Source organism: Anguilla anguilla, chromosome 17 (genome assembly GCF_013347855.1).
Source record: "Anguilla anguilla isolate fAngAng1 chromosome 17, fAngAng1.pri, whole genome shotgun sequence".
Classification (NCBI taxonomy): domain Eukaryota; kingdom Metazoa; phylum Chordata; class Actinopteri; order Anguilliformes; family Anguillidae; genus Anguilla; species Anguilla anguilla.
The window spans coordinates 11,219,548-11,338,125 of record NC_049217.1 but is presented as its reverse complement, the minus strand read 5'-3'; the positions used below and the strand labels follow the sequence as shown (position 1 = coordinate 11,338,125).

At 44.3% G+C, this 118,578-nt stretch overlaps 2 protein-coding genes across 3 annotated transcripts in view; both read right to left on the bottom strand.

Moving 5' to 3' along the window:
* The window catches only part of LOC118216184 (voltage-dependent calcium channel gamma-3 subunit-like), a 20,556-nt gene extending 9,136 nt beyond the window's left edge, over window positions 1-11,420 (bottom strand). Inside the window, exon 1 of the mRNA XM_035397247.1 lies at window positions 10,051-11,420. Within this exon, the coding sequence (XP_035253138.1) occupies window positions 10,051-10,255 (205 nt within the window). The 5' untranslated portion in view covers window positions 10,256-11,420. The remainder of the gene's footprint in view (window positions 1-10,050) is intronic.
* A 16,666-nt stretch (window positions 11,421-28,086) lies between these two features.
* On the bottom strand, window positions 28,087-113,227 carry LOC118216704 (protein kinase C beta type). Of its 2 annotated transcripts, none has more exons than XM_035398115.1 (17): window positions 112,810-113,226; window positions 112,350-112,381; window positions 79,983-80,065; window positions 68,066-68,177; window positions 66,591-66,719; window positions 60,621-60,777; window positions 59,664-59,798; window positions 58,177-58,273; window positions 56,796-56,942; window positions 52,304-52,477; window positions 51,103-51,194; window positions 49,672-49,734; window positions 48,827-48,965; window positions 48,005-48,085; window positions 46,811-46,918; window positions 44,580-44,720; window positions 28,087-29,539 (listed from the first exon to the last, which is right to left on the bottom strand). In XM_035398115.1, exons 1-17 carry the CDS (start codon window positions 112,980-112,982, stop codon window positions 29,387-29,389), a joined length of 2,016 nt encoding a protein of 671 aa, XP_035254006.1. In that variant the 5' UTR covers window positions 112,983-113,226; the 3' UTR covers window positions 28,087-29,386. The 2 variants fall into 2 exon arrangements, with proteins under 2 accessions (XP_035254006.1, XP_035254005.1); XM_035398114.1 differs by lacking the exon at window positions 28,087-29,539 and adding an exon at window positions 37,246-37,903 and having other exon boundaries at window positions 112,810-113,227.
* Between the last annotated feature and the right edge of the window lie 5,351 nt (window positions 113,228-118,578).

Sequence of the window (118,578 nt, the reverse complement as noted above, 5' to 3'; positions counted from 1 at the left end):
TTTGCAGACAACTTAAGTCAGGCCTATAATGACTCTGTGTACTCTTTATAAAGGCATTCTGAAGGTCCACCTCCTACTTGCGTCAATACTCTTGGGTGGACAGTACTGTAGTTCTCTCCTGACGGTTTCCAGCGAGGATTTTTCAGTTAGCGGTGCTTTAATGCCTTCAGTAACATCTCCACCGCAGCATTACGGGGGGCCTGTTATACGCACTCCGAGGCGCACGCTCGGCAGATTACTGTCAGAAAGCCTCCCGCTCAGATCGCCGTGGCGACTCGGCTGTTCCGTAACCGCGGCAGAATCTCCGTCTCCAGCTCCGCCATCGTAACGCGAACGAGGGAGGGGTTAGCGGTTCTAACGGCTGCGTCGAGCTCCTGCCACGCTCTAAAGACCTCAGCCGTTCCTCTTACATTCTGCAGATGTAGTCAAAAAAATAAATGAATAAATAAATATGTTTGTAAAAAAATAAGGCACGGGGTTGGGTAAAAATGATCGATTTAATGCTTCGGACGCCTCGCGCTCGGCGGATTTGGCGGGGATTCGTTTTAATTGATATCTGCGGAGCGCCGATCCTGCTGGTGTCTTTCTGTTTCTCCTGGGTGCCTGGGGGATTAGTTAACGTCACACTAATTTAGCTAAATTACTATGAGAGAGAGGAGAAAGCTCTCAAAGAGTCACGTTAAGGCTGCAAATTTGCACAGTCGCGTTTTCCCTGCTTTCCGCTCCGAGGGCCAGATGAACATCGCAGAACTATAATGTGTATTGTCAAAATGTAGCAAGATGAGAATTTAAATGTCTTTCATATTTAAATGTGAAAATGTAAGACTTCTGTTATATTTTAGCCGTAACTGTACTGTGTCCGCCTAAAAAAAGGCGTCCGGGTTCTGTCATTAGCTGAATGTGCCCACCAGAGTCCACCCAAGTGAGCCCAAATTGATTGATCTCCATCAATGTCAGGTTGGGTTTCTTAAGAAGTTCTCCATTGAGATGTTGGACAGGGTTCCTTGGGGGTTTCCACTACACTGATTCCTCCCAATGTCACCTTAGGCACTCACAAGGTACCAGTTATACGAGGTATACGCTTCTTTCTTTGTGCTAGCTCTCTCCTGGGCTACTCTCCTGTAGTACCGTGTGGCCTCTACGTGTGGCTAGCAGGAGAGTGTGTTCCTCACGTGGGGTGCAGGGTGCATCAATGACAATAGAGGCACAATGAGTGATTCCAAATTTGGGAAAGAAAAAAGGTGAGAAAAAAAATCTCTCGTCACATGGCGTACTGTATATTTTTGTAAAACAAATTTTTGAGGTTTCCATTTTATGCTCCAGTTTGCAGTCTCCACGAAAAAAAAAACACACCCCATTGTTGTCTCATTCTCAGAGACATAAAGGAGTTCCCATGGCAGCTGTAAGAGATGATGTGTTTTACATGCAGATCTCCCGCCCTGCGCTCAGACTGCTGTGCGCAGTCGATTCGGCTCTCGCCCATGCGAAACGAACCCCGGAGCTTAATGAGGCTCCGTCTCCACCCCCGTGTGAGGGGGGTGGCGTGACCTGAAGTCCAGCGAGCTGCTCGGCCCGAAACCCCCCCACCCCCACCCCCACCCCCACCCCGGCTCCTCGTGTCCCACTGTCCTGCAAACACACACTAGCATACAAAAGCAACATCTGGGGGAGGAAAACTGGGCCGCTGACTGGCTCTCTGACGGCAGAAAGCGCCGACGCCTCGGGCAATAGCGCGCGGCTCGCGGTACTCTCTCTGAAATAATAATCTGCCCGCTTAAGAAAAAGCTGCTCACTTTCCTTCACTCTGTCAGAGAATGAAACCAAGCGAAGGCATTCGGTCGTACACGCTGAGCATTTATAAAAATAAACTCTTGTGTGGGACTCGGTTTGGTGTGTGGGCTGGCGCATTCAATTACGTACACGATTTCCCTGAGGTTGATTTTTCTTGTCCTCCAAAAAAAAAAATATCTAGCTTAAAGCTACATTTGAGTGAACATTTAAAAAGGATCGTCGTGAAGGTGAACTGAGACCTAGTCCGGCGTGACACGCGATAATCCCGGACGCCAATGCTCAGTTTTACGCTCGAAACGCGAGTCTCTGCAGACGCGCTTCGGGAGGCGCAGCTATGCCTCGCGGAACTGTGAGGACAAACAGTGTTAAACATTCTGCCACACAGCCGCAGCCGGCCTCCCCGGCAGCCGAGCCCGCCGTCGAGCTCCGAGACTTCGCGGCGCTTCGGGATAGCTTCGCGGCCACCGAGAGCGATGATTCACCGTTAGTCACCGCCAGCGGCGAGATCCGCCGGGGCGAAGGATGCCAACAGGGGGGCGGCGAGCGGCACGGAAACCCGTCTGGCGTCCAGGATTCTGTCGCCGCCGCCGTCACACCCGAACCACGGGCTCGGAACCGGAACGCCATCCGAACACATCTCCGAGGCATTAGCGTTTTAACTTCCCGTTCAGCGTCCGCCGAAAAAAGCTTCGACGCACGTCCCCGCCGACCCGTGGGTCAGCCCACACGGGCTGTTCCGTTAGGCCGAAGCCCACGGAGCCATGGTCAGTGAGACGCCACCCACGGGGACGAGACGTCTGAAGCATTCTGTCTTTGAAAAAAACATTTTTTTTTTCTTGAGTGAAAATATGAATCAAGGTTGCTTACACCGAGTCAATTTTGTAAGTGCATTATGCGCACTATGAAAAAGTGAAACGGTAAGGCCATCTCATAATAGTAATGTAGGCTACAGTGGGCTATATGAGAATATAGATATTTATATATCTCTTCATTAGCCACATCCTTAAACATTTTCAGCCTTGCTCTCCGTTTGTGTTTACTGCATGGTTGCATTTTTTAAATTTTATTGTCAAGATTACTTTTTCTAATAGGTGTATGGCCATATTGCGATTAATTATATATTGATTTGCTGTGCATATTTGGCAAGGAGAAGCTTGAGACTTCAGCCCTGGCCTCCCTTCGTCTGAGAAGTATGATCTGGGTACGTACACAAAATACATGCATTTTAACCTACATAGAAATGTATGGCTGTGAACAGACTCTGTGTATAAAATCCTTAAGCTGCAAAACTGTATTTCACCATATATGGAGATATATTATATTGGAATGCAGGATTTGAAATTTTATATGACAATGGGACTTCTCATAATATTTCCAGCATTGAACAAAAATATAAATGATATCAAGAAATATGACTGACTTATTTATCAAATAAGAAGTTGACATACAATATATTTTCATTTAATAAAATATAGACATATATTTAAAAACATGCTAATTATTGTTGTTTTAGTCTTATGGATATAACTGAAAATATATTGACACATATTGGACCATATATTTGGATGGCCTTCATAATTTAAATGTATTATTCAATGTGTTACATCATATTTTACCATATATAGGAACATGTTTTAATTGTAACAGCCAATGACACCCCTTGCAAAAAAAACAGGGTAGTACTGCTCCATTATACGGAACTAGCCTTTCTGGCTTTAATGCTATCTGTTTGCTCACTTTGAAAGTTGCTTTGTTCTCTACAGCCCTGGTACCGTTTCTTTTATTTGAAAAGGGTAATATTTATTGTGCTGTCAGTAGCCGTCAGTCATTATTCTAGGTGCTTTCCATTCTGTCAGCAGACAGGCGATTAAAACACATTCACAGCTACTGACCTAATTGGATTTATATTACAGTGGTTTAGACGTGGGTGGTGCACAAACAATGTAATTACTGTTTTAGTTGTGTTTTTTTTTTTTCGACACCAATGTGAGAAATAGGTAAATTAAACACACCAAAATACTGCTAATGTATTGTTTATCATTAACACCTGCTATATTTATTCCTTTACAAAAATGCTAATAATCAAACTAACAAATGCAAGCAACAGTCTCTTACATTACTACTACAACCTCCACTAAATAACTTAGACAGTTAACTGAAAACTGCACTCTGTGAGTGCACATGGGCCCTTAAAATAAAGTTGACCCAAATGTTTCACTCTATGTATGCCAATAGAACAAAAACACAGCATTATTTAGAAATGCACAGCCCAAGTCAATATTATTGGCTCAGAGTGGGCGAGTGATGACCCAATCAATGAACTGGATATAAAATTTGCCCCTCCCCCAGGCAGATAGAATGCAGATATTGGACACCCTACCATGTTCCCAGATCTATAACAAAAAGCTTATTGGCAAGAGAAACCAGACAATTATTGCCGTGGCAATTAGAGGCTGTTCTGTTAAATCATTAATATGCTAACTGAATGGGCTCAGCTGCATTACTGTTTGATTAAAGACTATGAGATTCTCACAGTTTCAGTTGCCGCTCGTGGTCAGGCAACGGTCAACGCGCGGTCAAACCGGCACTAAGCCTGTGGCCTCAGGGAAACATGCTAATAACACGTGTTCACAAGCAAATGTACTGCAGTTTTACACTGACCCTACAAGCAAATAAAACATACAAATACAATTAAATATTATAGTTTCTGCTGTTTCTTATACATCAGTTCTTTCTGGACAAAATAAAATCTTTTGCCAATAAAAATACATTGAGTCAAACTAATTGGATTATTCCACAAATGTGCTTTACATGGAAATTTATAAAGAGCTGTGTTTGTGTGTTCGTGTGTGTGTGTGTGTGCGTGTGTATGTGCGCATGTGTGTGTGTGTGTGTGTGTGCATGTCTAACCACTCTGTGAACCCAGTCAGGCTGTGCTGTTTCTGGTTCAGCTGGTTTTACGTGTGATCTGCAGACTGGCTGTGTGTGTGTGTGTGCATGTCTAACCACTCTGCGAACCCAGTCAGGTAGTGCTGTTTCTGGTTCAGCTTTTTTACATGCGATCTGCAGACTGGCACTGTCTGATACGGACACTGCGGACCAGATCAGAAAGCACTCAGTGCCACAGCTGCCCCCACTCACAGTGACCACTAAATCAAAATAAGCTGTTATTTCAGCTGAGCTCTTCGGGAACACAGCCCTGCAAGCCACAAAAACTGTATTTTAAATATAACACATACATTTCTCAGTCCATGGTAAAATACATATTTCAATTATTGTGAAATGCTTTAAAAAAATGTATTAAGTATATTGAAAAAGAGTAATTATATTTTTGCGATATGTTCAAATGACATTTAGAAATGACAGTATTGGAATATTTTTGAGATTCCACTCAAATACATTGCCAACTAATTAAGTATTTGACAAACAACCATTTCAGATGTATAATATTTGAATGCAAGGATTTGTTCACTGAAATGCATGAACTTTTCAAGAAAATGCATAAATAGTTAAGGTAAGTCTTTCAGTGTTTTGATTATTTGATCCAGGTCCATGTTTTTAATAAATAATAAATGTTTTTGAAACGATTTTCCGAAAGGTATTAAATTCAAGGAACTTGCCAAATATATGACAACTTTTGTCAGTGTGGTATTACCCAAAAATATTTGAGCCATACAGAAAATATTTCAAAATGGCTGTATTCTCACAATATGATGCATGTCACAATATAAAGCATGCCGTTATATACGGTCATACCAACCGGACACATACAACTATGAGCATTTGAACAGGTGGAAGCTCCATGGTGGCTGTGACCGTACCGGTTGTTGACCGCATTAAGAGCGGTCAACAACCAATTTCTACACTGAGCGAGTTCTGTAGAACTCTGTGCTGGTTTTGCAAGGTTATGGGCCATGGCTGTGGGAAGGTCCTTCAGGACTGATCTGGTTCGCAGAGTCTGAGAGACCGGAGGCGTTTCCAGGCCGGAACCGAGGGGGCGGGGGCCCACGTCCACCCCGAGGCCCACGTCCGGCCTGCCTAAAAACACCTCGGCACCAAGCCCCGCACAAGGCCTCAGCACTGACCCCGACCTACCGACCGGCAATCCAGCACTGCAGTACACTGAACCCTCAACAACTGGCCAGTATCCCCACCCAGTTCTGAGCTACTGACCAATAACTCAGTTAAATGAACCCTGAACTACTGACCAGTAACTACTGACTAGTGCAATGAGCTCTTAACTACAGACCAGTAACCCAGTGTATTGAACTCTGAACTATTTACCAGAAACTGTCCATTGACCCAGCCCACTACAGCACCATGAACGCTGAACTACCAAAATCTGAGTTACTACTATTGAGACATAAAATACCTGGGCCTATAGTGGCCACTGGCCATCTCAAATTGGGGAATAAAGAAAAGCATGCATAAAGAGTTACTAAAAACAGAACTGTCAGATTCAATTGTATCACCACACACTATCACAGACACACACACACACACTCAGACACAGACACACACACATGCACACACTCCATTCAATTCAGCATGCTTTATTCTGCATATTCATATTGATATGCAGTTATATGCCGCATATTCATTATGTTTATTCACACTCACACATAGTCAAATACACGCATGCATGCTCAAGACACACTACTACACACAGACTTACACAAACAAATGCACACACACACATAGGCATGAGTATATATTGTAAAAAAAATATACAAAATACAATATAATACAAAAAGTGCAATAATATTAATATTAATAATAATATTTGATGTTTAATATTCATTCAGAATTCTACAAGACCGTCTCCCTCTCTCTCTCACTCTCTTTCTCTCTCTCTCTCTCTCTCTCTATATATATATATATATATATATATATATATATGATTATGGATTGTTGACCATGTTATAAAAATGGCTGATGCATCTCTTCCTCTTCCTGAAAGAGAGGAAATTTCTTCTTTCTACTTGACCACCGAAACCTTCTCCAGCACTCGCTCTCTAATTCAGATTAAGCACCTTGCTCAAGGCTACTACAACAGTGCCTCACTCAGGAATCTTTTGAGCTTCAAGCCAATTCCCTTAATCATTACACAATAAAATGTCAGTGAAATGAGTGAGGGGATTTTGCCAAGCATTGCCATGTCTGCAGATCTCCTCCCTCTTTCATTCTTCATCCTTCCCTCATTTACTCTGCTCATCTATTTTCTTTTCTATCACCCTCTCCAAACTTTAATCATTCATCTTTTACCTGAGTGGTCACTCACCTGCGCTGCAACCCCCACTGACTGACTGGTCGACACACATGACTGACGCCTCAGCTCGCTCTGCTGACCCCACACAGAGTGCAGGGGCTGTGTGTCAGTGGTGTGTCGTGCCGTGAAAGACCGCAGCACTCACACGCATTGTGTTGGGGATCTGTACAAGACATGGCTATTTACAGTAATATACTGTATTTGCCACAATTACTAACATTAATGTTACCAAGGTTTATTTTTATCTGCAAGTCTAAAATATTTTTTATTTTTCAAATTCACAGACCCCCGGGGACTCTGCAGACGCCCCGTTGGGGCCCCCAGGGATAACTCACCTGACTTAAGGCAGGACTACAGAGCACCCTGGGCAGGACACCATCCCAGTGCAGGGTGCACTCACACAGCAGTGAACGCACATACGTGCAGGACCATTTAGACAATGCAGCTGACCTGGACATTACATTTTTTGGCCGCAGGAGGAAACCCTCATAGAAGCACAGGGAAAAACACACATTTTATGCAGAGATGTGGGCGAAACTAACAGATGTGAGTCTCGCAGGCCGATGTGAGGATTCAGGTCATGCACCCCCCCCCCCCCTACCCCCCCTCCCCCGGATTCACACATCAGAGCACCCAAAGTCCTTCCAGGCTGACAAAGCATCCATCATCTCAACACATTGATTTCATACCCCTCCACACCAAGGCGTACGCAAGTCAAAAAATGAAAATAACGAGTACGTTGGGTACTTTACACAGTACATTGTCAGTGTATAATCAGCACTGAGCATCTCCAATTTATTCTGGTAGAGTTTTTTATTAATTGTGGACTCACGTAAACGCTGTCATAGCTGAATTAACACCAAAGGGCTTACTGTGTATGTCTGTTAAATTGACTAAATTTCAATATTAACCATGAGTCACTGTCCCAGCCCTTCCTCTCCTATCTCAGGCTTCCGAAATCCTCCTCTGGAGAACAGTGAGGAATGGCAGCCCTCCGCCTGCATTGCCATTAAGCCAATGCTCAGTTCACACAGAAGCTAATGCTAACTGCAGACATTTTTATTTAAATGATTGTAAACCTCATGTCTCCCACGGCCAGACATTAAATACTGGCCACAGTCCCAAGACATTGCACTGTACTGTACATTATATGTTACAGACCTTATTATATGTCACAGACCACCATATTTAATTGTGGTTTCAGAACTATGTATTTATACATGTGCGTGTCTGTATGTATGTAAGTCTGTGTGTGTGTGTGAGTGAGTGTATGTGGTCCTCATAAGTGACAAAAAACTGATGGACCTTGCATTTCACAAAAAAAAACTGCGTGTGTGTGTGCATGTCTGTGGTGTGTATGTGTGCATGTGAGTATGTGCATGCACATGTGTCTGTGTGCGCGCGCGCGTGTGTGTGTGTGTGTGTGTGTGTGTGTAGCGCATGTATCTTATACAGCCTGTTTTCAGTAAGACCCATAACCACGCTGGCTTTGATCCGAGCCGCTACTGAGACACTGCTATCGCTGCTGGGGCCACAGTCAGAGCTTAAATCAAAAGGAATATTACAGTGCTTTTCACTGGTGCAGTTTGTACCGACAATTAGCTCATATGTGGTAATCCAGGAAAAATCAATGCTGCAACAGCAGGATTTTAACTGTTAGCTACCAGTATTTGTGATTAAGTAAACATCACTGCCTAAAATGGACTGTTGAATCTAGCCTTTCTTTTTCAAAAGTTTTAATTAAAGATTTGAATCCTCTCAACCCTAGTACAACCAGTTAACCAATCATAAATGATATCTTCATTAAATTGACATTACGTCCTGAATCCTTTTTATTTTGTTGTTGTTGCTACAGATAGCATTGTGTGATGTGCTGTGGCACCTTTCATGGAAGACAGAAATGAAATGGAAAGCTCGAGAGGGTGAAGGTTCAAGGTCACACGTAAAGGGTATGTCTATCTTGTGAACTGCAATAAGAATATAATAACATAGCAATGAGGTGAATGGACAATTCGAGGAACAGTGGTGACGATGAATATGACGTAATAGCTTACATTCTTTAGATCACCAGCCCACGACTGTTCTTGCACGGTACATACGTGTGTAGACCTATACCCAGCACCACTGCCTTGGAATAGGGCCGCGTGGGAACAGGCTTTGGTTCTAGCCTGACACTAAAATGTCTGATTCATCGAATATACTAACAATCAAGTTGAATCTTGGTAAGTTGAATCAGGTGTTTTAATGCTCTACTCGAACGAACGATTGCAGCTAACACCGACTCTTCCGTTGCAACTGAGAACCTGTATGTTACATGGTCTATTGCTAGGCTCACACGCTTTCACTTTCACGGCGACCAGTGATCGCAGCAAGAGAATCCATACAGAAACTAGTATATCGCAGCTGTTCATAAAAGCAAATGAGTGGATAAGGGATTTTCTGGCGTTCAACGCCAAGAGATGCAATGGTTTAGAACGACGGATACGAGGAAAAAGTGAACGTTACTGAGGCAGCTTGTCTCTGAGGGACTGTACGCTGTAGTCTATATGACCAGAGTTGTGGGTTCTGTTCTGCGCTGTAGGTGGCAATCTTTAGAGCCCGAGCGATCGCATTGCCGAACAGACACTGATTTAATGCGCGTGAAGCTCCATTTCACGGTCGACCTTAATGATCCAACACCTGCATCAAATGGAAACTAAGCTACTTAAAAACACAAGACAGAGAGGTGGTGGATGATAGAAAAACAGATAGTTAGAAACATATTGAAGAGTGAGGCGCAAAGATACCTTTTCCTGAGTGCAGCCAACAGTACAACAAGGCGCGACAGAATAAATCCCCTGGCCCCCAAAATTTTTTAAAATAAAAATACTAGGTTAGCCTACACTGAACGTGCTTATTTTGTTATCTTTGAAAAAATACCGAATTAAAACTATAGCCTACTAAGCTATAATTGAAATTAGCCGAAACTAATCGATCGTTAGTTAACTTACCTTCCAAGCAGCAGGTCCGCCACAGACCAGAGTGGGTCATCACCTCTTCGTTCTTCCGTATCGTATCGTTGTCGCCCACCGTCTTTACCCGGCACACGCCCCTAGAATACAACCAGTAGTCCGTTCCCACCGCAATGGTCATCAGACAGAACGCGGCGAACGCCCCGACGGTGGTGATCAACATCTGCACGCCTCTGTCACACATTCTCAAAATGATTCATTCTAGACTGGAAAGAGACAACAAGGGGGATTCACAGATTTCCCGGTCCGCCTGGTTTTCCGCCTCCCGACAGAAGACACCGGTTCACTTCAACAGGAAACACCATTATCTTTAACTTTTCGCTAGTAGGCTATAGCCTGTTACAGCTGTTGTGGTGACCGCTCCTGTTTATAGCGTGCTCCTAGCTGTCAGAGATTTCAGTGTCCTCATATCGAGGCTACTAACAGTGTCCTGGACGTCTGAAAGTCCCCATTTCCGCAACCGGAGGAGCAGGCGTCAATTGGAGGAATAAAACAGGACGCGAGTTTTGTAGCCTACGGAGCCGAGAGAACGATACATAGACAGCGAAGGGAAACGCGTTGTTTTCCGAAGTTGGTACCACTAGCATAACAGAGATAACAGTGAATCAATTTAAACGGATTAATTAAAACGGAGAGATCAATTTTCTGCGCGTCTTCCTCTCCGCATTCAACAACTAGCGGAAATACAGACGTGACTTTTCGCTAACATTAATGCAATACTCAGCAAATACAAAATTGACTGAATAGGTTGGCTCTTTCGCACAGGGTAACAGGTCTAACTAGCACGTGGTTGAAACAAAATTATAATTCTTTAGATGTTCCGGAGCAGCACTGTTTTATTCCACATGTCCAAATAGTAGGCTAAGCATCCGTATTTCGTCGAAAAAACTAGACAGCACACCGTGGACACGAGACACACATCAGTTGGCTCACAACGTTCTTCCTTTTTTGAGAACAAACGATCTATGCGCATATTTGAATTTTAGAGTATAGGCTGTAGGTTATGCACCGAAATCGACTGGAAAGGCACCTCCCCAGAAAACACCAGGAAATTAGTCCAATTCATTGCGTCGTAACAGTCGCCGTTTCTGCGCTGGCACAGGCACCAGGCGGACGATGGAGCAGTTGATTTTGGCACTGGCGAGAATGTTGTTGGGAAATGACAGCTCCCACCTTCTTTTGCCGAATGTGCTCCTGTAAAGCAACGCCCACAGGAAAACCATATGAGAGTAGAGCGTTGCAAATGTAGCGCGCTGGATGCTGTCCGTGGTTCTGAATGGACGACGTTGGTCGTAATCTCCAAATTTCTCTCTCTCTCTCTCTCTCTCTCTCTCTCTCTCTCTCCCCCCTCGTTCCCTCTCTCTCGCTCGCTCTGACGCCGCCTGCACAGCGCCTCTGGCGCCGACCAATGCACTGTTTAGGCCTTGATATGCAAAAAATACCGAGAACTGATGCATAAAGAATCAGACCCCGGAGAACTTAAAGAGCCACGTACATTTAAGAAAGACTTCGTTCTTAGATATTCTCAAACTGCGCTTCATATATTAGCCTAACGGAAATTTGAAAACGTAAATATACGTATGTAAGGGTTGATACCGAGTCTTTTGTGACAGGACATGGTTGTAATTCACGGTTGTAATTCATAACACAATTATATCAATTTCAGGCAAAATATATGTCATAAAAAAGGTTAGGTTAGTGAATGTATACACATATGTATTATCACAACTTTGATTATACACTGTGTCTGTGATTATTCTTTAAGGTGGGTTACAGTTGTTTTACCAGTGTAGATGTTACGTATGCTTCATGAAATCCTTGGCAAAGCACATTTAATGCAACAAAACGTGGGTCTGCCACTGATTTTATGAGGTAGTGTACAACTATTATTAATTTAATCCGTTTATTAACCTGGCAAATTTGAAAGATAAAAATTTCCTCACAATCTGCCACGAACCCAGTGACCCATTATTGCCACTAAATATTGCCACTAAATATTCATCCCTATTTATTTGAATTGAAATCCAAATGAGGTTATAAATTATTCACGCGTCAGTGGCTCCTGAGAAGCTCGTGCTATGTTCTGGAATGGCGCGCTTCTAAAACTCTGCACGATGCCCATATGGTGGCCGCGTGAACCGCACATTGTTCCTCTCCACACTTCTCTGCCACACACAGTGCTATGAAAAAGTATTTGCATCCTTCCTGATTTCTTCTGTTATTGCACATTTGTCACACTGTTTTCAGATCTTTGACAAAATGTAAAATCAGACAAAGGGAGCCTGAGTAAGCACAAAACACATTTTATAAATTATTATTTAATTAATGAAAAAGTTAGCAAACACCCATATCACCCATGTGAAAACATAATTGCCCCCTTGGTTACTCAGTCAACCAATTAAACAAATTTAACTTATAATTAGATTCATCCAGTTGAACACAGCCAAGCTTGCTTGCAGCCAGCCTTGTTGAATCTAAACCTCAGTTATATTGAAACTTACCTTCAGAGTGAAGTAGTCACCACAAAGTTTCTCTAAGGACACTATGCTACAATCAAAGGAAAATCCAGAAGATATTTTTTAAAAAAAAGTTGGGATATGCAGCAAGATAATGATTCAAAACACAAAGGCACGTTCACATTTGAATGGCTGAAAAGAAACTAAATTAAAGTTTTGGAATGGCCTAGTCAAAGTCCCAACTTGAACCCAACAGAGTTAATGCTCAAAAACCTACCAGTCTGACTGAATTAAAGCAGTTCTGCAAAGAACAGTGGGATAAAATTTCGCCACAGTGATGTGATATCAAAATATAGAAAGCATTTGCTTGCAGTTATTGCTGCTAAAGGTGGTGTAACACACATGTAATTGTAGAGGAAATGTGGAAGGGGCAAATACCTTTTCACGGCACAGTAAGATCTTTTTTAGGGCACCTTGGGCCATTCTTTGAATATACCAGCGGTTTACCTTACATTGCACGTTTGAACTGTTCATCTGTTTGGAAAACTCCACAATCTCAGTTTCCTATAGCTTTGTGTCCATGCACAAATTAAAAACTGAGGTGAATCAGTATGCTCATGGCCACTAAAACTAAAAGTTTGGTAGATAATGACTAATTTAAAGACAAATCAAATGATAATGAGCCAAAATAGTATTTTGTTAGTAAGTTAAAGGAAAAGATTATGAAATTACTTGTGCACATGTGCACAACTACCTACTTAGGAGCCTATTCATGCACCTCAGTGTATGACTTGATCTGTTAGAATTTTTTGTTACCTGTTTTTTTTAATGTAATTGCTTGCAATATAGCACAAATAGCACAATGTGAACATGAGATTTTTATTCTTCATGGCATGAATAGCTATTTCTGATATAATGTGGCCTACGAGGATAAATAATCCTATATAAATAAAATATATTATTATTATTATTATTATTGTTATTATTATTATTATTAATAATCCCTCAGGCATGAAAGGTGTCTAATTAAAATTTTTTTTAAAATAGCAGCTTGTTAAAATTCTGGGATTGCAACTGTGGTTGGAACGTAAAGCAGCATACACAGGGGCCCCCCAGGACTGAGGATGGGAACCACTGCTTAATATTATCCACTTCAATCAACCGCTGAGTGATGGGTGTGAATAAATGCATGAGAATAAAAACACGTGCATCAAACATCTCAACGGACAGAAAACAAATCAGAATAGATAGAGTATTCTGCACACTATACTGCTCCCAAGATGGGTGTTTAACACCACAAAACATGGACACCTGTGCATGAAGAGTATATAGCTCAGACATCGCATTTTGTGTTGTTAATGAACACCTTCATCTTGGGTGCAGTGTACAGTGTGCAGACTCTCATGTCTATTGTGATGTCATTCATTCTGTCATGGATTTGCTGTCGGAGATCAAGCGGAGGCTCCTCCCTGGGGACGGAGATGCTCAGCTGGGTTTCACGTCTACCCCCTTCTTCTCTGCTCCACTCCACTGGCATCTTCAAATCAATTGTCCGAAGTAAAAAAAAAAAAAAATTTTAAAAGGAGAGATTTGGACTTTCGGAAGCGGAAGAGTGTAGAGGCAGCCGGCAGGGAACAACAGAGCACCTATGCGGCGTGTCATTCATCAACGACACATCGGTGTGATGGTCTGACTGCTCATTAAAGCGCTGAGCATTGATCAGGAACAACAGCACCGTGTGCAGACTGACCTTCATGAAGAAGCTCCCCCAACTGCACCCCCCCCCCCCCCCCCCCCCCCCCCACATACACACACACCTCGTACTGAGGCCTGATCTCATCCTGTTCATTTGCATTACAATCATTCCTGACCTCACTACTCTACACCACACCACACCACACCACACCACACCCCCCTCTCCCTTTTTTACTACTGAAAACCCTTTCAAGTGAATAAATCACCTTTGAATGACGGTGAAGAAAGAGAGGTTAAAGAATCATCGCAGGGACGGCCGGTGGATGGCTGCTTCTATTTTAGAGCCTCATGTAGTATTTATAGACCGTCTGCATGACCTGCAATACCGAATTACCACCGGTCCTGATTGCCTAGGCAGAGAACAGGAGTTTTGTCCTTTTTTTTGGCGAGGTCATGCAGGGATGGCGTGGGGGCTTGGTTCTTCCAGACTGTCAGTCGCTTGAATTGTCCCTTTTGGTTAATCTCGGAAAAACTGTTTGTGTATAATTTCGTAGTGTAATTAAAATGTTTATGGTATTCTGAAAAAAAGGTCAGATTATTTGAAACAGGGCCACAGGGGCAATGCTCTGCTGCCAATACTGTGCACATTGGCAAGGTAATGGCCCTTACACCAGATTGTGATGTGTTCATATGCTGGTTCCTTACTTAAATTAAGCATCTCAAATGAATTGATTTTTTTTTACGGTGTGTTCTTCTGCTCTGGACTGAAAAAGAAAAGCAATTCACAAAAACATCACTGCCCTTCTTAACACTATTTTAATGTTTGTTACTCTAAACAGACATTTTAACAAATACTTGTTGGAGCCAGCCAAACATTCTCCCTGGATTTCATACATAACAATTGCAGACCGTAGAATTAAACTCAAACTCGATCGCAGAATGAATGAGAAAAATAAAGTTCACTTTTGAGGTTTTGTTGGCTTTGCCATAAATTTTTATTTTTTGTTGGGCAATGAGGGAGGAAACATAAATGGTCTAAAAAATGGCAATAATGAACTGGAATCCATTGTTGTCTGCCTCAGATTAATAATGCATTTAAAACCCAGTGTTAACTTTGTCTCTGGTGATTTAATCAAATCAATGTTTGTCTCTTGTTTTGCCGGGGGTTGAGTCATAATAATTGTGAACCCCCTGAACTGTGGTGTGAGCAAAATGTTATCTGGACCTGCAAGTGGAGTAAGTACTTAATCTCATCTTAATGAGACCACACAGGGATTGTTATACTGTGCCTCAAACTGACACCATCCTTCGTTTTGTAACAGAAATATTTCTGCTGCAAAATTAAATTAAACCATCTTTCCATATTTGCTGTGCCATCTAGGTGGACCATCGGAATTATACGGTATTATTCAAAGACTGGTTTCATCTTCAAAGCGGGCATCAACATTCAGCCAAAAGTTATAAAGACTACAGCTATGGTGGCAAAAATGTAATCTTGCTAACAAGTGAAATATGGGGCAGTCCTCATTCAACAGATGAAGTGGGCACTGTAATTATTTTTTAAGGCAAGCGAGACAGATTGACATGTCCTGCCAAGTGGTTATCTTCCGATGTGCTTGTGAGGATGCTTGGCAACAAAAAGTGTTGAATGGTTCAGTAAGAAGAGCCAAATCACAGTTACGCTATTGGTCGGTCCAAGGAAGCTGATGGGCAGATCCAGTGCTTTGTCATAGATGCCCCCCATGTCATGAGATCAGGGATGTGCATGTGAACACTTACCTGTGTGTCACTAGGCAACAAATTATTTCATTTGAACCTAAAGACCATGGACCAGAAATAGGGTTGGCAAAAAAATGGCAAATTAAGTGTTTACCTATGTCTAATTTGCATATTGGTCATTTAGGCTTTCCTTGAAGAAACACGTGTGTCATGTGAGATTTCTGCCTGTGTCTGTGAGATAATATGTTCACTGGAGGTGCAGTTGTGTGAATCTGTGTGATATAGAGCAGAGGTGGGTAATGATGGCTGTATTTGTTTTTTATTTTTGTGCCAATGTCTGGCCTTATACATCCTTGGATTGTCGCAAAAATGATTTGTCTATTTTATTACTGTCCACTAGGTGGCCAATATCAAGGGGGTATCCATACATTCTACCCCAACCCTGTTTTCTTACCTATTATCGAGTATCTGAGAATTGCCGGGGTAGTCCGTAGGCATGCAACCACATCAATTTTTTCAAGCATTAATTTGAACGTTTATTCCCTGTTAACGGTATTTCATTGGTTAGCTATGAAAACAATATAAATAGAGCAGTTTTATCCAATATAGAGTCATCTGCCACCCTGGTTCTGGAGAACTTCAAGTGAAGTCCTTGATTGTTTGATTGTTTTTCTTGATTAAAATAATTGCTTGTGTACAAGAACACACCGTGTGTTTCCCATGTTTCTTACTGGTGTGCTCTGTACACTTGCACTCCCATACTCAGAGATACAAACTCTTCAGGAATGGACTTGTTGAGATTCAGTTTTTATTTGCATCATTTATTGGAACTACTGCTTGCATTGCTTGTGCTTTATTTTCTACGCAGGCTCTCATTTTTGTAGCTACATATAGTGGCAAAAAGATGGAGGCACCAACGTGAAGTTATTTAATATAGCCTCGGGGCACCCCGTGCCACCAGAATAGCTCACATCCACCATGGCATAGAACCTACCGCCACCTGAAATGTTGCAGGAGGGATGAGGCACATGTTCCTCCACGAGACAGTCACTCAACTCATGACCTGTTGACGGTAGTAGAAGCTCATTCCTTATGAGACAGCATTCCATAATCACTCATAATTGCTTGACTGGGTTTCAGATGCGGTGACCGAGAAGGCCATGACGAATGGATGATGTCGTCGTGCTCGTCAAGCTATTGGGTGACCTCATGTGCTCCGTGGCTAGGAGCAATGTGAATGTGAAAGACTCTCCTCCCGGCGGAAATTAAATTCTGCAAATGGGACGAAGGTGACCCTCAGATTCCTGGTGTTTAGCATTTGGCCTTGCCCCTTAAGGGGATGAGTGCACCCAAACCATACTAAAAAAACAGGGTTTGGATTATGGCTGAGGTTTATGTGAAGCATACTGAAGAAAATTTAGTTACAACTTGGCACTAATCGGTGATCCGTAAAGATTTTCGGAAAACTTTTTCTTTGAAAAGATGTGTAGAGAGTATACGCATGGTGTATGAGGCTCCCAGTGTGAAGCCACACTGGGAGCCTCATATGTGTGTGTGCGTGTGCACATGCATGTATGTGTGTGTATGTGCGCATACGTGCGCACGTGCGTGCATGTGTGTGTGTGCTTGAGAGACAGAGAGAGAGAATTAGCCAATACATGATGACAGTGATCTAGGTTAAGCGCTACATTATTCATTGAAGTTGTTAAATTATTCATTGAAAATTTGTTAACCACCAGATAATGTAATCGGTTATTACATTATCCAGAAAGTTATTACATTATCTGCTCATCACGTTTATTGCATTATCTGGCAAGTTACCACATTACCTTGTTTTATTACAATACAAATTCAGAAGGTATTCAATATGACAAGTGATTCAGTTATCTGGTGTTATTACATTATCTGTAGTCACACCCCTGTTTTTGTAATGCCAATTGACAAATTTCTAAATTTGGGAGGGTAACTGCACATTACCTGAATATGAACTTATCAATGAGGTTATACAGGGGTGCATTTACATATACTTCTAAATACTTTTCTTGGAGAATTGTGAATTAAATCCAAGCCCACATTATAAAAATAAAATAAAAAATCAGTTAGCTGAAATTCTCTTTCTCACCCTCTCCTCCTTTTCTAATTGTAAGCCAACGACTGTTTGAATTTGAAGTATAATGCTCTTGAATTCCAGTCTTTAGCTGCAGGGGTACATGTTAAGTCCCTTGTGACAGAAATAGAGGGCAGGCAGAAAGTCGTACTGCATAGAGACGCAGTTGCTGTGTTGTGCCCTGTGTCTCCACACTGCTAACAGTAGCCCTCTGTTAGCATGTGAACTATGTACACAACTATGTAATAGGTTGTAAGTTGTAAGTCACTCAGGATAGCAGCTTCTGCTGAATACCTGTTTTTACCACGTAGATTACACCCTCTTAGTTCCCTCTATTTTGGGGGACCAGAAGTAATTCTCCCCCCTCCCCTTCATGCCTCACAGGCAAATTTGGGAAACTACTGCATATTACTATGTTTTCCACCCACATCCAGATCCAAAAATAAAGTGGAACACACCGCTTTTTATTATTCTGTCTCCAAGCTCTGATGTGAATCAACTGCAGAGTTTAGCAAAAAAATGAATTAGAGCCTCCTTTGGACAATACAGACAAAGTGAAAGAATGAAACGAATTAAAGAAAGAATGAAGGAGGTAAGGAAGGAATGAAGAGATACAGAGCACTGGAAAAAAGCAGTTTAAATTGTGGCATCCCTCCCTATCACAAAGCTAGTGTCAGAGAGAGCAACCCCTTTGCTAGAGTGTTATTAGCATAGAAATGACTTCAGGGGCTGAGTGAAATAGGGCACTTTCTCCCATGCACAGGTAGCTCTTCAGCGGCATTACCACAGAGGAAGATGGAACTAGAGTGAGGGGGGATTTAAGACATGCTGGCTGCTTTAATAATATACACAAAGGCTCTTTCCAATTATGTGAAACAGGAAGAGGAAGCATTTGACAGTCATAACTCTGCTTCCTGTCTCTTCACTCCTGCTAGGCTTGCAGGAGCTCCTCGTTCATCTAGCCAGTAGTCATAACCCCAGGAGCTATCTCTCTCTCTCTCTCTCTAGACTCTGAAAAGGGAACTTAGAATGTGATACAAGGTTCCTTTAATCTTATTAAAGGTTCTAAATCTAACTGGTGTTAGCCAGTGTTATGCTACAGTAGTTGTGTGGTTGAGTTGCCTTACATACTACCTCCAGTTGGAGCCACACCTACATAATATGATGTTTTCTAGAAGTGACTGACTGACTGACTTATGTGACATAATAGTGTAAAACCGATCAGGCCCCCATACACTTATGAGCAACCAAGATCAGCTCATAATACTGTAAGCTTATGAGCACTTGATCAGGCTCATAGTACCATAAGTGAGAGTAACTGGCCATTGAGTGAGTGTGAGGAACCGCCAAACAGCCTCTGGTTACAGCAACAGAAAAAGAGGAAAGCTGAATTGACTACAGTCACCTGACTATGATATTACATTACATTACATTTATTTGGCAGACGCTTTTATCCAAAGCGACGTACAAAAAGTGTATTTCATGGTCATAGACAACTGCTAAACACAGGTTCAGTAAGGTACAATACTTATTTTGTACAGATATTTCTAGCCAAGAACACAGTTTAGTTCACACAGTGAACGCTATATGGCGATGATTATGGTTCTGCACCTACACTTCAGCCTATGGGCAGAGGTAACAGCTGTGGCTCGAGAGAGCAGTCGCATGCAAATGAGAACCAAAATGCTTTGGATTTAGCATAGCCTTACCATCACTTCTCCGTACTCCAGAAGAGTAGTTGGCAGTAGTTCCTCCATGACTCTGACATACCAATAAATAGAGAGAGCAGAAGAAGTACAAAGATAGTTGATGATGGTTTGCTTGAAGGCTTTCATGCAGTACATCAAGTTGATGGGCTGACTCTGGGCCAGGATGGACTATTCTTAGGGAGTAATTACAGTCCCATTATTTACTGTAAATGACAGGCCAGGGGACACCAGACTGATGATTCTTTACTGAATCTAGTGCACAAGCAGAAGCAAACACACACTCTGAAAGGCAGTGGGACAGATTTATTTCTCTAATCTTCACAACTCGGGATAAATAAGGGAAGTTTGGTGTCAGACTTTGTCCAAACTTTATGCTCTGCCATCAACAGATGTAATGGCAATGACTGGTGAGTGGTGCTGGTGTTTTTGAATAAATTTTATATCAGTTTACTGGTAGTCTGCACTATAATTTCTTTACAAAATGTTTTGCTAGAAATGTGGTTGATGGTTTTTTTTTTTTTTTTAAATACAGGAATACTTTATAATGTAATCTTACTTTGTGTTTGTTTTGGCATGGTAAACTATGTATATGTGTTAATATTGATTTTCAGAATTCATAATTTTCGGAATAATGACAAGTAACAATTTTTCCTGTACTTTTTCTGGTTGTTTCTCCTTTTTTTAACCTTCAGGCAAAAGCCTGGATGATCCTCCGGCAACGCCCTCCAGATCTCTGATTGGTTCACTGCTAAATGGGTTTTTGCTTACCTCTGACAATGATTATCTGTAGAATCCTTGGAGATTCATTCATGACCAACTGTCAGAAAGTGGATTTTAATGTATTGAAATGTTCATGCATATGACTTGATACTGAAATTCAAGGGGACCTTGCTTCTTCGTCATAAGAAAAGCAAGTAATTATGGATTACAATGTCACCTAACGGTACAGATATCCCAATGGGGACCACCCTGTATCAAATAAAGTAAATATTGTGTCACATCTCATCGATTCCATTGTTATCACCCCTCATAATGACTGCAGAATCATTGCCATTATTTCTGCATCGAGTGAGTTATTAAGGTATACGAGTTGTGATTGGGTTCAGTAAAGTGCAGTTCCTTTAAAAAGAGCATTACTTAAAACAGGATTCGATTGATAGATATTGAGTCTCCAGGATCTCTTGAAAAATTGGCATTGGAGAGAAGTGGAGCTAGGCTTCACTAGGCTTCACGGGAAAGCAGTGAATTGTTAGGAATAATGCTTCAAAGGAACAATGAGGCAACATTTAGACTTTGAAGGCTGAGCTTCCTACAGGGAACAACTCAATAAACAGCAATTAGACCACAAAACGGACCCGGTAATTAACATAAACAGACCTGTTTAGGAGTATCATTAACCCACGTCTGTTCTAGGCTGTTGCATGATAATTAATAAGAAAAGGAAAAAAAATTCACCAGTACTTCCTGGAGCCCAAAGGAAAGAGTGCTTATGTCAGCATCATTTATATGCAATGCATACAGACTGTTCTCTTGGTCCTTTTCCTGGATCAAATTCAGGAAGATAAATTAAAACCAAATAAAAGTACTTGGTATAATTATAATAGTATATAATATAATATAATGTAAACTGATATACAATGTACAGAAGGGGACAAAAGAGAAACCAGCATCCTGCTACCTGGGCTATATCCTTGATTATGGTCTCAGGGCTTTAAAAGCACCGATTTGGGTCTATCAAAAGAAACATAAACAACATTATATTCACACCCACCCAATCCCCCCCACCCCCCCATCTTCACACCACCTCTGTAAAATCAATCCCTCAGAACATTTATTTTTTATGTAAAGGTAAAGCATTTTTTAACAGGAAGCAGACTGTTCACGCTCCTTTGGCTTATTTTGTTGTTGTTGTTTACTTTAAGAAACCCATGGACTAACCATTCTTCTAGCTGCTGAACACAGCCGTGAACTCGCCTTAACCCTCAGAGTTACCGTTGTCTTAACCCTAACTCTAATTTGAACCCTAAACGAAATCATAAGTACTTTTTCAATTCAATAATAAAAATGCAAAATAATATGTTTGAGGTCATTTACAAAAAAAACAAAAATGTTTTCCCTGAAAATATATGCATATATTTGACATGTTTTTATGGTCATAGGTACCCATGCTACCCATGCTATTTTGGCTAATCCAAAATAATAAATAAAAACCATGTCCTAACCTTACTCTAAGCTGCTGAACACAGCCGTAAACTTGCCTCAGCCCTCAGACTTACTGTTTTCATAATCTTAACCCTAACCCACATTATTGGCCTGGAAGTTATCTTTTTTTTCTGATTAAAATTTCTTATAAATCTATTTTCTTTCTCAAGTTTTGTAGGTAGACTAGAAAAAATCCTTTTTGACCAACTTCGCAGAGCCGAGCTGAATGACAGACAGGGAGCGGTTTCTTTGTTCTTCACATAGTAGTAGCTAGATTTAATGCAGACTTTGCACTGCAGTCCCTTTTTACTGCCCTCTATAGATAACAAAAAAATACCTCTACCACACACTGATACCACTACCACACACTGATAGAAATTCACTAACATACATCTTGACAATAAATTTAAATGATATATTTCTTAAATGCAGAGGACATGGCCTCCGCATCCTCAACGGTGGTTATGGCCATGATCTTACCTCTTTTTATTTTATGCAACGACGCATCGTAATTATTTAAATGTAATATACAACACTTGCATAGAATATGCATATACAACTGTTCTAAGGACAGTTTGCTCCTTATTATAATGCATCATATACATATAACAGATCTGCGATGACATATTGGGCTTGGCTCTCCCATGTTCTCTTTTGTTCATTAGAGATGATTTTGAGTTGTTGTGTATAATTGTAGGCCACAGCACCACATTTATCAGTAATTATAGGAGAATAATTATGACATTTTCACACATTGTGCACATTGCGTTTTTTCAGAAGGAAGTGTTTTTAATGCTTTTTTTTTTTTTTTGCTTCACGTAGGCTACCAGAATCATTCCATCACGCCTATGTAAAATGTGAGTGCTGACCATACTTGCTAATACAGACACCTGGGCATATTAAGGGTGGTCAGGGCTGAATGGTGATATTTCCTGTCCGATTTGTTATCTGAAGTGCTTTTTTTCCTCAAGTTCTCTGTCGTCTGGGGACGGAACTGGAGTGCAACTGGAAAACTGATGCAACAGATAACCCTAATGGAGTACAGGGGACTTTGAGAATATATATAGCATTACTCCTGCGTTTACATTTGCAAATATCACATGCACGCACGCACACGCACGCACGCACACGCACGCACGCACACACACGCACACACATACACACATGCGTGCGCACACACTTCAAGTTATTCGAACCCTGCAGACAGACCAGCTTATTAGTCTAAACGCTGAAGTAATTAAGAAATAAGTGCGCGGTCTATCCATTATGCATGTGCGAGACACGCACGTTGTTGTGGGCGGGCGGGCTGGGGGACAATTAATGCACGCGACGAAGAGCGCCGGAGGGAAGGCTAGTCAGAGTAGCGTGGTTTACTGTCTGAGGGCGCGCCAGTGCACTGCTCTGTAAGAGCGGCACACCAGAGGGGGAGATCGATCGAGCAGCTCCACAGAGCCTCCCCCCTCGTATGATCTCATCCTCCACCCTCAGGGCAGCCGCGGGCATTCTCTTTTAGGAAACACCGCGCAACGTTTCAGAAGAGAGCTCGGTCTGAGGAGTCATCGTCGCATGACGCAAATTAGGCATTCACTCCGCGTAACGGAGGAAGGACAGTTCAAAAACAGCCGAGACCCCAAGGTCCTTTGCTTCCCTCTCGTATATAGGAATCATTTTAAGTGTATCAAAATGGCTGACCGGAACATTGTCAAGTTACGTGAAATACTTCATTATTTGAAATACCTGGAAATACTTTTTCACCAGGGGTGAACAACCCCAGTCCTGAGGGCTGGTGTGTATGTTGATTTGTGTTAAACTAAATATTCTGGCATAATTTTCAACTGTATTCACCAATACAAGGTTTTTGTAGCTAAAATTCTTGACTTAATATAAAATTGAAAATTAATCATTAGGTTACTTAAATATGTTATGTAACAAATAGAAATTTCCATGAAACCTCAAGAAAGATTGGCCATCATTTCACACCCCAGCTGTCCTCCATTAGACATCAGCAATATTCCAGTGGATTACTGTACTCGTCATTTTTAAAGAAACATTGATATTCACCAAATTTTACAAAATAAAAAATAAATAAAATAAAAAGTATGTGGATGTTACTTTTGGTTAGCATCCCGATGTCGACTGACAGGACTGCAGCACACACATACAAAATGAAACCAAGCTGGAGAATCAGTGGGGTACATCTCTGTATTTTTATTTAGTTTTTTTTGAAGTTTGCTTATTAATATTTTGTAAACCAGTACCATGAAGGTCATTAAGCTGTTACGTATGCTTTACGTAGACATCCTGAAGTTGCGCGATCTAAATGGCAACATAGGGCAGAAACACTGTCTTTTTCTTCAGGGAATTGTGAATGATTGAGAATTTAATTTAACAATGTCTTCCTGTATTGCTTATCTACAGGTGGTGAAGGGCCAAATGAAAGGCGTCCATCAGCATCTGACTAAGACAGCTGAATGTGGGTTGAAATAATATTCATTTACGAATGAATCACTGGGAGCATTGAAACGGTGTCCAGGGCAGTATATTATTTATTATTTTTCTGCCCACCTTAAGTAGTTTTGTACCCAGCTGTTGTCTATCCTCTACAATGAAATTCATAATGGGAAAAACAGAGTGAAGAACATTAGCTAATGACCAAACCAGGGGGTTTGCTTTAGTCGTTTTAGTTGTCATGCTTTAGTTGTTAAAGAGGCATACAGGCATTGGGGGGGTCAGGAAGGTGGTTGCAGAAGTTGAGTGAAAGAGGAGAAAGAGGAGAACGATTAGATGATGTAAGATGCTTCTGGACCGTTGTTTGGTTGCCATGGTGAGATCAACATCAGGGGACCAAGACCAACAAGGCACAGCACAGTGTTCCAGCAGGGGGTTTGAAGGACATGGGAGTGCAAAAGCAGGTGGTTGTGGGATTTTGTGCTGGGACTTTGTCCAGCCGGGCACTACCACTGCACCCTTAACCCTCTGCTGTGTAGGTGAAATAACCAGCTATGTCAACCAATGGCACGCAGTGTGTAGGTTGCAGATTGTGAGTCATGAAGTCAAAAGAAATCTACTAATAAAAAAATACATTTTGAATACAAATTTTGAATAGCGACTGTGAATTAGAGTGTGCAAGGAAAGCAAAGGGAGAAAAAGCGAAGGTGTAATTTAATAGTGTTCCACTAAAGATCCCTGCTGCTCCCGCCAAGAAGTGGGTCTCTTCTGAGGATATAACATTCACACTATTATCCAGAGAGTAAAGTAACCAGAACAAATTGACGTCTTCTGTTGGGCCCTGCGGTAGTAGGCGAGAATAGAAACAGGGAGGTCTGTGTGTGTGCGGGTATAAAACAAGATAGGGGCATGAACATCTCCTGAAGCATCCCCCAAAAGCCGGTTCATTCAAACTGAAAGTTCAATGAGCTTTATGCTTTATCTATTGTTCAAAACACACTCACCAGCAAGAGATTAGCCCACCTAAAATATTTACCCACACCTTTCTTGTTCCCATAGCAAAAATTCAGTTCACCTGGTGCACAACTTAAGTTGATACCCCCCACCCCCAACCCCCCTAAGTGTCCTATTACAGTCATACGCACACAGACGGGCATAGCCCTGGACCATTTCTGCTCCTTTTGTCTGAACCGGTCCGTTTTCAATTTAGCGAGGGCAATGCACTGTTTGTTGATGCAAAGGGGGAGAAAGTAATCAAATGTCCACAAATAGTAAATGTATGGGGAGACTTGCTCAGGTCATATGTTTAACCCCCACCACCTACCCTCCACCTCCAAACCTTTTCTCTCCATGTTTCATAAACACACACATACTCACACACACACACACACACACACGCAAACACATGCGCACGTATACACACACACACACCTGTGACAGAGAACTAACCCTCTCCCCCTGGGGTTCAGCAGGCTGTCTGCAGCCGCTCTCCTGGTTGGCGGCTCCAGCCGCTGGAGTCATAACTCTCCTGCTTTCATTAGCACACGGCCGGAGACTCGCGCTTGTTTCCATTAAAAAAGGAGATTGCTTTTTAAATGGTTTTGGCTCAGCGTAAGCTGGTATGAGCGAGGCACTTATCACAATTAAACAAAAGACAGAAAAGAATTGGAGGGGTGGAGGGCGGGGGGGAGGTAGGGGTTTTAACAAATCCCATAATTCCTCCTTTGATGCCTCCCACCCCTCCCCACTGTTTTCTAAAACTCACTGAATTGAGTAATTTGCGGCGACCCCTCGGTCTTTGCTCTTTGTGCTCCTCTCTGTGCGTTGAGCGAGTTTAATTCTGTCCCTCCCACCACCCTCTCTGCTTTGGGCAAGCGTGTTTGAGGACAAATTGTCTTGTTGAAAACTGGGGATACTTTTCTATAAAAAGGAGAACAGGCTGTATGCAGGGGGTACCTGAATCGAAGCAAGACCTTCAGTTGTAAGTCTGGTGGGGGGGGGGGGGGGGGGGGGGGGGGGGGGGGGAATGAGGTGCTGAACTGGTTTAATTATGGGTGGGGGCACCCCAGTTCCATTGACCACTCAGTCACATTTGCTAGCTTTAAAGGGATATTTTGCTTTGGTATAACTCAAGTAATTCTGTGCAGGTTACCCCACTGTATAGTGTGTGTATAGTGTGAATACTAGCAACATCAGCTGTCCCCGTTAACCGCTAATGACATCACTGATCCTCCTGGCTGTCCAGCTCCAAATTCACCTAAATGAATAGTCTTGAACTAAGTACGGAGGATATGTGTTTTTTAATATCTGATGCATTTTTTTGACTTCTTTTTAATTTATTGCCTTAAAAAAAGAAAAAGATCTGGAAAACGTTTTTGTTATTTTAACTAAGTGCTGTATCCGTGCGTATTTACGTGCACATGTGCTAAAATGATCAAACTGCAGCTTGCTATCTATCTGAACATAGTTGCTTTATTTATAGCTAACCTAAACCTATAAAGCTTATCTGTTCAAAAATAAATAAATGAATAAATAAAGCAGACCTTTTGATGTGAGATGTAATTATATTAATTATAATAACTACTATCAATTCAGTGAGCTCCTGAAAAGGAATGGGAGTGAATCGGGAGCTGGACAACGGCAAAGAACGACGAGGTCGTTAACAGTCAACAGTGACAGCCGATGCTGCTAGTAATTCACATTATGCAAATACAATAGGGTAGGCTCCACAAAATGGCTTGCATTACACCTAAGTGAAATACCCATTTAACGTGTGGCACTGCAAGAACGGGGAAAGGTTAGGGCCGATAAGGACCGCCCCGGCGTGTGGACCAGCGTTAGGGACCGGTAACGCAGTTATCAGCACCATACCTGGTGACCCCCCACCCCCACCCCCCCTCCAGAAAATGAGCTCACTGGCAGACAGCAGCCCCGCTCTTCCACCGCAGTGCTCGAGCACAAAGGCCGCAGACTGCGGGTAAAGGAGACCAAGTGGAACAAAAAGAAGGACACGAGTCACATGCTCCATTCAGAATGAACATTACATGTTTAATTTTCCAATTCTAGCTGGAAGACTTCTAGATACACCCAAATTCTCTCATGAACACATATTTGTATTTACAGCAAAAACAAGAAAGAAGGGTAAAATAACTAAACACCATGTGTAAGCAATCATATAGATTAAAAACAGTGGCTGAACATTAAAACATTTAAGTATAGGAGTTCAAACCAAGCAGGCATGCACACCAGCTAAAGAAGAAATATCATTAAAACAGATCTCCCCCCTGCCCCCCTCTATAAAGAAACAAGGGAAAAACTAAAAGAATTGATACATATTCCTTTCAGAATCCGCTCTCTAATATATCAGAAAACGTGTTCTCAGAAGATTATCAGCACGTGAAGCAAGGCCTTTTCTTTCATCTAAATCTGTACCTTGACACTGAACTCAGCTGCTGCAGAATGCCAGGGAGACAGTCCATCTCTTGGGCTCTTTTTTGGTGTTTCACCATCCCATATAACCCAGTACTCACTCCCACAGGCAACATGAGGATTATGATACGTGTGTAGAAATTACACACACACACACACACACACAGATAGAAACACACACACAGGCAGGCAGGCACGCACGCACGCACACAAACACACACACACTGTGCGTGCACACACACACACACACACACACAGATAGAAAATCACACATACACACACACACACACACACATACAGACACACACATACACATGCACATGCACAGATACAGAATCAGCTGTGGGAGTGCTGCAGTGGATTAGGAACACCAAAAGAATTCTGCACTTCGTTCAAAAACCGAGCTCAGCCACACATGCAATTCCCAGGGCAAAAGAGGCTTTTAAATCAGAAGACTTCATCTTTCCATTGGCTCTTTCATAAGACCATTGAGACTGCTGCTCACTTTTGGGTTCAATTAGCGTCCTTGCATTTATTCAAAATACAGATTTAAAATGCTGTAAAATGTATCAATATGACCCCTCTCTGATAGATAATATTTATGTAACATATGTATCTACACATATAAAGAGATGTAATAAATATAAGTCTATAATACCGTATTACATTTACATTTAAAGAATGTGTCATTAATTTGACTACTTCATGATATCGCTTTATAGATTAGCCTACCGGATGTTAAAACGCTAACATTGCGCGAATATGCCTATCCTTGTCTGGCGTAGGTGGGGTGTGGATTTGCCTGAAAATGACCCAGGATAACTAAACGGATGGAATATTATTCTCAGTGTTGGCTTCTTCATGTGGTGGATTTGGAGTAACAGGCACAACAGTTAATCAGCCAATCGTGAAAGCAAACGTTCCGTACATAAATAACTGGGCACCGGACTGCTTTTCGCCTGGGCTGGTCATGCTTATAGTAGATGTTTCATACATTTTGTTATTTTTAGCATTGCGTCTTATTTTGTCGCTTGACTCATGGCAGTGCAATGGCGGCCTGGTGAATTGAGCTGTTGATTAATGTACAAAAACGCGAAGATAAAAACCATAAAAACCCAGGAGAGAAGAACGGTCCAGTAAAGGCTGCGAAAAACCCCCTTTCCACCTGACCTCTCCTGTGCTGCCGACACTGCCCCAGAGGCTGGCCATTCTCGGCCTGTTCAGAGCTTTCAACCTGGGCCAGCCAATCAAAGGTGGTCGAATGATATGAGGGGGCGGGGCTGAATGAAAGCGTGACTATCTGAATGCATTGCATCTCTACGGCAGTAGGAATCCCAGGAGCCCTTTGGTGGGTTCCTGCCAATCCCCCAGTGAGGTCATAGCCCCCTGAGTACAAACAAACACACATGCACACACGCTCGCTCAACACACAAACACACCCACGCACACACAGACACACACACACAAACATATGGAAAGACACGCATGAATGCAGACACACACACACACACACACACACACAGCGACAACCTGGTGGAAACCCAGCGCAGCTACACCTGGACGACGTACTCTGGGTTGGTGTAGGTGAAGCCCAGGAACTCATCCTGGTCCAGGTTCATGATGAAGAGCTTGTCCGTGGGTGTCAGGTCGGTGGGCATCTTGGTGAACTCCCTGTCAAAGTTACATGTGTCTTTCCGGTTTTTCTGTCATGGGAAGACAGGGAACAAAAAACAAAAAACAAAAAAAAAAAAAATTTCATTCATTGGCAAAAAGCACCCGAGAGAAACCTTCTCCCTTTCAGGCAATCATGCAATCCCAGAGAGTAGCGAGCAGGATCCCCTTAGAATAAAATAATTAAAAAACCCAGGGAAAGTTTTTGATTGGAGCCCACCATGCGTTTGCAAACCAGCCTTCTGTGCAAATGCATGCAGCACAGGGCGTGCAGGAGAGAGAGAGAGAGAGAGGCAGCCAAGCTCAGAGGAGGCTCTTACTGTACATTTCAGGGGTTGGAAATCACTGACTGCTGTGCACCCGTAGGGAGAGCAGTGCTAATGCCATTCCCACAGTCTCCGAACACACACACACACACACACACACAACAAGCTTGCGGGTTACCTCACCGCATGTTCACATGCTGCCTTATCTGTGTCTAACGGAAAAACACCAGGCCTAGACACAGCTCTGGCCTGTGAGCTTGAAACGGGGGGAAGCTGAACATTAGCCTTTAAACTGATCCTGAACCATATTTTTTCATTGATTTGTGTTATTAACATCATGCTAAAATTTTAAATAAGAGTCATCTCTATGCAGCTGATTTCAATTTTAATTTATTTTCAGATTTAGCGCTGTTGATTTTTCCAACATTAATTTTTCAAGGAAATACTGGTCTCCACTTGTAATCAGAATTATACTAAGCAGCTTGAAGCACTTCAATGTGAAATGAGCAACGCTAACACATTAGATAAGATCGAGGGGAATCTGCTGCATATACATGACCTTAATTTAAATGGATGCTGATATCCATCAGTCAGACACACGTTCAGGACAATCATTGGTTCAAGCATCGGTGATGTCACTGGCTGATTACGACAGGACCCTGCAGCAGTGGAACGCGATTGGCCTCGTCCAAGCAGGGGTGGGTTTAAGCTGTGTTCAAGTCTGCCAGGATTCCTTGAGTTGCTTCTGCCTTATCATCTCCTAGTCACACATCAGGCATCCTCAGCTGTTATAAATTATTCTACAAAGTAACACTAAAGTATTACACTGATTTAATTCCCAGTGCATCAGACGTACATAAATCAATATTGCTATATCCAGTATAAAATCATATCCTCCTGAGACACAGCAGAAGTATTATTTTAATTACTTCCCCATAACACAAGTGTCTTGGATGACAAAAACATGTGGCAGTGAAAATATTTTCTAAAATAGCATTTATTTTAATTTAATGTTCCCTGAAGTTTAGGTTTCAGCAAAGTAGAATATATGATTTTTGAGATTAAGACCAGATACTGAAGTCATGAATGTCTAGGTCTTAGGAGGATATCCATACAGTATCATCTAAATGCTAAGTTTCTGACAGACTGTGAATCAACAGGGCAAAGGAGAGGACAGTCAGTTAATCCACAGCATAATTATCATTTCTAGAGCGAAGTAAGAATATAACTCACACAATCAGCTGCCACCACACATTTATGATAAACTGGAAGAGCACGGATCAGATATACAACAGAATACAAGAGCATGAGAAATTCTGAGAAGAACCGATCATTTATCCAAACCAGATTTGGGTCTAACTGCCAACTCTCGATTAGCACTGTGTTAAAGGTCTCGGCCTCAACTACCTGACCTGGCAAGTTATTCCACACGTGAACAGTGGGTAGAAAAAAAAATATCAGGTCAAATTTTAACATTGTACAAAGGGTACAGACAATACAGGAAACATTCAAAACATTTTTCTGGTGGTTTTACATGAGAATGCAGAGTCAGTTTATTTCGCCTGTAATTGTTTTTGTCATTTGAATGCAGTCAGCTTTTTAAGGGGACAACTAAACTCCAACTTAATGTTTTTGTATTTTATTGATCACTCCGTGAGTGGACGACTATTTTCTAAGTTGTCATCTACATATCTTATTTGAGCATGCCCTGCTTCTGAAACACTCTGCATTGCTAATTGCATTGCGTGGGTGTAGCTGCCCTGGTCATTTTCATGAATGCACAAGGGAGAAATAAACCGTCAGAACACACCTCAACTGAACTACTGAGAGACAAGCAGAAACTGACAGGACATTTCAGGGGAATGAAGGCCGAGAAAGGACACATTTATAGAAAGGGAATGAAAAACAGTGACTCAGTCAGTGGTGCAGAACAAGCCCAGGCCACAACAGAAAAATGTACAAACTATAATAAGAATTTGAAAACCTTTCAGATTTACAGGCATGAGCTGACACAGAAAAAAGAGAGAAATAGATCCTGAATAGTGTCAGTGAGAGAAGGTTTAAGGCAAAGCTGAAATAACAGCTCACATCCTACCTCTGCTTCGTTTCCCTTGCAGGCCCAGTTCATCCCCAGGGTGGGGTGTACACAAGGCCCACGTCCAGTGCAGGGACCTGGGCATCAGCTCCACTGCAGTGCCTGGTCACCTGCGGCCTATATTGCTACTCAGTGTAGCATCACCCTTAGCAGGTGGGTTAATTTGAGTAAACTCAAATAGAAATATTTATAATGATTTAATTCCATTTCATTACATTAAGTTGTAAAGGCATATTTCTCTACTGTGGCAAGACCAGAATATAAATAAATAGTTTTGATGAACAGGCTACTTTGTCATTTTATGGTTTAGTTGGTGTTTAGAACCAAATCTCAAATGCTGAAATGAAGCTCATTGAATGTTTCGAAAATGAATTTCTTTCAACACTTCTGATACGTTTCTGTACTTTTGTTAGCTTGTAGCGCAGTGGGCCACTTAAGGACGGGCCAACTTTCATAAAAGAGGCTAGCAAACATTTGGTTTGGCGCCAATTAATAGACTCAAGTTTCAGTCTGGTTTCAAACCTACTTTAATAACGCTGCAGAGGATAAACAGGTGCAGAGGATGGAAAAGGCCAGAGCTGACCATCTGGCGTGTACACAGAAGATGTGTGGTAGAACATCTGGGCCAGCCAGGTACAAAATGGATAACCTTCACAGACTGCCTGACATCATTCAACCACGGCCTCTAGGGAAGGCGAGTTTACAGTTTGCGTCTGTAGCATTCTCCGAAGGTCAGACACCCAGATCGACCTGACAGCAGAAAACTACAGAGTTGACATTTTGTTAATTCTGAAAGGATTGTATGTAAGGATTTGTGTGTAAATTTCCAAAAGCTGATTACTGGTATTTGGCATTATTACACTGAGAATGGGGGCAGTTTGACTGTAATTTGAGTGCTGTGTAGCATCAGGACAGAACAGTTGAACAAAAGGAATCTTAACAGAAACGACAGTGATCACGTGTAATCTAAACAAGATACATTAAACCTTTCCGCCCAATATTTGCCGCAGGAAGTATAAACATTAAACCCCTTGCGGGCGTTTATTTGTCACGATGGGGCGGAAATCTTTCCTTACGCATACCGGGGGGGAAGATGACGCACGGTGGCACGCAACTTATGCGGAACTGTGGGCGCTAATCTAGCCGCGCTGTTCAATGCTAACCGTCGATTCTTTCATTTCTGTGCCTTTTGAGGCGCGGGGCTTTCCAGAACGAGCGGATTACGGTTGAGCTGATGTCAGCCGCTCCGGAGAATAGCCGTATCAAACGGTGACCTGTTTCGGGCTGATAAGCTCCGCGCAGCGCTAACTGACTCATTTAAATTTGAGGCTGCCAGATTCTGAATTAATTAGCATCCACGTGCCGAACGAGGGGCACGTACGGCAACGTCGAACATAAACCAAAGATTCTACGTTTTCATTTTTATTTTATTTTTTTAAATGATCTGCAAAGCAGAGATTGCCTTCAATCATACGTAGACTACAGCCTCTAATAATAGAAAGAACAATCACAATATCGACACTAATTGCAGTAATCCAGGCTTTAATTACAATCATCGTCGTCATAACGACTGTTAGGTCATTGCAAAGCGTTGTTTCTCCACTTCCCCTTGCAAGATGTGCAGACAGAAAACAAAAGCCGATAATCGTGTATTCCAAGCATGTAGGCCTACTATAATTTTCTTTAGTGAACCAGCCCAGAGGTGTAGCCTACTGCAAATCTATTCAGAAACATGTAAATGTGAAATATAAAGCTTAGTTAGTCTACAACGTGTCTCTCTCCTTTACATCTGTAGTCGTCAGTTGATCAAGAGTGGGTCTCAATATGTATCCGCACAATGCATGTCACTGTTACACAAAGTGAGAATGTGTCCGCATGAAAGATAAACATAGTCAAGAGCTGCAGCTGCCTCCCTGGGTAAAACAACCTGGCCAATTTTACACACCCGCAGTATCGCAAGATTAAGTCTAACTTTTTACCCTGGAGATTGTGAATACGAGTTCTGGGCACAGTTGTGTGATTCTCCAAGACAGTACCAGAACTGGCACAGTGACGGATGGCCATTTAAATTAATTTTATAGTCCAATTTTCTATTTTTCCGACAATAATTTCCCATAATTTTAAGTGTGCTGGAATGGAATAAGGTAAACTTGGACATGTGGTCATTGCACATTTAAGTTTTTTTTTGTTGTCAAAAGTAATTCTCAAGAAAGCCAATCATGTTGAGGTTTTATTTCATTCATGCCTTATGAAAAAATAAAAACACTCAGGCACATTAATAGCATTTGAGATATAGTGTACACAGCACACACAATAACTCGAAGCATTCACTTAAGCGCTGATGGTCAAATATAGCATGAGATCACAGTCTTCAGTTAATAATTCATGCACAAGGCTCTTAATATGTTGAAGTATAACATGGAGTTATTAGTTTTTTTTTAAATCCACAAATAAACTATAAACATCCTTTTTTGTTTACAATACTGAGCACATATGCATATACTGATATAGTTTGACACTGCTCTGAGACACAAACATATTAAAGCCCTGTAATAAACTAAACACTGATTTTGGCAGGAATGTGAAACAACTACAATTGACTCTTGATCAAACAACTATAATTGACTCTTGATCAGACTCTTGATCAGAGTCAATCACAGTAAAATGTCCCGTGTTAATTGCACTCTCAGCACAGAATGGTCTGGAACAGAGCAGGACAAACTGCTGGAGTTGAATTTACTTCGGACATTTTACAGTGTACCTTACTGGCATTATTATTGTTGACTATGTTTGGCCCCCTTTATAAAAGACTTGATGGATTTTTTTCCTGGTAAAATAAAAGATAACAAATAAGATAAAATAAAAGCAGGTTCATGTTTTCCCCAACTATTCAATGACATTTTAAGGGCAACTGTAAGGTTTTCATGAATTCGTTTTGGTACAATAGCAAGGGCTACTTCGGGGAAAATGTTTATGAGATGGACATAAATTTAGAAGGAAGTTACTTGTGGTATTTGACTTCTGGTTGTGGAATGCTATTCAATTTGCTAGCGCATTGATGTAGCATGGCTTGATATGCTTGTATCATGCTTGTCAACCTAGTTAATCAGCAAGCAAAATTGATATATATTTTTTACGTTTAATTTCAAGGACAGTGGGAAGCTGGCAGTGTTTATTTTAACCTGGGACGTAAAAATTGTGTGGACAGGTTAAAATGTATATTTAAATATTGAAATTGTATGTTTAAACATACAAACACACGGCAGTAGACTAGTTCTTAAATACAGAGAGGGCACTAGCATAATCCTTGATTTTTTGCTCATTTGTACAAATGTGGAAATGGGTAAATCTGAATAAGTGATTATGCTAATTAAAGCAATTAAATGTGTAATTAACAGCAGAGGCTGAAGCAAACGGCAAAAAAGAAAAACAGCAGAAACGTGGTCATTCAGCAGCTGTGCTCGCCACACTTGTCCTTCATACTAATACAGATAAGATACGAAATAGCAGTCATTCACAGATAGTTTCCACAACTAGAAAATGACCATTGCAGATGACAGAAGTAGACTGGGAGAATTGTATCAGTTTGTAACGGTGGACAGTAATTTCCAGTTGTAATTGGTGGGGAATTTGTTTCTCCGGAAGGTGGGAGACTGGTGTCTGATTGGCTGTGTGGTCACTGTGGGAGTTACAGAACCAAACCCTTGTCAGCACTGCAAAGCTTGCTCAGTACTGTCGACCACGGATTAGCCTTGGCTGCAGACAAAGAAAATAGCATTTCTGAGGAAGAGACACGTCCTGCATACTAAGTGCACTACACCACACAAGAGAACAGTTAAGTGTGTGTGTCTGTGTATGTGTAGCATATCACTGGACCTGAATTGATATTCATGGGAATAAATGTAAAAATGTAAAAACCTGTGGTAAGTCCGAAAAGGAGCCTAGAACCTCATTCCACAGGAGTTTGAGATAATTCTTTTCCCAAGACGAATTTCTGAGTTTTTTGAAGGAATGACATGCCAACTATAAGGTATATTTAAGGTATGTTGTGCAGTACTCCAGCAGATGTTCTTTCCCTCAAGGAGCACTTACACCGAGTTCAACTTTTCAGCTTTCTTACACATCTGAGTAAAACTTCAATCAAAACTGGTCTAAGACTCTCGCACAGCTGTGTGTGGGTGTTTATGTGTCATCCCTTCCTGGCTGCTCTTATAAATGATGTACAAGCTTTTACCAGCAACCTGAATCTGAATCATGCAATGCACGCAGTGTATGCATTTAAAACATTTGCCATGGAAGTTATTTATCGAATACTCTAAAGGGAACTTTAGCTGGGCATGTCCTATTCCAAACCAAAGCTCTTCAGTCAAAACCTAGGTGTGCCTGGTGCCCAACATCACTGTCTCTGCCTCCCAGAATTTACCAGGGGAGCAGGACCCAGTACTAGCCAACAGTGAATAAGGATGCCCAAACAATGCCATTTTAGTTTTCTCCTGGGTATAGGCCCAGGGCTGTCAGACATTACAGGCACTGTTCCTTCACTTTTCTTTCAGACTCTGACTCTCTCACATTTTCTCTCTTTCTTTTTCTGTCTTGTACCCTCTGTCACATTCTTTTTCTAGTAGACCTCTTCTCTCTTCGAAACACGCACGCACACGCACACACTGTTCATACCACCCTGACCTCTGACCCCATCCACTTTAGTCATGACAATGGTCAGAGCTCTACAGTGGGAAAGGGGTATAATGAGCCAGCCTGGTTCAGCTCTACAGTGGGAAAGGGGTATAATGAGCCAGCCTGGTTCCAGTTCTACAGTGGGTTAGGGGCATAATGAGCCAGCCTGGTACCAGTTCTACAGTGGGAAAGGGGTATAATGAGCCAGCCTGATTCCAGTTCTACAGTGGGAAAGGGGTATAATGAGCCAGCCTAGTAGATAAAGTGTCACAGACAATGATGAGAAGGCAGAACGTTTCTTCCCACTCCCTTTCTTCCCAGGGGTGTATATTATTTATGTGCACTGAGAGGGCGGAGCTAGGGGTGAGATTTCTGTCTCTTTAAGAGGAAGCGCAATGGAGCTACTATTTACAAGCAGCTACAGCTGAGTGCCATTTTACAGTGACAAAAGAATTGAATGATTTCATCCTTTAAACATAATCTTTTCATGCTTAAACCAAAACATAATAAATAAATAAACAACCCTGTTTTTAATCACTCGTGTGTGTATGATTATAATATTATTATATGATTAAATATAATTATAGTCTCAATCTAACTACATTGTTTAAGAGAGCTCATGCAAATTTTTTGTTCTTTTTTTTTAGTCCCAGATTTGGTTTTGTTCTGGAACAGCCTTCATTCCATAAAACAAAAAAATTCATAAAATGAACAAAGCCATACGGCAACATTTAATTTCCCAGATATTACTTAAAGGTCAGAGAAGCTGGTGATTATGGGGTTCCATAATCAGACAAAAGACAAAATGCTATGCAATCAACATTGCATAGGCTGGAATGATTGACAACGGGAAAGAAGAATGTGTTGCGTTCTGTGAAAAATACAAATAAAAGCAAATAAGGTGCGTACATTCAGCAAACATAAGGGTTACCTAGCAGGTCAATAGCTTGATTATAATGTGTTCATTCGCTGATAAAACTGAATTTAGGTCTAACAGAAGTCCCACATGATATTGTTAGTGGTTATTTGCACTGATAAACATTCAAACCTGTCAGTTCTAAATGTTACCGGCTTTTTTTTTTTTTTCCATTTTCTTTTTATATGTACATGTTGATAACTGTGCACATGCATATGAACAGGTATTCAATTTCAGCTAAGAGGCTCATGCTTAATTTTTTTGTTTGTTTGTTTTTTGAGAGTCCTTAACTCTGGGCTTCCTGGGGAGGGTACGCGGGGTTAATAAAGGAGAACCCCTGGAACTCGTCCTGGTCGAGGTTGCTGATGACCTCCTCGTCGGGCGGGGTCAGCACCGGTGGGTGGCGCGTGAAAAAACGGTCAAAGTTCTCGGCGTCCCGGCCACACTGCAAGGAAGGAGGGGGGGAAAAAAACAAGAAAAAAGGAAAAAAAGAAAAAAGAGAGGGATGTGATGGGGTTTGAGGTGGATAAAATAATGGAAGGAAAGAAGAAGGGGAAAAAAAGAACAGATGAAAGCAAAATGAGGACTGTGGATGGGTAATGGAAACTTGGGATCACAGAGGCTTGTAGATAAACCAAGTAAATCTACAAGCCTGTTGCCATGGGGACATGTGGAGGTGGTGTCATAGTGACAGGAGAGTGAACCCTCCAATAAGTGGCCAGGACTACTGCATGTCATCGGCCACTCACTGATACCAACCAATCAGAGGGTAGCAAAGCGCTTGATTCATACCAGCTAGTGACTTATAGCACATGGCTCGTAGTAATTAAGCCCACCAATTCTGCCTGACAGGAAATGTTGTCTAAGAAGGTAATTCAGAATTTTGGGATAAATGCCCAACATTCCTTGCAAGGGAAAATTCGTTGGGCTTAATTTTTTGGAGTCCCACTCTCCATGGCTAAAACAGAGACAGGGTGTGTGAGTGTGAGGTGATTTATATTCATTGTAACTCTGGTGTAAAGTAACAACAAATTAAGGCTGTCTTTCACCTTAAGAGGCATAGAGGGTGATTCTAAGTTTTATAAAGAACAACCTTAGCAGCTAGCTAAATCCACAATATCTGAGGCTTAGCATCCAGGAAAAGGAAAGCCCTCTTTTTCTACTAAGCCCTCTCAGAGAGCTTAAGACCTGGTCGCACCAAGAATGACGAAGACATCAATAACCGTAATGTTAAAAATATGGAAATTACTTGAATTTAATGATTAGGGTCGGGTTAACATCAGAATGTTAACTACAAACCTGACCTTGTATCACAACCACGGCAACTGCTGGGATCTTGTTTGCAGCAATTCCTTTTAATAGAGTGTCCCACTGACAAAATGTATCAAAACAAGCAGTGCCATTTCAAGAAAATTATGCAGAGGTTGTGAGAGTGTTGAGTAGAATTCATTGGATAGAAAAAAAAAGTTCTCTGGTGTGAATGCTAGCAAATGATGGATGGTTATCCTTATAGTCATTAATTATTGTTATTGTTCCCAGTGTGACCAGGGATTTAGAGGGGCACCTCTAAACCAGCTCACATAAGCAGTTCATTGGCTGACAGCCCAAGAGCCTCACAGCTGCTTCTGAGGGTCCTGATTAGATCAAATCAACAAGAGGCTATCTTATTCAGTGTGTGCACAGAGTACACCAATCCATAAAACACACACTGAAATAATTTTTTTTGCAACATTACACCCTCTTTCTTTAATGAAACAAATAAAACAATGAAAGGACTTTGGCAGCTATGCACATGAAGTAAAACACAAAAAAGTGATTGGCGGCTGGACGGTGGTTTCACATCATGAGATCATATTGCACAACCGAGATCGCTGTGCAGTATGAGAGCTGGACTCCGGCCCACTGGAGTCCACCCACTTTCATAAACCTTTACGTGTCTGGAAGCTAGGACCAGGACGCGACATAGTCCATCACAACAAAGTCACGTTCAAAATAAAAGCCCAGAAAAATTGTACTTCGGCATGCGAGTGACCAGAAAAAAACGGCACCTGTAACGCATGTGATGTAGCTGGACATGCTAAAATCGGCCCATCTCTGAGGCCACGAACATTGTCAACTTCGTATGTCATCAGTTAGCCTCGTCCTCCGGAGATCTGCTTTCTACACAAGGATGTGTGCCACACACAAATGAAACCACGCCGCCTGGGAATTCTGGGAAGGGGGTTAAGCTCAGCCTTTCTGTGTCGCGGTCGGGTCAGCACAGACGCAACCAAACCCTGCGCAACCTGCGTTCTGTCAGACGTGAGGAACGAGCCAACGGAGCTGAAGACGCTAAATGAGCATGTTACCTTCGGCCGCAGGTTCGGCGGAGCAGACCTTATAACAATTAAATAACTCCAAAAATAATTTCTAAAATGAGGTCGCGTCCACCCGGCTCCGTTCATTTCCCTGCGTTTCCAAACCGATCGCTGCCGACGTCAGACTTGTGAGTAATTTTATTAGATTATGAGCGGCTGGTTGGGTTAGTGGGACGTTCTTCCCAGAGAGACCCGCGGAGTCACAGCTGCCTGGTCACCGAACATCGGTCAAAAACCACAAACTGAGGCGTCCTTTTCGGCGTCCTTCTCTTCAATCGCCCGTCACCGGCGATTAGCGTCAGGGGGCTCACCGCTGTTGCTGTGGGAACGGGCCACCGTGGCTAAGCCTGTGGCGGCCTGTGAGGACACTGGGGAGCGGCCATTTTGACGATTACTTAGACCAGGAGCGTCTAAGATTTTGTTCTAGCCTAACACTAAAACACCTGATTCTATGCGTCAAGGCCTTGATTGAAGAACATAATTAGTTGATTAGTTGAATCAGGTGCACAGTAAAAAAAATGTATTTAACTCATAACAGAGTTTATTCTGTATGAATCCAAATGGGGACAACTTTGCTCACTCAGAGCAAAAATGTACATTTTACAGCTGATATAACACTGAATAATTTACTGTGTCCGATCCCTTATCCCTTATCCGATAAGACTGGACACTGCTGACTAAGAGCATATTTCAGTTCCTTACTTAACAATAATCTAACACCTTATCCTTAACTGTAACCTTAGCCCTAACCCGATCCCAGAAACCGAACCCATTATCATCATTTTGGTGACCTGATCTCTTCTCAGCTGTTTTATCTGCCTGTTCTCTATCTGTCCCTTCTTCTCCCCCAGCAGCCCTAATTCTCCTGTCCTTCAGAACAAGAGGAAAACAGAGCGAGAGAGAAAGAGAGAGAGAGAGAGAGAGAGAGAGAGAGAGAGAGAGAGAGAGAGAGAGAGAGAGAGAGAGAGCGGGCTGGTGGGACTGTGACGCAGTAAACCTGAGATAACCGTGGAAACGGAGAGAGGCCGGGGGGGGGGGGGGGGGGGGGGCACAAGAGTCGCATCACATCACATCCTGCCGACACACGGGGGCAGAGAGATGAACATCCTCAGACAGCTCCACTAATCCACCAATCAGCAGCGAGTCTCTCTCCATCCCTGGGCCTGTGTTTTGTACTAATTCCCTTCCCTTTGGAGTACCTGTACCTCCAGTTATCCCTCTATAAATTTCCCCCTATCTTATTTAATTTCTGCTGCTCCTTCGGAAATTATTTGCAGACTAAAAAGAATCTATACAAGTCTGTAATCTGTTAGTCCTACTAGTTATAGTAGTACTACTAGTAATAGTTATGAAATACAATACAATATTCAAAACATAATAATAATAATAATAATGGTTGTTTTCTTCTTCTTATTATTATTATTCTCATTCTGTTGGGTAGGGGGGTTTGAAAGGAGGGCAGTCAGAAAGGCCCTTCCCCAGCAGCCCAGCCAGTGAAACGGCAGAGACCTTCACAGCTCGCTTCGCCCTAAAAGGTGCTTTTACGTCTCGTGGCCGGTCGCCAGCAGCACTGGAACTGTTCTGACTGTCCCGTTTCTCCTCCTTCTAACACTGATTTCTCCCAGCGGGGGGGGAAGGTTCTACATCAGGAGGTGAATGATGAGGAGGTGATTGCGGGTGATTGGTCGCGAACATGTGATCACATCTCTCTCACTGTGGGACACCGCTCTGCTGACCTCCACATGACCTTGGGAAAGCGGGGGCCTGGTGTCGGACCCACACCAGAGGCCATTAACCCCCCTATTAACCCCCAGAGCAGAGCAAGGTTTTTAGAGCTTGGACAAGTTTTTATGACAAATGGATCAGCAACGGTACAGAAATAGTTCAAGAGATTTAATTAAGCACGACAAAATATATATTTTTGGAACTATTTCCAGTACTGCTCCATTGTTACATAATGGTGCAGCTAGTGAAATTAAGCAGCGAAAGATAAGAACTGAAAATTGCCACTTGTGGTGCTAAATTCCAGCTTGCAGGGCAAAGTGTAGCCTTCAAAGCTGTGAACAACCGAGAGAATCAGAAAACAAATTGCAAATTTCGAAGCTTTTGTTCAGATGTGGACAGGGGAGTACAGAACCAAGCTACTCTGTGCTTTGGCTGATATAAAGGGTCAACCATACTTAGGTGTGGTTACTGTATACTACACTACTGTATACTATGCAGGATTTTTTTAGCCTTGCTACAGTCCCGTGTTTACAATCAAGAAAGTCTCTTCCTCCATCTTCTATCCGGCTAACTTACCCCGAGTATCCGACTTTGCTCATCTAGTTACCTAACGTAGCTAGCTGGATAGGCAGAGGTAACGTTACATATAGGTTCAACAGAAAACAGGCCAACTCCGAATCGCTTTTTCATCCCCTTGGCGAACTTCCGCTGACGCCACAGAGGAAAAGCAATTCCAAGGTTAACTCTAGTTCTTGAACGAGCGCTGTCGGGTTGTCTTTTGGCTTCGCTGGGCTTCATTACCACCGCCATTGCAGCAGCTAGGTTAGGTGGCGACAAACACTCTGAAATTTGATCCCAAACCACAGGCTCTGCTGCCACACCCATCCTTCCCTACACAGAAAAGAGCGCCATGCCCAGAAATGTCCCAAACACATTTTAGAAATACAAATAAAGGAAAAGGTGCAAAAGTGCGAAAAGACAGAGATTACCAGTGCATTGCAGATATGACTTAGCATGATTACTCTATAACATTTTCAAGGTAAAAGGCCTGCACAGTATGCCTTTTTTTTATATAGCCCTGGCATCTTCATCCCTCTTGTAAAACCGCACTAGCTTTCCTTTCTCACTGACAAGGGGGACTTTGCGCTTGTCTGACAGGATAGAGGGAAAACAATTACACGCACACACACACGCGAGCGTGCATGCACAGACACACACACACACACACACGCACGCGCGAGCGTGCACACACACACAGCTGCTGAATCTTTTTGTTTTTACGGACGAGCAGCCTCTCAGACTCTCCGTGGCGGGCGGGCGGGCGAGCGGATCCCATTCGCGCGGCGGTAATGGCGACGGCGCAGGCCGAGCCGCGGAGCGTCCGCTATCTGACGGCCCGCCGCGGCCGCAGAGGGTTCGGCCGCACACAATTCGCCGGCGCTTTCTCCCGCCCGCACTCTGCTAACAAGCCAATTACACCTCTGCTTGGCAACAGCCCCCGCCCCCCAAGGACCCGCTGTCAAACTAAATGCCAATCAGCAGCCGCTGGATAACTGGGATCAAAGGGGGGGCAGAGAGGTCTGGGCCAATAACAGCTTCAGACCTGCGTGTCATCATCAAGAGCTCTGTCTGTCTGAGGAAGCGTCATCTCCCCTCAGCTTATTATTTTTTATTTTATTTTTATTTTATTTTACAAATGAGTGTCTGATCCATTGAATTCATCTGCTCAACATTAAGCATTTGAAGCAGAACAGTGAAGTGCTTTCTGAGATTTCGCGTTATGCTGAATCATGTCACGGATAATGCCCCTGATATCCGAGAAAAAAAAAATTCTTCCCTTGTACCTGAAAGTCAGAACGGCTGTAGCTGTTGAAACCAATCAACAGCTCGCAGAGCGTAATGTTCTGTAAACTGCATGCTTGTTAAACCAGCTCCAATCCTAAATGGCTTCAGCACAGTTTTATAATAGTAGTAAGTTCTTTGTGTTCTGTAACTGGATCTTGATTTTTTATTATTTATTTTTTTTAGCTTTTAAAAAAAAAAAAATTTAAAACCAAAACCACAGATAAGACAGGTCACTTGTGTTTTGTCCCCTCACCAGAACGTACTCTCCTGGACCCTCTCAATACCGCGACGCTCTGGCCGAACTCTCTCCTGTTTGGGCTCCGTTGCGAAGCTCTGTCTGGGGGCCCGGGGACATAGCTATGGTGGGGGCCCCAGGATATTTCCTCCAGGTGAGGACACAGGCCGCTGTGCACCTGTGTGGACTGAGCTCAAAGAGAGCTGGGGTGTGTACAGTACTTACCTGTGACTCCAGGGTGCCTGCACTGTGCTGGGCAGGGGTGGGGGATTTGGTCAGTTGGGTGTTCGTTTAAAAAAAAGAATGTGACCAGGGTGTGGGGCTTTTAAAGGAGGTACAGTCGTGGGTCCGGACAGGGTTTATAGAAGGGGATTGATCAGGGGGCTGAGGTTGTGGTCAGGGGTACCAGAGGGGTTTGTATAGGGGGCGTGGTCTGGGGTACCAGAGGGGTTTGTATAGGGGGCGTGGTCTGGCGTACCAGAGGGGTTTGTATAGGGGGCGTGGTCTGGGGTACCAGAGGGGTTTGTATAGGGGCGTGGTCTGGGGTACCAGAGGGGTTTGTATAGGGGGCATGGTTTGAGGTACCAGAAGGGTTTGTATAGGGGGCGTGGTCTGGGGTACCAGAGGGGTTTGTATAGGGGGCGTGGTCTGGGGTACCAGAGGGGTTTGTATAGGGGGCGTGGTCTGGCGTACCAGAGGGGTTTGTATAGGGGGCGTGGTCTGGGGTACCAGAGGGGTTTGTATAGGGGGCGTGGTCTGGCGTACCAGAGGGGTTTGTATAGGGGGCGTGGTCTGGGGTACCAGAGGAGTTTGTATAGGGGGCGTGGTTTGAGGTACCAGAGGGGTTTGTATAGGGGGCGTGGTCTGGGGTACCAGAGGAGTTTGTATAGGGGGCGTGGTTTGAGGTACCAGAGGGGTTTGTATAGGGGGCGTGGCCAGGGGCTGGGTGTTGCACTTACTGCTTTAGGTTTGAATGGCGGCTGGACCTCCTTGTTCTCCAGCTTCTCCCAGTCCATGTAACGGAAGAAGCCGTGCTCCTTAATGTCCCGCTCCCCCTCCGGCCCGCAGCCCAGCCTCTTGGCAGGATGCTTGGTCATCAGCTGCAAAGAGGGCAAAGGTCAGCGCTGCAGAATGCCCTTAAGTAAACCAATTGGGTCAATTTACCAAGCGGAGTGCGTAATTACTTCAGCTAGCCCTGAGGAAGGCACACGGGTGTCTAAAAGTTTCTTTTTAAACTGGAGGGTCTTACACTGTCAGTTATACAACGCCTTTGTCTGGCCAAAGAGTACAGCATCCGGCTCTGGGCACCACACTACAATAAGGATGTAGAAGCTCTGGGGAAAGTTCAAAGAAGGGAAACTAAATTTGTTGCAGTTTAAAAGTTATGAGGGAAGATTTAAGATACTTTAAAAGTGAAAGGAGACTAAGGAAGGATTTGATTTAGGTGCTTAAATTCATAAAAAGGATTAACAGGTTCTACCAGTAAATCAAAGGGGATGTCAATTAGCAGAGGGTAACTTCCAAATGAATATCAGGATATATTTCTTCAGGATGAGTGTTGCCAATGTGTGGAACATCCTGTCCGGTCATGTAATAAAGGCAAAGACAGTTGGGCAGTTCAAATCCAATAAAATGGAAAACCTAGATGGGCTGAATATCCTGTTCTTGTGGTTGTGTGTTCTTGTGTTCTTATGAAAGGGCGAATCAATCCCGTACCTCAACTTTTATAAGACTCTGCTTGGACGCATCTAAAATGGCTACCATGTCAGAAAAATATTTTCTTGAAAAAGGCAAGAGGGATCACAAAAAAATATTAAAACATTAAAGACGTGAGAATGGCTCTGGAGGTTTCAGAATGAGCCCGGATGCCTTTTTTTTGAGGTGGGGGGGGGGGGGGGGGGTGAAATTTTCCGGAACAAGACGCTTCATTTCAAGCCTGACTGAGGACGCTTCTGCAAAAGAGGCTCTCTCTCACCGGCGCTCAGAAAAGTTATTACTGCTACAACCGCGTCGATGCTGTAATTAGGATCTCACGGCCCTCGCTCGCGCGAGCCTTCCCAGCAGCCCCCTGTCCACCCCGTAGATGAGGGCACTGACGGGGCGGACCCGCTCACCGGTAAATGCAGAGTGTAATTGCTCACGTCACCAACGCCCTCCCAAAAAAATGTACCGCCTAACTACGCTACCGTGACAAAATGGCAGCCGCCGGCATGAGGAGGGGAGGGGCTTCTACGCACACGTTCATTTGAGGGAGAGGTCAAGAGATGGCTGGGTTTTGCATTTTGTATTTATTTCGGCTCTGCTGCACCAATGTGTCACTGCCCATTCATCCACACTGGTTTTTCCCCATTAAGAAGAACAATGCTAAAAACTGCTGGGGCCTTAAGGTCCTGAGTACTGCCTAGCAGGAACATTGGGCAAACATGCAGAACACAATCGCAAAGACTCAAACTAGTGAAACAAGAATCTATTGAGTACGGAGCTAGAAAAATATCAGGAACCGAAGACCGGAAACACACACAAATTTATAATGCACAAAGAATGATGTTATAATGCACTGGATTTAGGGGCCTTGTGTCTCACAATCACAGCTCTCGTCAATCGCCACCAATGTGTAGCCCCCATCTTGGTGGTGCACGGCAGCCATTTTGCACCAGAACGCTCAGCACACATCAGCTGAGGTAGAGGAGGAGTAAATTACTGAGCCAATTAAACTGGGGGGATGATTAGGTGGCAGCTTGAGAGAGCCAAGGCTGGGAATTTGGCCAGGACACCGGGGAACTCTCTACTGTTTACGAGAAGTGCCACGGGATCTTTAATGACTCCAGTCATTCAGCTCGATTCTTCTCGGAGCTCTGCTAGATTACATTTCAGGGGTCAGGTCCGGGAACAATTTTTGGCTAATGCTTCATGGTTTAAAAAAAAATTATAATTCCCTCTGATAAATGTACAATCTGAAACATCACATGACAACCTGGTCTGAGAAAGCTAGAAACCAAACTGACTTGCGCAGTCAGGTTTGGATGTAGCGGCCCGGTCCCAAGGACCGCAGTCAGTACGGATGGAACAGTTAGTTCCCCAGCAGCAGTGGCAGAATGGACACCAGAAAGTTCGGAGTGAGTCATTATGACCGTGACAGCAGGTGTGGAATGACTGGCAGGACTGCAGCTGCAGTCGCTGGAGCACTTACCCCTTTGCAGATGGCCACCGCCTCCTTGGACATGGATTTGGGGTAGGACACGTGGTGTTCCATGATGGACTGGAACAGCTCGTCCTCATCCTCTCCGTCAAACGGGGGCTGGAGGGGGACAAGGACTGGGCGTGTCACCACTTCACAGACCACGGCAAAACCACATTTTTAAAAACGTGTCTTTCCTTTCATGAATTTTACCATTGAATTTTATGTGCTTTTCTGTTATTTGGCCTTTTTACACAAGTTCTTAATGTATCTTTTTCAAAGTATTAGTTCCATTTATTCTCTGCCTTTATTTAAAATGTATTTTATTATTCTTGTGAAATTTTTTCAACTGGAACCTGTGCTTCACAAATAAAGTTCATTTCTTTATTATTATTTACAGAGAAAATGTACATTTGCAGAGCTCATTATTATAGTAGGGTTCTACCAGCAGATAGTGCAGGAGGGAGTACTGCAGTACAGAAATCAAATCAGCCACCTGATTTTGGAGGGAAGGGGGGGCAGACTCAACACTTTCTTCCCTGCTAGGCATTTATAACCACCTGATTCAGCTGAGCACTGCTGTCACTGAACGTCTGTTCCTATCAGTGGGAAAAAACTGTTGAAGCATGTCTCTCCGAGACAGCATTTAAATGACTGCACTGTAATACAATTTTTTCCACAAAAAACTTTAGTCACACATATATATAGCTGGGATAGTCTCAGAGCTCCAGTTGAAACAACAGCAACAAAATGAGGAAACGCACAAAGAGTTTCGCTTCGGAGTTCTCTGTTAAAAAGAAAACGCGCTCTTTCTAAACGACCGTAAACGTTTGGCAGCCATTTTGTTCTGTGAGAGATTCGTGGCCTTCAGAGATAAGGAGTTAATCACGTCCCGAGTCCCCCAAAGCGGGGGCCCCAATTTGCCGAGGTTTCACCGGCGGTGTTTACCGAGCGCGGAGACGCCCGCGCGCTCCACGTTTATTTATAAATAACACAGAGACGGAGAGCCATGAAGCGGCCCCGCCCGTCTCCGGAGAGACGCCGCCTTCAATTACAATAAAGCTGACCTAGGGAGGGGGAGCAGTTTGCACCCGGAGGACTTCCCGAAAAGCCCGTTTTAAAGGCGGAGACGCCACGCCCGCCGGGCTCCCGGTTCCCGGGGTCGGGCCCGGCGCGTCTCTCTCGCGGCTGCGCGGTGACCCTTACCTGCCCGGCCAGCATCTCGTACAGGAGCACGCCGAACGCCCACCAGTCCACCGACTTGCCGTACGGCTGGTAGGCGATGATCTGGGAGACAGGGGAGAGAGAGAGGGCCGCGGCACAGGCTGGATTCACTCGGCAAACAAAATGGAGGCACAGCGGAGTGCGACAGAGCGCCGGCTAAATCAAAGCATGCGCTGTGGCTTTTTCAGACGCGCTGCGGGAGCAGTTTAATAATACAGGGCATATACACGCGGGCTGCTGCTCGCTGAACTGACAGCGCTTACTTGGCACGGTGTCCTTTAAAATGTTAATGAGTGCGGAGGCGTCCGGTGTCCTTAACGCTGAGGATCCGGGGGATGAGAGTATGTGCACGCAATCACACAGATGCACATACAGGCACATACCTATTCGATGCACATGTGCACACACACATAATACACATATGTATACATATTACACACATGCATGCATACACATGCACACGCCAAAAAAAACATGCACATATGTAAACAAACAGAACATACACAAACATATGCGCAATGCATGTGCACACATAATGCATGTGCTCACATGTACGCACATATACACACACATACACATGCATGTACACACACACATACATGTACACACACACATACACACTGCCCACACACACGCACACAGAAGCATGTACATACAGACACACACACGCATTTGCACACGCACACACACATGCATATACACGCACACACACGGGGACACACACGTGGACACACACACACACGCACACACACACGCACGCACGCACACGCACGCACACACACGCACGCACACACACACACTCACCTCGGGGGCGATGTAATCAGGTGTGCCGCAGAAGGTCTTGGTGGTCACTCCCTCCAACATGTTCTCTTTGCACATGCCGAAGTCGGTGATCTTGATGTGACCCTCGCAGTCCAGCATCACGTTATCCAGCTTCAGGTCCCTGAGCCAGGCAGATGCACAGTGAGACAGACAGATGCACAGTGAGACAGGCAGATGCACAGTGAGACAGGCGGATGCACAGTGAGACAGGCAGATGCACAGTGAGACAGTCCGCACATACACATCACCTTCCCACCTTCCAACCTTCCGACCTCACTCACCAGCAACACCACACTCCACTTTCCGTACCCATGTTCAGTTCATATTCTTATAGCGTGAAGCATGAATTATTCAACCTAAATGGACTAAAATATATTTTTCCTTTGCTGTTCTTCTTGTTCAGTGTCTCAAAACTGAAACCTCCCATGGCATACAGTATCTAATGATATAGTGATTTTGTTATTGATTCATTGTGAAAAGACAAAAATGAAATCTTTGGAGGAAGCTGGCCTATTTGAGGGGGGTGGGGTGGGGGGGGGGGGTTAAAATGTGTCAATGGTGTTGAGTAAGACACTCCTCTATGCCCCCGTGTGACAGTTTCCCAATTTGCAGATGATGTTCCCATATGACTGGCATGATAGAAAATGCATAAAATTATTATCATACAAATAATCACACACTGTAGAGCACTTGGATCCCCGATTTGCTGTGGTGTGTGAGTGATAAATTACACAGTTAACTCACCTGGTTTCTAGGGAACACAACAGCTCTCCAGTACCAGGGCTGGAGGCCCGTACGACATATATCGAATTCTTACAAACACTCACCGGTAAATGATCCCTTTCAGATGCAGAAAGAACAGGCCAATGGCAATCTCTGCTGAGTAGAACCTGCCAATAGTAAAGCCACATGTTACAGCTTTGGAGTGCTCCCCTCCAAACAGCACGCCTCCATTGTGACATCACAAGCTAGCCACACACACACACACACACACACACACACACACACAGACACAGACACACACACACACTGCACACACGCACGCACACACACTACACGCACGCACACACACTACACGCACACACACACAGACACACACGCACACAGGGCACACACAAACACACGCACACACGCACACACGCACACACACACACACACACACAGTCTCAGACTTGGCGTGAGACCCCAAGCTGCAGTCACACCTATCAGCGCTAATGCGATGCAGTGAAACCCTCTTCAGCAGAGTGTACAAGTAAAAATAATCCCCTTATGTAACCAGCTTTACATTCACAACTCACCTAACATGTTTATTTAAATATACCACCTATATTACAAAACACCTCATGTATATAATGCATTACCATAGGACATTAGAAATACCCAAACACTTTCAAGTTTTACAGTTTTGTTTATATTATGCAGCCTTTTCATCATTGTATATATGCTTTCTTGCACTAATTGTATATTCATAGCATAGCTTTGTTGAATACTCGATTCCGATTGGTCAAGGAGTGGTCATTAATTCAGTATAATGACTGCTGTAAAATGACCACTATTTCATACAGTATAGTTCAGTCAGAATGCACTGCCTTGTGTAGGTAACTACTGTTAACATTAGCCAGGAGATATGGGCAAAGGTCTCAGCGAAATTAAAGTATGTTTACGGTTGCTACTAGGATACTAATAGCCGTTGTTTTCAGAACTACGTTTGAACCTAGTAATGTACAAATATGCACAATAAATGCAATTTTATTTTGTGGCAGATAATTAACTTATTTGCCAAGTAGCCATGACATAAGTGGGAGAAGTTATATCAGGACTTATTTCGAAAAAATCAACCCTTGATGTGCATTGTCTCTTACATAACTGACAATCTTCAAGAATTAACAACAGATACCGACATAAAAATGTGTAAAAGTCACAGAAGATGTGTGAAGTGGAGGAGTGTTTCCACGGCAGCAAGGCAAAAGAAATAAGAGAATGTGTAAGCCTGCAGTGCCGTTGCAGTGAAAAGGCTGGCCCAGCTCATCCCACTGGAGCCCGCCTCCTGAGAAGTGGAACAGGAAAGGCCGATGTCGTTTCCTGTTAACAGAAGTTCCACGAAAGGGTGCCCCGCTCAGAAGGGGGCGATAGCCACCGGCTTACACACACACGCAGAAACACAAACGCACCATCCCTACCTACCCGCACACCAAGTTCACCACCCACACCAGGCACGGTTTGTCCAACCGAAACCTATCCCCGAGTTTGATACTCACACAGCGTGCGGCTCCTTAAACTTCCCCACCTGCTGGATCTGGTACATCAGATCCCCACCGTTAATGTACTCCATCACAAAGTACAGGCGGTCCTGCAGGAACAGAGGGGAGAAGCCGTGGTCACTGTTCAGCATCAGGCTAATCGGTATTTGCGAGTCACAGTCCACTGAACATTTCACTTGGCTTTAATTCTGACATTATATCTCCTCCCCCCTCTACCTTTAATACTGAAGATTAAAGTGAAGCAATTCCCTGTAACGCATCGCTAGTGCTCCTGACCAATCACAGGGCTAGTGACTGCACTCATTTCAGTCATTTTTAAGAGTTTCTCCTTATGAAAAAAGTGTTTAAGTTTTGTGGCCTCCAGAAATGATTCCCACTGCAAATCAGCCAATGCTAATGACCCTTATGCATAATGTCAGCTTACAGATGTAATGCTATTACGCAACCCCCCCCCCCCCCCAAACTCTGTTTCACTCCCTCTTCATCCCTAAATCCTCAACCCAGCACACCCCCACCCCTTTCCACTCCCATATGAAAACCCAGCAATAACATTTCTGCAGAATATTATTACTGCTAATTCAGAGGGGTTTTACTTTGTGTGTTAATTGCCTTTCTTACCACCCAACCCCCAATCCCCTTCAAACCAAACAGATTGTTTTTATTCTTGTCTTTTTTTTTGGAATTTGAATTTCTCTGTTTTCGTGGGAACACTAATCCAGAGGAACTTGAGTGGGAGGGGGATTATGCTTTCTGAGGATCCTGAAGAACCATTTTGGAGGAAACCTCCCATGATCCTCAGCATTCTACTGCTGCTATGATCTTCTGCACAGCATTTCCCAGAGCAGTCTGACATCTACACACAGTTCTCAGATCCTCTGACATCAACAATAGAATGCACCTGCCCTTGGATAACTCAGTAATGGTCTGAAGGCAGGAGTGCAGCTGGATGAGTAAGGGTAGTTTGAAGTGTGTAGTTGGGGTAGGGTGGGGTAAGGTTAGGGGTGGGGTAGGGTGAGGGTTAGGGTGAGGCTGTCACCATGGTCTGGAAGCAGGAGTGGAGCTGGGTGTGGAAAGGCGGTTTGAGGTGCGTATTTGGGGTAGGGTGGGGTAAGGTTAGGGGTGGGGTAGGGTGGGGTAAGGTTAGGGGTGGGGTAAGGTTAGGGGTGGGCTAGGGTGAGGGTTAGGGTGAGGCTCTCACCATGGTCTGGAAGCAGGAGTGGAGCTGGGTGAGGAAAGGCGGTTTGCCGGACAGGGCCAGCACCCTCTTCTCCACCATGGTGCACTCCACATCGTCATCCTGGACCACCACATCCTTCTTCAGGATCTTTATGGCATACAGCTCCTCCACCCCTTTACGCTCTGCCAACAGCACCTGAGAGAGAGAGAGAGGGGAAGTACACACCTTTTAAACAGGAAATGACATTCACACTCACATTCCAGTACTGAATCAGCCATTAGTTTAAAATGATATGCAGTGAGATACTGAAACTGTAAGCCAAATGTAAAGTCAAGCTGCTTTTTTCCTCACAGAATACCTGTTCATCAGGGTCAAGTACTTCTCTGCACAGACTAATGTGTCTCTGTCTGTGGGAAAGGCACAACCTTAACAGAGCAAGCAGTCTGATCAATCTCAGGCTGCTTAGTCTGAGAGAGGGTGTGGGCTCAACAAACCTGTAATACTTGAGCAAACATAAAGGAGATCACCGCGCATCAGCCGAATACCGCGCCGATCCGGCGCTCCCCGGAACGGGACGGCGAGCTCAGATGAAGCAGTGAGTCTGGAGCCCACGGACACCCAACCCGACCGCGAGCGAAACCGCGAACGAGACTGACGTCTGGGCGACCGGCGTGTCTCGGGCTGCTGTGGAAACGTTAGTCCTGTTTGCAGTCTGCCTGCAATAAAGCTGGATGTCCGTGGGCTCCACACTGATTCCTTCATCTCTGTAGCATCTGAGCTCTGCATTAGCTCTGGGACTCCAGGGCTTTCTCCTCACTCGTTTTGAATGCGGTGTGTGTGTGTGTGTGTGTGGCTGTGTGCGTGCGTGTGTGTGTGTGTGTGTGTGTGCGTGTGTGTCTGTGTCGCTATGTGTGTGTGGCTGTGTGTGTGTGTGTGTGGCTGTGTGCGTGTGTGCGTGTGTGCGTGTGTGTGTGTGTGGCTGTGTGCGTGTGTCTGTGTCGCTATGTGTGTGTGGCTGTGTGTGCGTGTGTCGCTATGTGTGTGTGGCTGTGTGTGTGTGTGTGTGTGTGTGTGTCGCTATGTGTGGCGGTGTGTGCGTGTGTATGTGGCTGTGTGTGCGCGGCTATGTGTGTGTGGCTGTGTGTGCGCGGCTATGTGTGGAAGCAGTTTTTCCCCTTTTCTTAATCCTGAATGGGCCTTGTCATAAGCCAAGCTCAACAACGCTCAATACCAAAGTTCCACATTAGAATTTTAAATATTGAGATAAAATGTGTGAGAGCAAAAGGGGGGGAGAGGGAGAGAGAGAGAGAGAGAGAGAGAGAGAGAGAGAAGGAAAGTGAAACTGAGAAAGTAAGAGGGGAGGGAGGGAGGTGATGTGAGACTGAGGGAGAGCAGTCAACCGACTGTCTGAAAGATGTTATCACAATCGCAAAGAATCTACCGAAACATCTGTCACCAACATCCCTCACTGATCTCCCACACAAAATTTATACATTTTGAAATGTATTTTAAAAAATTCTTAAACATTATTGTGATTTTCCAAAAATCCTTTTTGGTGAAAAGCAATCGCATTCGGTGAGTAAGGAGATCATTCATTCATTAATTTGTTCATTTCTTTAATCATTTACGTATAGGCCAAAGTTTCAATTACCAACAGAAATTCTACCAGGCAAAAAAAAATTATTTTCACTCCCTCATTAATATGTATGGTATTTAAATCACCAGGAACAACTTGCTTCTGTTTTATGTCGCTTGGAAAAGCATGGCAGCACTTCCAGGCTCCTCATTTAAATAGAGAAAGAGGATGTTTTAGTTTGTGGGGGGGGGGGGGGGGGGGGGGAGGGACCATCTGTTCATCAAACGGGAGAGGATGGCGAGAACTCGCGTCACTCCCCCCGTTTCTGCACAGTCAGGAAAAAACACAGCCCTTATTCCTGACGTAGCGACGTAGCACAATTCTGACACGCGAGGAGAAGCTCTGCGGATCAGGGCTGACTAACGACAGCCGGATATGAGGCGGATTCCCCGCCCTCGTCCACAGATCCACCATCCAAAATAACCCAAATTCACGCAACACAAATCATCTGAAAGTAGCGTTTAAAACAAGAGTTGGGGGGGTCAACTCCCATTTCAATTCAGGAAACTTTAAGGAATTTGAATTCAGGTCACAACAGCTGCACGACTATTTTTAAGTAATGAATTGAATTTCCATTCAGTGAATACATTATTTGTTATTATTCATTATTCATTCATTATTCAGGGAACTGGAATGGAGCTGACCCCAGCTCGGATCATTTAAACAGATCATTCGTGCTAAATGAATGTAGTGCGGCGTGCTGTGAAGGTTCCGGAATGTTTCTGTGAAGAAACGGACAGAAGGATGGAACTGGCACATCTTTCTTTTTCTTTTTTGGTTTCACACTAATTTATCCATGAGGTTAAACTGAGAAATCCTTCTTCCTTTACAGTGGCAGCTTGAGTGAGTGATGCGAGTGGGGAACGCCAGCCAAGCCAACTGCAGAAAGAGCAGTCAATGGCCAGTTTGAGAGAGCCAATCGCGAATTTGTCCAGGACACTGGGGTTAACACTCACTGGTATAAACACCAAGAGGGATATGCAAAGTTCATAGTGAGTTAGTACCACGGTTTAACCCTAGTAAGTCTTTCAGGTTATGGATAACGTAAAGACAGCCCTCAAACATTTTATTAAATAAGTTGGTCGTCATTTTGTATAGGGAATTGCATATTAATTGTATATTAAACTGTAATATTGATTCTAAAGTGGTCACATTTCTAAACCAATCAGAGCCTTTGCTTTGGACTAGCCAATCAGACACAAGATTCACTGCTCCAGTCACTGTGTTCATTTTCTGCATAGCACAGAGGGAACAGCACCCCCCTGGGCTGCAAACAGCACTGCAGGCAGCAACTGAATTCTCTCCTGAGCTGTTCAGCCCATGTGCTAACCAAGTCCACAATTGCTTAGCTTCAGCCACCAGGAAAAGCAGGGTACAGGGTTATACATCTGCTGGCTAAAATACCATTTATGGCCACCGCCACAAAACCAGCTCCAAACACTACACACGTTTCATCACAATGAAAACTGGTACGCTGGTATCCGGTCGATTTCACCAGCTCCAGGACACCGTTCTTCCCTCCTCTGCCTCTCTGCATGAGAAGCGCTGTAGCAGAGAAGCGCTCGCAGCCAGCGGCCGGGGCGAGCGCAGTGCTGCTAGCTGCTGTAACTGGAGCAGCGCTCGAGCGGTAACCTTTACTGGCAGCAGAGCAAACACACAAAAAAAACACCCGAGAAGCTAAACAATTTCCACCAGAGAGAAGGCAAATGGAAATTTTCAAAGTGACCTTTCGTGAGGGCTTCTTGTTATTTGTAACAGCGTTCTGTTAACTGTGTGGGAAAGGATTTGAAACAGAGGGCTGTAATCGCACTCTACTATAAGACACAGCGATTAGCAGCATATATGTGCATGTTCGCCTATGATCCTGCATATTGTATTTTTTTCTTGGGGGGCTGGGGTGGGGGTTAAACCACATACTTTGAATATATATATATATATACAGTACACACACAAACATATATTAGTCTGTACACTTTACTGTGGATCATTTGTAGGACCTCCACTCCCCCTCAGAAATTTTAAAGCACACCTTTCAAAAACTGTAATGGCATCACCATGGTTACGCAGAGTGGTGGGCATCTAAAGGCTGCGACAAGAATGTGTGACATCACAATAAGGTCCAGTAACTGTGTGATGTCACAAAGCCTTGCAAGGTCACTAGAAAGGCTGAGAGGGCCTGGAGCCCTACCACCTAGACAACAGTGTTGGGGGAGAGGAGGGTTAAAAAAAAAAGGCCCAAATGTGTTGGTAATTGTCACAAAGACATTGTCAGGCAGGACACTGGTAAATAAGCCTAATAAAGGTCTGCCGGTCTGCATCAACATAACAGTGTTATTTTAAACTCCCGTTGCTATGGAAACCGCGTGCTCCCAGATCCTTGCCTGTCAGAACCGGTACATGCATTTTCTCTGCCTCTTAGAATCCCTCGCCCACTATCCTCTCCATCTATCCGTTTTCCCTCTTTCTCTCTCCTGCTGAAGCTCTTCCCTTGCTTTTACCTTTACTCACTGCCCTTTCTCCCCTTCTCCATTCCTCCCTTTCTTTTTATCTCTGTCCCTTTTGACTCCTCCTTTCTTCACTTCCTTTCTCACTCTTCCCCTTTCTCCCCCTCATATTTTCTTAGTTCCCCTTATCTCTCTATCGTCCCTCCATCCATTTCCCTCTCTCTGTTCTTGTCAGGTGACACACAGAAATGGTAACAAAGTTTAAGCCAAAGCCCAACCCTGTCCTCAGACCCTCAAACCTTGTGCCCAGCCCGTTTTAGAGACAGACACCCAGGAGGACGGAGAAGAGAGGGAAGAGCAGGAGAAGATTAGAAATTGAGAAAAGGAAGAGGAGAGAAAGAGAGGATGAGGAGGAGGTGGAGGATAAGATCACCTTCCCAAAGCTGCCCTTCCCCAGCACCATGAGGAAGTTGAAGTCGGAGAGCTTCATGCGGTCACGGTTGCCATTGCTGTCGAATTTAGAGATGGCATTGGAGGAGGAGCTGTCCATCTTCTTTGTGGCTGGACCAATTTTGGCCCTCTGGAGGAGGAGGCAGACATGTTAACTCACCTTCACAAATATATCATATAATATATCAGTGACAGATGGGATTTGCATGTGTGCAACAGTGTGTTCGGGGAGGGGCAGCAGTGTGATTGGGGCGGGGGCAACAATGTGATTTGGGCGGGGCAGCAGTGTGATTGGGGCGGGGCAGCAGTGTGATTGGGGCGGGGCAGCAGTGTGATTGGGGCGGGGGCAGCAGTGTGATTGGAGCAGAGCAGCAGTGTGATTGGGGCAGAGCAGTGTGATTGGGGTAGAGCAGCAGTGTGATTGATAACAGGCGTAACAGCGTGACTGGGCGATGCCAGCCGGTCCGGCCCGCTGACACGTCGACACGCTGTCAGCCATTTTGGCACTCTCTCCTGGACGGTGATTATGGGCTGGCGGGCGGTTTTTGGCGGTCCCGTCCACCTGGCTGTGGGACAGGAGCCAGGCCAGCGCTGGGGTCCAATTAGTCCCACTCATTAGCACATTGAGTGCAGAGAGTCAGCAGGGCCCAGCAGCAGCTGCCAAACAGGAACTTCCTCCACACACGTGACCTTCCAGGTGATTACCGGCAGCCCTGGCTCTGAAAACTCCAGGGATCTGCTGGTTTTCGTTTTCATCTGAAAATCGGTAACCAATTCGGACCCGAGAGACCAGGTGATGCGAGCTTGACCAATCGCTTTAATCGCTCAATTAAGTCCTGGTGCAACAACGAAAACCAGCGGACCCCGTGGCTCCAAACACCTCGTCACTGACCAGCAGTTTCCGATCCCAGGGGAAGCCGTTTATGGTCTTTTAAGGTGCAGCAAACGTGCTCAGGACGCCGGGAGAGCTCTCTGGGGTAATTAAAGCTGTACATTAGCGGGGCCTGTATGACTGATTGCGGAGAAGCGCTTGGCCTCTGACAGTGTGATAGCAGGTATATAGATGCTAGTGAAGGACTGGAGGAGAAAGCTTTGTGAATTGTGCTGACAGATGTTGCCGTCACTCAGTGGGAAAAGGACATTTATGGAACTGCCTCTCCTACAAGAGGACAGTGAGAGATGTGATGCAACACACACACGCACACACGCACACGCACACGCACGCACGCACACAGACACACAGACATACGTACTCCGAGTGAACGTAACTGGGCAGAGGCCGGTAAAAGAAGAGGAAGAACGAGTGGCGGGGGCGGGGTCGGGGGAAGAAAGGGCGGGGCAGGCGCGCGGAGGCGGAGCCTCACCTCAAACTTCTGCCGGAGCTCCTCATTTCCCTCCTCCCCCTCCGGTGGGACAGGAACGTTAAAGTACTCCCCCTCTTCCTGACTCAGCATCTTAAACCTGCGGGGCGAATGTCGGGGGTCTGAACCCAAACCTCTCCTGCACACAGACCCCCAGCCCCTCCTGCACAGAGACGCCCAGCCCCTCCTGCACAGAGACGCCCAGCCCCTCCTGCACAGAGACGCCCAGCCCCTCCTACACAGAGACGCCCAGCCCCTCCTGCACAGACGCCCAGCCCCTCCTGCACAGAGACGCCCAGCCCCTCCTGCACAGAGACGCCCAGCCCCTCCTGCACAGACGCCCAGCCCCTCCTGCACAGAGACGCCCAGCCCCTCCTGCACAGAGACGCCCAGCCCCTCCTGCACAGACGCCCAGCCCCTCCTGCACAGAGACGCCCAGCCCCTCCTGCACAGAGACGCCCAGCCCCTCCTGCACAGAGACGCCCAGCCCCTCCTGCACAGAGACACCCAGCCCCTCCTGCACAGACGCCCAGCCCCTCCTGCACAGACACCCAGCCCCTCCTGCACAGACACCCAGCCCCTCCTGCACAGAGACGCCCAGCCCCTCCTGCACAGAGACGCCCAGCCCCTCCTGCACAGAGACGCCCAGCCCCTCCTGCACAGACACCCAGCCCCTCCTGCACAGACGCCCAGCCCCTCCTGCACAGACGCCCAGCCCCTCTTGCACAGAGACCCCCAGCCCCTCCTGCACAGAGACACCCAGCCCCTCTTGCACAGAGACGCCCAGCCCCTCCTGCACAGAGACCCCAGCCCATCCTGCACAGTAAACGCCTGTCCCTCAAAATAACAGAATTAGGAAAAACGTCAGAGGGAAATAATTAGACTGAGTAGGAGGACCGGAGAGAGACGGAGAAATCAGCACCGTTTCAGATTCCCTTTCACACATTCACAAGAGAAATGATCAACAGCAGTATGAGCTTCTCCCTACTCTTCTTATTAGTATGTGTGCTACTCTTCATCTGCTTCTTCTTATTATTATCGCAACCTGTTTGTTTAGTAGGTGGACCGGTACATACATTTAATTGTGGAGGAGTGGGAGTTGCTGAGGAGATGAGTGACACGCCCCTTTTTGTGACACACGCATGAAGGAGATATCTCCACCAATCACAGAGCTCGGCTGTGTCTGTTCCACCATTTTTAACACCTGTGCAATTTCAGCAGGTCACTGATAATTGTAAAAATATATCTCCGCTTTTAACCGATATTCGGGAAATAATTCTTTCATGCGAGTCTGCATTTTTGGTTTGTCACATGCTGCACTGAAAATTAAATTCATCATCCGACCCCCCCCCCCCCGACCCCCCCCCCCCCCCCCCCCTCGGCTCATGAGCCACCGCTGCCATCACTTCAGCGCTTGACGACCCTCTGTGCCATTTTGAGATCAGAATAGCCCCCGCCCCCGCCCCCCCCACCCCCCCCCCCTCGCTCACCAGCCGTCCACGCCGTTCTTCTGCAGCTCAGAGATGCCGAAGGACAGGGAGCCCATGAAGTCGTTCCGGCTGGTCAGGTCCCAGTCCCAGATCTCCACCGACAGCCTGCGGTCCTTATCGGACTCCTTCAGATTACTGCGCAGAGACGGGAGAGAGCACCAGGGGGCACTGTGACCAGGGCTGCCGCATAAAACACATTCACCCTCTCACTCACTCACTCCTTTATTCATGTGTCCATCCGGCCATTTGCTCAGTGTCTAATTCGGTGTCCATCGTGCGCATAATTAATCCAGTTTTCAGAAAAGTATTCCGGTTATGATACAGCCCATGTATGCACCTTATTCTGAAAAGCAAAACCCAGTTAAACCCTCATTCCAAATACGAGAAATCCAAATAACATAGTTTGCATATAGCTCTAGTAATGTGCAAATGGAAAGCAAACTCCCATAAACACTGTAAAAATCTGAACTCTGCGGTTTGACCCTGCTTGTTCAATTCAGTCACATTTGTATTTATTTATTTAATGCCCCATATTACAGACACAAACAAACAATTAAAAACATTGAACTTCCAGACGTCCACAGTACATTCACTCAATGTAAACAAGTCATAGCTCATCGCGTTAGTGCAGCCTTACTTCACTCACAGCGATAAGACTCGGTCCACACCGAGTTAGATCAGATGTGATTCACTTGCAGCGATAAGACTCGCACCACACTGAGTTAGATCAGATGTGATTCACTCACAGTGATAAGACTCGCTCCACACCGAATTAGACCAGATATGATTCATTCACAGCGATAAGACTCACTCCACACCGAGTTTGAGACCAGATGTGATTCACTCAAAATGCAAAAGGAGTTTAATCCAAGCTGAGTTAGACCGGACATGACTCCATCACAATGCTACGGACTCATTCCACACCGGGTTAGGTTAGGACAAATGTGATTGACTTACAATGTAAAAGACTCGTTGAACGTTGGGTTCAGGCAACACTTAACGGTCTTGGTTTTCTGCTTGGTCTCGCTCTTCGGATCCGGAATGAGCTTCAGCTTTACATACGGGTCCGACAGGCCGTTAGGGTCCATGGGAACCAGGTTCCTAGCCTCTTTGACTGAGCAGAGAGAGAGAGAGAGAGAGAGAGAGAGAGAGAGAGAGAGGGGGAGAGGGAGAGAGAGAGGGAGAGAGCGCGATCAGGAGAAGAGGTTGCTCAGAGACAGGTTGTCGGATTATGAATGTATGGCTAATGGAGATATGACAGTCCTGGGGTTTCCTGAGCAACCAGCTTTAACATGAACTAAGTAGCTACTGGCTACCCACTATAGCCTGCTGTGTAATCTCCTGTGTGTGTGTGTGTGTGTGTGTGTGTGTAACTGTGTGTGTACGTGTGTGTGCGCGCGCATACGTGTGCGTATAAAATACCATCACACCATGCGATCGTTCAGCTGTGACTCCTGTAATGGGATTTGACTCGGCTGCATCTTCCCCCGGTGCCTGACAGATTATTTACATCTGATTAGACCTTAATCGAGCCCCTTGGCCCAGCTGGGGCCAGGCTGCTCACTTACTGACTCTTTTAGGGGGCAGGTGTCTGCGTGCCCCCCCCCCCTCGCCCCCACCAGAGCCCCACTATGTCAACCAAGACAGGGGCTCTAATTATACTGTAACCCTTCTGGAGCCCTTCCATCAGAAAACCGAACCGTGGGTAAAATGTTTTGCTTGACTGTATTCCAGAATGTTAAACTGCAGCAAACCTGGAAAAAATTTCAGTGCACAGTGTGTGTCCATCCAAAGCCTTTCCCTGGGGTTCAGTTTCAATGACTTTATCGATTTTTTAAATTATTTTTTTGTGCCAAGTCAGGTTGAGATTAGATACAGATGTTAAATGATAGCTGGATTTGTGAAGCTGTTCATTTTTTTCAGAGCGGCCTCAGGTTGCCTCTCAGTGAGGTGAACGCCCCCCCCCCATCCAACCAATCTGCATCCTGCAGTCACAGACAGTCAGTGTGACCTGTGAGAGGACGGTCATGCACACAGACACTCTGGACTGCGTTACTGTCGGTCAGAGCAGCCGGAGGTAATGCACACAGCGCACGCTGACCAGCATGCACAACACACACTGACCACAACGCCACAACACACACTGACCACAACGCCACAACACACACTGACCACAACGCCACAACACACACTGACCACAACGCCACAACACACACTGACCACAATGCCACAACACACACTGACCACAACGCCACAACACACACTGACCACAACGCCACAACACACACTGACCACAACGCCACAACACACACCCACCGCCACCGCCACCGCCACAACACACACCCACAACCAACGCCAAACACACACCCACCACCAACACCACAACACAACACACCGCCTTACACTAACGACCGTCCTTATGCAGAACTGAACAGAGAGACGGAGGGAGAGATGGAGGGAGAGATAGAGGGGGAGATGGAGGCCTTTTAGGTCTTAGGTTTAAGTGACAGGCCTTCGTGGTGAGATGGGGGTGTGAGCACTCAGCAGACCCACACTGCCAGCACGCAACATGCAGCTACACAGGACAGAGCGATGGATTTTAAAGGGCCTACAGTTCTGAGCTCCAGCTCTACACCCCTCCCTCACACAAACAGAGGATTCTCCGGAGAGCTGATCAATGGCTCACAATCTGTCATTAATGTACTCTGCAGGAAGGACACGAAACAAGCACACGAACACGCATACCAACACACGCACACGCGCAAACACACACACTGACACATACACACGCCCACAGATAGATACACTCAAATACACACGCATGCAAACACATGCGTACACGCGCGCGCACACGCACAGATACACACACAGACACACACTTACAGTTACTGAAAGTAAATATGACAGAGCATCAGGGTCAGCTTAACTGTATGTTGAGACACACAAGTTGGCTGCTTTATTTGAGTAGCTCACTGGGAAACTTCTGGAAGATTGGTCATCACAATGCAGATCAATGTCTATTTATGTTTATGAATATTCAAGAGTAAAGTATAAAGGTACAAAGTTAAAATTTAAGGTCCACTATCTTGATCCCAGGGGGATCTGGTCTCGTTAAAACACACCAACATCACTTCCTGTTACGTGACATCACTTCCACTGCCGTTGTACCAACATGCCCCTATAGAGCTGTACCCTCACCCACACACCTAGTCATCCCAGAGGACAGCCCAAAAAGGCTTGGGTCAGCATCAGGGGCGGAGCTGAGCAGAGTGTCACTCTCTTCGCCCCCCCCCCCCCCCTCGTTTCGGCTGCACCGTGGGTGAGCTCGCACCAAAGGGGAGCCCCCCCCCCCCCCGCCCCCCCCCCCCCCCCCCCCCCGCCCCCCCCCCCCCCCCCCCGCTCGTAAATCTCCCGTCCCTGATTACAATTCTAAACGCTACACTGCCCCTCAAGGACCCCAGCGCAACACAAACACTGGCTTACAGATCGATGTGAAATATAAACCAGTCACTCCAGCTTCGCTGGGGGAAGCGCTGTGGGGGGCGGGGACAGGTGGGGTGGAGTGTACGTGAGCGTACGTGTGGGCTGGTGCAGGGGGGTGGTGGGGGGGGGCAGTGCAGGGACAATCAGATGTCAGCACTCTTCGGGTTTCCAGGAAGAGCAGGAGGGCAGGAGGAAGCAGCAGTGACGTGTCAGCAAAGTGCTGAGGAGCTTTTTTTCTGCAGTTCGGATTAAGAGCTTTAACCTTTCGAACCTTTATTTTAACCTTTGGAAATACAATTCCAAACTTTTCATTTATTGGCAAAGCTCAGATGTTCCAAGGGGATTTCTCAGTACTTCCAATTCAGGACTCTCTACAGCTCAAAAATATTCAATCGCACATACTTTTGCATCTTTGAAATTTTGTTCCAACAGCCAAACAGCACGCCCACCATACGACTTTCATTCCAACTAATCTCTTGAGCTCGAACTTAAGACTAATAATAATCTGTATTTTGTGGCTTGTTTGTGGGGTCACTGCTCTTGTGTCCTTGCTCCCAGGTGCTTAACCTGAGCTGCTTCAGTAAGACTCCAGGTCTAAATGGACAGCGTGTGGAAAAGCCTCCTAAACCGCGGGCGCAACCCCAGGGAGAGAAGCTGCAGCTCTTTGTCGATGATGAGAGGACGTGGAACCTGAGCTCTTCTGAAACCCTACACTCAGCCTCCAGCTGAGGTCCAGAACAAACCGACCACATTGCAGGTCACATCCCGCTGAAATAAACGCTTCTTCAGGCGAGGAAAAAAATAAATAAAAGTCTTACAGCCTGGCAATGCACCATGAGCCATCTACTCCACTGTGCAGGTGGGGGTGGGGCTGGAGAGTGGAACGTAGGCCCAGACAAGTTTGGTCACACTGCCCCCTGGTGGGGGATTACGTGCGTTACAGCAGGTCTGCGGAGTCTGCTCCGTGCCAGCAGCGACCATCCATCTTTCATCACGATTAGCCTCATCTCTCATCCTCCTCTCTCCCGGCGAAAGAATGTCACCCTGAGGCGGCGTATCTAAGCAAAACAGCGCACTGCGCGCCTTTTTTTTTTTTAACGAAGCGAGAGCTTTTTACCAGTCTGCCGCACGATCAATCTGCTCTCCCCTTCAGTGAGGCGGAACTGCGATTTATCAGAGAGCAGAGGGAAGGACTGCGTGTCTTACACTGCCACCCTGTGGCAGAGAGATGCATGGCAGCACCAGGGACCCATTTTTTAAAGGCTTTACCCATTTCTTTAAAGATATACTATGCAGGTTTTTGCCATCCCTTCTAGATTCTGTTTGTCTCCTCCTCCATCCTAAACCGCACCCACACCTCCGTTGAGGACGCGCCCGTGAGCGCTACAAACAAAATGTCAAGCAAAGAGGTGCAGAGATATTTAAAAGACCATTTTTAGCAACACGAATTATTCCATATAGATGGTAACAGTAATTAGGCAGATGTTATAATGATCTTTTAAACGAAGTGTGAGTGTTTACCTTAACGTGTGAGAACATTGTATACCACTGCGTAGTGCTGCTGTTTTGTGTGTTCCCTCGTTCAGTATTTAGCTATTCTGGACATTTAGTTAGAACTGGGATGCAAACATGGAATTGCGTGAAGAATAAGCATCATTAGCAGGCCAGAGGTACAATATTGCTAGCTAATACTCTTGTAAAGTGAATGACTTTTTCATGTTATCCGTATCCTATTCAAATATTTGCCACTTTATTTACTCAAATACAACATAATATGTATGTGTCCAAGCCTATGGATGACTGGTACTTCATGCGAATTGTAGCCACCTTACCTGACCTGTGTTTTATAGTTGTCCCAACGTCCTTCGGTATGCAGTTATTGAGTGTCGCATCAGATAAAGTCGCCAACAAATTAAATGTCATGTAATATTACATTGTTATTTTCCTGAGGTATAGAGTTAGAAATAAATAATTTAAATATTTAACTATTTCATGTTATGCTGTGTTTTACAATCAATGAACCCAGATGAGGACAAGAGTCTTTGTTTGCAACTTTATTAGCTTTGTTAGCTACACATAGCTAGATAGCATGCATTTCAGTTCCCGAAATAAATGCTGCTATAAACAGTAATAGCATTTCCCATAGGGAGGAAGACATCTAGATGGGAGAACAGTATTCAATACAAAAGCTCCCCAACCTCAGGCATCTAGCTGTCTAACATAACTAGCTAGCTAAAAGAAAGTTACTTACAGGTCCAACAAAAAACAGGCCAACTCTCCGTCGCTTTTCATCACCTTGGCAAACTTTAGCTGACACCACCGAGGAAAAGCAATTCCAAGGACTGAGCGAGCCGTCAACTTGTCTTTTTGCTTCACCGTATTTTAGCATCCGTCATAGCAGCAGCCAACAAGCACTACTGGAATCTGATCCTAAACCACAGTCAAATCTGTGAATACAGGGCCCAGGTAGTACCAACGATGACCCGCCATTAACTATTGTCCCACAAGGGGGCTCACTTGTCACATTGAGAGAAAGTTAGCAGTGGCAGGGATGTTACCGTATGAACTCTATACAAGAGCAATTTCACAGCATAGAACTGACATTATTCATAAGTTTGGACCTGATGTACAACAAAAGACAGACACGCATGAGAGACACACATTTATGTTTCCACAGAAGTCATAAAATGGAGGACTGACACTATTAACGTAAGTATGTGGCTCTACACCTACAGCATTACTGACTGAACAAAACTTGCTGGCATAGACGTTCCTTTAAAACAAATGGAGTTGCCAGATGGTTTTTTTTGTTTGTTTGTTTTTTGTTTTGTTTTTTAAAAAGGAAAGAAAAGCCATTCTAACATTTCAACAGTGGAGCTTTGAGCAATTGATGGACCATCTGGAATCTTGGTATACAAAATAAAAACATTATTGCAGCCATCAGCCCAGCCAATAAGTAAGTCATCTGTGTAGAAGTACACAACTGCTGGTACTCAAGAGAGATATAAAATACAACTTCAGTGCTTAGGGAAGTACATTGATAGCATCTAAATTGTGATAGCATCTTGTGGGTAATGTACTGAAAGAATATTGTGAGCATTTCATTCACAGCCTGAAACGGAGCTTCTTCACCTTCCCAAGGACATTCAGTACCAGGCTAATTTCACTGTTTACTGATCAACTGCAGTGCTCTGCACTGCCCACAAGGGGGCAACAGATACCAAACAATGACCTCTGAATGTTTTTGAAAGTCAAGCGCTGGTGTACGACAGCAGATCAGTACAGTCTGACAGCTGTACAGTAACGCCAACGTTGCAGTCAAGAGGCTTATGTTTGTGTGACTATGCGCACTATGTGTATTTATGTGTGTGTGAGTGTATTTATGTGTGTGTGTGTGTGTGTATTTACATGTGTGTGTGGGTTTCAGGGGTGCCAGTGACTCACTGCTGACTTTCAGCACATTGTTCTTGATTTCGGCAGTGATGTAGATGCGGCCTCTCCTCTCGGTGTGGTCTGTCCCACACAGACTCGGCACGTTGGCCACACACCGCTTGTGTATGTTCATCATACAGTCTGTAATAAAAGAGGGTAGAAGAGAGTACTGTTACACACACGCAAACATACACACACACACACACCTAAACGCACACAGACACACAGACACATACACAAATGCACACTCACAGACACACATGCACAGGCTGACACACAAGCGCACGAACGCACACACACACACACGCACACGCACAATACCTATGCAGGTCCATTATGCAGTCTAAAGACAAGCGGCAGTGAGAGGGAGATTCACACTCATCCAGTTTACTCACCAGATGAGTGAACAATGACAGCGCAGTGCCCACACAATACTCCCAACAGGTCCCAGCGGCTGCGCTTTTATATTCTTCTTATTTTCCCGAACAGCAAGAACAATATTTCAACCACTGTAGTCTTCATCAGACCAAGAATACAATGGTTGACAAGGAAGACCACATTGCTGAAAAGCTGGCTTTGTTATACCCCGTGCTAATAGGATGCTATCTCCAAACGGTCCCTAAACTTAAACATGTCTTCCTTGTGCCCCATAGAGCCAGCCTAGAGGCCTTTAATGTCACTGTTACACAGCAGTTTAGAACGTATCCAATTTAGCACCTTGTGTAGTAATCAAATAGACTGCATGAATAACGCTTGTCATTTAAAAAGAGATGTCAGATGGAGTGAAACTCAGTAAAAGTGGCTCTTGTTCAAGTACACCAATGTACTTTCAACTATCAAGGCCTTTGTGTAGGTGCACCCACACTTTGGATAGGCATTCTCTCCAGGCTAAAGACTCATCTTTTTAAACTCGCGTACACTGGATTCACATTTGCCATGGCGTTCTTTAAAGAGCCAGTGCAACAATCTTTTCCTTCTATTTTATATATCTGTAATGATTGGAGCTACACTGGTGTATGTTTTCATGACGGCCGCTGTTATAGTGATTATTTGCAGAACCAGTGGACTACATTGTACAGTATAGGGCCCCAGGGCAGTACCACATTGTGATCATTAGATGTCCCTGTGAGTATTCAACATGCTCTGACATTAACTGCAGCAAAATACAACAGAAATGTGGAAATTGAATGTTCTGTAATATCAATACCATTAATAATATTGATACCATTAGCATAATTTCACATACTGATATTCCGCTCCAGGACACCAGTTAATAACCATGGTATATGTATCAATCTATAGTGATATTAAATATTAATAAAAATGAATTAAAAATTGATTTATGTGTGTGTGTTAAAAGCTTTGAGGGCTTGGGATAAGCATGTGTTACAGTTGAGGAAAATGAGTGATGTAGATAGCGGGAGAGGGAGAAAAGGAGAAGAGGCAGGCTTGGCGAAGGAGTGGATGAGAGGTCAGAGGTCACGTACGGTCGCATCTCATGCCCTGGTGGATGAGCCCGTAGAGCAGCGAGCCGCAGTGGTCGCAGAAGGTGGGGCTGGAGTAGGTGTGCACCTTGAACCTGTGCTTACTTCGCGGATCCTACAAGACAAAGCCACAGAGAGAAACACGAGAGTCACTTCCTGCTTCCTGAACAGCACACCGGCCCCTCTCTAAACCCCGCGGCTTTCCGGGAATCTCACCAGTCATCTACTGAGAAAGATAACCTCCCCCATTCCCGGGAATCTCACCAGTCATTTCTTGAGAAACACATTTCTATGAAACAGAAACCCCTCACTTGCTGGTTTTTATTCAGTAAGCATTTTAGCCATGGTTAATTTAGACATGGTTTTAATTCAGTAAAGCACAAACAGTAGAACATGAAAGAAACTGGTAAAAAAAAGAACTGCTGCACACACAGACTCACAACGCGGAATTGCAACCTGGTTCTGCTCGCATGCGTTTCGGCTGATCCACCGCGTGGGGGCTACTGTACAGTTACAGTGGGTGAGTGAATGCGTATGACCACAGGTACACAGTGCCCAACATCTATGAGCCAGGTGCAGTCAGACACCTGGGGGGGGGGGTAAACCAGTGAAGGGGGAGTGATTGAGTGACAGTTAACCGAAGCCAGACTATTTTAGGTTTTTTGTAGCCGTCCATAAAAGTACACACACATACATTTCCCATTTTCCTTCCTTTCTTCCACACAGTGAGGAACGAGCGTTGTTCGTAACGTTAAATGAACAAACAGCTAAAATATATTTTTTTAAATGGACTCAGCTGCTCAGTTTTTAAAAAAATGGAAATGTCGTCCCCGGTCATGTGATGCTGAACTGAAAGGCCAGCGGACGGGGGATCTCGAGCAGCAGCCCGACTCGTACGTTTGCGGAGCGGCAAGCGCGTAGCTCCACGCAGAGCGCACGCTAGGACGAAGAAGAAGAAGGGTTAAAGAGAGGCAGCGCGGCGTGACTGGAGCTCGGCGGGAGGGCGGGCCTCCCGCTCCGCCCTGCTAGCGCTCGCACACAGATCCCCGACGCCAGCGACACGGATCTCCTCCGGCCTTCGTCAACCCCGCGAAGACACCCGCCGCGCGGATCCACCGACCTCTGCAGCGCGCGGATCTGCTGGCACGGGGAGCTCAGGGAGCCGGTGAGTCATTCAGATATCCAGCTGGTTTACAGATCTGTGAATCCCACTAGCGTTTGCATGGCTTTCGATCCAAAAAAAAGAAAAAAGAAAAGGCAGTTTGGAAAAAATAAAAATCCAGTCAGACACAGACCAAAAGACACGGGAAGCTGAGGACAGGAAGGGACCCTGGAGACATGGTTTAGTCCTTCGTGCTCCCTCACAGAAAGAATCATTCTCCACACGGAAATCAGGTCTTCCCTCACAGCTAGAACAGGTAGCCAGGTAGTCATAGGACCTGGCTTCCTGATTCCAGCAGACTGATTTATTATTTTTTTTTTTTTTACAATAAAAGAAGTGCTAGAAGTACTCAAGAAGTACTACATTTGTTTAAAAAAATCCCATGTGAGTAAACCATAATCTTGTGTTAGTAAACTAGGAAAAATTAGCAGATTTTTTTTCTTGAGAATGTAATATGTTTTAATCAGCGCACTTGCCCACCATTGCGTATACAAGACATATACAACTCGTATATGACTTGTGCACTCAATAGTAGGCAAGTGTGCTGATTCAGACATGGACCAGGCGTCTTGGTTCCTTTCTGAATGCTGAAACACGGTGGCCCTCTAGTGGCAGGACCTGGCATTGCAAAAAAAATGACATGAGACTCGAGGAGCTCTTGCTGAGCCTTCCTTTCGCTGCTGCTGTCGGCACTTGCTTGTTGCAGTCATGGCTACTGGAAAGAGCACACAAACCTTTTTCATCTTCGAGAGCGACGAAAGAGAGGCTCCAGTGCCTGGTGTTCAAGCACAGTCTGAACAGAGACGTCTGCGACATCTCGTTCCCTCCTGCAGGAATGAACACGTTTTGTGCGAACATGCTCCATGTAGACGGGTCAATTCTGCCTCCTGGCAGATAACAGCAGAGCAGCATTTCAAGGCGGGGGGCTTGGCAGGGGGGGCACACCAGATTCTGTCTGTGCGTTCAGCAAAGAAAATCTTTTGTATTCCTACATTATGAATCATTTGTTTCTGCAGGTATGCTGGTGCTCGTGTCTGCGGGCCGTGTAGCATTTGATCGGAAAAGAAGGACGGCGTCAGCGGAAAGGCGCTCCGTGCGGGGCGATGACGGCACTGGCGGAGGGGCGAGGAAACGGGCCGCAGGGGCGGGCTTCATCCGCAGACCGAGGACGTGCCCACCGGCGCCCGGGAAAAAAGCGCAAACGAGCCGGAGAGAGCCCGGCGCTAAAAATAAAGGCGCTACAGCGGGGAGACGGCGCGCAGTCAAGGACGCGGCGAGTCCTCCGCTCGCTCTCTCGCTCGCTCGCTCGCTCTTCCGGCCACTCGAGAAAAGCGTCAGAGCTGTGAGCTGCAGGTGCCCGCAGGACGGAACGGGTGAGAAAGTGGAAACAGGAGGGGAGGAGGGGGGGGGGGGTCGAGGGGCGAGAGAAGAGAGCAGCAAGTTGTCTGCTCTTCCGCGCTTCTGGAATATTCTTTCTGGGTGTACATTTTGCCTTCATGTGCGCTGTTTTTCAAATCCCAGCCCCGGCAATATCGTCATCACTCCACAGCCCCCAACACCCATCGCTCGAGCTTCTGTGCACTTCCAGAGGGTTTCCTCAGGATTCATTTTGTATTACCTCCCAGATTGGCCTTCCTGACACCTCAGATGCTCCTCTAATAGTCTATCTGTATCCTGTGGCAAGTTATTGGCAAAATGGAAAAGGGTAAACAGTTGAGCATGATTTGTGATAGCAGTCAGAGCTAATCAAATTCCAACTTGCACATGGGGGTGTGATATATATGATCTATTTCATTCATTATAATACACTCCAGGAAATGTGACATCATAAGTGACGCTTGGACAGACTGTCCACGTCTTTGAAAAATACATTCTGCGGAAGGTCACTGGAGGACACCTTAGAGAAGCACCCGAAAGCTTCAGTCCCAGTGAAATATTCTGAGTTAACTTGCTCTCACAGAGTCCAAAAGGAACCGAACGCACTCTGTCAGAGTACAATGATATGCAGACTCTGTTGGAGGGCCCCTGCATATTAAACTCAGAAATTCAAGAATGCAGGCACTCATAATTTAAGGAATCGAAGCTCACTAACCCCTAAAAACCAAACACCAGCTACTACAACCCTTTCCAGCAAGATAATGACCAAAACAGACGAAAACAGCCTGGTGTTCTAATGCCGTTTAGTGTTGTATATCAACGCCTACAAGAGTCTATAGAAAAAGGTGAAAGCTGGGTCTTGATTGGACAGATTCAGGAGCTGGTTAGATTGATTAAGCATCTTGGCGATCATCTGAACACCAGCAGGACAGTGGGTAGAGAATGGCTATTGGTCCAGGCAGCAGATGTGGAAAGACTTGCTCATTTGCATAATAGTGACATTTTTAGCCAGTAAAAGACGAACCGCCCACAGCTTGAGACACTGGAAGACTGCGAGCGATGACCACTCACAATTCTGCTTTTTTCTCTCCTGTAATCTGTCAACACGGCATTTGTTTTGAGTTAGCGTTTTTAACCGAATTCCCAGAAGTCCGCTAACACTACTGATAAACACTGATGCTTCAAACATCGACAGGCGCACATACGCAGCACCCAGAGCTCACCGTGAACGGTTCTTTTCGAAAACGGCCTCAGGTACCACCCTTACAAAAAAAAACTGAGCCACCAAACCCGAGACAGCCCGCGCTGTTACTATTAACAAGAAAAGTGGTCCAGTCTTCTAAAAATAGATGCTTAATAAATAGTCAGAATTGTAATGCCTGAAAATGACTGTGCCTAATAAAAGCTGTTGAGGAGAACTGCAGGAACGATCGGTGACACATTCCATAAAAGGTCAAATTAAGCAGTAATAAAGATCGGATGACAGTCCTGTCTCCCACCTTCCGTTTTTTCTCCCTCCCTGAGTTGGTATTTTTAGAACATAATTTTCCTCTTCATTAAGGTTGGCCGTAGCATAGACGCGCCAGGTCCCAAAGCCGCTATTAAATATAAAACAAGCTAATCAAGAGCGAGATGAGAAGGGCCTAAGTTCACCGTGTTCTTCCTCTTCCGGGAGGAGTTTGCCTAAATTTGAACCTCGTACCGAAACGGAAATAAACGCTGTCGGGGACATAGGCCTGGCTACAGGGCGGTACTGAAGTCACAAACAAGCGTTATCTTGTTTTCTCGTTATCTTTTTTCCGACACGGTAATATACTGAACACCCTTTCGCACTTCATGAAATATGTCCTTAAAAAGAAGTCCCGTGTCCTAGAAACCAGGCGGGTAACAGCTGTCATTTCTGGGACAGGGCCCGCTCATTTCCTGTGCTCCAGGTTTGCGCAGTTTCTCCGAGACCGCTCAGCTGTTTTTATAATCTCACGGGCTCCGAAACGAGCGAGAAACTTTCCGCATCTGCGGTCCCTTCTCCACCCATCGTCCTCTCCGCTTTCTATCCGTTTGAATAAAGCCAAAACAAAAACAGAAAAAGAAAGGTGGGCGGACTCTTCCGTTCTCCTTCAAAGAAAAACAAAATCTATCAAAACACGTCCGCCAGGCCTCGTTTACCCAGGTGCAGTGAAAACGCAATACAAACGAGGCAGCTATCTGCTTATTGTCATCTCTGCGTGTGCGTGTGTGCGCGTGTGTGTGTGTGCGTGTGCGTGCCTGTGTGTGTGTGCGTGCGTGCGACCGTGCGTGCGTGTGTGTGCGTGTGAGCGCGTGTGCCTGTGTGTGTGTGTGTGCGTGTTGTGCCTGTGCGTGCGAGCGCGTGTGGGTGTGTGTATGGGTGTGCGTGTGTGTGTGCGTGCGAGCGCGTGCCTGTGCGTGTGTGTGTGTGTGTGTGCGTGCGAGCGCGTGTTGTGTGTGTGTGTGTGTGCCTGTGCGTGCGAGCGCGTGTGGGTGTGTGTGTATGGGTGTGTGTGTGTGCGAGCGCGTGTTGTGTGTGTGTGGGTGTGTGTGTGCGTGTGCGTGCGAGCGCGTGTTGTGTGTATGTGGGTGTGTGTGTGCGTGTGCGTGCGAGCGCGTGTTGTGTGTGTGTGGGTGTGTGTGTGCGTGTGCGTGCGAGCGCGTGTTGGTGTGTGTGTGGGTGTGTGTGTGGGTGTGTGTGTGCGTGCGAGCGCGTGTTGTGGGCGTGTGTGTGTGTGTGCGTGCGAGCGCGTGTTGTGCACGCGGGTGCATCGGTAAGCACCACCAGAGCGCCGGGGCCCATTTTTAGCAGAGAACAGCTGCTGAACGGCAGAAGTGCTGCCGGCTGAATGGGTGTGTTTATGCTAATGGGTGTCTGTCCTTATTAAATCAATCTCCCCCAGGAGAGCAGAACCAATGTAATAACCGTATTTATAGAATCGCCCACTTATGGGGTATCATGTGGGCGCGCTGATAATCATCCCGCTGGCAATTATGACGAGCGAGGAGGGAGGGGGCCGTGGGCAGCGTGCGTTCGGCGCGGCAAGACACGGCGCGTCGTGGGGAGATATGAGTCGCCGTGACATGTGCTCGAGAGATGACGAGCCGGCGATGACCGGTGGCGTGAGATACGGAGACATATGATGAGATGTGATAAGATGGAGGACAGTAAGATATACCAAGGTGAGTAACGTTAGGGTGCTTTACTCCAGGAGAGTGAACTTTGGTGAAAGGTTATGCTGGTTTGTTTTCTAATGATCAAATGTGTGTGGACTGTACGTGTGTGTGCCTGTGTGTTTGTACTGTAAAATAAAAACTAGACTACAGCATCCTTCTGTCTTCCTTTCCTTTATACCGGTGAGCCGCTGTCTGTGTTTGCGTGGGTGTTCTGGGTTCGAGGAGCCGGGGGGGGGGGGGGTATCTAATCAGAACCTGAAGGCAGAGGTCCTACAGGGTGACGCTTGTTATGTTTCTTACTGTACCACATCACCACTCCAAGACAGGAAGCAGGATGCAGCAATAGCCAGAGAGAGAGAGAGAGAGAGAGAGAGAGGGGTAGGAAGGGAGAAAGAGATAGAAGGTAGACAGACACGGAGTGAGGGAAAGTGGGAGAGAGAGACAGGGAGGGATGGAGAAATAGAGAGGTAGAGAGAGCAAGGCAAGGAGAGAGAGAAATATAGAGGAACAGAGAGGAGAGAGCATGAGGGAAAACACAGAGAGACAGATTGTGGGAGAGGGTGGCTTTTCCATCCTGTCCTTAATTGGGATTAGTAAACTTTCGTTAGCTTAATTATTAGTTTGGCAGTCACAGACATTAACGGAGGGTGTTGTAAACAAAGAGAGGCAGTAACTGCTAAGGACTAGGGCTAACAGGGATATACTGCGTATTCACAAGCGCACATGCGCACGTGGGTGCGCGCACACACACACACACTAACATGCACACACACACACACACACACACACACACACACACAACAAGCACACAAATGGTGCTAACTGCTAACTTTGTGTTGACTAACTTTGGGCCCTATTCAATTCACTTGTTTTTTTTGCCTAATTGTGGACTTCTTTGGTTTATTTTTCCTGATTTCTCATCCCCTGATTATCTTAAAAGATGTGCATTTATTCCGGAAGAGAGGGGAGGAGAAAGGGGGGCTTCACATTCGGAGAGCTGCATCTTTTTAATGCATTGACTACAAATCTGACTAATAATAACCAAATGAGCCCTGCAGTGAATCAGCTCGGCGTCATCTTTAACACCATGGGACCGGGGGCTTGGAGTGCTTTTGAGGGCTGTGCAGCAGCGGCAGTCAGTTGCTTCAGCATGTTGTTACAGGTTGACTCAGCGCACGCAGGCAGATGTTGGGATTTTCACCATTTTTAGGCAAGCACCTGTGGATCGCGTCATCACGGTCTGTGTTTCAGAACGTCCCAACGCGCCGTTCCGCACACCAGGCCCCTTCAAATGAAACTCATTTCAACAAAACACACTATCTTCCAGATTTGCCAGATTCTGTGTTAATTACAGAGTTCTGCAATTATGTACACGTTCTCTGCATCATGGAAACCACCAGGCCCTATAGTGGGAAGCTTCTGACAAAAGAGGTTAGAAACGTCCTTGGGTTCAGGAACACTTCTCAGGTTGTGCTGTGAAAAATATTTCCACTTACAGAGAATAGTCCATAAATTCAGCCATAACATCACCCTCTTAACAGGATGACCCTCATTGTGATTGAACTTTTTTCCATAGCGGTCAGTACCGACTCTTACAGGGAATCTGGGAAAGGTCAGGGGTCAAGTTAGGTCAAGAGTTAAGCTGCGGATACCCTCTTTCCTTTTTTTCCACCTCACAGTACATTCCCTGTAACTGGGGAGCGCAGTTTAAAGTGGCAAAATGGCGGCCCGGCGTGGGTACAGCTAAATGTAGGCTCCGTCAGAAGTAAAAAAAAAAAGAAAAAGCATCGCACGGGTGGAAATCCCACGGCGGCCGACTAATTAGCCCAGTTCTATAATCGGCCCTAAACGAGCCCCTCTCAAGTTCGGCGGTGTGGAGCGGCAGCTCGGCTGCCGGTGACATTGACTATATTTAAACCCCCGCTCCTCCTCTAACGCGCCGCCACCGCCGCTGCCGCCGCCGCCGCGTCTCCTTAAACAAAAAACCCGGCGGCTTACAGCGGCGGAGACCGTAACCGGGGGAGTCAGAGGCCACGGCGTAATTCAATAACGGGGTGTCACGTAAGATTAGGCTCCTCATTAAAACCCGCCGGCCCCTCCTGGGCTTCTAAAAAGTCTTTAACAGGTTAGCGGAAGTAGACACGGGGCCGGAATTACACACGATTAATTTTCAATGTGTATTTTTGTTGAGGGTTTTATAAGAAGTGAATTTGTTTTTTATTTCAGCATTTCAGCCAATGCCTAATAAGACAGCTCCTTATTTTAAAGTAACAGAAGGAACAACATATTAGAGAAGCTTTCTTTTTTTAACACCTCTAGCATCATCTTTATTAGAAAATCAATATGAAGCTAAATGCCTTTTTATAACTTTAAAACTGTTTGAAGGACAACACAGGACCAATAGACCCATGCGAAACATCTTGGGCAGTGGAAATGTCATAACGTCAACAAAAACCTTTACCAAAATGTTTTTTTAAGGAACAAATAAAAACAAACATTTTATTCACAGCTACGAGGCTATCGTCTCAACATCTTTTTCTCACAAAGAGGTAATTATGCGGGAACTATTTTGTTAATAGGTCACACTGAAAATCAATTAATACTTCATTTAAGATATGTCCTGCAGGAGTTCGATTCCAAAATCCACCCTGGGAAAGTATTTAAACGCGCTCCTAAATCAGCAATCGCAAGAACTTCCCTGGGGCGAATGTGAGCAGTTCATGTGTGAAATAAAAGTTTTTTGTTTTTTTTTTATGTCAGGCCCTTCTTATGTATTCATGCTCAATGATAAATGATCTACCCCACAGAACATTTCTCCAGAGATTCAACAGAAAAGTTTGCTTGGATACTGACACCACACTTGCTTGGGTGGAGTAGAATAACACAGGAGATATTTGAGCATCAATCTTTGCAGTCACCAGAGCCACCCGGAAAAAAAAAATGACAGCGATAATTTTTCTCAAATATTAGCGTCCTGCCCTCTGTTCTCCTGGGGGCCAGGTGAGATATAATTCTGGATGTCTCGGAAGTCACAGAGGAAATTGGAGATGGTCCGCTCAACCGGTCAGTAACATTCCTCTAGCATTAACAATTCCCCTGGAAAGTTTTTTTTTTTCAAGGCCTAACCACCTACCATAAAATATAAGCTGCAATTCAACTTCAGATTTGTAGTAACTGGTCTTCTCTACGCTCCAATGGAGAAGAAAGGAGGAGAGGCTTTCTTCAATGCGTTTAGGGTCCTAAAATGTACAACTACCTCCCAGAGCAAATCACAGATGTGAAATCAGCATCTTTACAATGAAACCAAGACCACACCTGTTTCATTTGGTATATAGATTATTGTTTATTGCTGGTTGTTCTATCACAAGCTCATTTGAATGAATTTTTTTGATTTTATTTTAAGTTTCTTTGAGCTATTGTCCGCGTTCGTTTTACTGGTTGCAGTTTGGGCTACAAACATTGCATGAAGGGGAATTATAAATAAGCTATTCTCATGATATTTGTCTACTGAGTCAGGGAATCAGCATTTCCTTTCTTTTAACAACATAATTAAGGCAAATCAATAGGACTCTGGCCTCTCTTACCGCCATTACTCTCTTTGTAATGTTTTTATGGTAAATTACAAGTTTCATATTAATGGTACATTCGTCCCATCTGCTGCAAATATGATTCATGTCAGCATGTGGGGAAACCACATGGGACCGAATGCACAGATGATTACGTTAATAAAACGCTAATTCGGATAGCAATGAGGGGGAACAAGTGGAACAGCTCAGTAGAATGCAGGCTAGCATCCCAGCAGGAACTGAGTTTGACACCCCCTGTCCTGAGTATCCTTTTCTTTGGTGGATTCCCTTATCCGCAGGACCTAGAAGTCCAAACATTTAGCACATTATCTGCTCATGCTGCTGGGCACCTGTGGGGCGGTTTGGCTCAAAATCCTTCTCTGCGGGTGCTAAATTAATAGCAGAGTGTGTAGTCAAACCCGCTACGCCTGGTCTGAGTCTGCCTCCCAAACCGCTGAACCTCATCACTTCAGATTAGGAGCTCACCTGGGATCAGGTTTCCCCTGTCCATATTCTAACTTCATAACGCCATTATGAGCTAAAAGACAAAACTGATCCTAGATCAACACGCCCACTCCGGGTCGGCCTGGCTGCATTTCACAGAGACACGGGGAAAACAGCCTCTGATTGGTCCAGGGCAGAACAATGACGGGATGGCGAGACTGAGATTTCAACACCAGCGCAGCTGAAACAAGTAAACCAGTCATCTGATTGGTGGGCGTGTCCTACCACATCAGCTGATGTAGAATCCTGGGGGGGAAATGGGGTGTCTAGGTGTGTGCACGTTACCATAGCAACACCCCTGACAAGGTCGCGCCCATCGCGCTGGCCGCCGCGGGCCTGACCGGCTTTGGTTTCGCCTCTCCGGCGCTAAGCCGCTAAATTATGCAGAGCGCACATATGGGAGAAGGAACGCAGAGAAGAGCACGGGGCCCAGAATCAGAGCACGGACAGATGACTGTACTGCAGCCACGGCACAGACATAACCCAGCACAAGCAGCCATAAGACAGCCATAACACAGCCGTAAGACAGCCCTAATATAGCCATAGCACAGCCTTAACACAGCCTTAACACAGCCTTAACATAGCCACAGCACAGACATAACCCAGCACAAGCAGCCATAAGACAGCTGCAACACAGCCGTAACACAGCCTTAACATAGCCCTAACATAGCCATAGTTCAGACATAACCCTGTAACACAACCATAACATAGCCCTAACATAACCATAACACAGCCGTACCATAGCCATAACACAGCCATAGCACAGACATAACCCAGCACAAGCAGCCATAACACAGCCGTAACACAGCCCTAACACAGCCACAGCACACCCACAACACAGCCAAAACACTGCTGTATCAGTTCTAATGAGGGCTGGGAGGTATACCTTATTTATAGGTATACCCATATGAATTCACGCAATGGTATGCAGTTTTTCAATACCGCTGCCAATGGTATTTAATTGTTTCATCCAATGAATATTAAAAATTGCACATTGCAACAGCATGACAAAGAATTTGCAACATGAAGTGAATTGTCATAGTGAAATTTTTAACTTCATTATTATTGATCTTTATTTTTCTACAGTTACAGTATATTTCAATTATTGTGTAAATTGTATTGGAAAACCAAATACCTTCAAAATACTGTCATACCATCAATAATGTCAAAAATATGATATGATGTTTTCACCATGTCACCCAGGGTTCTAACACAGATTTAACCACAGCTGTAATACGTTAAACACAGCCATAACAGTCATAACTTAGCCGGAGCACAGCCATAACACAGTCATTGCACAGCTCAAAATGCAAAACTGTGTGACACGGTCCATGGAGGTGCTGACTCTCAGCCTATATGCAAATTCCCCATCTGACCAGCAGTTTGACTGAGAGCCATGGCACTTCCTGTACTGTGAGTCCCTCTCTATACAGTATGAAACCCTCTCTGCTTTCGCACAGTCTGAGTAAAGTCAAAAAAGGGCAAACTGTCCACTCTCATTAATATAGAAAAGCACAGCTATAACACAGTCATAACACAGCCATATTAAAGCTGTAACATAGCAGTAGTACAGCTATAGCATTGTTAAAGCACAGCTGCAATTCAGCATTAACAGCCACAGCACAACGCTTATTTAAAGGTTATTATTACTGCCCGTGTGCTCAGCAGAACGGTGGACCGGTTCCAAGCCTTCGCAGGTGTTGGCACGCCTTTCCCAAATCCTGTCTGGGACCCTGCCAGCCACCGGGTAGAAGGTGAGGGGTATGAGGTGGCGCAGCTAGGGGACGGCGGTGTGCTCCGCGTCCTAACGGCAGACGCTCGCTACGGAGCCTCCCAAAGCACTCGCAACCACGGAGAACCGGCACAGGGGCCTGCGCTGCTCTCAACACAGACCATGCAGTACGTACAACAAACCAGATTTGAGTCACAGAGCATTTAAGGGCATCTAGGGCCATGGTATCTAGGCATCTATGCTGTCTGGGTATCTAGGTTATGTGGTTATCTGTGTCACCTAGATGTCTATTGTATGAGGACATCTATGACGCCCCAGGTGCAAAGTGATCAGCAGCTTACCTGTATACACACACACACACACACACACACACTTGGGGGGTGGTGTTTTACTCACATCGGATGCAGGCCCCTTGTCCGCGCCGGGACAGGAGAAGGTGACGAATTCATGGCAGCGCTTGTGCACCACAAAGCAGCACACTGCAAACAGAGAGGAGCAGCGTATGGTCAGAGCATGGCAGGAGATAGACTCTACCACTGACATACATCTACAGCACAAACACGCACACACGCACACATGCACGCACGCACGCACGCACGCACACACACACGCACACACACACGCACACACACACGCACACACACACGCACACACACGCACACACACGCACACACACACACACACACACACACACACGGACACACACACTCACACACACATACACACACACACACATACACACACACATACACGCGCATACACGCGCACACACACGCACACACACGCACACACACACACACACACACACACACACACACACACACACACACACACACACACACACACACACACACACACACACACACACACACACACACACACCACACACCACACACCACACACCACACACCACACACATTCAGGGGTTAGGAATATTCAGACACTGAAAGAGCTGGATACAACACAAACACACAGAATCAGGAAGGAGACGCAGAGACCTGTTTGACAGAACCCCAGTGATGGAAACGAAGATTATTTACATGTGGCCTACACCCTGGGAATTTACAGAACCTGTTCTGGTGAATTTATATGAGAACAACTCTAAGAATATTTAATTATCCTATCATTTATTTACTTTTAAGCCATTACCACATTGCCAATTTTGTTACTGGGGATATTAAAGTTCTAATTCTCAGAAGATTTTTGGCAGAACGAGTGTTTTTTTGGATGCTAATTTGTATTCCAGGCAAGTGGAGTCAGGGCAAACTGGTCCAACTGTCCTTTCCAGAATCTTCTCCGAGACGGTGAGTGAAGAACACCATAAGCACCCTGGGTGGCTTTAGCCTCGTTTTGCCCTAAGCATATTGTTGCCTGCGTGGATTCTGCAAAAAGCGTTCACTTTCGTTTACAACTGACTGCGATCGAGGGGCACCACGCCGCCAGCCTCGTAGAGTATTCTTGGCAAAATGTGCACATGCCAAATGTCTGGTCTCCCTTTTGATTTCACATCGATTTATCACAATGGGAGGGGGGGTGCTCTATAGCAGAGAATTAAAAAAGGCAATTAGAGCTATTGTTAGCGAGCCAGAGTTCGATCTATTGTTAGCAAGACTGTGATCCATTGTTAGTGATCTATTGTTAGCGAGACCGTGATCTATTGTTAGCACAAGCGCCTTTTCCCAGAGCTAACCTGGTCGGTTAACTACCTGGCCTCCCGAGGAGGTGGCCGGGAGCTAGACTGGACTGCTGTGTTCGGCACCAGGATGATCACTGTCATGGCATAACACAACACAATGACGAGAACAGGCCGCTCAGCCCAACAATGCACGCCATTTTCCTGACTAAATTGTACCCAGTTACTTTCGGACTGCAGTCAGAGCAATGGAGCACCTCCACTGTCAGGGGTCACCATACAGTAACCAGGCCCTGGGACCCCTCTCCCCATAGCACTGACACAGAGGCTGTGATCTACAGCTAGTGTATAAGAGCAGGCTGTCACATCCAGCACACAGGGCTAGTGTTCCTGAAACATCAGTGGCTCCCATCCCTGTTCCTGGAGATCAAACCTAGCACACCACATTCAACAGCTAGAGGTCACATTGGGCTTCTAATTAGTAGAATCGGATGTACCAAATTAGGGCTGAAATGAAAACCGACAAGACAACAGACTTCCAGGAATAGGGCTGGGAACCACTGCGACACATAATCTACATCTCTGCTCCTTTTTACATCACATTATATTACATTACAGGCATTTAGCAGACTTACACAACTTTTTAAAAATTATACAGCTGGATATACTGTATACAAGGTACTTAACCTGCATCGGTGACCTTTAGGTTACAGGACAAGTTCCTTACCCATTATACTACACTGCCGCCCTTTTTTTTTACCCATCTCTACCCTACTAAAGGGAGCAGGGAGAGATCTGTACTCCCCATTCATTCTGATATGCATTATTTTGATTGTTCAAATTGTAATTTCCAAGTTGTGTACGTGTAAATGAGGGAGTGTGTGGGCGTGTGTGCACGTGTTTGCGTGCACTGTGAATGCGTGCACGAGTGAGTGTGTGCGGAAGAGGGTGCTCATTGTGTGCTGATGCTGTATGCACCTAATCACCCACAGGAGGAGCTCGTGGCCAGGGCGTCCGGCTCCAGTCCTGCAGGGCTGTAATGTCTGTCGGGTTTCAGTGTTCTTCAGAAGTGATGCACTGAAGGCATTGATCGGCTCAATCAATGCCTGTTTTCAAGGCCTGCATCGGCTGACGATCGAAAGGAAACCACAAAAAAACCTGTCAAATGTCCAGGGGCCTCATTTATAAAATCATTTTGGAATTCATCCTAAATGTGAGTGTATCATTTCCCAAAACGTTCCAATAACAATATATAAAATGCCCATATGCATGATGCGTTTAAAAATCAGAAATCACCCTAAAACTGTGTGCACATGAATGAGCTTATCAACTCCACCCAGTGAATTCCCCCAAATATTCCCTGTGAAACCATCGTAACATGATATAAGATTCATTTTATCATGTTCTGGAAGTTTCATTTTAGCTTTGGGTGAGTCACATTGCTGGACCACCGAGTCTCACGTAGTCAAATGTCGAGTCTCACAAGCATACCCGTTAGTCTAGGGACAAATTCATATGAAAATATTAGTGGTGACTGCGATGTCTGGCTGCGATAACCTAGTTAACAGCCCACGATGAGAATATTGCGTCTCACAGAGCTCATCACAAAACTAAACCTGACACGTGCATGGACTAACAGCCTGAAGGGATCGGCAAAATATCCTCACGTCTGAAAAGAAGTGTTGAACCAGCAGTACTGCAGCACAGCCACAAGCAGAAGTCGGTATGCGTCCTCAGGAGTTTGCATACGCAAACAAACATTTTCAGGTCAGTTTGAAATGATATAAATCTCTGTTTGCGTGGCTTTCATGTAAGACCAAATCTGTTGAATTACGGATCAAGTCCGTGCGTACAAACATTTTACAACTGAGGCCCGTGGACTTCAGGGAGACACTGCTACAGCAGAGTATAGCCACCTTCTGACCAGCCAACCCCTGGTCAGATGGGGAATTTGCACATTCCCAAGTTGAGTCAGCACCTGCATGGACCGTGTCACATAGTCATGCCTTTATAGCTGTGCTATAACTGTGTCATAGCTGTGCTATAACTGTGTTATGGCTGTGCTCCATTTATGTTATGGCAGTGTTAAGGGAGACATACTGCTATAGTCAAGTATAGCCAGCGTGTGGCTCCTGGTCAGTTATGTATGTGCCTGCAGCTTGACTAACTAGTTAAAATATTTAACATTTCTACTAATTACAGTTGCCAATTAGCATCCCCTATATGGTCGATTTAAAGTTGGAGCTATGCCCAGTAGGACCCTTTCCCTTGGATTTTACTGTTACTCTGTGTTTGTATCATATTGCTCTTTTATATCTTCAGGTGCCAAACCGGAGCACGGTTTAAAGCTCAGGCAAGAGCAATTACGATCAAGTAAACGGAAAAAAAGATGAAACTCGTCAAACGACGTGACCTCACGTAAGCACCTCTAAAACCGGGGATCTGACGGGAACCTTAAAACGGAGCTGAGCGGTGCGAGCAGCACCAAAGCCCCGGCGCAGGTCCTCCTGGCGCGTCTACAGCGGCCATAAAGATCCAAGAGAAGCCGGTTTAAAAGGCCATCATAAGAGACAGAATTTGGGTTTCATTATTAACCAGGAAATTAAATATAAATGCAGTTCAACAGCCCGGCAGCGTGGAGAAGCCGGCCGCGGGGAGACAGACAGCGCGATAATGGAGCGCCATGAGTCACCCGGACACTGTAGCGCAAATTCAATTACCGCAGAAAAAATGTTCCGCTTCTGACAGCAAAATGTATGGCCTTTCTAAATCTCTCTCAAATGACCGACGGACAGCAAGTCAAATGCACAAATACACACACATGGGCGCACACACACACACACACACGCGTGTGTGTGTTTCGTGTGTGTGTGTCAAAGCACATGCATGCACACATTAACATTATCTCGCAAGCGCACGCACATTTACATACGCATACACACGCAGGATTGTGTGCTCATAATTGAGGGCAGATGCTAATAAAATCCTTGTTACATCACAGCAGTCATAATCAGAGGAAGTGATATGAAGGAGATGAGATCCCATTACGCAGTTTTAATGGCTGTTTGGTCAAAAAGCTACTTAACTGGCATACAAAGAGTCAATGCAGCCATTTCCTGGCAGCAACAAAAAAAAAAAAGGATATTTACAGATCACAGAAACCAGCTGAGGGGCAGGAATCCATTTTTGAAGCCCAATGTAACAAACAACCAGACTAGAGAAAGTCGAAAAAAAGAGGAAAGAACGGTGGGAGTTCACCTTGCATGTTCTCTGTGAGGAACAGGCCTCTCCGTTTTCAAGGACAAACACCCTCATCATTCAGCCAGCTCTGCACAGCAATGCTTAATGAGGTCAATTAAGGAACAAGCTTAATGAGGTTTGTTAAGGAAAGGCTTAGCAAGGTCAACTAACCCTTTTATGCAAGTCCCCTAGTGGTTAGGATGCAACCATCCCGAGATTGCTCAACCCAGACAATGAGTGCTCCTGCAACCAAACTATGAGCGGAAACAACAAACTCAGTGTTCTAGCTTTATTAGAAGATGGTACACTACAGCTACACCAAATACAGAGTTTCTAAGTGCCAACATTGTTGTGTAGTTCATCCATTTAACAAGCACTCCCTACCTGCAGTCTCATCTGCAACTATACCCCCAAATCATGACACACTGGACAATAGCATCTATCTGGGAGTTCATAAAAATAGTCTTTCACCACCAAAATGTCATATTGTGTCATTGTAACAAGATAAAGCCGACAATAGCCGGAAGGTAGCCCAATACAGTCGTGAAAAATTCTGCTCACTGAATAGTGAAAAACAAGTGGAATTCTTGTGTAATTATAAAATGTCATTCTGCTATCAATATCTGTGATTAAATATGGAATAAATATACAATCTTTCCATTGGTTTTATAGGTAAAGATGTTCCTTTCCAGACTCAACTTTATTGTCTTGCACAAGAAATAAGAAACAAGAGAAATAAACACGCAAATAGAAAGTGGGGGTAGGTACTTACAACAGCCACACGCAAAACCCAACGCACAATTTACCCTCAAATTTTGCACACTTGTGGTCAAGAATTTTATGATCCAGGACATGTATAGTTTTACTTGTTAAATATACATTATCTCTCAGTATTTCATTTAAAACTGAAGGAGAACAACTTCATTTTTGCATTTTCACCAAGATAATTGCAATCATGGCACTTTATTTAACAACCTAAATTATGATTATAATCAGTTAAGGTAGTATTGTAAATGGTACAAGTCTGTTGTTTCATTTAAGCCATTTTCCAAATCTCTGTGATGCTCACAACTGCAGTTATAAAGCCTTAATTAGAACACTACTTAAAAGGGCGAGGACTGGCCAGATTTGGCATCCATGCGAAGTGGTTAAAGAAAGGCCAGTGGTTTCTCCAGTATATCGTTATGGGAAGGGGTGTAGAACGGCACTGAAGTGCAGTGCAGTGCATGAGTGAATTCAATAAAAAAAAGTATCCAGCAACCTATTTTCTGTGAACTTCATTTCCCATGAGCGCATGTGGGCACTGCAGCTATGTGTATAAAATCATTTACATCCTTCCAGCCAGAACTTTTCTCTGCAGTCCTCTAGCTGGCCAATGCAGGCAGTGTGTTTCAGAGGAGAGCACTTGAAATACAGCTGGTGCAGGCAGACTGCAGGCACCTGACCGACCAGAAGAGCTGCTCTTACGTGATAAGAGGAGGGAAATGAAAACAGCCAAAATCCCACCCTCCCTGGATGATGCCAGTCATGAGCAGCCATGGCACGTAACCAGCCACATTCGGCACTGGCACAGTCAGGATTCAATACTAACCCGTGAAGTGCGGCACACACACTGTTTTACTCGGTTGAGCCACCCAACATCCCCAGTTTTTTTTTTTTTTCAATCTTAAAAAGGGATTCACAAAATGGATTATTCGCCGCAGGTTATTTCAATCTGAGATCTGTCTGGAGAGCAAGTCACAGGTGGAAATGAGTTAATGATAAATGTGATGACAGGAAGATGCTGGGGAACTGTTAATACGTGGAGCAGCTGTGCCAGGTCACACAGACGAGCCAGAGACCCTCGGCGCGTTCAAGACCAGGCTTGATGCCGTGCTGGATGCTCTCTAGACAATGGGTAAAATTACAAGGTGAGGGGGGCCAAACAGCCCCCCTCTCATCATCAAACATGGCCGTGTTTATGCTTGCACATGCAGACTTTAGGGTGGCAGGCTCAAAGGCTGAGGTGACAACAAAAACAAAATGTACTTACTTATTTAAGGCCGGCATATTTCAATATTACATTTATATTTATTTTGCATGGAATACAGAGTTCCAGTCACTGCCTGTTTAAAGCACATACCTGTACTATCAAGTGAATCCACTACATTTAGGAAACAGGGTTTTCAATACTGTATTCGGCTAAAAAAAGACTGACCTGATTATTCACACCCACACACTTGGGTGCACATATGTGCATGTACACACTCTCTCTAGCACAATCTCACACATATTCAGTAAAAGGATTAAGTAAAATATTTCAGTCAATATACAGCTGACACCCTCATTTAATGTTAAAGGCACTCTCAACACCGAACACAAGTGCATCAACAGCTAAAACTCTTCCCTTATCCAACATGTAAAATATTTTTACTTGATTTAATTTGTTCATTATTATCACTGATATCAGTTAATTAAATCACCAAATTCACAACATGTACAACTCACAACCAGATTAGAATTAATAGATTTACGTTACCACAAATATTCAACAACTAGACAAAGGTACTGAAAAACTACCTTTACAAACAACGAATGCTATGGATATGGACAGGTTACAGTCTGTCAGTTATCTAATTTAGATAATACTGGTCCATGCAATATTACCAATATTACATTTCTGAGGCATACTGACTTTGTGAGGCAAACCTAAGGTGAATTGTCTGGTTTGAATGAAGCATTTGTTTTTAAATTACATGACTGTGCAAACAACATGCAGAGAAGTTTGTGAAAAAACAAGGAGACAGCGCCAAGGTATGATTAAAGAACAAAATACGAAACAAAGCAAATACGCCATATGGCAGCATTGATTGTTATTACGTTTAAAACCATTCGATTATCGTAGATGTGGTATGTCACCCAGTCTTAGAATTATAGCACCTAGAATCATATTTTTCAGTTTAATTACAAACCTAGAAGCATGGATTTTAAAAAATCTTGCAAAAAATTTTTTTTTTTTTTTTTTTTTTTAAATTGAATGCTGAATGTTACTGTACTCGGATCAGAGTGGGAGACAAAAAACCTGGATCGGGAGATCCCTAATTATGATCAATAAACAACACAAATGTCAGACATCCAAAGATGATTGGCTCAAGGAAAGGCAAGCAATTATTTTGTTGTGGTTCAATTCTGGGTCATTGAAATAAAAATAAAAAACACATTTATAAAACGCAGTGCATTTTTCCCCTGTATTTTGGCTTTTCTTCTGCAGAATCCTGCATTAACACTACCAATGCAGCATAACACTAACCTGTAATTGTGAGGTGAATACGGGCAACTGAAATTAGGAATGAATAGGAACGGGGGGAACAAAGGGTTTTAAAATGTTACACTTGAACCGCACAATATGAACTCTTATCAGGTGGGCCGATCTGGGATTCACACCGATACAAAAAGTGATATCGCAGGACAAAGGCGCACAGGTAAGCAGAGGTTGCCAGGTGGGGCACTACAGTACCATTGCATAAGAACATGTGGAAGCCCTGTGGTACACATACTGACAGTGGGACCGATTCGACTGTGACTTCTCATCACTAGCTCTGTTGCTGTTTCCGTTCCCATGCTACAAGCGCCTTCTCTAATTCGCTTTGGCTGAAAGCATTTGCCAAATTAATACATTTCAGCTGTAACTGTATCCTTGAGCAGGATATTGAACACAATTTTCTCAATAAAATATGCACCCGGAAATAAATAAATAAATAAATAAATAAATAAATAAATAAATAAATAAATAAATAAATAAATAAATAAATTTATATCAATTTAAGTTCTGTGTTTCTCCAGACTAGGGGATCTGCAAAAAAAATAAATATGAGGTAATGTTGTAGTGATGACAGGAGGCCTACTGTACAGTACAACAGGCAAATAAAAACAGTGTAATCAAGTACAGCTGGACTTCAGATTAATGCAAACTGGGCTTATCTATCCCTGCCAGATGACTCATAATGAGGATTACAATACCTAGTAAGAGATAAGAGATTACAGCACACACACACACACACACACACACACAAATATTTATATAAATATTATATAAATCTATGGCCGCAGAAGATGTGAAGAGGCAGTGGAGACAGATGTACAGTAATGTTTGTGTGAAGTGTGGCCAGGGTTCACGCCTGTATAAATGCTCTGGGACATGTACAACGCTGAACTCACTTTTATCCAAAAACACCAAGCCCTCACACTTCCTCTTCCTCTCCCTCCTCCAGCCACCCCGAGCTCTGAGATTTAAGCACAATACTCAGCCCTACAGTTTAAAGCATGGACTGAAAAGGAGATTCTGGTGTTTTAGCCAAAACTCTCAATTTCAATAAAAAAACATGGTATAATATAGTATACAATAAAACATTGTATAGTATAGTATAAAATAGATGTATGCAACATATCATTATGAAAATGAAAGTTTCTTAATTTAATGTGGTGATTCTTCATAATATAATGATTCTTATTCATCCTCATAAACATGAACCATACAATGAGTAAATAGGGTAATACACTATATAATGTATAAGAAATCTATACATTTGAAAATGTCAGACTATTTGGTGCAAATTACGATATACCTCTGAACATATTCCATTCAATTTCTGTTCACGTTGGTTAATCCATCACTGCAACTGTCCTCATTTTAGGAAGCATATTTTTTAAAAGAATGCACGCTTGTCAGCTCTCTCCAGGGCTGGTTCCGCAGCACTGAGATGGGTCTAACAAATTCATTTGGGTATTCCAAACTAGGAGTAAAAAATAAAAAAAAATCTGGGATAAAAATTGGTGTATAAAAAAAACCAGGAGCATGCAAGCGCTCGGTGATGGCACATTCGCCGCGATCGTAATGAGATGCGTAGAAGGGAAATGAAAGTGTTTAATTGGCTGTGTCCAGGCGTGAGTAGAGGGCTCTCATAAGGTACGATCTGCACATCTCCACACGGCCGCCCGGAAACCGTCACCCTGGGAGCCATCTGAGTGCGCTGCTCCACAATATCAATCCTTCCAGAAACACGCGACTGCTAGTGCGACTGCAGTCTCGAATGCACGCATATGCACACACTGGCTTGCACTCATGAACGCGTGCACGCTCATTCACACACACTGGCTTGCACTCATGAACGCGTGCACGCTCACTCACACACACAGGCTTGCACTCATGAACACGCGCACACTCACTGCACACACACATACGCACACACAGGCTTACACTCATGAACGCGCGCACGCTCATTCACACACACATACGCACACACTGGCTTACACTCATGAATGCGTGCACACTCATTCACACTCACATACGCACACACTGGCTTACACTCATGAATGCGTGCACACTCATTCACACACACATACGCACACACTGGCTTACACTCATGAAGGCGTGCACACTCATTCACACACACATACGCACACACTGGCTTACACTCATGAACGCGTGCACACTCATTCACACTCACAGGCTTGCACTCATGAACGCGCGCACACTCACTGCACACACATACAACTGCACACACACGCTCGCTAACCTGCACCACTTCAACAGACAAACACTTCCACCCTTTAGACAATGAGTGTTTGTTTTACTGAAAAATGCAATTAGCATCTTTACATAATGCCTTGTTTACTGTCACTGAAGTCCTGTTCAGAATGCAGGGACCCCACCTGCAGATGATGTAGAGCCACATCTCACAGGAACACGCGGTGTGTAACGTTCATTTATCATGTCTTCGTAGCCACGGTGACGTACGCGCACCAGCGTCTACTTAGCATCCCTTCAGACAAGATATTTACTGAAGCAGTTCCTGGCTAAGCACCGTGTTTGAGGGCATGTCAGTCTTCTATTCACTCCCCAGGGTTTGAATAGACAACCTTCTGGTTTGAAGTCCACTGTTCCCAAGGCAAATCACCACTTTGTTAAATGGTAAATGGTAAATGGACTGCATTTATATAGCGCTTTTATCCAAAGCCCTTTACAATTGATGCCTCTCATTCACCAGAGCAGTTAGGGGTTAGGGGTTAGGTGTCTTGCTCAAGGACACTTCGACACGCCCAGGGCGGGGTTTGAACCGGCAACCCTCCGACTGCCAGACAATCGGTCTTACCTCCTGAGCTATGTCACCCCTTGTTAAACAAGCAAATATTGTAGCAGTGGGCTGCACAATGCTTTTCACAGGAAAAGCATTTAGACTCACCAGATATTCAACTCCTGTGTAACTTCCAGTTGGTAACTGGAGTTTGAGGAGTTACATTATTGTACAGAACATCCAGTCACACTAGAGTACTTTGTCAAATTTCAAAATGAATTTTTTCAGAAGCATCAAATTGGAAATATTACGCATTTAACTGTACAAAGACGTTAACAACACAGACTATTCTGACCAGAAATACGGATGATCTGGAGAGTTTAAAAAATCTTTGGTGCTAAAAGTGGAGAGAGCGTTTTTTTGCCCATCACAGAATAGCAAACAGTTAATGGCAGCTAACAAAAATGAGAGAGAAAGAGGGAGACAAAGAGAGAGAGAGAGAGAGAGTGCTGCAGCGCTGGAGCTGGACTCTTTTATATCAGGGAGGCCCCTGACGGATCCAGCGGCTCTCCAAAACATTCAAATTTCACCTTTTGTCCCTTTAACTCTCGTCATAAAAAGTTGCGTAAGCCAGGGCAGGCAGCCCACGCAGAAAAGTATAAATATCAGTGAGCCGGCGGTGGGGTCTGAGCGACTCCAGGGGACGGGGGGATGGGGAGGGGGGGTTGGCTGAGTCACTCACAGTATTTCGATTTCAAAGTCGTCCTAAGCGCCGTTCCCCCCCCCCCCCCCCCCACCCAACGGCTTGCCTCTCACAGGCCCACAGTCCGCCACTCTCACAAAGGACGCTAGCCGGTAGCCGAGGAGTACTTCAAAATTCCAGAATTCCCATCACCCCACTTCGCACATTCCCAGAACACCCCCACCCCCCCACATAAGCTCATGGGAACATTCAGGAGAGCCTTTTCGATGCATGCGAGCCGCTTCCCTGGCCTGTAGGTTATTTCGACAGTATTTCCACTTCTAAACTAAACACCGACAGTCGAAAACAATTAACTGGCTATGTCAACAGATGCACAGGAAAAATGAATTTAATAGCCAGTGCAGTCTGGAGTCCCACTGAGAGAGCGGGGGGCTCTAAATAGTGGCAGTGGTGCTGTATGGAGTGCGCGGCTGTGCCAGTCATGTCAGCCAGCGTGGACAGGGACACGCCCGTATCAGTGCCCCTCCCCTGTCCACCCCCACTATAGCCTCAACTCCCCCCAAAACACCAGCATCCCTCATACACACCCTCACATGTACCCTAGCCCGCTCAGTCCCAAGCACATAAATGCACACATGCATACCACTCTTTACTGTCACTCACACACACATACATACATACCACACCTTACTGTCACTCACACACACACATAACACACCTTATTGTCACTGTCAGGAAGAGAGAAAAGGGTAGGGAGAGGAGTGTTTGAGATATTACTGCATGTTTGTCATATTTTAAAATATTTTTTTTATATTTATATAATTTGCTCGCAGAATACAGAAACACAAAAGGCCATGCCAATAAAGCACAGAAGGGTGGGAGAGGGAGGGAGGGATGCAGTAAGAAAGAAAATGGATGGAAGGAACGCTAAGAGGTAGAAAGAGGTAGGCGAGCTGAGAGACAGGGGAGAGAGAGAGAGAGAGGAGGGTGAGGTGTTTTCACTGCGCAGTCGTTCCGCTCTACCTATTCTCTTTGGAAACGGTTCGCAATGCGCAGCCATGCCAAAAAAAAACACATCCGAATCCAACTGCTAGAGGTGAGACGGAGAGGGAGAAAAAGAGGGGGAGGCACACAGGAGGAAAGATGGAGAGAAAGAGGGAAGAGAGATGAGTCGTTAAATTTATAAAAGCACAACCGCACGCACTGCAGTACTACCTTCATAGCTCAACGTCAGTTAATCGTTTTACAGATCGCAGTCTGGGAAACAAGACACAAGTCATATAAGAGTCAAATAATTCCCCACAATGCAATTAAGGATCAGCACTTTGTACTAAAAAAGTGGAAATTGTTGTAATGCCCATCGTTCGCACCCCTAACGTTTAACACTTAAATGGTGCACACCAACAACTGAAAATAAACCGGTACAGAAAATTAAACGAAAACAGAGCCCAGACTAGCTACCTCAGTTTCAGCTCCATCAAACGCAGCGTTCGTGGCAAAGCTATCAATGCCGTGCGCTGATTTAAACGATTCTTACTTTTTTTTTTCTTTTTTTTTTTTAAAGTAGCTGAAACCACACTGCGGGAAAAAGTAGGTTGAACACATTAACAGCTGAGTTAACTGCAACACCCACGCAACCCGAAGAGTGTAATCTCATTTTCCTGATTGGATCAAGTGTGCTCGGGGAACGAGCGATCTGCATTAAATTAAACACTAGATACCCTACACATGCGCAGCCTCCCTTCGTGAATTACATTCCTCGGCCTAAATCTCCATAATTATATAACCGCTTATTTCGCGATACGCGGAACACGGTTTTTTGGGGTGCCGAGCGGCTCATTCGGGCGCGGGCAGTGGGGCCTCACACACGACCGGCGACCGCCTCACCCTGGTTACGGGAGGGTTCGGTCGACCGATGACCGCCGCTGAGCGTTCGGACTCCCGCCGGCCGCGTGCTAAAGCTGCCTCCTCCAAACGAACAGGAGCAGGCTGGTGACACCGCGCGCTTCGGAGAACGGCGGCTGTCTTCGCTCCAATCCCCGCAGCAGCGGGGATCGCTCAGGAACGCCGCTACAAACTGTTTATTGGATATTCCAAATTAGGCTGGGAATTGGGACATATGCAGCTAGATTTATAGGCTAAATTATATACCAAATTATTTTGTATGCCAAATTTTTTTTTTTTTAATGGATATGGATTTAATTAACATTGTTGTTCTTATATACATAAATCTATGAATAAATGTAATAAAATCCAAAATAATATAAATACTAAATATATAAGTGTATGTACGTGTACATGCAGGTATGTGAGTGGATATATATATATATATATATATGTATATAAATACATATGTTGGGGACAAAGGAATATTTTTTCTCGATTTGGCTCTGCATTCTGTACTGTACAGATTACAGTACTTTTCATACATGCTCCCCATTTAAGGGCACCATAATGTTTGGGACAAGTGCCTTCACAGGTGTTTCTGATTAATCTGGTGTGTTCAATTGCTTCCTTAGTACAGGTATAACAGAGCTTTCAGTGGCTATTCTTGATTCTAGGCTTTTGATCGCCTTTGGAGTCTATTATTTGTAGAGTTGTGCCAATGAAAGTCAAGGAAACCATTATGAGTCAGAGAAATACTGTAAGAAAAAAACAGTCAAAGACATAGGCCAGACCATAGGCTTACCAAAATCAACTGTTTGGAACATCATTAAGTAGAAAGAGAGCACTAGTGAGCTCAGTAGTTGCAATGGGCCAGGTAGGGCAAGGAAGGCCTCTACAGTTGACCAAAGAATTCTCACTATAATGAAGAAAAAGCCCCAAACACCTGTCTGATAGATCAGAAACACTCTTCAGGAGGCAGGTGTTGACTACTGTTCACAGACTTCATGAACAGAACTACAGAGGCTACACTGCAAGATGCAAACCACTAGTCTCTAGCAAAAACAGGATATCCAGGATACAGTTAGCTAAGAAGTGCCTAAAAGAGCCTGCAGAGTTCAGGAAAAAGGTCTTGTGGACAGATGAGACCAAGATGAGAGCAAAGTGAGGAGCCCAAAAGGAGCTGCCAAGAACATGGTGGTGGGGGTGTTATGGTTCAGGCATTTATGGCTGCCAAAGATACTGGCTCACTTGTCTTCATATATACACACATACACACGCACACACATATATAGCCATACACACACACACACACACACACCGGTCTGAGCGCCAGAGGGCTTCGCGGTCACATTAATGATGCAGCTCCTCTCTTTCCCGTCAGTGTGGTTAGCATCATTACCAGCCCCTATTCGGGTGAGACTCAAATCTTCTCAATTATATTTACAACAAACTATTTAGGCATTTAATGACTTACAGGAGGTGAAGCATTTGCATTTTTTGTGTGATCCACAGGGGCCACGTTCGTACACACTGTTTATTTTTATTCTCCTGCTGTTATATTTCACAACAATGTCGAGTGCAAAACGTGTAGATAATCTGTGTATGGCTGTGCGTGGGGCCTACAAAAGCATGCATGGAAATATGTTCTTAAGATCCCACGCTCAGCCATATATAGATCTGACATTGAGTTTTACATTCATATTTTTTTTGCCAATAATGAATCTAGTAGCATGTGCTCAGGGTTTTAGAAAGACTGATTATACTCACATCACTTCTGCACCTTCTGTAGCCACACACTCCACATGACCAGTGACTATTTCACACCCAAAAGGCCACACTGTACTACACGAGAGCCATTGACTGTTTTACACTCAACAGGGCACACTGTACTACAGGAGAGCCAGTGACTATTTTACAGCCTACAAATCACATTGTACTACAGAAAAGCCAGTGATTAGTTCACACCCTACAGTCCACACATTACAACAGGAGAGCCAGCGATTACTTTACACCCTATTGGCTACACAGTACTACAGGAGTGCAATATCTTAAAGCCTACTCCTTCGGAACAACCGAGTACATCTTGAGCACTTACCAGTGCCAGAGCAACTCCTGCCCCATCAAAATTTCCCCCCAAATGATGCCTCCGGATCCAGGACTCCATGTCCGATTGCGTAGCAACTAGGTGGAAACCCCAAAGGGTTAATGTCATTTTTGAGAGCACTACAAACACAATTACCTCCGAACAATTCCCACACCAACCAGAGAGGCTTTACACAATACATCCTCATTAACACTTCAAATGAAAAGAGTGATGGCCCTACACAATAAACACATCAACAGCCCGTCTCTCGGGAAACGCTCCTGTCCTTACACCTTTGTCACATTACAGGGGAAATACTTACAACCGTTTGAATTCACAGCAGTGAGGACCACGTGCACGTAAACACGCACAAACATATGTGCACGCACACGCAAATGCCCACATACATACGTGCACATACACACACTCATCATGCGTACTCAAAAATATGTGCACATACATGCACACTCACTCATCTTGTGCTTCAGCAATGCTGGAGACAGAACTTCCAGTGTTAAGACTACAGAGCTGAATATCTGGGGCTTCCTTTATGAAATCAATTATCAATTATAATCAGTTTACATCTAAAATAGTGGCTCACACAGAAAACCATGACAAAATAGCTCTTGATAAAATCCCACTTCGACATGGATATGATCGTATCTCAACGTGAATTTTATACTAGACATAAGTTAATTAATTTTCACCTTTATTTAAACCTTTATTTAATCAGAGTCGTCACATTGAGATTGACATTCCTATTGCAAGCCCTGGAGCCCACAGTACATGTCTTTTGAATTACCTGCTGGTTATGTGGCGGTACTGCATGTTTGAGGGTTGCGTTTTAAGAGTAACATTTCATTGATAATGAGTTTTAGGCATGAACAGCACAAGAGATGTTGAAATGCAACCTCACTTCGAGGAAAATGGCCATTATTGGCTGCATTCATAAGACAGGCTAATAGTAGGCTAAAGAACATTCACGAGAGTTCAACATTAAGCTAATTTGAGATGTATTTATCACAGGTGTGCAAGACGCAGGCACGCCACATTAAAACAACAAACTTTTTATGTCCCAGTTATTTTCCCAAAGCGAATGTGAGCACTTGGGAAATAATCTTAAGATTACGTCGAGGTTTAAATCCAAGAACAGTTCTGTAAACGAGGCCCCTGGTTAGTACAGTGCCGCTTCCCAGCTCTTCCCAGTGGGCAATGTTCACATTCTAATCAACTTGTTAACCAGCCAAACACACATTACATGCATTCTGAGTGTTAAACAATTGAGCCGAAGAGGACTGACAACAGTGCATGAAAGAAATAACCACACGCACAAGTACAGAGACAAATTTGAATCTGAGGGAAAAGAAGAGCCTGTTTAAGAAGATTGCACACGCAAACACGTACTCACATTCATCCATTCACAGACACACGGGCTCACCCACACACAAGATTTATCATTCAAAATCCTTCGATGTGAGGTTTAAATACATGTGAGCACTGACAAAAAGCAGTCAGTCCAATTAGGCTGAAGGCTGGAGAAGGGCGTCTGCATTAGCATTGATTCATCTGAAAGGATCAGATCCATATTCTTTATGGGCCAATACCCATCAGCTGTCAGTCCCAGGGTCAAGCAGGGTCCTGCCAATGCACCGCATCTGTGTGTCCCTAGAGACCGTTGCCAAGGACAGATCACTGAGAAAATACAGTCTGTGTGAGGTATTGTACTTGCCAAGACCAGTCTGAGAGCAAAGAGCAAGACAGGGAAAATACATGCACACACATGCATGTATACACATCCCTTCACACATATCATTTGCACATACACAAATCTATATACACACATACATGCATAAGCAGACACGAATACGAACAGATATGTACACAGACACACACACACACATTCTCAAAAACACAAACGCACACATCACTTGTATCCATGTCATTGAAAAACAAGCCTGAAAGACAGAGCATAAGAAGTATATTTGAATGGCAGAATAACTAAAAAAGAACTATTTCTCTTCAAGTTATTAAACATTAATAGAATGTATTTGGAATTATCAAGAGCATTTTACACAGCTGCTCTACATTAAAATATTTTGGCTAAGTTTCCATTCCTCTTCAAAGACAGCTAGTCTAAGGTCAGCTTAAATCAGTATTTCCCTAAAATTACTGTCATATGCAACCGTTCAGTTCAACTAGGCGGGGAGGTTTGCAAGAAAATGCCACTGACTATTACTTTTACCTTTATGGAGTAATAAACTAGGGCTGTATAAACAACCCACTGAACCAAAATTATATTTTAATATTTTAATCAAGGCTGAAAAGATAAGCAATGCTGGCTTTTATCGTTATGTCACACAGCTTTGCTAAGGATAGAAAAGTACTGAACACTGGCACGGAGGCAGCAGAGAACAGCACTTACACAAGCCGACAGAAATCCATATCAGCATGCCGGACTGGCTACTCGGTACACCACATGACAGTCTGTCATAACCAGAGACCACTGTGAAAGTGCAAGCGTGTGTGTGATCTAACTTCTGAAAAAAGATCACGCAGACAATTCCCACTTCTGCCGTCACATCGCAATATCAATATCAACTTCCAGCATAGAAACAGATGCCCCGATTCACTAATTCCCAAATGTACTGTGATATCAAAGCAAAATATATCTGCATTGTTGGGGGGGGGGGGGGGTCTTGGGAGAACCCCACATTATCCTGAGGTGACACTACAATGCGCTGAGGCGATGCTAAGAGAACACATCGCAGATAAAAGATCAATAATCCTTCATGATTCATCTATATCAGGACCCTTACAAAAACGCCTAATGGCTAAATACATGCTCACCTCCCTTTCATGGGTTTCACAAGACATATTTTTATAAATGGTGTGCCAGGATTAGAACAGTCACTTAAATTAATTTTTAAAAAACCAACTGCAATTCCACACACCTACTCTAAAATTAAAAATGTATCATGCGATAAAGTGAAATGGAAATGTGATATATTTAGAAATGACTGAAATATAAATATATTGTATACTATATGCATACATTTTATATTAATAGTAGTAATAATAATAATTATTATTATTATTATTATATTATTATTATTATTATGGAAAACAACCTTCAGTATATATTCCCTTACTTTTAAAATAAAGATGGATGTAATGTGTCAAGTGACGTGTGATTGGTTCAGCCACCCTCAGAGCCAAACCAGACACGCTCAGGTGTCTCTTCATTGGCCGCTCTGTAATACCGCTGTTTCCATTAAGAAGCAGGCTAACTGCCTCAGGAGACGCTTGACCCCCGCTGCTCTTCTCTCCCAGAGATCGGCACAAATGGTTCTGCTGAGCCTGAATTAGCTCAGACCTGCCCCTGCATCCCTCAGGTACAATCAAATCAGCTTGTATTTAAAAAAAGAAAGACCATGCATGCATTCTGGCCTCCCAGACTGTGTGGGCCACCCAGCAAAAGAACCAGTCCTTTATGCAGTGACACACCCGACAGCCTGGAACTCTAACAACCAAAAATAATTCTCAACATGCATTTGTTGACAGCACATAACAGGATATATTCATATATGAGAAAAACACAACGTACGTATGACAGTTACTAACTGCATGCCAGTCACAGTGGCCAAACATATTTAAACAGGGCCTCACTACAGGGCTCTCTAACCCTAGTGCTAGAAAGCCAGGTCTGCTGGTTGCTACTCGGCGCTTAATGTATTACACACACAGGGCGCAACTGGACAAACTGCAGCATCACCGAGGGAGGGCAGCGCCCCCTCAGCCTGACCGCAGAGCCCCAGTACACCTGCGTCAGCTGCGAGTGCGCTGAAGTATTCCTGCAGAGCGACTGCGCAGCTCGGCCAGCGGCAGGGTGCAGAAAAGCAGCAGCAGCTGCACAGACTTCCCTAAATGGGAGCCTCTACCAAGGGAATGGATAATGATGCAGAGAGATGTCATTTCCGGACTGTAAACTGGGAACATTAATTCAAAATATTTCTCAGCAGAGGCAGGTGCCGTGACTCCTCTGGGGACTGCATTTTCACCTGCGTACCTGTGAACACAGCCCACACCGCCGCCCCCCCCCCCCACAGATTGGGAATAACATTGTCAGGGCAGCTGACATAGCTTTGACGCCAGAGGTGAGGGGGGCTGGAGAGGGTTGAGGTGGGGATGGGTTGGCCTGTCCACACCCCCACCCCCACCCCCTCCATATTCCTGTGGTGGGGAGCACCTTCAGCTGTCTGAACAGTCATCACTGTTTTACCCATCTATCACTATTCACACAATTATATTTAGATTTTTTGTAAACTGAAATCATTCTGTTTTTAATTCCTTGGGAGCAAACTGAGCCTGCATCAGAAGCTTCAACCCAGTGAGTGAATGAGATGAGCAGACAGCCTCTTTGAGGCTGATTAACCGATGCCGGCTAAGTCCAACCAAACGGCTTCCCTGAGTTTGAGATTCTTCCTGCACTTGAGCTATCTGCCGTTAGCCGTTAGCGACCCCCTCCCCCACTGGCAGCACAATCATGTTCCGCAGAGTGACAGACGCTGAGGAAGCGGTAAGCACCAAACAAGAGAGGAGAACCGCTGCATTGTGCTCAAGCTTCGGTACCCACAATGCTCTCTGTCTCACGCATTATCAAGCCACAATTAGTAGATGACAGGCTTGCACACAAATGGAGGGAGAGGGGGAGAAAGAGAAAGGGGGGGGGGGAGAGAGAGAAAAAGACCAGACAAGAAAAAAGCAGAGAGATACAGAGAGGAGGCAGAGATGCTGAGAGATGACGCATGCAACAGCTGAAGAGAAAGAGTGAGACAGAGAAGGAGTGGGAGAGTGTGTGTGTGTGTGTGTATGTGTGTGAGAGAGAGAGAGAGAGAGACTAGACAAGAAACAAAAGGAGCACAGGCAGAGAGAAACAGAGAGATGACATGTAAGAGAGCTGAAGAGAAAGAGCTAGACAAAGATGGAGTGGGAGTGTGTGTGTGTGTGTGTGTGTGTGTGTGAGAGAGAGAGAGAGAGAGAATTTCTATACCCAATGTCTTTTCAAGAATCTCTACCAACAGAGACAGGTACTTAACACAATATCCATAATCCATAATACATACATACATATATTATAATTTCAGGCTTAAAGCAATCCTACATATTTGGCTTAAGTATACCAGTAAGCTTCATATTACAAGTGAAAGCGCCATAGAGATTGAACATACTATAAATTATTACAGTAATACCTGTCTCTGCACCTTACAGACAATGATAATGTGACATGAGACCAGGGGTTCTCAGACATCAAATGTCAAGACCCCCTAAAATAACATCCCCCAGCTCCTCTCCCTCTCCCCCCTCCCCCACCACCTCACCACGCCTTGCAGACAAATTCAGCTGATGATCTGCCACTCCCTTCTCAGGTTAAAATCTCCTCACAAACACACCACCACAAGAGTGCGCCTGATAGGTCAGTCTCTCCGGACTGAACGGCTGTCTTTTTAAAAAATATCCTGGCAACAGAAACCCTTCCTCCTTGGTTGTCACTGCCGTTTATGTGCCACTCCGCGCAGCTGCCAGTCACAGTCACCACTGATGCAGTCACAGTTCAACACCGAACCAATTAATACTGAGACAACAACAAAACCCTACAAGCAGTGCAGGTTGCATTTCCATGGGTTTCTGTCATTTCAGAAAGGAAATTTGCAACCTTTTTGACCTGCATTTGATACGCTTTATTTTAATTATTAAAAAATAATCATTACAATATAAAGACCTTTGCGATTTTTAGTTGACAGTTTAGGGAAAATGTAAAAAATAAAAAAAATAAAAATAAAACTGAAATTCTCATTAAGGCTAAAGGAAATTGTTTAATTACCAAAAGGACTTATCATACAACTTTCCTGCATTACAAAAACAATTGTGGCCAGTAAGAATTGAGTTTAACGTGACTGTTTGGGCTCTGCCCAAATCACTCAGTTCCTCTTTTGTCTTCAAACAAACCAGCTGCATGGGAAACATCTGTGTTTCGCACGCAGAGCGACTGACTTCAGCGAACCTCCAAGTCAAACTGATGTTCTAATAGAAAGACCATTCAAAACCACTGCTTTCAAAGGGACCCAACCCTAACTCTCCATCTCAGGAGTTCTGAAGACCACAAAGGAAGAGACTCCTCCATCTGAAGGAAGAGTGGCACACAGAAAAGCAGGGAAAGCGATGGAAGCGTGGGCTGTACAGCTGTGTGAGCGGCTCTGGAGCTCGGCTCTCTGGCGGTGGCTGTGTGGGAGTGTTTGGTGTGCTTGGTGAATCCCGTAGCGGACGGAAGGAACGCGAGAGCAGAGTATCTGGTGAGTCTAAAGGATCTGCTCTCAGCCGTGTGCAGAGCATGCGAGACTCGCGTTGAAATGACAGAGACCGCCCAAACACAGCCGCAGCATGTTCCCGGCTCCCTGCTTCAGGACCAGGGACAGCAGCAGCCTCGCACACAGGCGGAAGCGGAGGCTGAGTAGTGTTCAGCCCAGGAGTTCTGCATTGCCTTTCTCAGGCCCAGTTACAAAAGCACTGCAGGCCATGAAGAGAACACACACAACTATGCAGCCTGCACCCCTTCCATTCCCAAGATCTGAATCTGTGTGTGTGTGTGTGTATGTGTTTTTCTACATCTGTGTAGATGAGTGTGAGCGTATGTGTGTACACCTGTGTGTGTGTGTGTGTGTGTGTGTGTGTGTATACACGTGTGTGTATGTGTTTCTACATCTGTGTAGATGAGTGTGAGCGTATGTGTGTACACCTGTGTGTGTGTGTGTGTGTGTGTGTGTGTGTGTGTATGTGTTTCTACATCTGTGTAGATGAGTGTGAGCGTATGTGTGTACACCTGTGTGTGTGTGTGTGTGTGTGTGTGTGTGTGTGTGTGCGTGCGTGCGCGCGTTTCTGTGGTTTTCTTCTCTCTCTGGCTTTTTTCAGAGAAACGATACTGCCGTGGGCCGATTATACCCCATAGTGCTTGGCTCGCTTGCTCTGGCCTGGACAAAAGTGTCAGCATTCTGGCCCAATCATTGCCCTGCAGGGACTCCACATGCCACGGCATACATCCCCCATACCACCCACTCCTATGAAAATTTAAAAAAACATGCAGACAATACGGTCTACTTAAATGTACTTGATTGTTCACAGTTTCTAAATGTGAACACAATTTTAAAGCTGTTTGAAACACCAGGTCTTTTTAACCCCTCTTACGGTACGTCATAAGGAAAATCACCGGCAAGATCAGCCGCGCTTTACGTCGCCGTGGCAACAGGCGAGTAGATTTCCAGGCACCACCACAACCTTCCTCTGGGGATGCTATGCTAACCAGAATCCCATCGAGAGTCACCACACACCTCACACCAATCACCTCCAAACTCACCGGACACTGCAGGCACAGATCCACTGGCTGGCATTACACCTCTGATCTTAACTGTCAAGCACAGGTGTGTTTATGTCATTTTAAGGCGAACGATAATCCTCATTATCCTATCTTATGGCATGACATCTCATATCTAAAAAAACAAGTGTGATTCACTTGAAAATACAATGAATTTCCACCACAAAAGCAATTGTAGCTTAATGATAGGATGCAGCCATTCAATGTTCATAGAAGTAAAACAGGAAAATATGAGGAAGACTTCTGGAAAAAATTAAGAAAATATTTCAAAATAACCTTAATACTGTAAAAGAATGATTGTACAGCATTGTAAAAATGAAGCACTGGCTGCAATTAATTGAGAGTACACAAGGCATTTGTACATGGCCAGGCCGTTGTGATTGAGAGGCGACCAGCTGAAGTTTGGAGAGAAAGCTCCCACGCTGCACTGCTCCGGCCCCGTCCCCCTCCCCTACAGGAGGACGGGGGTCCTTGGCGTACCGTCACTGGCAGAAACACAGCAACGAACCAGCTGGGCGGCATGGAATCCTGGAGTATTGATCTCCAACGTTCTCAGCCGTCTCCTGGCAACGAGATGACATCTTTCTCCATTAGCTCCCTCAACCACCTCCTGCCTCAAGTACTTTTCCGAACGCAGCAGCTTGCTAACCCAACAAACTGCCCCGAACCGCCAACATAAAGCACTCACGAGATCATTAAAATGGTTTGTGTCAACTGTTGCTTCTTTCTCCGTGTAATTCTATGCATGTATGCTAAAATTTGTTATGTAATACAAGCAAAAGAATGCAGATTGCGGTAGAAATAATTTACATATTTTTACATACATTCAAATAACTAATCTTTTTTAGTTAGGATCTTTCTCTTTTCCTTATCTCACCACATATGATTTGCTCATATGGGAATACTTGCTTGTAAATTCATCATCACCATGAGTCATTTCCTTATGATATCTGTTTTATATATCTGCATTTTCAGTAGCACAGATCTCCGCTCCCCTCCCGACACCCACCCACCCATCACCCCCCACCCTTCAAAATCCCAGTTCTCATTCCTAAGGAACATGTTTTATTTATAGGATCTTCAAAAAAGCTCACAACCTTCAAAAATCAGCATACGCACATTGCATCACGCGGGGGGGTGGGGGTGGGGGGGGGTGTATAAACGGTCCAATCAGATACCGATATCGTGGGATCGGTTTATATTTAACTTTTCTTTACATGAAAGGGCGACGGAGGAAAACGTTAAATCGGCGTGTTCCGTGATGTCTGGCACAAAAGATCAGCTTCAGGCTCCCGTTTGCACTTTGCCGTGACGCAGGTGAGCCGCAGCCTGAGACTCACCGGTGCGGCGGGTGCTGCGCGAGCGACCGGCGCACGCTTACATAACGCCGCTCTCCGCCGAGCATTCGTCCCTGCGCTCGCACAGCGGCCCATCCTGCGCTCGCACAGCGGCCATCCTGCGCTCGCACAGCGGCCATCCTGCGCTCGCACAGCGGCCATCCTGCGCTCGGGCACCGGCCATCCTGCGCTCGCACAGCGGCCATCCTGCGCTCGCACAGCGGCCATCCTGCGCTCGCACAGCGGCCATCCTGCGCTCGCACAGCGGCCATCCTGCGCTCGGGCTGCGGCCATCCTGCGCTCGCACACCGGCCATTCTGCGCTCGCACAGCGGCCATCCTGCGCTCGCACAGCGGCCATCCTGTGCTCGCACAGCGGCCATCCTGTGCTCGCACAGCAGTCATCCTGCGCTCGCACAGCGGCCATCCTGCGCTCGCACACCGGCCATCCTGCGCTCGCACAGCAGCCATCCTGCGCTCGCACAGCGGCCATCCTGCGCTCGCACACCAGCCATCCTGCGCTCGGGCTGGCGGGGATCTTACCGCTGCCGCCATGCGCTTTCAGCGTATCCGTAGCTGCCTTCAGTAAGTCAGACTGAAAAAAAGAGCATCTGCCATGTTCATTCATTTAGAAAGAAGGAAATATTTGGTCTTGGTCCTACAATTCCTCTGCGGTTCAGTTGGACCGACTGGTGGCAGGGGAGGGGGTGACGGGTTTAAAATGAGGATATTTATTATCTTAATGGGCTTGAGATATCACAGCATGCAGACTGTATGCAGGCCGTCTACATCCACCTATGGTCACTGCAGGAAACTTAAAGGCCACCCAAGGCCTAATGTGAGAAACTAGTTACCATTAAACATCAGTGTCCACCAAAAGCCTGCCACTTACACTGATGTTACACACACACACACACACACACACACACACGTGCACACAGACACACCTTAAGTATAGGCTTTATACACACACATCTTTGCACTCACAGACATACTTACACCTACTTGCATGCATTCTCTCTCACACATACCCATACACACACACGCACACAAGCATGCACACATTTACACACTAACACAAAAAATACACACACATAAACAAACCCATACTTGAAGAAACACATACATGCATGTGCACACAATCACAGATATAAACTCATACACATATATACATAAACATACATATTTTAAAAAATATACAAGCACGCACATGTACACATGCATAGACAGGTACACGCATACACACGCACACACATACACTCTCTCTCTCTCTCTTTCTCTCACACACACACATACACACACGAGCATACACACTCTCTTTCACACACACACACACACACTGCTGGCTCCCATTCTCCTGAATCACCCACTTGTGCATAAATAAACCTCCCACACTCAGCACAGTGCTCCCACACACACATCCTGAACACACAGATACACACACACACCCTGCTGGGCTGAGCTGCCCTATCGCAGGCAAACACACTGCTCATTTCGGTTTTTCCCTGGAAGAACAAAAACCCACCACCTTTCATATTGTTTTCCCATCTTATTCATTATTTTAATGCATATAATCTTTGCATTGTTTTACCATCTTTAATGGTGATATCTATTCCCGACAATTAGCTTCGTCGGAGGGAATGGCCGTTGTGCCGCTAGGTCTGTTTGGGAGTATTTAACATATTCAACGCTCTCCTTTTTCCTCATTGGTCCATTTTACACCCCCTGCACTTGAGGAACCCACAGCTTTAAGGCGCTTCATCAAAAAGACTTAACGTGACCCGATCAAGCCCTCCTCCAATGAAAACCGACACAGTTAAGCCAATCAGAACCGGGCCCTCGTCACCCCCGGAGCGGCAGGAGCCCGCAGAGCTCTGCTGACCCGCCACGACCGCCAATTACCGCGCCCCTCAAGGAGAGGAAGGCGAGCCACAATTCCGCCTCCTTACTGCATTTGGAGAGCCGTCCGCTGCCACTCCAGGTGCACAAGTGCAGCAATTTGAGTCTTGAACAATTTCCCCCCCCCTCTCCAGCTGCCACCACCAAAGAAGTTACCACCTCCTCCGACACAGTCTCAGTGTCCACCAGCCGTGAAGAACATCAGGGTGAAAAAAGGAACTGGTATTAGACCACCAGCATGACAGTTTGAGTGCCACTGCACCCTTAAGGAGCAAAGCACTGAAACTGAACTGCCCTAGTCAAACTTACATACAAAATTTGTCAAAACTATTTTAGAATATCCGTAAAAACACGATTTCTTTTGTGCCTGATGAACAACATACTGTTGAACAGAGGGTGCATTTATGGAATTTTGCATTATTTTCCTGATGCGTTTCATGTGGAATGACCAAAAGGAAAGAAACACAGCAGACACTGCACTTTCCGGCACCACGGTTGAGAGCCCATGCCGCACTGACAATTTCCAGACTATTCATGTGAATCTTGCGCACCAAATAATACACAACACTTGTAACTCTCCACTCCCTCCCCAGCGCCACAGCATTAATCATCAAAAGAGACGGTGGTGACCCTGTGGAGGTCAAGCACTCTCCACAAAGACAGCCCCTGTCAGATGTCACCTGAATTACAAAATTTGACCAGGCTATCACAATTCCATGTTTAAAAAAATGCACTTATTTTTTGTATTTTTGAATCACACAAGACCAGTTCTCCAGTTACTTCTGAAGCGATTTTACTTGCAATGACAGTGACTTGCCGTTTCTTCTCAACAATCTCAGCTGAATTCATTTACTGTAAATCGCTCTGTATCAACGAATAAATGGCCAAATTGCAATTTGTTCTCGTAAAAACAGCACATTTTTTTTTGGGGGGGGGGGGGGTGCAGGGAAAGTGAGCAACAGGATTATCTGTTTGTTTAACGTGCTTTGGAGAGGTTAAAAAAAACACCATGTGACCAATGTGGCGTAATGCCACGTTCTCTCACAGCTGATCCACGCTCACGTTCACACCACAAAACTTAACAGCAGCAATTCTCAAAGGGATCCTGCCTCGAAATGTGCCCACTTGACTCTGAATTTAACTTTAAAAGGGATAAAATAGCAGTGCATTTGGGGGGGGGGGGGGGGGGGGGGGGCGTCTTGTGAAAAGGTGTATTCCACTGAATTCCAAAAATGAATCCTGTCTTGAGGCATAAATGCAATTATCTATGAAGTCTTTGCAGGAAAAGGTTGAATACTTAGGGCTATCCTATTGAACAGCAATGGTTTTACAAGCAACACTGATGAAATGGATCCAACCAATATCAAATAACATATAATGGCAATGTAGTTTCATCTTCAAATGAATAATATGAACACAAGTTAAAATGTCACACATATTCTCGTGATTTATTTATGTTGGACTATTTATTTTTCATATGTGATTACTCTCTCTCATCATCAGTACCATCATCATGCAAAGATAGAAATACTGCAACCAATACTATTTTAATAACACTAGGCCATTGGTAGCAATATCAAAATAACCACATAATCAAAACAATATTGACGATGGATTCATGTAGTCCTAGGTCAAGGGTCAAGGTTTAATACGCAACATATTCTGCTACATCGGTTCTGCGCCGGCAACTCTCTCAGTTCAACGTCTGTTAGCACTGATGAGTCAATCACAGCCTCATGCTCGTTCATGCGCGGGTGTGCCTGTGTGTGCAGGTGCGACCACTGTGACGTAAATCCTGCAGACCAAATTAGAATGGAAGAAATCTTATATCCTCTTCTGTGGCGCTCAGAAAAAAAGGCACCTGCAGAGTAATTAGTTCAGTGTGAAGAATTTTATTTTTTTTAGCTTCAATGTGCTGTCATTTAAGTCATTTAATTTAGCCAAGGCTAATTCGTAGTTTTGAATGAAGTTCAATTGGGGAAATCGCCAAACTGCAATACCTCGAGTAACCACTGGACATGGCGAGCTTCACAGAAAATGGCAATTCTGGTCCCCCGGGTCAGGCCCGCTGAACTTCCTGGTCCACTGAACTCACAGGCTATGGTTATGGTGGCAACTCTTCAGTTAGACTACTGCACAAGCTCCTCGCAAAAACTGTTTATTTTAGTTTCACTCAAGTTGAGTCCTGAACTTACATGACAGCCAGGGTAGCTACATGAAAATTTAACTCAAAAAGGTACTTGGTGTAACTGCTTCTAAGGAAAATGTATAAGAAAACAAGCTAATTAGGCAGACGTTAAATAGTGTATGTTAGCAGTAATACGTGAATCCCTGTAACTTGAGCTAAGCAGCTGTGTAGTTGCAAAATGTTATAAAACTAATATCTGAGCTTGGTAATTCTAAGTAACAGCACAATAGTCATGAATATATAACATTAAACACATTATGATGAGCTAACTGGCTACATAAGCTACTTAATGGGATGCCAGTAACATTTGTGTCCAGTAGTTGTCCAATTATTCCAGAGGGTTCATATCAGGGATTCCCCTTACAAGGCAGTTGGTAGTGTTAACTTTAGCTACCACGGCATTCAAGTATGCATTTCTGATCTGTGGCTGTGCTCATCTTGTAGGCTATTCATCAGTTGTGGGAGTTCCTCTAATCAAAGTCATATGTTGAGTCATATGTTGGCCAACCAGAGTCCAGTGTTGATGTATAATGAATAAAATAACTTGCCTATAACTTCATTATAGAATCGTGTCAAGTAAAATCATGCATTGATTCTTATTCTTAAGTGCATTTCAGGTATAACTGGGTGGACAATATGACTGTGAACAGTGATAGAAAAAGGCAGGAGTTTCTCCATTATAGCTTATGGGGAAATGGAGAGCTGTGGCGCACTGGACACCATATTGGCTTCTGCACCTTGTGACTCCTCTTGCCTCTCCAGTTCCTATATATGCTCTATCACTGTACAGTCACCCAATGGGGAGCTATTATAGTGATGACAGAAACTAATTTTATCGAATGAAATCTAACGATGTGTAGTTTGTTAGACTTGCATGGTGCAGAAGACCAAATGTGACTAAATTAAATAAATAAAATGATGATGAAATAAATAAATGAAAAAGAAATGTAAAAATTGATAATTAAATAAATAAGCAATAAAATAAATAAATTGATAATGGAATAAATAAATACACCTTGCAATAAATACACATATAAATTAATACAACAGCCAATCTGCTGTCCTGCGGAAATAAAAACATCATGAAATAAATAAAATGTATAAATTATTTATTTCAATATCTATTCCATTGCTTATTTATACATTTCATTATTAATTTATTAATTTAATTTAGTCACATTTGGTCTTCCAAAGAATGAAAGGACATGCATTGTTTCTCCTTTGTAACCAACAAACCGCAACTTTTTTAGTACACACCTTGAAAATGTTCTACATTCTCAGGCTTTTGTTAAGAAGGGGGCCAATACAGAAGGGGGTGAACGCACAAACAAATTGAAAAGGGAAGGCTTCTTATGCTGGCTTTGTTTTATCAAAGAAAATGCAACAGAATGGGAATCCCAGACATATTCACATTTTCCATGGGTGGAAAGTTCATTTATTCTGAGTGAGACTCAGCATGGACCAGCCATTTCCAGCATTTAAGCAACTGTCAACCTCAAGTGAGTATGCCGGTGAGTGAATGGTGCGTGTGTCCTGCAACAGGTTGGAGGCCTGTCCAGGGTGTATTCCTGCCTCTCGCCCAATGCATGTTGGGATAGGCTCCGGCACCCCCCCCCCCCCGGGGGACCCTGCCCAGGATAAGCGGGTATAGATGGATGGATGGGAAGCGAGTATGCGGACATCTCAGGTGCCCTGAAGTCACGCTATGCTGGGAATGTGTAAAAATCATTAAAGTTACTCAAATCAGGGTTAGGCCCAATGTGCTGACACCATTTTAAAATAAGTGCTTCAGAGTAAAATTACTATAATTCTGCAAAAGTGCAACATTGGAAGCAGTCCACTTGCCTGTAAAGAAATTGTTTTTTTTAAAATAAATATGGAGTACAAGAGCATATCTACATGTAACCGGTCTCTTGTTTACCACAGGACAGCAAAAGGAAACAGTACAGATCCCAATCCATTCAAAACAAATATTTAACTTGCAGCTCAGTTGTCCAGTATCAATGTTAACCATAAATCATTACACATACATTTTTACAGTCATTACACAGTAGGCTACGAAAAAACTATTAATCCTCATTGTAACCAGTCCAAGTGAGGCCCCCCAAAACATAGTACCTTAGAATCATAATCATGCTAATTTGTACACAAGCCTGTTCTCCACTTCAGTTACAAGCTGGCAGAGATGTAGGAATCTGAGTACAAGTGTTCAAAAACATATTAAATAAATATGTTTTTAAAATGTATTTTAAAAACTGATGATTGTCTTTTTTAAATACATGAGGATATTAATATATATATATATATATATATATATATATATATATATATATATATATATATATATATATATATATATATATATATATATATATATATATATAACCTAATCAATATAAGTTTAAAGGTCATAGTACCAGCCTTGACAGTGGTCCTTCTCAGCTAAATCACCTGAACTGTCACTGATTTTTTTTTCCCACTTCTGAATCGTGTTACAGAAAATAATCTATCATTTTGCCTCTTTTTTATTTTAAAACTTTAAATACGTTTTAAAATACCAACAATTGATGGCAAGAAGGCTCTAGAGTATTTCCGTGCCAAAGACAGATTATAATTCTACTCAGTAGTAGCCTACTACCATTATGCTTCCGTAATGACTTCGTTTTTAGTAAGAATCACATTACAGCATTTCTGTCTTCTTTTTATTTTGATTTTGTGACATCATAGTTTTGTCTTTGGCAAATAGGTTACCTCGAGGCAAAGCAGTCTTGGTTTTTGAAATTAGCCAGGCAACCCCGGCTGTTTGGCACAGAGATGTTGTCAACGTGGCCTATATTCCATCTTTGAACAGCCGCAGGGGTGTAAATAGAATGAAAGTATGCATTTCGGAATTTGAAAACGTATTTTGAATTATTTACCCAGAGCTAAAAATAAGACTACCGCACACTGGTTTTATCAAACAGCGTGTTTAAGGTCTTTTTTGCAGCCGCCCGGCGGAAACACCTGCCCTTCAGGAATATGGCATGTTAACCAACTGCCATGGAAGTAAGGTTGCATGGCTTTGTTACATTTCCCAATCCCGATACTGCTGACATTCAAGTCCACTCCAAAGCTGATCATCTCAAAGAAATACTGAATTTCACAAGAAAATACAGATGAACACTTTCGCGTTCTCAAGTTTAACCGCAATCAATCCCAATTCAGTTACCAAATTAAAACTCGTTTTCTGTACTAATGCTCAACATCTCACTTGACAGAATTTCCCAGATTGCTGACACGTTCTACGACTGAATAAAATCGCAGAAAGTGCCGTCGAAGTTCACAATTCGTTTATTGGTCCACCATATAACTGTGCGTTTGTTCTACGTGGTTTTCAAAACTATGCTGTCAATCTAGCAAAATAATGACCCAACTGATCGTGACCCGGCTGTAGTCCTGTAGTCCTACGCAACTCCAATCGCACACAACCAACCTAAAATGTGCTCTCAAACAAGTTGCCGAGGACCTTCACTCAACTAGAGATAATAGTGCACCTCGAACTCGCATGAATAAAATAAACTCAACCCTAACGAAACAAATGAGATCATTTAACTTCCAATTGTTCTATTTCAAATATGTTTGCCTCTTTAAAATAGGCAATAAGAAATACAGCGCGGCGACTCTTTTTACATGAGCAACAGATCTCCCCTCAGGTTAGTTAATCCGTAGAAAGACATTGGCGCCGTTTAAAAATTAAAAATTATCTTTGTCTATTTACTGGGACTTTTGTATAGTGAAATGATGGGTGAAACAAGCTTATTCTCTCTTTAAAACGCACTCAAAGTAATATTTCCAAAACTGTAACGTGCGTTCTACCTCGCTTGGCGATGTAAATAACACATCTACCAATCATTTACACTTGTCAAATGTTTTAGTTCATACGGTTGATTTAAAAATCTTGATTTTACCTGCTCTTTTCCCCAACAACAACGTATCTTGCAGAGCGATGACCTGGAAACTGTGCTTTGAGTCCACGTACGATGCGCACGCACGGTGGCAAAAAAGCACTCATATAGCCTACGGAAATGCTTACAACAATCGATCGTTCAAAGAACAATAATTTCAGCAACGTTAAAATATTTATTTTGATGATTTCCAAATCATTACGTAAATGGCCAACTGAAAATGCGCATCAATCCTTATAAAAGGCGTGACAGGTTTATATCAAATTCCTGTCAAATTTTTAATGTATAATTTTACTTAGTTTTGTTTGTAGGTACATAGTTATTGTAAGAAAATCTGTTGAGACAATAATCACCATTTAAATATGACCTACCTTGACACTGAAATCCTTGCTTACCGAACCCCCTGAAAAAAATGAATGGATAATCAGACATTAGCTACAAATATTACGGCGCATGTGAGTTCCCTTATCTGCTCAATTACAGCGATGTGGCTAATCATTGAAACGATTTCCTACTATCCAAGACGTTGCTCTTTAATGCACTTGCTAAAGCAACGCATAATTGAGCCTGTTAATAACTTGCATGTACACGTTCCTCGAAACGCTTCTGTTTGGGACCCTATATACACAATGCCAGTCCATGCGAGAGGCTGAAATTCCGATTTGGGTCCACAAGTGGTTTAGGAAAAACCTCAGCAAGTCTAAATGGTGCCTTCTGTATCGACATTTGCTAACATCGTCTAGGTAGTTACAGAATCAGTTTTCTCTTCCATCGGTTCCCATGACAATCGTGCATCCATGAAGTTTACGTCAAGTTGACTCCTAGGCTTACCAGATGAAGTCCGTGCAGTGGCTGCAGAAAGTCGGCTGCTTGAAGAAGCGCGCGATGAACTTGTGGTTTTTCACCTCGTGCACATTCTTCTGTCTGAGGGCACCTTGTCTTGCGAAACCCCTCATACGCTCGCCCCCTTCTTCGTCGTTGTTCTCTCGCACAGGGTCAGCCATTTTGAAATACGGAAGCGATACAAAAAAGTTTTAGGCTTTTCTTGCTGTGACTCAGTTCGCAACGAGAGTCTACTTGCAGATCTTGGACTCTGTAGTTAACGGCACTGAGCGGCCGCTTTCCCTCCTCGCGCGCTACCCTGCTGTTTCCACCGGTACAGTGAGCAGTCAGGCTGGGAGCGCACCGCTATCCTACTAGATCTGACATGTGATGTTACGAAACTCCGCCTCTCACCTTTTCTTTTATAGCTCTGTTCTGGCATTGAACAGTTCAAGTGTTCTAGTGAAGCAAATAAAAGCCCGAGCAAAACCGCGAGTGACAGATCGGTTGCCAAAATGCGTAAAATTACAAGGTGAAAGATTTTCCATGTATAGGCTATAAAGAGAAGCAAACAGTTGTACGAAATGAACATGCACTGAATCTATACGTATTTGCAAGACCATATAGTCATGTATTTACACGAGGAGCTGGATTTCCGAGTATTTTATTGCTTACTAAATTATGTTGCCATGGCAGCTTGGTTTGTATGGCGTTTACTAACTGTCCGTCCATGCAGCCGTTCTACAGATGCAGCTGTTGCTATGGCAGTGCCCCAACCTGGGACTAGAACCCATTACATTCTGATATCAGGATGTAGTGCACTGTTCTCTCCTCAGATTTGAGAATTCAGTTATATTGAGCAGATGCTCAAAATGTTTTTTAATATGGCGTCACTCCAACAAGCAAGACCATATTACCCAATCTTTTTAATGACATTAAAAAGACCAGAGCCCAATTGAAGGGCTGTAAATAATGTCATTATTATTATTGCTTAGTAGACTCGCCCTATTCATAGAGGTGATGTTTTCACATAGTATCCATTTATGTGACAGAATATTTCACTGGAACATGTCAGGTGCAAGAGTACAACATCTTGCATTTGAACCTCTGACTTTTAAGTCAGAAGCTCAGTTCCCCAACCATTACTGGGGCGACATAGCTCAGGAGGTAAGACCGATTGTCTGGCAGTCGAAGGGTTGCCGGTTCAAACCCCGCCCTGGGCATGTCGAAGTGTCTTTGAGCAAGACACCTAACCCCTAACTGCTCTGGCAAATGAGAGGCATCAATTGTAAAGCGCTTTGGATAAAAGTGCTATATAAATGCAGTCCATTTACCATTATACAGTACTGCATTATTATTATTATTATCATCATAATCATGTTCTCCCCATGTCCATGTGGGCTTCCTCTGGGTACTCCTGTTTCCTCCCACAGTACAAAGATATGCAGATAGGCTAATTGGTGACTCTAAATTGCCCATAGGTATGAGTGTGTGAGTGAATGGTGAATGTGACCTGCAATAGTTTGGCGGGCTGTCCATTGTGTATTCCTGCCACTCGCCCAATGCATGCTGAGATAGGCTCCAGCACCCCCCACAAGTTATTATTATTATTATTATTATTATTATTATTATTATTATTATTATAGTACACTTAGTAAACTAACCTTAGGCATCTTCAGATAGTTCTCCAACCTGCTCCATGGTGAAGGCATTCTTTAGGAAATTAAATTTTTTTTAAATAAAAAATAAAAAATAAAAAACAAATTCTGACTGTACTCATTGGTTTGATTACAAAACACCTTCATGCTTTAGCTCCTGAAAAAACACAGTACATGTGTGAATCTAAACAACCCATAGCCAATGTTCTGCCGGTCATATGGATTCCAAGGCCATGTTCCAGTTTGCTCTCTTTGCTCCCTGAACTTCCTCAGTTCTTTACTGACCTCCAGTCAGTGCTCAACCAATCCCACTGTGTGCTCACTCACAGATCACTGATCCTGGATCAGCATGCAGCAACCAATGTATGAGTGAGTGTGGAATGCAGCCCAGTTCTCCTGCCAAAACGCAGTACAAGAACATGAGAATGTTTGATGATGAGAACAGGTCATTCAGTCCCTCTAGGCTGGGAATTTTTCTACCAATCTAGAGCTGTCATCAGTGGCCCATAGACCACTTGTGGTCCCACTTCATGAATGATGTGCAGCTCAACTGAAGATTTATTTTTTCCAATAAACTAAAATATTATGATTATCTGTTATCTTGTTAGTGTGTTGGTTGTTTCCCTGTTTATGTACATGGTTGAACGTAAAGGTAAAATGTTAAGGTTTTCATTGCTCGTTTCCTTTTTAATATTAATGGACAGATTTCAAATTCTGACTTAACTATGTGGTTGTGGGCCTTTATAACAATCCTTTAGCAGGCTACATTGCTGATTCAGGGTCACATTTTGGTTCTCTGCACTATAAAAAGAGTCAGTGAATTCAACGGTAAACTGTTAAATAAGTAAGTTCTAAGGTACAAAATTGTAAACCGTTGAAATGCAAATAATTATTCATGGTGAAACACATTTGTTAGATATACAGCCTGCGACCGTATGCTTAACATATTGCTACCATTATTTATACAGTAAAGTTCTAGAAACCCAGTTTTTACAGTTCACCCCTCTAGCACTGGGCCTCTAATGACCCAAATGTCTCTGCATCGACTCCATGTCCTGGAAAGACACTCCATGCATTACCATCTCTTCTGAATGAAAAAAAATATTCCTCAAATAATTGAGAAGTAAAACCATCCCCATGTTCTGCTTACAGAATCCAGCTACTAAGTATAACTGTTGTACAAAATCTATGATAGTACATTTTGTACAACATCTGTGATGATAAGAAGAAGAAGAAGAAGAAAGCACCATAATTGGGTTGTATTTATACAGCGCTTTTCATGGAGTGAAGGGGTGGGGTCACCTGAACCGCCACCAACATGTAGCACAGTAGCCATTTTGTGCCAGAACACTCACCATACATGAGCTGAAATGGATTTGTTGTCTCACTCTGCTCATTTTCGGTGGATATCCTTCAGACCCCAGACCTGCTGTATTTAACCCTGCAACCAGTCATGCCCACTTACTGAACACATTGTTGCGCATGCAAAGATAACCGTTATGAAAGCTGTTGAGATGTTTGGCCTTATGCCACCCCGTATGTGTGCGTGTGTGGTCTGAAGACTCATCTCTTCAGACTATACTTGGACTAACTAACTATGACCACTCTGCAGGGCACTCAAAATCTGGGATCATTTTTATCACTTAAATCCCTCTACTTTGTTCCTATAGTACTTTCATATTACACATCTACCTCCTGAGCCACTTTCTTGTTACATGTACCTCCATCCAGCACTTATATTGTACTTTGTATCATTATCTTGTTGTTGTATCCTATACTATCCTAGTTTTACTTGGCATAGGCTAGGTCAGAGAGTAATGTTTACTGTGTGAACAGGACTTAATGTGTTCATGGCTATGAATAACTTACAAAATGAGTATAGCAGCCTACCTAATCGGACCTGTCTTTTGTAGTTGTTCCAATGACCTTCGGCATGCACTTATTGTACGTTGCTTTGAATAAAAGCGCCTGCCAAATAAATGAAATATTTTTTTCAGTGCATATACGGATGGTTATGTAATACTTAAATTTTCAGCTACAGCACTTGGTAAAGGTGCGGATGGTTAAACCCGTCCGCGTAACCTAGAGTTCCACTTACGCAAGCTATCTTCCACCTATTTCGATGTAATGCCCCGGTAGTTTATATAGCTTTTGCGCAATGGTTGCTGCTTTTTTCCTCTGTCAAATATTTTTGTGCGCGGTTGTTTTAAAGGAAATCATTTCCACTGTGTTATGCTCTGAATAATTTTAAACAAATGGTGTTACCAAACGGATGTCATATATACTTTTATGACTTATAAAAAGAGAATGTCATTTTGTAATTTCATCATTTTACTAGACTGGTGTTATAGCTTCGCCAACAAAGCGTAAACTAATATTCATATACCCATTTCAAATGTCCGGATGATGGTCACTTTTGGTATATCCTATTCTTTCTCATGTTGCAAGCTTTTTAACTTCAAGGAAGCCAAAATGTCTACCTTTGACAGCTCCGTTCTGGAGTCCTACTGTGATTCGCTGCAGGGAGAAAGGAGCCAAACCCCCTTGAATTATAAAGCTATTTAAATATCACCACCCACAATTTCTCGCGTGGCGACACTCCAATCAAGCGTGACAAATTATGTAATTCTGGTTTTGAAAAATGAATTGCGCCGTTGGCTGCCATGGCTGGCCTGACACAGATTCAGTGACGCTCCTCTGCAATTCGCCAAAGAAATCCGCAGAGAGGAAATCAATCTTGGTGAAAATGGGTTAACCCAGCGAAAAGAGCAGGAGGGCTGCCTGGTGAAATAGGAAGTGATGGTATTTTAGGAAATGCGCTTGAGCGATGTTTATCACACCAAAGGCAAGAATCCGTTATTACCCTTGAAGAAAGGACTTTGAAGAACCTGAGAGAAAATCTGAGTCAGGGATCAGATCCCTAGACTGTTATTTGATGCATTAAGAGCAGTTATTTTAATCACGTTGACAAAGTTCTCATTGCGAGTTAAATTGTTTCTAAATGTGGCTGTCTCTGTGTTTTATTTAAACCTCGTGTCCTGAGAATAAACTGGAAAATGAGATTAGATCAAATCCACGATGGCAAAAAAATAATAAAATTAAAATTAAAAACTCGAGCATGAACTGACTTTCTACAAATAATCGCATATCCATCAGTGCATCTGAACAAGACATTGGTTGAGACATTGGTCGAACGCACGACATGGCTTTTGCGACCAGTTCCATCGATCCCGTTTACTTCTGCCAGTTAGTTGCAGAAATAAGTAATTCAGTTTCACAGCGGAGATTGGGATGGCAGGTGTGCCGAGGTGTAACTCGGCGGCACATCTGGCACACCCAAATTACACCTTGGCGAGTTGGGCACAAATGAAGTTTACAGCACTCCGAAAGCACGTAGGACCAGCAGTCCCAAGGTCTGTACCAGAGCATGCCAAGGCCGCTCGGTTACGAGGCATATAAAAGTTCGCGTTGCCTCTTTACTCGTCACACAAAGATAATATTTAGTTTCTCTCGGGGCGAATTGGTTGCGGCAGGAGGGAAAGCGAGAGCAGGATGAGTGCATGGTGTGGGCCGCTTTGCCTACCAGCTCCAGAACCTCTGACTGTCCACGCACCTGCGCAACACCCCCGGGCCACGCATGTACTCATCCACCGCCCAGCCACCCACCTACCCAGCCACCCAGCCGCCCGCCCACGCGCGCTCACACACACGCACACACAGGCTTAGCAATCGCTCAGTCCCACACCAACGCATACAATCATAGTGACCGGGCAGCACCTTCAAGTGAAGCGGATCTCTACAAAAACAAAGTGTGAACGATATGGACCCCATCACCAATGAATATGTACAGTAATGTCAAGTTATCAATGCAGAGTAACACATTCATTTTAAAACATACATGAAAATATATGCTACAAGCATATACTTCTGCGCCAAGATGGTCAAATGAGTTTCCAAGGTCATTGATCGCAAGTTCATGTTAATATTGTTATATTATTATTGACAATATTATTATTGTCCCTCTTAGCGAGTTCCCCAAGGACGCAATGCACGAAATAAATATTTAAAAAGTCTCACAAATGGTGTGCTCGTGGTCAGAGTCAATTTAACCAAAAATAAA

What these genes read in the sequence shown, in the direction of transcription:
- LOC118216704 (XM_035398114.1), bottom strand. Translation starts at nt 112,982, where the DNA reads ATGGCTGACCCTGTGCGAGAGAACAACGACGAAGAAGGGGGCGAGCGT. An exon ending in ACAAGGGGCCTGCATCCGAT is followed by an intron (nt 68,178 to 79,982) that starts GTGAGTAAAACA and finishes TTTGTCTTGTAG; the next exon opens with GATCCGCGAAGTAAGCACAG. An exon ending in CGCCATTCAAACCTAAAGCA is followed by an intron (nt 37,904 to 44,579) that starts GTAAGTGCAACA and finishes CCTTCCTTGCAG; the next exon opens with TGTGGCCGGGACGCCGAGAA.